The sequence below is a fragment of the Lonchura striata genome, chromosome 25 (assembly GCF_046129695.1).
Source record: "Lonchura striata isolate bLonStr1 chromosome 25, bLonStr1.mat, whole genome shotgun sequence".
Taxonomy (NCBI): domain Eukaryota; kingdom Metazoa; phylum Chordata; class Aves; order Passeriformes; family Estrildidae; genus Lonchura; species Lonchura striata.
In genome coordinates this window covers 8,227,802-8,365,929 of record NC_134627.1, presented here as the reverse complement: position 1 = coordinate 8,365,929, position 138,128 = coordinate 8,227,802, and the positions used below count along the sequence as shown (strand labels likewise).

The window sequence follows — 138,128 nt, the reverse complement described above, 5'->3', positions numbered from 1 at the left end:
CGGGTCCGGGGTTCCCCGGGATGGCCGCGCTCCCAGCGGGGCTCCAGAGGGAGCCAGACCTGCCAGCAGGGATCCCGGGATCCGCAGGAAATCCCTGGAGCCGCCTCTGCGGGGTCAGGGATTCCTCAGGATGGCTCCCAGAGGGATCCCAGAGGGATCCAGACCTGCCAGGAGGAATCCCAGGATCCGCAGAAAATCCCTGGAGCCGCCTCAGCTTCCACCTCCCGCATGTCCCTTTTTCCCTCGGGGATAGGGATTCCCCGGGATGGCTCCCAGAGGGATCCCGGAGGGATCCAGAGCCTTCCCACCCTTCCGTGCCGGGTTCCGGGATCCCGGAGCTCTCCCGGATCCGCCTCTGCTTCCTCGTCCTTCACCGGGGCAGGGATTCCCCGCCCCGCCCCGCTCCCACCCGTGTCCCGCGGCGATCCGGAGCCTTCCCACCCCTCCAGTCCGGACCCAGCGGAGCTCTCCCGGAGCTGCCTCGCCCCCAGGCTGGGTTTATTAACCGCAGTTAATTAGCAGCAGGCGCGAGCGCTCCCAGCCCGGCGGGGCGGGATCCCCGCTTCCAGCAGCGGGGAGCGATTCCCGGGAATTGCGGCTCCTCCTGGGAGCGCTCCGCGGTCCCCGCGCGGGGATCGGTCCCGCACGGTCCCTCGGGACGGGGAAGGGTCGCATCCCCTCCCGGGGCTCTGCAGCCCCTCGGGACTGGGACACGAGCGGGGCTCGGCCCCAAAAAGCGACGGGAGGAGGGGATTGGGATGGGATTGGGAACGGGATTGGGAATGGGACTGGGGCAGAGCCAGGCGGGCCACGGGGGGAGCGTCCTCATCCCAGTACGAACCAGTCGGCGCTGGGCAGCGGGAGGGACGGGGAGCGCCGGCCCCGCCGTGCCCCGGGGCCAGTCCCGCAGGTCAGGGATAATCTATCCACAGGTAAATTCCAGCCCGAGTCCTCTCCGCTCCGGCGGCCCCGCGCACCGGGCGACAATCCGCCCGGCTCACTTCTCGTCGCGCTCGCCGGCCCCGCACAGGTTGGGATGCTCGGCCAGCGTCGCCCTGACTTTCTTCTTCTCCTTGAAGCGCCCGGAGTGCGAGACCTTGACGTGCTTGCCCTTGGTGCTCTTGTCCACGATCTTCTCCAGGCGGGCGGCGAAGCCGGGGGTCCCCTCGGGGCCCGGCCCCTCCGCGCCGTCCCCGCCCGGCGCCGCCGGCCCCTCGGGGCTCTCGTAGAGCACGGCGGGCGCTGCCTGCCGCTTCCGCAGGAACGTCAGCTTCCACCAGCCGTGCCCGTCGCCCATCCTGCAACGGGATTCGGGGGTCGCGCTCCCTCCCGCAGCTCCCGCCGCCCTCCCCGGGGCTGCGCTCCCGCAGCTGCATCGGGGCCGCGGCGCTTCCTTCCCGCGGGATGCTCGCGGCGGGATCCCCCGGGAGCACCGGGACGGGACGGGCGTTCCGCGGCTCGGGAATTGCGGAGGAAAGCCGGGAAAGGCCGCCGGCAGCGCCGGGAGCTGCCCTTATCAGCCACGTGTGGCGGGGAGGGAGCGCGGCGAGCAACCAGGAACAGGAACTGGGCAGGTGGCACCGGGAGGTGCCGGCGGCGCTGCCGGGGGGTCCCCGCCTGCCCCACACCGGGCTCGGCGCTCCCCGTCCCCGCCGGGGCCGGGCGGGAGCGCGGCAGGGGCCGGGGAAGGCTCCGGGAAGGCTCCGGAGCCGAGCGTGGCCCCGGGGCAGGAACCGAGGGAAGGCGGCTCCCGAGCCCGGGGCATGGAGGGGATTCCCGGGGCCGGGGTGCAGCACAGCCCGGTGTCCCCGTCCCTGTCCCCACCCGTGTCCCCGTGGCGCTCGGCCACCAGCGATCCCTCCCCGGTGTCGCCCGGGGCATCGCTTTGGGGACAAAACCCCCGTTTCCCGCTGCGACGTGGGGACAAGGGCACGGGGACGGCGGCCGTCACCCCGCCGCTGGCCCCGGTGTCCCCGGCGCCCCTTGCCCGTGCCGCAGCCAGGTGGGACCATCCCCGGCCGTGTCCCCAGAGCGTCCCCGGGGGTCCCACAAACCATCCCCGGCACGGACACCGCACCCCGGTACCTGCTCCTGCCGCGGCGGGGTACCGGGGCTGTCCCGGGCGTGTCCCGGGGATTTCCCGGGGTGTCCCGGGGGGGCAGCGCGGGCAGGTGCCGCTCACCTGCCGCTGTCCCGGTGTTCCCGTCAAGGTGAACCCGCTCCCAAACCCCTCCCGCCGGAGCAAACAGCGGGGCCGGGCCAGGCACGGCTGAATATTCATGACAGGGAGCGGTGCCAGACCCGGGAGGGTGGCCCCGGGTGACTCTGAGTGGCCCTGGGTGGCTCTGAGTGGCTCTGGATGGCTCTGGGTGACCCTGGATGGCTCTGGGTGGCCCCAGGTGGCCCCGACTGACCCTGGGTGGCTCTGGGTGGCCTTGGGTGGCCCCAGGTGGCTCTGAGTGGCCCTGGGGATCCCCATGAGGGTTTGGGTTCTGCTTAGGAGCCTCCCGGGGATCCTGCAGGGTTTGGGATCTGCTTAGGAGGCTCCCGGGGATCCTGCAGGGTTTGGGATCTGCTCAGGAGCCTCCCGAGGATCCCGGCTCGGTACTGGGGCACTTTGGGACTGGGACTGGGATTGGTGCCAGGTTTGGAACTGGGACTGGGATTATGGCCGGGATCGGGATCCGGACTGGGATTGATGTCAGGTTTGGAACTGGGACTGAGATCAGGATCGGTATCAGGATCGGGACTGGGATTGGGATCGGGATTTACACCAGGATCAGGATCGGGACTGGGACCGAGATTGGTGCCAGGTTTGGAGCTGGGACTGGGATTAACGCTGGGTTTGGGATGGGGATAGGGACCAGTTTTGGGACTGGGACTGGGATTAATGTCAGGTTTGGAACGAGGACCGAGATCAGGATCGGGACCAGGATTGGGATCAGGATTTGCTCCGGGACCGGGATCAGGATCGTGACCAGGACCGGGACCGGGATCAGGATTTGCTCCGTGACAGGGATCAGGATCGGGATCAGGATCAGGATTTGCTCTGGAACCGGGACCGGGATCGGGATCAGGATTTGCTCCGGGACCGGGATCAGGATCGTGACCAGGACCGGGACCGGGATCAGGATTTGCTCCGTGACAGGGATCAGGATCGGGATCAGGATCAGGATTTGCTCCGGAACCGGGACCGGGATCGGGATCGGGATCAGGATTTGCTCCGGGATCGGGACCGGGACCGGGACAGGGACACCCGAACTCCCACCGCCCTCTCCGATTGGTCCGAGCCAGCCCCGCCCCTTTCCCCTCCAGCCAATCGAAACACAGGAACGTGGCGCTGCTTCCGAGATGAAGCCTTGTGATTGGCGGGAGCGGGACCTTGGGGCGGGGCGCGCTTTGATTGGCTGAGGCGCGGGCGCTGAGGCCGCCGATTGGCTGGGGCGGGAAGGGCGGAAGTGGAGGGGCGCTGACGGGAAAGATGGAGGTGCGGAGCGGAGCGGGGAAAGGAGCGGGACCGGGACCGGGAGCGGAGAAAGGACCGGGAGCGGAGCGGGGAAAGGAGCGGGGAGGGGCCGGGGAAGGGAGCGGGACCGGGAGCGGGGAAAGGGCCGGGGAAGGGATCGGGACCGGCACCGGGAATGGGACCGGGACCGGTACCGGGGAAGGGGCCGGGAGCGGGTCCAGCTCCAGGGCAGCGGGGCCAGCCGGGCTCGCCGCTGGAGCGGAGGGTCCCGACCCCCGCCCCGCTCCGGTGCCGCTCCCGGTGCCGGTTCCCGCAGCCCCGTTCCTGCCGTGTCCCCCGCAGGTCGCTCCCCAGGACTACCGGAACGTTCCCATCGACATCCAGACCAGCAAGCTGATGGGTACGGGAAGGAATCCCGGCCCCGGGAAGGAATCCCGGCGCCGGCCTCTCCCGGCTCCGCTTCCCTCCGAACCGGGCAGGGACCGGGAATTCATCCCGATTATCCCGGCACAATTCCCGCGTTTTTCCTCCTGCCCTGGGGGCAGAGCTGGGATCCACCCCAGGGGTTGGGAGAACACTCGGGAATTCCTCCCGGTGTTTGTCCCCCATGTCCCCAAACCCGGGGGTGTCCCCAAACCCGGGGGTGTCCCTGCGGTGATGGCACTGTCCCCTTAGCCCAGGGGTGTCCCCATGCCCGGTGCTGTCCCCAAACCTGGGCTGTCCCCGCGGTGTCACGGGCCTGTCTCTATCCTGGGCTGTCCCAAACCCTGCTGTCCCTGTACCTGGCTGTGCCTGTGGTGACACAGACCTGTCCCTGTGGTGGCACAGTGCTGTCCCTGTACCCGGCTGCCCCTACAGTGACACAGAGCTGTCCCCACGGTGACACGGTGCTGTCCCCACGGTGACAGACTGGCTGCAGGACCGGCGGCACTGCGGGCGCCGCTGGCCCGCGCAGGTGGCGCAGGTGCGGGAGCGGATCCGCGCGGCGCTGCAGGACATGCCCGAGCACCCCGAGATCCGAGCGCTGCTCCAGGGCTCCTGTCAGTGCCTGCGGGGCCGGGGGTTTGGGGTCTGGGTGTGGGGTTTGGGGTATTTGGGGTCTGGGGTTTGGGGTATTTGGGGTCTGGGGTATTTGGGGTTTGGGGTATTTGGGGTCTGGAGTTTGGGATTTGGGGTTTGGGGTATTTGGGGTTTTGGGGTGTAGGGTAAGGGGTTTGGGATATTTGGGGTCTGGAGTTTGGGAACAGGTTTGGAGTCGGGGTTTGGGAATTGGGATATTTGGGGTTTGGGGTTGAGGTTTGGGAATTGGGATTTGGGAATTGGGAATTTCGTGTTTGGGGTTTGGGGTCTGGATTGGGGTTTGAGGCTTGGCATTTGGCGCTTGGGGATTTGGGGTTTCGGGATGGTTTCCCCCCAGACCCCAAGAGCCAGGATTTGAGGTGGTGGTGGCAGCTCAAGAACCCCCCAAAACCTCCCGGGGATCCCCTAAAACCTCCCGGGGATCCCTCAAAACCCATTGGAGATTTCCTAAATCCTCCTGAGGGTCCCCCCAGGCATCCCCCAAGCCCCCCAGGCCCCTGACCCCGCTGCCCCCCCAGACCTGCACTACTTTCACTGCCTGCGCATCGTGGAGATCCTCAAGGGCACCGAGGCCTCCACCAAGAACCTCTTCGGCCGCTACTCGTCCCAGAGGATGAAGGTGGGGGCGCCCTCCTCTTCCTCCTCCTCCTCCTGTTCCTCCTCCTCCTCTTCCACCTCCATCCTCCTTTTCTTCCTCTTTCTCCTCATCCTCGTCTTTCTCTTCACGCTCCTCATCCTCCTGTTCCTCCTCGTCCTCCTTTCCCTCCTCATCTTCTTCTCCCTTGTCTTCCTTGTCCTCCTCTTCCTCTTCTTCCTCCTTTTCCTCCACATCCTCTTCTTCCTTGTCCTCTTCCTCTTCTTCCTCCTCTTCCAGCTCCATCCTCCTTTTCTTCCTCTTCCTCCTCCTCCTCCTCCTGCTGCTGCTGACCCTGGTGTTTGTCCCCAGGACTGGCAGGAGATCGTGTCCCTCTATGAGAAGGACAACGCCTACCTGGGTGAGGGGGGAATCACAGGAATCACGGGAATATCGGGAATAATGGAAATAATGGGAATATTGGGAATTATGGGAATATGGGAACAGTGGGAGTGGGAATTATGGGAATATGGTAATAAAGGGAAGGGGAATAATGGGAATTGGAATATTTAGGATAATGGGGATAATGGGGATAATGGGAATGGGAATTCCCTGAGGTGTCCCAAAGAACCCCCTGGGTGGGTGAAATTTAATCCCCAAACTGGGATGGGAAAAGATGGAACAGGGGAATCCGGCCCCCAAACTGGGACAGGATTTAAGGGGAATTCAGCCCAAACTGGGTCAGGATTTAAGGTGAATTCAGCCCCAAACTGGGATGGGATTTGAGGTGAATTCAGCCCCAAACTGGGACAGGATTTAAGATGAATTCAGCCCCAAACTGGGATGGGATTTGAGGTGAATTCAGCCCCAAACTTGGACAGGATTTAAGATGAATTCAGCCCCAAACTGGGACAGGATTTAAGGTGAATTCAGCCCCAAACCGGGATGGGATTTAAGGTGAATTCAGCCCCAATTGGGACAGGATTTAAGGTGAATTCAGCCCCAATTGGGATGGGATTTAAGGTGAATTCAGCCCCAGACCGGGATGGGATTTAAGCTGAATTCAGCCCCAAACTGGGACAGGATTTAAGGTGAATTCAGCCCCAAACCGGGATGGGATTTAAGGTGAATTCAGCCCCAATTGGGATGGGATTTAAGGTGAATTCAGCCCCAAACCGGGACGAGATTTAAGGTGAATTCAGCCCCAATTGGGACGGGATTTAAGGTGAATTCAGCCCCAAACCGGGATGGGATTTAAGGTGAATTCAGCCCCAGACCGGGACGAGATTTAAGGTGAATTCAGCCCCAAACTGGGACAGGATTTAAGCTGAATTCAGCCCCAAACTGGGACGGGATTTAAGGTGAATTCAGCCCCAAACCGGGAGGGATTTGAGGTGAATTCAGGCCCATACTGGGACGGGATTTAAGGTGAATTCAGCCCCAAACTGGGATGGGATTTAAGGTGAATTCAGCCCCAGACCGGGATGGGATTTAAGCTGAATTCAGCCCCAAACTGGGACAGGATTTAAGGTGAATTCAGCCCCAGACCGGGATGGGATTTAAGGTGAATTCAGCCCCAATTGGGACAGGATTTAAGGTGAATTCAGCCCCAAACCGGGATGGGATTTAAGCTGAATTCAGCCCCAAACTGGGACAGGATTTAAGGTGAATTCAGCCCCAGACCGGGATGGGATTTAAGGTGAATTCAGCCCCAATTGGGATGGGATTTAAGGTGAATTCAGCCCCAAACCGGGACGAGATTTAAGGTGAATTCAGCCCCAATTGGGACAGGATTTAAGGTGAATTCAGCCCCAAACCGGGATGGGATTTAAGGTGAATTCAGCCCCAGACCGGGTCAGGATGGGATTTACAGCTCAGGGTGTACTCGATCCCGCGGGACGAGCCCCCCGGGGTGTCGGGGACGCCCCGAGCCCCTCGGGGTGACCCCGCCGTCCCCCCAGCCGAGCTCTGCAGCCTGCTGGGGCGCAGCGTCAGCTACGAGGCGCCGGCGCTGCGGCGGCAGCGGGGCCGCTGGCAGCAGGCGCAGCAGGAGCTGGCGCGGCGCGAGGACGAGTGCCAGCTGCGGGCGGGCGAGCTCCGCGAGCGCTTCCTCGGCTCCTGCCGCCAGTACGGCATCGCCGTGAGTGCCCGCGCCGCGCCGGGGCAGCGGGACGGGCTGGGGAGAGTGGGAATGAGCCCAGAATGGGCTGGGAATGGGCCGGGAATGAGCCCAGAACGGGCCAGGAATGAGCCCAAAACGGGCTGGGAATGAGCCCAAAACGGGCTGGGAATGAGCCCAAAACGGGCTGGGAATGAGCCTAAAACGGGCTGGGAATGGGCCCAAAACGGGCTGGGAATGAGCCCAAAACAGGCTGGGAATGAGCCCAGAACGGGCCGGGAATGAGCCCAAAATGGGCTGGGAATGAGCCCAGAACAGGCCGGGAATAGCCCCAAACACAGCCCCAAAACAGGCCGGGAATAGCCCCAAACACAGCCCCAAAACAGGCTGGGAATAGCCCCAAACACAGCCCCAAACAGGCCGGGAATAGTCCCAAATGGAGCCCTAAACAGGCCAGGAATGAGCCCAAAACAGGCCGGGAATAGTCGGGAATGAGCCCAAAACAGGCCGGGAATAGCCCGGAATGGGCCCTGAAATAGCCCCAAACAGACCCTGGAACAGGTGTCCTCAAGGTGTCCCCACATTGTCCCCAGCTGTCCCCTCAGTGTCCCCAGGGTGTCCCTGCTGTGTCCCCAGCTGTCCCCAGGTATCCCCACGGTGTCCCACAGTGTCCCCTCAGTGTCCCCAAGTGTCTCTGCGGTGTCCCTCTGGTGTCCCCAAGTATCCCCACAGTGTCCCCAGGGGGTCCCTGTGATGTCCCCAAGTGTCCCTGCAGTGTCCCCAAGTGGTCTCCCATGTTCCCAGGGTGTCCCCGTGGTGTCCCCAAGTGTCCCCTCAGTGTCATTAGGGTATCCCCAACCATCCCCTCAGTGTGCCCAAGTGTCCCCAGAGTATCCCCGCAGTGTCCCCAGGGTGTTCCCAGCTGTCCCCAAGTGTCCCCGCGGTGTCCCCGCAGTATCCCCAAGTGTCCCCTCAGTGTCCCCTCGTGTCCCCTCGTGTCCCCAGGGCGAGGACGTGCGCCGGGAGCTGCTGGCGCAGGCTCAGGCGCTGCCGTCGCTGCTGTCCCGCGTTGGGGACGGTGCCAGCGCCCTCGGGGACGCCATCGAGCTGTACCAGGCCTGCGTGGCCTTCGTGTGTGACAGGTGGGACGGCCCCGGTGCCCCAAAACAGCCCTGGCGCCCCAAAACGTCCCTGACACTCCAAAATCAGTCCCAAAACAGCCCTGGCGCCCCAAAACGTCCCTGACACTCCAAAATCAGTCCCAAAACAGCCCTGGCGCCCCAAAACTGCCCCAAACCCAGCCCTGACACCTCCCTGAAACAGCCCAGGCACCCCAAAACTGCCCCAAAACCATCCTAAAAGAGCCCTGGCACCCCAAAACAGCCCTAAAACTGCCCTGACAGCCCCAAAACAGCCCTAGCACCCCAAAATCTGCCCCAAAACAGCCCTGGCACCCCAAAACGTCCCCAGAACAGCTCCCAATCCCTCCCAACCCCTGGCGCTGCGGATGCTGCAGTGTCCCCAGCCCCGGTGTCCCCATCCCCAATGTCCCCATGACCAATGTCCCCCATGCTCCCTGTCCCTGTGTCCCCAACTGTCCCCATGCCTGCTGTCCCCATTCATGTCCCCTCTCTGTCCCCTGTCCCCTCTCTGTCCCGTGTCCCCTCTGTGTCCCATGTCCCCTTTCCCCTCTCTGTCCCCATGTCTCCTCTCCTGTCCCCATTCATGTCCCCTCTCTGTCCCCTGTGTCCCCTCTCTGTCCCCCTGTCCCCTCTCTGTCCCCATACCTGCTGTCCCCATGTCTCCTCTCCTGTCCCTATTCATGTCCCCTCTCTGTCCCCATGTCCCCTCTGTCCCCATGTCCCCCTCTCTGTCCCCTCTCTGTCCCCTGTCTGTCCCCTCTCTGTCCCCTGTGTCCCCTCTCTGTCCCCCTGTCCCCATCCCCTCTCTGTCCCCATGTCCCCTCTCTGTCCCCATATCCCTGCCGCTGTCCCCGTGTCCCCTCTGCTGTCCCCATGTCCCCTCTGTGTCCCATGTCCCCTGTCCCCTCTCTGTCCCCTGTCTTCTCTCTGTCCCCCTATCCCCTCTGTCCCCTCTCTGTCCCCTGTCCCCTCTCTGTCCCGTGTCCCCTCTCTGTCCCCCTGTCCTCTCTGTCCCCTGTCCCCTCTCTGTTCCCTCTCTGTCCCCTGTCCCCTCTCTGTCCCCTGTCCCCTCTCTGTCCCCTCTGTCCCCGCAGCCCCGGGGCCGAGGCGCTGCCGCTGCTCCGGCACGTGGCGTCCCACGGGAACTCCTCGGTGTTCCGCTGGCGAACCGGGCGGGAGCCGCGGCGCCTGGAGCGGCCCGAGCCCGCACCGGAGCCGGAGCCGCCACGGGAGGACGCGGGGGACACGGGGGACACGGTGGGACACGGGGACAGGGGGGACACGGGGGACACGGGGGACATGGAGGGGACACGGGGGACACGGTGGGGAACACGGGGGACATGGGGAACATGGAGGGGACACGGTGGGGGACACGGGGGGGACACGGGGACAGGGGGGACATGGTGGGGGACACGAGGGACACAGAGGGGGACACGGGGGGGACACTGGGGGGGGACACGGGGTGGGATTCAGGGGACAGGGGGACACAGTGGGGGACACGGGGGGACCCCGGGTGGCTCTGCCGGGCCGGGCCGAGCCTCAGCGCCGGTCCGGGGCCGTTCCCGCAGATCGACTGGGGGGATTTCCCCGCCGAGCCGCCCCGGGGCGGCGACACCGGCGGCGACACCACGGAGCAGGCCGGGCCCCAGGTGGGTGACGCCCCTGTGTCCCCAAATGCTGCCTGTGTCAGCCTTTGTCACCTTTCATTCCTCAGGGGATGGTGGCATTGATGGGGGTGATTTCCCTGTGTCCCCAAACCCCCCCTGTGTCACCCTTTGTCACCTTTCATTCCCCAGGGGGACGATGGCATCGACTGGGGTGACGGAGAGAAGGGACAGGAGGGGACAATCACAGCAGAGCCCGGCCCCCAGGTGGGTGACACCCCTGTGTGTGTCTCTGTGTCCCCAAAGCCCCCCTGTGTCCCCCTTTGTCACCCAGTGTCACCCTTTGTCACTTTTCATTCTCCAGGGGGACGACGGCATCGACTGGGGCGATGGCGAGAAGGGGACAATCGCAGCAGAGCCCGGCCCCCAGGTGGGTGACACCCCCAGGGCTGGGTGTCCCTGTGACCCCAGACCCCCCCAGTGTCCCCCTGTGTCCCCCTTGTCACCCTTTGCTCCCCAGGGGGACGATGGCATCGACTGGGGTGACGGGGAGGGACAGGAGGGGACGATCACCGTGCTGGAGGCTGGAACTGAGGGTGAGCAGGGCTGGGGGGTCCCAAATCCCCCCAAATCCCCCATGCCCAGTGCCCCTGGACGCCCCAGGGGGTTTGGGGTGGGACAGGGAAAGATTTGGGTGCTGGGCAGGGATTTGGGTGCTGGGCAGGGATTTGGGTTCTGGGCAGGGATTTGGGGTGCTGGGTAGGGATTTGGGTGCTGGGCAGGGATTTTTGGGTGCTGGGCAGGGATTTGGGGTGCTGGGCAGGGATTTGGGTGCTGGGCAGGGATTTGGGTGCTGGGCAGGGATTTGGGTGCTGGGTAGGGATTTTGGGTGCTGGGCAGGGGTTTGGGGCTCCCTGGGGTGAAGCTGAGCTGAGTTTGGGGTCCCACCCCGCCGCAGCCCCCGAGGACGTTGCCCGCGGCTCGGACGCGCTGACCCTGCTGGAGAACCCCGAGACACGGAACCAGTTCATCGACGAGCTGATGGAGGTGGGCGCCGGGGACAGCGGTGTCCCTGGGGTGGCCCTGGGGTGGCCCTGGGGTGGCCCTGGAGGTGGCCCTGACAGTGACCCTAAAGGTGGCCCTGATGGTGGCCCTGATGGTGACCCTGACCATTGCCCTGATGGTGGCCCTGATGGTGGCCCTGATGGTGGCCCTGCTGTGCCCTGTTGGTGGCCCTGGCAGTGGCCTTGGTGGTGGCTCTGGAGGTGGCCCTGGCAGTGGTATTGGTGATGGCCCTGCTGGTGGCCATGGTGGTGGCCCTGCTGTGGCCCCAGTGGTGGCCCTGACAGTGGCCTTGTTGGTGGCCCTGCTGGTGGCCTGGCAGTGGCCCTGGCAGTGGTATTGGTGGTGGCCCTGCTGTGGCCCCAGTGGTGGCCCTGCTGGTGGCCCTGGCAGTGGCCTTGTTGGTGGCCCTGCTGGTGGCCTGGCAGTGGTGTTGGTGGTGGCCCCGCCGTGCCCTGACGCCGCCCGTGCCCTGTCCCCTGTCCCCTGTCCCCTGTCCGCAGCTGGAGCTGTTCCTGGCGCAGCGGCTGCAGGAGCTGGAGGCCGAGGCCGACGTGGTGGCCATGAGCCAGCTGCAGCTGGCCCCGGCCGCGCTGCAGGGCCAGAGCCGCGGGCGGCTGCGGGCGCAGCTGGCCACCGCGCAGGACCTGCTGCGCCAGCTCTGCTCCCGCAGCGTGCAGCACCTCTGCATGATCCTCGCCTCGCCCAGGTGCTGGGACTGCCCCGAAGGGACACACTGCCCCAAAACGGTTCTAAACAGCCCCAAAACGGCCCTAAACAGCCCCAAACTGCCCCAAACTGCCCTGAAACAGCCCCAAAACTGCCCCGAAACAGTCCTAAACTGCCCCAAACGGCCCCAAACTACCCCAAAACAGCCCCAAAACATCCTTAAACAGCCCCGAAATGGCCCTAAACGGCCCTAAACTGCCCCAAAACGGCCTTAAACTGCCCCAAACAGCCGCGTGCTGTCCCCGCTGTCCTGTATCCCCATTGTCCCCCTCCCCGTGGTGACCCATGCTGTCCCGTGTCCCTGCTGTTCCCTGCCCTGCAGCGACTTCTGTCCCATGTCCCCTGCCCCGCAGTGAGCCCTTTCCCGTGTCCCGTGTCCCCCGCCCCACGGTGACCCCGGTGCTGTCCCCTGTCCCATGTCCTGTGTCCCTCTCCCCGTGCTGTCCCGGGTCCCCTCCCCACAGTGACCACTGTCCCCTGTCACCTGTCCCGTGTCCCGTGTCCCTCTCCCCGTGCTGTCCCGTGTCCCATGTCTCCTCCCCATGATGTCCCCTGTCCCCTCCCCACAGTGACCGCTGTCCCCTGTCCCGTGTCCCGTGTCCCGTGTCCCCTCCCCGCGGTGACCGCTGTCCCCTGTCCCGTGTCCCCTGTCCCGTGTCCCGTGTCCCCTCCCCACAGTGACCCTCCTGCTGTCCCGTGTCGCAGGTACGTGGAGCGGGTGGCTGCGCTGCTGCGGCGGCAGCTGCTGCAGGCCGAGCTGCTGCAGGCCAAGCGAGCGGCGCTGGGCCAGCGGCGCCGCCAGGCCCTGGCCGAGCAGGCGGCCCTGGAGCCGCGGCTGCAGCGGCTGCAGGAGAGCAGCCGGGAGCTGCAGCGCCTGGTGAGGGACCCCCGAGAGCCCCCCGAGACTCCCGAAAACCCCTGAGCCCCCCTAAACTCTCCAAGCCCCCCCAAGCAACCCCTGAGCCCCCCAAGAGCCCCCGAAACCCCCTGATCCCCCTGAGCCCTTTCAGAGCCCCAAGAGCCCCCCTGAGCTCCCCCAAGCCCCCCTGAGCCTCCCGAGCCCCCCAAGAACCCCCCGAGCCCCCCTGAGCACCCCCCGGTGCCGTTGCAGATTGAGGCCGACATCTCCAAGCGCTACGGGGGGCGCCCGGTGAACCTGATGGGCGTCAACGTGTGACACTGGGACACCTGGGGACATCGGAGTGGCACCTGTGACACCGGGGGACATCGGCCTGTGACACCTGGGGACATCGGAGTGGCACCTGTGACACCGGGGGACATCGGCCTGTGACACCTGGGGACATCGGAGTGGGACACTGTGACACTTTGGGACATCAATTTAACACCTGGGGACATCAGAGTGTGACACTGGGGACATCAGCCTGGGACCCCCAGGGGACACCAGCCTGTGCCTGTGGCCCCTGATGCCACGGGGGGTCCCCAGGGTGCTGCGCCCATCCCAGCCCCCCCTGCCCACCCGGGGGTGCCGCGGGGTTTGGGGGTGTCGCCGAATAAACCCAAATTTGGTGGCACATCGAGTGGGCTTGTGGCGGGGACAGGGATGGAACAGGGACAGGGACAGGGGACGGGGATGGGGGCAGGGAAAGGGACAGGGACAGGGATGGGACAGGGGGGTGGGGGCCAGACCCGGAGCGGGGCTCGGGGCCACCGGCCCCGCTCCTTTGGGTGCCCCGGGGGGGTCCCATTTCCCAGCAGAGCGGGCGGTGCGTGGGCGCTGTCGCCGGCGCTGGCGGTCCCCGGGCGCGGTGGCACCGGGACCCCGCGATCACCCCAGACCCCCCCTAAACCCCCCCAAACTGGGCCGGACTGGGATAAACTGGGACAAACTGGGCCGGACTGGGCGGGGCTGCTGCGACCAGTGACGTCACCCTCTGACCACGCCCCCTCCGGCAGATGATTGGCTGGTGTCGCGATAGCCCCGCCACATTTCAGGCGTCCCGGCCGCTGATTGGTCCGGCTCTGCTGTGGCACCGCCCCCAGGCGGGGCTGGGAGTTCTCAATGGGGCTGGGGGGTCCCAATGGGTGTTTTGGGGCGCTGTGGGGTGTTTTGGGGCTCTGTGAGGTGGTTTGGGGTGTTTTGGGGCGTTCTGGGGTGTTTTGGGGCGCTGTGGGGTCGCTGTCTCCCCCGCCAGCCCCTTTTTCCCCGTCTTTGTCCCCGTGTCACCCGCGGGGCCTTCGCGCCCCCCCCCCCCCCCCCCCATTCTCCTCCTCCTCCTCCTCCTCCTCTTTGTTCTCGGGCCCGGGGGGACACCGAGGCGACACGGAGCCCCCCGGGCATGGGGATACCCAGGAGGGGGCTGCGCTGGGTTTTGGGGGGCGCTCCGTGCCCTGAACCCCCCCCCCCTCCCCAGCCCCGGCCGGCTCCGCTTTGGGGATCCCCAGGGGAAGGGGAACCCCCTGTGATTGAGGGGGGGCGCTACAATGGGGAGTCCCCAAAAGGGAAGGGGGTTCGTAGGGGTGGAGTTTTGGGGGGTCTCGGGCACCGGGGGTCCCGGTTTGGGGGCTCAGGGCGGGGCCCCGGAGACGGTGGTCCCGGTTTGGGGGGTCAGGGCGGGGTCCCGGATTGGGGGGTCCCGGTTTGGGGGCTCAGGGCGGGGCCCCGGAGACGGTGGTCCCGGTTTGGGGGGTCAGGGCGGGGTCCCATGCGCTGCCGCGGAGCCGCCGGCAGGTGGCGCTGCAGGACCGCGAATGCGCGAAGGGGCGTGGCATAGGGGCGGGGGCAATGTAGGAACGGGCGTGGTCAAATACCTTATTAGGTTGTTCGTACGTGTGTAATGGGCGGGGCTATGCAAATAAATCCGGTGTCGCAGGGGGCTCTGGGAAAGAGCCGCGGCGTTGGGGCCGCGGCGTTGGGGGGCGAAGCGGGGGCGGATTTTGGGGTCCCGGGGGGATTTTGGGGTGCCAAGAGCGCATTTTGGGGTGCCATGGGAGCGTGGGGGGCCCTGGACAGGCCGTGCCAGCTCGGGGGCCTCTGTAGAGTTGGGGTTACCCCCCGAGAATGGGCCAAAACCCGGGTGGGCGGGGGTCCCAAAAAGGGGTGATCCCAATGTGGGGAGGGGTCTGTGGGGTTGGGGGTCCCAAAAAGGGGTGATCCCAACGTTGGGGTGTCCTCAGGATGGTTGTCCCAAGGTTTGGGGGGTCTGTAGGGAACATCCATGGGGAGTGGGGGGTCCCAGCCCCACGGGACCCCTGTGCTGGCCCCACGGAAGTGATCACTCCCTAAGGATTGGGATTTAACAACAAAGCCCCATAAATATCCCAAAAACCCGCCCCGGTAAGGAGGGAAAGAGTCGGGTCCGCCCCGACACCGGATTGGGCAGGAAAATCTTTAATTGTAGCTGGATCCAGCTGGGAAGGACAAACTTCATTAGTGCCTAATTAATCCCTGGATATCATCAACGCTGGGGGAGGATCCCAGACCTGGGAAGGAGCTCCTGGATCCATCCCAAACAATCCCAGTGCCTGCTCCCATTCCCTGAGCTCTCCCAGCCTGGAATTTTCTGGTGGCTCACCCAAATTTTGCCTTGTTTGGGAAAATTTTTGCTTTAATTTTGGGGCTGGAGCGTTTTCCTGGGAGGAAAAAGCAGGGAAGGGGCTCGGTGCCCGCCTCAGTGGCACGAGGTGGGCACGGGGACAGGGCCAGCTGTCCCCAAACAGCGCTGGGGACACTAAAAATAACCCGGGAGGGACAGCCCGGCTCGGGTTCCCGGCTGGAAACTGCCCCGGGCAGGCACGGGAGGGTTTGGGGGGGCTCCCAGACACCCCCTGTTCCAACCCTGGGGGGAATTTAGGGTGGAAAACAGCCCCAAAATCCAACCCTGGGGGGGTTTCAGGGTGGAAAACACCCCCAGAATCCAAACCAGGGGAGTTCAGTGGGAAAGCAGCTCCAAATCTCCATCCCAGGGGGGCTTAGGATGGAAAATACCCCAAAAATCCAACCTTGGGTGGGTTCAGGGTGGAAAACACCCCCAAATCTTCAACCTGCTGGGGCAAGAGCCCCAAAATCCAACCCAGGATGGGTTTAGGGTGGGTAACACCTCCGAAATCCACCCCAGGGTGGGTTTAGGGTGGAAAACACCCCCAAAATCCAACCCTGGGGGGGTTCAGGGTGGAAAATAGCCCCAAAATCCACCCAGAGAATCTCCGGGATCTGGGCACTTCCAACCTCTCCAGCACCTTCCCTTGTCTCCCTGGATCTCTGTAGGTTTTTGGGGGGCACAAAGAGGCTGGGAAACGCCTGGGAGAAGCTGGCCAGGCTCGCCCTGCCGCGAGGTGTGGATCCCACGCCGCTTTCTCCGTGTTTGTTTTGTTTCCCCGGGATGAAGCAGCGCCCGTGGCATCCCGTGTGTCCCGGCAGGTTTGTGGGGCAGGGAAGGAATGGCAGGATCGGGGCGGTGCTGCCAGGGCCTGCCAGCTGCTGGCACGGTGTGGGCAGGGATTGCACAGGGAGCAGGGATGGGCAGGAATCCTCTGTAGATCCATGTGGGAATGGGAGAAAGGGCAGGGATTGCACAGGGAGCAGGGATGGGCAGGAATCCCACAGGGATCTGCGTGGGAAGGGGCAGGAATCCTCTGTGGATCCATGGGGGAATGGGAGGAGGGGCAGGAATCCCACATGGAGCAGGGATGGGCAGCAATCCTGTGTGGATCCATGTGGGAAGGGGAAAAGGGGCAGGAATTCCATGTGGATCTGTGTGGGAAGGGCAAGAATCCCACAGGGATCTGTGTGGGAAGGGGAGAAGGGGCAGGAATCCCACAGGGATCCCATGTAGATCCATGTGGGAATGGGTGAAGGGGCAGGAATTCCATGTGGATCCATGTGGGAATGGGTGAAGGGGCAGGAATTCCATGTGGATCCATGTGGGAAGGGCAAGAATCCCACAGGAATCTGTGTGGGAATGGGAAAAGGGGCAGGAATCTCAGACAGATCCATGTGGGAAGGGCAGGAATCCCATGTGGATCCATGTGGGCAGGAATCCCACAGGGGTTGGTGTGGGAAGGGGCAGGAATCTCACCCAGATCCATCTGGGAAGGGGAGGAATCCCACAGGAATCTGTGTGGGAATGGGAGACGGGGCAGGAATCCCACAGGGATCCGTGAGGGAAGGGGCAGAAATCCTGCATGGAGAAAGGGAGGGCAGGAATCCCATGTGGATCCATGTGGGAAGGGAAGAAGTGGCAGTAATTCTGTGTGGATCCATGCGAGAATGCCCGCGCCATAAAGAACAAAACACCGCTCCCTGTGTGCCCCGGGGGATCAGCCCCGAATCTCCCCGCGGGGACGGGGGAGGCTCCCAGCAGCACCACCCAGGGCTGTAAGGGCGCCGGGAGCTCCCGCGGGCAGCCGGGCTGAGGCGGCGGCCGGGCAGCGGCTGCGGCCCTCAGCGCGCCGGGGCCGCCATGGCGGCCTCACCCCGCCCGTTGCCACGGCAACCGCTGCGGGGGCAAAGCGATTGGTGCGCGCCGCTGCCATTCAAATTCTCTGCGTCGTCTCATTGGTTGATATCGCTGTCACTCAGTAGGGGTTATACGCGCCATTGGGTGGGCGCGCTGTCACTCAAGCACGCAGCGGGGCGAGCCGCGCTTCCCCGCTTCTGATTCTCCATTGGCTCGGCCGCGCCGAGCGCGACGGCCGCCCGCGCCTTCTCGCGCGCCCATTGGTCAGTTCGCCTGCCAATCAAAGCGCCGCCGGGGAGGCGGGAGGCACTCCCAGCCGCTCGCTTCCCATTGGTCCGCGCCGCGCTCTCACCTCCCCTCGGCGGGCGGTGATTGGCGGCGGGGCGGGGGGGGCGGTTGGGCCGGGGCGGGGAGCGGGAGCGGCGGCGGCGGCGGGGCCGGAGCGGCGGCGGCGGAGCCCGGCGGGTACCGGAATCTGTGGCGGAGGGTGCGGGGAGGCGGCGTGCGGAGGTGGCGGCGGCGGCGACGGCGCGCTTGGGGCGGGGCCGGCCGCGCTCTGAGGGGGGACGGCGAGGCCGCGGGAGCGCGCGCGCGGGTGGGGCGGGGTCACGTGGCCGCACCTGGAAAAGGGGGGGGGGGGTGCGAGGTCACGTGGGGCCTTAAAGGGCCCCGGTACCGGGAACGGGAACGGGGCGCGCACGTGGCTCCCCCCCACTGGGGACCCCCAAAAAAACCGGGGACACCCCCCCTATACACACACACCCCCTCAAAAATCCGGGAGCCGCCAGCTCGGCATCCCCCGGCTGCGGGCGCGCACGGCGGGAGCCGCCCCGGTGGGACCGGGAGCGTTCCCGGTTTTCCGTGGAAAAGCCCCGGCGCGGCTGGAAGCACGGCAAGGCGGAAAGGCGGGCGGATTCCTTGGGCCGGCGGGAAGTTGACGCAGCTGCCTAAGAATAGCTCGGGCAGCGGAGGGAGCCCGGGGCGGGCAGGGCACCGGGAATCGCGGCGCGATTCCCGGGATTCGGCGGGGGAAGGCCGGCGGGGTGGCGCCCCGCTGGTACCGAGCTTGCTCTGTGGTTGCGTTGCAGCTGCTGATGAAATCGCAGCCGGGAGCGTCGCAGGCTTTGGACCTTCCCAGGCTCGGGACCTTTGACTCATAAAAGGAGCAGAAAAGGGCGGAAAGCGCCGGGAGAGCGGAGGAGGAGGAGGAGGAGCAGGAGCTGAGGAGGAAGAGCAGAGCCCGGAGCTGCGGGGGACACCGAAAGTCGCTGCATGAGGAGCTTTGGGACAGTAAGTCAACAGGGAATCGGGGATTCCAACTCTCCGCCCGGCATAAAAACAAAAGTCAAGGCGAGGGTGGAGCTGCCGGGGCAGCTCCCTCCTTTAAACTCTGATTATCTCCGCTTCTCCGCGCTCCAATTTCCTGATTTTTGCACAGGAAAACCGAGCTTCGTTGAACTAAAAACCTTTTGAGCGTTCTTTAAACTTTTCTCCCGGTTTTTAGCTGTGCCCTGAAGGGCAGAAACTGTTTGAAAGTGGGGCAGAGCAAAGCCAAACCCACCCAACCTGTTGTGGAGGCTGCGCCTTCCCTCGTTCTCCATCCCCAACCTCACTCTTTATTTTTTATTGACTTTATTTTGTTTTCCCCTCCACCAGAGATTCTCTTTCCAAAGAAACATTTTACAGAAGGCCTGATCCAGCTCACCATCCTGTTTCCCTCACTCTCCATCCCCAACCTCAGACTTTGTTGTGTTTTTAATTAATTTTATTTTGTTTCCTCTGCCCCAGAGTTGCTCTCCCTGAAGAAATACTTCCAGCTCACCATCCTGCTCAGCCTCACTCGCCATCCCCAGACTTCGGTTTTTATTCACTTTTATTTTGTTTCCTCTCCCCCAGAGATGCTCTCCTGATCCAGCTCACCATGTTGCTCAGCCTGTTTGTCCATCCCCAACCTTTGTGATTTTTTGTTATTAATTTTATTTTGTTTTTCTGTCTCTGAAGAAACTTCAGGGAAGGCCTGATCCAGTTCGCCATCCTGTCTCCCTCACTCTCCATCCCCAACCCCAACCTTTGTTGTGTTTTTTATTCCCTTTATTTTGTTTTTCCTTCTCCAGACAGAGATGCTGTCCCTGGAGAAACATGTCAGGGAAGGCCTGATCCAGCTCACCATCCTGCTCAGTCTCATTGTCCATCCCCAGACTTTGGTTTTTATTCACTTTATTTTGTTTCCTCCCGTAGAGATGCTGTCCCTGAAGAAGTACTTCATGGAAGGCCTGATCCAGCTTACCATCCTGCTCAGTCTTGTTTCCCATCCCCAACTTTTGTTTTTTATTCACTTTATTTTGTTTCCTCCTGCAGAGATGCTGTCCCTGAAGAAGTACTTCCAGTTCACCATCCTGCTCAGTCTCGCTATCCATTCTCAATATTTGTGGGTTTTTTTATTCACTTTATTTTGTTTCCTCCCCAGAGATGCTGTCCCTGAAGAAACACTTCACAGAGGGCCTGATCCAGTTCACCATATTGCTCAATCTCACTGTCCATCCCCAGACTTTGTTTTTTATTCACTGTATTTTGTTTCCCTCCCCAGAGATGCTGTCCCTGAAGAAGTACTTCCAGTTCACCATCCTGCTCAGTCTTGTTTCCCATCCCCAACCTTTGTTTTTTATTTGCTTTATTTTGTTTCCTCCCCAGCGATGCTGTCCCTGAAGAAGTACTTCCAGTTCACCATCCTGCTCAGTGTCACTATCCATTCTCAATATTTGTGGGTTTTTTTATTCACTGTATTTTGTTTCCTCCCCAGAGATGCTGTCCCTGAAGAAGTACTTCACGGAGGGCCTGATCCAGTTCACCATCCTGCTCAGTCTCACTATCCATTCTCAATATTTGTGGGTTTTTTTATTCACTGTATTTTGTTTCCTCCCCAGAGATGCTGTCCCTGAAGAAGTACTTCCAGTTCACCATCCTGCTCAATCTCACTGTCCATCCCCACACTTTGTTTTTTATTCACTGTATTTTGTTTCCCTCCCCAGCGATGCTGAGCCTGAAGAAGTACTTCCAGTTCACCATCCTGCTCAGTCTCACTATCCATTCTCAATATTTGTGGGTTTTTTTATTCACTGTATTTTGTTTCCTCCCCAGAGATGCTGTCCCTGAAGAAGTACTTCACGGAGGGCCTGATCCAGTTCACCATCCTGCTGAGCCTGGTGGGCGTGCGCGTGGACGTGGACACGTACCTGGGCTCGCAGCTGCCGCCGCTGCGGGAGATCATCCTGGGCCAGAGCTCGGCCTACACGCAGACGCAGTTCCACCGCCTGCGCGGGCCCTGGGCCGGCCATGGGCTGCCCCCCAAGAGCGCGGGGCTGGAGGGGCTGCCGGGCGCCCGCCGCCTGCTCAGCCTGGACCGGCTGCGCGTGCCCCGCGCCCGCGTCAGCGCCTGGCTGGTGCACCGCGACGCCGAGGCCGCCGTGCCCGCCGGGCAGCCCGGCGCGGCCGGCCCGCTGCAGGACGGCTCCGGCGGCGACGGCGGCGCCCGCGACGGCGCGCCCGAGCAGGGCTTCGGGGAGGAGATGGAGGATCTGGGAGCCGTGGCGGCGCCCGGCAACGGGGATCTCACCAAGGAGGTAGGGAGCACGGGGTCTGGGGGTTTGGGGGGAGGGAGGTGGGGAACGGGGGTTTGGGGGGTTTGCAGGGAGGTTCTGGGGTGGGTTTGGGGGTTGTGTTTGATGGTGCAATGCTGGATTGTGGTCGTGGAGAGAGGTGTCGGTGCTCATCCATGGCCTTGGGTCCTTCCAGGTGTATGGAATGGGGGTGTCAGTGCTCAGCTATGGCACTAGGTCCTTCCAGGTGTATGGAATGGGGGTGTCAGTGCTCATCCATGGCCTTGGGTCCTTCCAGGTGTATGGAATGGGGGTGTCAGTGCTCATCTATGGCCTTGGGTCCTTCCAGGTGTATGGAATGGGGGTGTCAGTGCTCATCCATGGCCTTGGGTCCTTCCAGGTGTATGGAATGGGGGTGTCAGTGCTCATCCATGGCCTTGGGTCCTTCCAGGTGTATGGAATGGGGGTGTCAGTGCTCATCCATGGCACCAGGTCCTTCCAGGTGTATGGAATGGGGGTGTCAGTGCTCAGCTATGGCACTAGGTCCTTCCAGGTGTATGGAATGGGGGTGTCAGTGCTCATCCATGGCCTTGGGTCCTTCCAGGTGTATGGAATGGGGGTGTCAGTGCTCATCCATGGCCTTGGGTCCTTCCAGGTGTATGAAATGGGGGTGTCAGTGCTCATCTATGGCACTAGGTCCTTCCAGGTGTATGGAATGGGGGTGTTGGTGCTGATCTATGGCCCCAGGTCCTTCCAGGGTCATGGAGAAAGGATGTTGATGCTGATCCATGGCCTTGCGTCCTTCCAGGGTCATGGAGAAAGGGTGTCGGTGCTGATCCATGGCCTTGGGTCCTTCCAGGGGTATGGAATGGGGGTGTCGGTGCTGATCCAGGGCCTTGGGTCCTTCTAGGGGTATGGAATGGGGGTGTCAGTGCTGATCCATGGCCCCAGGTCCTTCCAGGGGTATGGAGAGAGGGTGTCAGTGCTGATACATGTATTTGGGTCCTTTCAGGGACATAGAGAAACGTTGTCGGTGCTGATCCAGGGCCTTGGGTCCTTCCAGGTGTATGGAATGGGGGTGTCAGTGCTGGATCGGGGCTGGTATCAGGAATTCTGGGGTGCTTTTCCCTTTTTCTCTGCCCTGTTCTGGCTCCAGTGCTGGATCGGGGCAGGTGTCAGTAATTCTGGGGTAGTTCCGGGGCACTTTTCCCATTTTCTCTGCCCTGTTCTGGCTCCAGGGGAGCAGTGGAAGGAGGGGGAAGGAGCTGGGGGCCCCTCGTGACTCTGGGGATTGGGAAAGAGCAATCCAGCTGGGAAATCAACAGCAGCGTTGGGAAACAGCCCTGGCCCAGGTGTGGAGCAGGTGGTTGGGCTGGAGCCCGGCCAGGAGCTGGGCCTCCCTCAGTTCTCCTCCCAAAATTCAGTTCCTCCCCCAGTTCTCCTCCCAAAATTCAGTTCCACCCCCAGTTCTCCTCCCAAAGTTCAGTTCCTCCCCCAGTTTTCCTCCCAAAGTTCAGTTCCTCTCCCATTTTTCCTCCCAAAGTTCAGGTCCTCAATTTTCCTCCCCAGAATTCAGTTCCTCCCAAAGTTCAGTTCCTCCCTCACTTTTCCACCCCAGAATTCAGTTCCTTATTCAGTTTACCTCCCCAAAATTCAGTTCCTCACTTAATTTTCCTCCCAAAATTCAGTTCCTCACTCAGTTTTCATCCCCAGAATTCAGTTCCTGTTTTCCTCCCCAGAATTCTGTTCTTCACTCAGTTTTCCTCCCAAAATTCAGTTCCTGGCTCACTTTTCCTCCCCAGAATTCAGTTCCTGGCTCACATTTTCTCCTCAGAATTTGGTTCCTGCCTCAGTTTCCCTCTCCAGAATTCAGCTCCTGCCTCAGTTTCCCTCCCCAGCGGGCTGGGCAGGGGGGGTTTGGTTTTCCTGCCTGAGCCAGAAGCTTTGGGAAGGCCGGGATGGATTCCAGCCCGGGATCCTTGGGTCCTTCCAGGTGTGTGGAATGTGGTGTCAGTGCTGATCCATGGCCTTGGGTCCTTCCAGGTGTGTGGAATGTGGTGTCAGTGCTGATCCAAGGCCCCAGGTCCTTTCAGGTGTGTGGAATGGGGGTGTCAGTGCTGATCCCAGGTCCTTCCAGGTGTGTGGAATGTGGTGTCAGTGCTGATCCCAGGTCCTTTCAGGTGTGTGGAATGGGGGTGTCAGTGCTGATCCCAGGTCCTTCCAGGTGTGTGGAATGTGGTGTCAGTGCTGATCCAAGGCCCCAGGTCCTTCCAGGTGTGTGGAATGTGGTGTCAGTGCTGATCCAAGGCCCCAGGTCCTTCCAGGTGTGTGGAATGTGGTGTCAGTGCTGATCCAGGTCCTTTCAGGTGTGTGGAATGGGGGTGTCAGTGCTAATCCAAGGCCCCAGGTCCTTCCAGGTGTGTGGAATGTGGTGTCAGTGCTGATCCAAGGCCCCAGGTCCTTCCAGGTGTGTGGAATGGGGGTGTCAGTGCTGATCCAAGGCCCCAGGTCCTTCCAGGGTGGCTCTGCCCTCCCAGCGGGACAGGGGGAGCCACTGGCTTGGGCTGCAGCAGGGATCGGGATTGGGATCGGGGTCAGGGTCAGGATTGGGATCGGGGTCAGGATTGGGATCGGGGTCAGGATCAGGGTTGGGCTGTGGCGAGCGCTGGGAGCACTGCAGGGACAGACTGGAGGGGATGGAGCCGGCCCTGGGAATGTCACCCCCGTTCCCTGCCCGTTCCTGGGAATGTCACCCCCATTCCCAGCCCATTCCCAGGGGAAAATCCCAGCGGTGCCAGGGGGACACGAGGCTGAAGGTCCCCACCTTGTGCCATCCCTGGGGATTCCCCGGGAGGGATTCCCGGCCTCGGGTTCTGCCGGATCCTGGCCTTGTGCAAGGTCACTGGGGAAGGCTCTGCCGCCCTTCCCGAATTTGGGATTCCGGGCTCTGAGGAGCTTCGGGCAGGAAAACCGGGATCACATTCTGGGGGGATCTGGGGCAGCTGCCATTTTCCAGGATTTTGGGGGCAGAGAGGCCGGGAGCTGCCGTTTTCCAGGATTTTTAGGGGATTTGGGGGCAGAGGGATCTGTGGCCGCACCTTCCCTGATCCCGGCCCTTCCCACATCCCCCTCATCCTCGGGGCTCTGCTTTCCTTCATTTCCTCCCTGATCCCGGCTTTTCCTGCATCCCTGCTTGTTCTCAGGGCTCTGTTTTCCATGATATCCCCCAAAACCGTGGCTTGACAGGATCTGTGCTCTTCCTCGGGGCTACTTTTCCATAATCTCCCCCCAATCCCAGATTTTCCTGGATCCCTGCTCTTCCTCAGGGCTGCTTTTCCATGATTTCCCCCCCAATCCTGGCTTTTCCCACATCCCTGCTCTCTCTCACCTCTGTTTCCTGGATTTTCCTGTTCTCCCCCAGCTCTGTTTTCCATTATTTCCCCCAAATCCCGGCTTTCCCTGCTCTCTCCCAGCTCAATTTTCCATTATTTCCCCGCAATCCCGGCTTTCCCTGCTCTCCCCCAGCTCCGTTCTCCCGATTTCCCCGCAATCCCGGATTTCGCTGCTCTCCCGGCTCCGTTTTCCCGATTCCCGAGGCCGCCGCGGCTCCAGGAAATCCCGAGCGCGGCTCCCACGTCACTCCCTCACCCCATCCCGCCGCTCTCCTCCCCTCCCGCATTTTCCTTTTGGGGTTATTTTTTTTTAAGGCTGCGATTTTCCACCCCGACTCCCCGGAAAGCGCGGGGAGCCGGGAATATTCCCGCCGGGAATGCCCCGGGAGCGGCGGGGCCGGCCCGGGCGGGGATGGAGCTGCAGATGGCTCCGGGGCCGGGCTGGAAATTTTTCCATGACTTTTTCCTGGCACATTGCGACTCCCGGTGGGTTGTGCGCGGTCCAGGCGCGACCTTGCCGGGGGAATACGGGCGATATAAATAATTTTGGGAAGCTGGAACTCGCTCCGGGAATGCTGTGCGGGATTTTTTTTTAATATATATATATATAATTTTTTTTTTCTTTTTTGGGCGTTGCAGCACCCGGAGAGCGGGCGGGGCTGGAGTGGGGTGTGGGGGGAGGTTCAGGGGAATTATGAAACCCACTTGATTTTTATCCCACGGATAAAAAAATGCCGGTTTTGAGCCGGGTCTAGAGACAAAGCTGGGATTAAATCCCAGCGCTTCTCTGCAGCATTGGGGGTGGGGAGGGCGGCCGAGGCTCCGTGCCCGGGGCCGTTTCCACAACACGAGGATAAAAATACGTGGGGCATGTGATGAGCTGCGGGGGCTCAGCGCCGTCCCAACCCCCCCCGCCCGGGGGATCTCCTTACACTTGGCCGCCGTTACCGGGGCGTGCCCGCGCCCAGGAGCACCGGGGGCAGCAGGGGCTCACCGGGGGTCGCGGGCCGCGGTGTGCCGGGGGACGGGGGGGAGGTGGCCGCGGGCTGTGCGGGGTCCCGGGCCGGGGTCCCGGTGCTCCCCCCCCCCCCCCTCCGCTCCCGGTGCGGCGCGGGCGGGGCCGGGGGGGGCGGGGCGGCCCCGCTGCGCCAGGGCGGGGGCGCGGCCCGGTGGGCGCCGCGCGAGGCGCTGATTGGCTGAGCCGGCGGCCCCCGCCGGCGCTGATTGGTCAGGGCGGCGGCCCCCGTGGGCGCCGATTGGTCGCGGCCACCGCCCGGGGCGGGGCGGGGCCGTCGGCGGAGGGGGCGTGGCCCGGGAGCGCCGCATCCCGGCGGGGAGGGGGCGGGGCCCGGCCGAGGGGGCGGGGCTTGGCGGCCGCCGCAGCCGGGAACGGCGGGGGGAGGGTGGGGGGGGGCGGCCCCGCCGAGCCCCTCCCGGTCCCTCCCGAGCCCCTCCCGGTCCCTCCCGGCCCCGCCGAGCCCCTCCCGGCCCCGGGGGCCGCCGCCGCAGCCACAGCAGCATCCTCCGCACCGGGGGCGGGGGCGGCTGCTGCCGCCGCAGCGGGGCCGCGCGGACACCTGTGGCCGGTGGGGCGGAGCGGAGCGCGGCTCCCCCCGCCGCTGCCGCCGCCGCCGCCGCCGCCGCCCCGGCCGGCGATGCGTGCGCGGCGCCGCGCCCCGGCCAGCCCGCCCCGCCGCCGCCGCCTCCTCCTCCTCCTCTTTCTCCCCCGGGGACCATGATCGGCGTGCGCCGCGGCCCGGGCGGCAGCTGGGGACATGAGAAAGGTACCGGGGCCGCCCCGAGGAGCGGGGGGATGCCCGGGCGGGGGGGGCTGCGGGCAGCCCGGTGGCGGCGGGCGGCGGGCAGGGGCCCGGCGGAGCGGCTGAAGTTGCATCAGGTGGGTGGGAATGCGGGGATTTTCCTGCCACCCCACCCCTTATGCAAATGGCCGGGATGGCACCACGGGCTGATGCAAGGCGGGCACGGCGCAGCCGGCGCCGCGCCGCGGGCCCGGGCGGCCCCCGGCGGCGGGCGGGCGGCCATGGGCGGCGGGCAGGGCAGCGCCGGCCATGCCGAGCCCGCGGGGCCGCTCCCGGCCCGCCCGGCGGCGGCGGCGGCCGAGCGCGGCCCGGCCCCGGGTGGGCTGCGGGCCGGGCCGGGGGGTCCCCGGGGAGGGGCCGCAGGGTGGGGACCCCTCCCCAGGCCAGGGGGGCTGAAGGCAATGTGGTCTGTCTTGCAGGACATCGATTTGATTGACATCCTGTGGAGACAGGATATCGATCTCGGCGCTGGGCGAGAGATTTTTGACTACAGCCACCGACAGAAAGAGAGCGAAGTGGACAAAGAGCTGAGCGATGGGAGGGAGCGCGGGGACAGCTGGAGGAGTGCAGGGAATGAGGTCTTGGATAGAATCCCGCTAGTTGATGGAGAGACCGGGGAGAGTTTCCCTGCGCAGGTAACGCCCCGGGCCGGCCGCGCTGGGGCTGCGCTCCCGGGGCCCTCCGGCACTGCCGGTGCCGGTGCCTGCGTGAGGCCGCTCCCGCAGCAGCAGGGTTTGCCCTCCCGGGGCCCTCCGGCGCTGCCGGTGCTGGTGCCTGTGTGGGGCCGCTCCCGCAGCAGCAGGGTTTGCCCTCCCGGGGCTCTCGGTGCTGCCGGTGCCGGTGCCTGCGTGGGGCCGCTCCCGCAGCAGCAGGGTTTGCCCTCCCGGGGCTCTTGGTGCTGCTGGTGCCGGTGCCTGCACGGGGCCGCTCCCGCAGCAGCAGGGTTTGCCCTCCCGGGGCCCTCCGGCGCTGCCGGTGCTGGTGCCTGTGTGGGGCCGCTCCCGCAGCAGCAGGGTTTGCCCTCCCGGGGCTCTCGGTGCTGCCGGTGCCTGTACGGGGCCGCTCCCGCAGCAGCAGGGTTTGCCCTCCCGGGGCTCTCGGTGCTGCCGGTGCCTGCACGGGGCCGCTCCCGCAGCAGCAGGGTTTGCCCTCCCGGGGCTCTCGGTGCTGCCGGTGCCTGCACGGGGCTGCTCCCGCAGCAGCAGCAGCAGGGTTTGCCCTCCCGGGGCTCTCGGTGCTGCCGGTGCCTGCACGGGGCCGCTCCCGCAGCAGCAGGGTTTGCCCTCCCGGGGCTCTCGGTGCTGCCGGTGCCTGCACGGGGCCGCTCCCGCAGCAGCAGGGTTTGTCCTCCCGGGGCTCTCGGTGCTGCCGGTGCCTGCACGGGGCCGCTCCCGCAGCAGCAGCAGCAGGGTTTGCCCTCCCGGGGCTCTCGGTGCTGCCGGTGCCGGTGCCTGCACGGGGCCGCTCCCGCAGCAGCAGCAGGGTCTGCCCAGGTGGGCAGCGGCTTTTGGGCAGGGCCGGCCGTGTCCCCTCGGGCAGCCGCAGAGTGGCCCTGGCCTGTGCGGCCGGAGGGGACAGCAGGGACAGCACAGCAGGGACAGCAGGCACAGCAGGCTGGCCGGCAGCGGCGGCGGCGCTGGCGCTTTCCCGTAGCCCCGAGCAGCGGGAGGATGGAGCCAGCACAGGAGCACTGGGTGGGGCTCTGGCTCTTTTTTGGATGCGCTGCGATCCAGCCCTGCTGGAAGGGAGCTGATTCCAGCCAAGGCCGCGGCTCCCAGCCCGTGTCTCTGCTGTCTCCCCAGGTGCCCGGAGCGGAGGACCAGACCGCCCTGTCCCTGGAGGAGTGCCTTAGGCTGCTGGAGGCCACCTTCCCCTTCGGGGACAACTCCGAGGTGAGCCCCCGGGGTGGATCCCCAGGCTCTCGCTGCGCTTTCGGTGCCTCCCGTGCTTCTCCCGCAGCAGCAAATTGGGTTTAGCTGCTCCAGGAGGCTCCAGGCCCCCTGCGAAACCACGCGGGGAGGGGGGGCCGCGGCTAATTAAAACCTCCTGGCTTTGCTCCTCGTTAGTTCACAGGAAAGCGGGCGGGAAGGGCGCTGGGCTGCGGGTGGCTGAATCCCTGAACATCCCTGAACATCCATGTGCATCCCCGAGCCCCCATGCCTGGGAATCCATCCCTGAGAATCCCTGAACATCCCTGTGCATTCCTGAGCCCCCAGCCCTGAGAATCGCTGTGCCTCCCTGAGAATCCATCCCTGAGAATTCCTGAAAATCCATATGCATCCCTAGGCATCCATCCCTGCTCATCCCCGAGTATCTCTGAACATTCCTGAGCATCCATCCCTGAGAATCCCTGAATGTTCCTGAGAATCCCTGAGTGTCCATCCCTGAGAATCCATCTCTGAGAATCCCTGAATGTTCCCATGAATCCCTGAGAATCCATCCCTGAGCGTCCATCCCTGAGCATCCTTGAAAATCCCTGAATGTTCCTGAGCATCCCTGAGTGTCCATCCCTGAAAATCCATCCCTGAGAATCCCTGAATGTTCCTGAGAATCCCTGAGTGTCCATCCCTGAGAATCCATCTCTGAGAATCCCTGAATGTTCCTGAGAATCCCTGAGTGTCCATCCCTGAGAATCCCTGAATGTTCCTGAGAATCCCTGAGTGTCCATCCCTGAGAATCCCTGAATGTTGCCATGAATCCCTGAGAGTCCATCCCTGAGCGTCCATCCCTGAGCATCCTTGAAAATCCGTGAATGTTCCTGAGCATCCCTGAGTGTCCATCCCTGAAAATCCATCCCTGAGGATCCCTGAATTTTCCCGTGAATCCCCGAATGTTCCCGTGGATCCCGGAGCGTCCCCGAGGTGCCAGCCCTGACTCCCTGCCGTGCTCAGTTCCCAGCTGCGGATGTCTCGGCCCTGAGCGAAGCCGTGCCCGGGCAGAGCCGGGCCCCGGGCGGCCCCCCGAGCTTGCTGTCCCCTCTGCTGGCCGAGACCGAGTCGCCCTTCGACCTGGAGCAGCAGTGGCAGGACCTGATGTCCATCATGGAGATGCAGGTGAGCTCCGGGAGGGGCGGGAAGGGCCTCGTCCCTCCGGGTGCGGCCGCGGGAGCTCGGCTCCTGGCCGGCGCGGTGAGGCCGCGGTGAGGCCGTCCCCGGTGCCGGAGCTCCCCCAGCGAGCCGTGCCCGTCTCTTGCAGGCCATGGAGGTGAACAGCACGAGCGCCGAGAGCCTCTACGGCGGCAGCGGCGGGGACCTGCTGGCGTCCAACTACAGCCTGGCCCCCGGCACGCCCATCAACCAGAACGTCAGCCTGCATCAGGCCTCGCTGGGCAGCTGCTCCCAGGACTTCTCCCTCTTCAGCTCGGACATGGAGAGCCCCTCCATGGCGGGCGGCTCGGCCCTGCTGCAGCTGGCGCCCGACAACTCCACCGGCCTCAACGGCACCTTCGGCTCCACCAACCTGAGCGGGATCTTCTTCCCGCCGCAGATGAACGGCACGGCCAACGAGACGGCCGGGCCCGAGCTGCCCGACCCCCTGGGGGGGCTGCTGGACGAGGCCATGCTGGATGAGATCAGCCTGATGGACCTGGCCATCGAGGAGGGCTTCAACCCCGTGCAGGCCTCGCAGCTGGAAGAGGAGTTCGATTCCGACTCAGGTCTTTCCCTGGATTCCGGCCACAGCCCCGCGTCCCTCAGCAGCTCCGAAGCTTCGTCCTCGTCGTCCTCTTCCTCCTCATCCTCGTCCTCCTCCTCGTTTTCCGAGGAAGGCGCCGTGGGCTACAGCTCGGACTCGGAGAACGTGGACTTCGAGGAGGCGGAAGGGGCGGTTGGCTACCAGCCAGAGTACAGCAAGTTCTGCCGCATGAGCTACCAGGACCCGGCGCAGCTGCACTACCTGCCTTACCTGGAGCACGTCGGCCACAACCACACCTACAACATGGCCCCGGGCGCGCTGGACCCCGAGGAGCCCAAAGTGCCCGGCGCCGGCAAGAAGAGCGGCAAGGAGAAACCGTCGGAGCTGCTGGACAAGCAGCTGAGCCGCGACGAGCACCGCGCCAGGGCCATGAAGATCCCCTTCACCAACGACAAGATCATCAACCTGCCCGTGGAGGAGTTCAACGAGCTCCTGTCCAAGTACCAGCTGAGCGAGGCGCAGCTCAGCCTCATCCGCGACATCCGCCGGCGCGGCAAGAACAAGATGGCGGCGCAGAACTGCCGCAAGAGGAAGCTGGACACCATCCTCAACCTGGAGCGCGACGTGGAGGAGCTGCAGCGCGACAAGTCCAAACTGCTCAGGGAGAAGGTGGAGTTCCTCAAGTCCATCCGGCAGATGAAGCAGAAGGTGCAGAGCCTGTACCAGGAGGTGTTCGGGCGGCTGCGCGACGAGCAGGGCCGGCCCTACTCGCCCAGCCGCTACGCGCTGCAGTACGGCAGCGACGGCAGCGTGCTGCTGATCCCGCGCGCGCCCGCGCCCGCCGAGCCGCAGCCGCGGCGCCAGGAGCGCAAGCAGAAGGACAGGAGGAAGTGAGGGCGGCGGCGGAAGGGAGAGCTGGGACGAGGGCCGAGCCTGGAAGTGCTTGCGGAGGGAACTTTGATGCCTTCTTATCCGATTCTGTCTTCTCCAAGCGCACGCGGCGCCGGCGGCGCGCGCCGGGGACTCTGCGGGAGCGGCCGTCCCGACACCGAGGGGACGGGGACGGAGCCCACCCCAAGCCCAGCTGCCACCGGCCACCCCGGGGTGCTGGGAGAGCAGGGACGAGCTGGCATCGCTGCTGGGGAGGTTGGCACGAGGTGGATAAAACGTTTAAAAAAACAAAAAAAAAAAAAAAAACCAAAAAAAAAAAACCAAACAAAAAAAAAACCAACCCGACAAAAAAAAAATTCCCCACAAAAAAAAAAAAAACAAAACAAACTACTGTTAGGAACGGCTTTAAGTAAGAGAAAAAAAAACAAAAAATAAGAAAAAACAAGAGATTTAAGCGAATGGACTTCAAACCAAGCTATAGGAGAGACGTTTTTCTGAACTTCCAAAGTTCTGTGATTTCAGGTAGTTGGTTGTTTCTAATTTGTTTTTTCCTTTTTTTTTTTTGTTCTTTTTGGGTTTTTTCCCCCATTTTTCCTTTTAACCCGACCCCGTTTTTTTTGCCATCGGTGTGTGTGAGATATTCCGGATTTCTCCTTCCTCGATGGAGATCAGACCAGGGCACACGTGGAGAGACACAAAAGTGGCGTGACTTCCATTAACCCTTTCCAGCCCGAGGAGAGCAGAGCCAGGGGTGACTCCCATTAACCCTTTCCAGCCCGAGGAAAGGCCGAAACCCGTCCTGGGAGGAAGGACAAGGAGGGGGATCCGCGCAGAGCTTTGGGATGGGGAAGGGAGGGAGGAGCAGCAGGATCCTTCCCGAGCACTCGGCCCCTGCCTGCCTCTCCTGGGAAGGGATTTGGGGTCAGGAACAGCACAAGGGGAGCGCTGGGACCCCGATGCCAACCTCAGCCCCGGCCTTGGGCTGTCACCGCGAGCGTTCAACAGCTGCAGGTCCCTTAACCACGCTTGTTTTGGGGTTTTCGGGGGTTCCAGCCTTGATTTGTTTATTTTTCCCTCCCCCCTTTTAGGGTCTAGAAGTGCTTGTGTTGAGTAAGAAACAAAGAAACAAACAAAAAACCTAAAAAAAAAATTACAAAAAGAAAAAAAGAAAAAAAGCCAAAAAAAAAATTTAAAAAAAAGGGAGAAGCCCAAACGTTGAAAGCTGCTCAATGTTCTCTTTGCCATAAAGATTCCGTGTAACCGTGTGATCACATTATAGGATTCTCTTCTGTCCCTAGAGGTGTTGGTCTGACTTCCTTTGTTTTTCAGGAGGGGGGTGGGGGTAGTGCCTTGATCACTGTCAGGTCTCCACACCTCGGAGACCGTCCTAGAGCTGTATTTCCATATAGCACAGCTGGGAGTGTTCTGACTTTACCAGCAACCAGAAAAAAAAAATAAAACAAAACACAAAAAAAACCAATAAAAACCAAAATAGAAATGAAAAAAAAAATAGAAATAATAAATTTAAAAAAAGAAAAAGCTTAAAAAAATGAATAAAATGAAATAACGGCTTTTCCAAGCCAGTCCTGTGCACGGGATCCGAGCAGGATTCCAGGGTGGTTCTTCCACCTGGAGAAGCAGCAGGGAAGGCCCGCTGGCACGATGCGTGTGGGTTTGTGGGAATGTTTTCCAGGTTTTTTCGGGAATGCTTGGAGCTGGGATTGGCCGGGTGGGAGCCTCGAGCCCCCTCCGGCTCCCCGGGAATGAAGCACAAGTTGGGATGTGGGGAGGTTGGAAGGGAGAGAGAGCCCTGTGCGTGTGGTTTAAATTATTTCTTTTTTGTTTCCTCTTAGAAACTTTTTTTGATTTGAATGATCTGTGACCTGTCAGGGAGAGAAGAGAGATTGTTGTGAGCACAGGACAAAAAAAAAAAAAAATAAAAAACGGCTTATTCACTGTACCAGCCTCGGCTCCGAGGGGTTTTATTTGGGATTTGAGGATGGAATTTTGGGAATTCATGGATTTTCTGCCATCACAGCTGCTCCAGATCCAGCTTGGATGGGAAGGAGTTGTTCCAACCCTGCGTGGGATGGAGAAGGAAAAGGAAAAGAAGAAGGAAAAAGAAGGAAAAAAAAAAAGGAGAAGGAAAAAGAAGGAAAGAAAGAAGAAAAAGGAGAAAGGACAAGGAAGAAAAACGAATTTGAAAAGGAGAAAAGAAGGAGAAGGAAAATGAAAGAAAAAAAAGAAAAAGGAGAAGGAAAAAGAAGGAAAGAAAGAAGGAAAAAGAAGGAGAAGGGGAAAGGACAAGGGAGAAAATCTAGAAGGAAAAGGAAGAAGGAAAAAGAAGAAAAAGGTGAAGAGAAGGAAAAGGAAAAAGAAGAAGAAAAAAGAAAGAAAATAAAGGAAAAGAAAAACTGGAATGAAAAGGAGAAGGAAAAGGTAAAGAGAAGGAAAAGGAAAGAGAAGGAGAAGGAAAATAAGGAAAGAAGAAAAACTGGAATGAAAAAGAGAAGGAAAAAGGAGAAGAAAGAAGGAGAGGGAGAAAGGAGAAGAAAAAAGGAGGAGAACGGAAAGAAGGAAAAGGAAGGAGAAGGAAGAAAAACTGGAATAAAAAGGAGAAGAAATAAGGGAAAAGGAGAAGGAGGAAAAGGAGAAGCAGAAACTCCTCTGAGGGTCCAAGCAGCTCTGGCCCTTTTCTCCTGGGTGCATTCCCGGCTCCGCGAGGCGCTGCAGGCCCTGATCCCTCTCCTTGGAATTCTGACTCCCCAGGCCTGGGTTTGCTGCCGGGAATGGCCTGGGAGCCTCCTGCCGGAGCTGCTTCTGTCCCGAGGGTGGAACAGCCCAAATCCTGCCCCAAATCCTGCCCCGGATCCTTCACTGGGAGCGTTTCCCGTGGATTTCCCCGGAAAAGCGGCGCCAAGCCCCTCTTTGGGGGTCGCTGGATGAATGCAGAACTGCCGGAATTGCAGGATGGAATTCTGTGGTGCAGTCCCTGCTCTTCCCAAGGTTTGGTCCTTCCCCAGCCCCTCGGCCCAGCCCAAGCGGAAAATCCAACCCCAATCCCCCTGCAGCCCCAGCCCGGCTTCCCAAAATCCCAAAGGGTCCCAAATCCCTTCTGCTCGGGGTGGGAAGGGGCCGGGTCCCGCTCCCGGAGTCGGAGCCGGATCTGAGCTCAGCCGAGGGGAGGTGGGGCGGTAAATCCACACCGGATCCACTTTAGATCCACATTAAATCCATGCCGGATCCACTCCAGATCCACATCAGATTCCAAATAAATCCATACCGGATCACATCAGATCCACACTGGATCCAAGGATCTCCCCGCTCTCCTCCTGGCTGATGATTCCAGATACTCCTCAGGGGCTGGGTCCCAGCTGGCAGAAAATCCCACAGGGATTCCCTGCAGGGAGCTCACGGGGAAGGGATCCACCGAAGGGATCCACTGCTCCTCCCAGGATCTCTGCTCAGGGGAGGGATCCACTGAAGGGATCCACTGCTCCTCCCGGGATCTCTGCTCAGGGGAGGGATCCACCGAAGGGACCCACTGCTCCTCCCGGGATATCTGCTCAGGGGAGGGATCCACCGAAGGGATCCACTGCTCCTCCCGGGATCTCTGCTCAGGGGAGGGATCCACTGAAGGGATCCACTGCTCCTCCCGGGATCTCTGCTCAGGGGAGGGATCCACCGAAGGGACCCACTGCTCCTCCCAGGATCTCTCTCCGCTCCTGTGCTCTCACAGCTCCTTCCCCGTGCCCAAATCCATCGGGAAGCTCCAGCTGAGCCCAGGGCCTTTGGAGCCTGAGGAAGCTCCGGCTTCCATCCTCTTCCTCCAGGAATCATCTTCTTTCTCCAGGAACTATCATCCTCCTTCCCAGAAACCACCATCCTCCAGGAGCCACCATCCTTCTCCAAGACCATTTGTCTTCCTCCAGGAACCACCATGCTCCTCAAAGAACCACCATCCTCCTCCTCTTCCAAGAACCACCATCTTCCTCCTCGTTCTCCTCCAGGAACCACCGTCTTCCTCCAAGAACCTTCCTCCTCCTCCTCTTCCATGAGCCACCATCTTCCTCGTCTTCCAGGAACTACCAAACATCCTCTTCCTCCTCCTGCAGAAGCCCTCCTCCAGGGAACCAGCATCCTCCTCCTCTTCCAGGAAATACCACCATCCTCCTCCCAGAGCCTTCCTCCTCCTCCAAGAACCTTCCTCCTCCTCCAAGAACCTCCATCCTTCTCCAGGAGACACCAACCATCCTCCTCCTCCTCCAGGAGCCACCATCCTCCTCCAAGAACCTTCCTCCTCCTCCCAGAGCCTTCCTCGTCCTGCAGGAGCCCTCCTCCTCCTCCAAGAACCTTCCTCCTCCTCCCAGAGCCTTCCTCCTCCTCCCAGAGCCTTCCTCATCCTGCAGGAGCCCTCCTCCTCCTCCCAGAGCCTTCCTCCTCCTGCAGGAGCCTTCCTCCTCCTCCCAGAGCCTTCCTCCTCCTGCAGGATCCCTCCTCCTCCTCCCAGAGCCTTCCTCCTCCTCCCAGAGCCTTCCTCCTCCTGCAGGAGCCACCATCCTTCTCCAAGAACCTTCCTCCTCCTCCCAGAGCCTTCCTCCTCTTCCAGGAGCCACCATCCTCCTCCAAGAACCTTCCTCCTCCTCCTCCCAGAGCCTTCCTCGTCCTGCAGAAGCCTTCCTCCTCCTCCCAGAGCCTTCCTCCTCCTGCAGAAGCCCTCCTCCTCCTCCAAGAACCTTCCTCCTCCTCCTCCCAGAGCCTTCCTCGTCCTGCAGAAGCCTTCCTCCTCCTCCCAGAGCCTTCCTCATCCTGCAGAAGCCCTCCTCCTCCTCCCAGAGCCTTCCTCATCCTGCAGGAGCCTTCCTCCTCCTCCCAGAGCCTTCCTCCTCCTCCCAGAGCCTTCCTCCTCCTCCGAGAACCTTCCTCCTCCTCCCAGAGCCTTCCTGGTCCTGCAGGATCCCTCCTCCTCCTCCCAGAGCCTTCCTCATCCTGCAGGAGCCTTCCTCCTCCTCCCAGAGCCTTCCTCCTCCTCCGAGAACCTTCCTCCTCCTCCCAGAGCCTTCCTGGTCCTGCAGGAGCCCTCCTCCTCCTCCCAGATCCTTCCTCCTCCTGCAGGGGCCCTCCTCCTCCTCGTGCTGCAGGCCCGAGCCCCGCGCTCCCCTCCGGGCTGCCAGGAGCCGCCCGCGGCGCGGAGCTCAGCCGGGCTCGCCGCGGCGCCGGGCGGAACCGACGGTCACTTACCCAGCCACGCTCCCCGCGCCGGGCCCGGCTCCGCTCGGCCTCTCCTCTGCAGCTGGAGGCCAAAACCAACCCAGAACCTGCTCCAGAACCTTCTGCAAGGCTCTACCCTGGCTCAGGGCTCACCTTCCCTCCGCCTCCTGCTCTACCCGGACACTCATCGCTGGAGGAAAGGGAGCAAGGGAAAGAAAGGATTAAAAAAATAATTTAAAAAAAAATTTTTAAAAAATTTTAAAATCAGGATTATAAATCTAAAATTTTATTGAGACCAAAAAAAAAAAAAAAATCTAAACAAAACAAAAAATTCCAAACTAAAAACTGGACAGAGCTCGGTATGAAGTTAAAATCCAAACACGAACTTTTACATTTGCACACGGATTTTTGCACAGGAACCCAAACACATGCTCATAAAAAAGGTTTGTACAATGCACGTCGAGATCCCACCCCTGGAGTCACTTAAATAGTTCCGGATTGGGAAATAAATCTGATTTCAAAAATCAAACCCCCCCACCACTACCACGAGGTCCTGGGAAAGCAGCTCCCAACCTCGCCTCGGGAGAAATTGGGATTGATTGGATTTTTCCTTGTGCTGCTCTTGGCTCCTCTCCCTCCCATGTTCCCTCCCTTGCTGGCTGGGCAGGAAAATCCAGAGTGGGAAAAAGAACAAGTGGTCAGAAATTCAGGAATTTTTTTTTTCTGGGGGGGGATTTCCCCCCCCCCCCCAATTTGGAGAAATAGCACCTTAGAACGGAAAAACAAAAGGGTTAAAAAGGCAATAAAAGGGTTAAAATCCATCCCCCCCACCCCCCCATACAATGCACGTGTCAGGAGTGGCAGTTCTGCTGCAGGACGATACAGAATCACAAAGCTGCATTTTCACAAAGTCTCCCCTTCGTCCCCTCCCACCCCAAAAATTCCCTCCCCCTTTCCCCCAAAATTTCCCCCTAAAAATCGCTCGAGGATTAGCTCCGGAGATTTTGGACATTCACAGTTTCAGTGTCTCTGTCCCCCAGTTCTGGCAGCAATTCTGGGATCTTCTCCCTTCCTCCCTTAATTGTTTTTTAATCAATTGATTTTCTTTGCTGAATTCATGGGTTTTTTTGGAAAAAAGACTGAATTCAGATTCTTTAAAACAAAAAACAAAAAAAAAGGAAACTATCTGGGAATGTCATCACCAGACCTCCTTAATTAAAAGTGATTGAATTCGCCCCAAAATCCCTCCCTTCCTTCCCAAAGGAGAACACCAGGAAATAGCCAAAAAAAAAAAAAATCCAAAAAAAAAGAAGAAAACAAAGGAAAAAAGAAAAATCAGAATTAAAAGACCTACACACATGCTACGCCTTAAAAATGCAGAGTTAACACTATTGGGAACAAGGCTGGGGCTGTGGGATGGGCTGTGGGGGGAAGCAGATCCGTCTGCATTCCCAATCCCAATCCCAATCCCAACCCCAGCCTGGCCATCCCGGCGAGTCCTTCATGGAAGGGGCTTGGCTCCTGCTCCCACTGCTTTGAGACCCTCCCCAGCCCGAAATTCCCACCCGATCCCAAGCTTTCCATATCCCCCTGGGCTCTCCCTCCCCCCCACCCGTGGAATCTGGAATTCCACGGGATTCTGCTGGGAATCTGGACACGGCAGGGAGCAGAGGAGTGGCTGCAGGGCACAGACACCGGGCTGGGGGGGCTCTTCCAAGGGCACCTCCAAACCCCTCCTTTGCTCACACCCCACGAAAGTTCAGATCGTCTTCCCAAAAAAAAACCCCGAGAGCTGCCCGAAGAGGGGACAACCAGGGCTTAGTTCTTGTCCTCCTTCTTGTCATCGTCCTCTGAGGGGTAGGAGTGCCATGTCAACCGCTCCTCGTAGAACGAGATCACCACCTGCGGGCACTTGATGTTGGCTTCCTTGGCGGGCACCAGGTCGGCCTCGTCCGAGTTCTTCCTGCAGGGGAGAGGACAGCGAGTCAGGGAGGGGAACAGGAGGAGAATGGAATTCCTGAGGGGTTCTGGATGTCCCAAATGTCCCTGACCCCAACCCTAAACCCTGACCCTAAGCCTAAACCCTGACTCCAAACCCTGACCCTTGGTGGGCACCAGGTCGGCCTCGTCCGAATTCTTCCTGCGCGAGTGAAAGGAGGGATGGGAGAGCAGCAGAACAGAATTCCTGAGGGACTCTGGATGTCCCAAAGGCCCCTAACCCTGATCCTAACTCCTAACCCTAAACCCTAACCTGAAGCCCTAACCCTAAACACTAACCCCTAACTCTAAAGCCTAACCCTGAACCCTAAACTTAAACCCTGACCCTAACCCCTGAGCCAACCCCAAATCCCTGAGCCTGACCGTTCTCTGGGGTCAGAGCCTATGTCCCCTCCTGACCCTCCTGATCCAGAAGGTCCCTCCTGATCTCCTTTTCTCCAGGACCAACATTCCCATTCCCTCAGCAGCTCCAAACCCTTCCCTGACCCTTGTGCAGACACCGAAGTTCCCTCCTGATCCCTCTTTTCTCCAGGATGAACATTACCATTCCCTCAGCTGCTCCTGGAGCTCCAAACCCTCCCCTGTCCCTTGTGGAGACCCAGAAGTTCCCTCCTGATCCCTCTTTTCTCCAGGATGAACATTCCCATTCCCTCAGCACTCCAAACCCCTCCCTGTCCCTCATTGTGACCCAGAAGTTCCCTCCTGATCCCTCTTTTCTCCAGGACCAACATTCCCCCTGCCTCGGCACAGAGGGACCGTCCCTGGTCCCACAGAGCTCCTGACCCCTGGATGCAGTGGGAAGATCCCCTGGGAATCAGGAGCAGGGGCCAGCCCCCTGCAGCCCTCACCACTTCATCAGGAACATCAGCTCCCCGCTGGAATCCGTGGCGCCGATGATTCGCTCCGGCTCGAAGCCCCGGGCGAAGCCTCGCGGTTTCTCCGACTGGGAAAAAGGGGGGAAAAGGGAGAAAATTCCATTTGTGAATTCCCAGAGTGACATTCCCGGCTCTGGGACAGGCAGGGAGGATCAGGCTGGAGTTCCAGGGTTGTGGGGATGTTGCCAGGGCTCCAGGAGAGCTGGGAATGTTCAGGTGGAGAAGGGAAGGATGCAGGGAGAGCTGGAGAGGGACTGGGAAAAGGGATGGAGGGACAGGACACAGGGAACTGGTTAAACTGGGATAGGGCAAGACTGGGAAAGCAGACTGGGATCAGAATGGGAAAGCAGACTGGGATCAGACTGGGAAAGCAGACTGGGATCAGACTGGGAAAGCAGACTGGGATCAGACTGGGAATCTTGGCAAGCCAAGCTCAGCCATCACCTCCTTCCTCCTTCCCAAACCTCCAGCCTCCCATTCCTTGAAAAAACCCCTTGGAATGGCTTTTCCAGGGACCAAAAAATGGCTTTTCCAGGGATTTTCCTCGGAATCCTTTTCCCGGGATCCCATTCCAGCCTCACCTCTTCCTTCTTTTTCTTTGGTTTGCTCTCCTCCCCTTTGTCCTCCGTGTCGGACTCGGCCTTGCGCTTGCTGCCCTCGGATTTCTCGCTCTCGTGGGCGGTTTTCTGGGATTGCAGGAATTCCGCGATCAGGTCCGGGCAGTCCAGGTTCTCCTCAGGCTCCCAGGTGTTGTCCTCGCTGCCAGCAAACACAAATCCCTCATTTTTCCCGGTTTTCCCAGCCCAGAAAATCCCGGATGGGGCATCACCGGGATGCTGGGGAGGCGGAATTTGGGATGGTTGGACTGATCCAGGTGGGAATGCTGGATCCAGTTCCCAGATCCTGACATTCCCCTTGCTGGATCATGGATCCTGTGGGATATTTATCCAGCTCCTCATCCCAGAGTTTTTCTCAGCTTCCACGGCTGTTCAGGGAATCAAAAATTCCTGAAAATCCATCCAGTGCTGGCTGGGAAAACTCTGGATTCAGAGCTGGGGAAATCCTGCAGGAAAAGGAGGAAATTCCTTGGATCCCACACTGGGATTGAAGGGGGAAATCCCTCCAGGATCTGTTTCCAGGTCAGAATGGGATCTCCCACCCTGGAACTCTGGGATTTTCCAGGATTTTCTCTCCCTGCCCTGCTGGAGTTCCTTGGGAACACTGGGATTTTCCCTGGGATGGGAAATCCTTAGGAACAGTGGGATTTTCCAGGATTTGTTCTCCCTGGGATGGGAAATCCTTTGAACAGCATGATTTTTGTTGGAATACTAGGATTTCCCTAGGAACACCGGGATTTCCTTGGAAACACTGGGACTTTCCTTGGGAACACTGGGATTTTCCCATCCAGGATTTTCCCTCCCTGCCCTGCTGGAGTTCCTTGGGAACAGTGGAATTTTCCTTAGGAATACTGGGATTTTCCTTGGGAACACCAGGATTTCCCTGGAACGCTGAGATTTCCCTGGGAATGGCGGGATCTCCCCAGGAACTCCGGGATTTTCCCCAGGAACAACGGGATTTCCCGGGAACACCAGGATTTCCCTGGAACGCCGGGATTTCCCTGGGAATGCCAGGATCTCCCTGGGAACACTGGGATTTCCCTGGTACACCAGGATTTCCCTGGAACACCGGGATTTCCCCGTCCTGCCCCTCTCCCTGGCAGGACAGACCCCCAGGACCCCCCCAGCTCCCGTTTTTCCCGGGAAAGCGTCGGATCCGGGCGGGAACGACTCACTCGGAGAAGCCCTTCCACTTGAGCAGGTATTCCACCTTTCCCTTCACCACGCGCCGATCCAGGACCTTTTCCACCACGTATTCCTCCTCCTCCTCCTCCAGCACCTCTTCCACCTTCTTCTTGTTCTGCTTTTTTCCCATTGTGCTGGCCAGCTTCTCCGCTTTCCCGGGCTGCTGCAGGCGGGAAAATCCCGGATTTGGGGATTTGGGGAATGTCGGGATGCACAATTTGGGATGTTTGGCCTGATCCAGGTGGGGCTGTGTTCCCTTCCCAGGGAGATTTCCTTGGATCCCACACTGGGATTGAGGGGTGGAATCCCTCCAGGATCTGTTTCTAGATTGGAATGGGATTTCCCACCTTGGCACAGTCAGATTTTCTGGGATTTTGTCTCCCTGCCCTGCTGGAGCTCCTTGGGAACACTGGGATTTTCCTTGGGAACACTGGGATTTTCCCACCCTGGAACACCAGGATTTTCCTTGGGAACACTGGGATTTTCCAGAATTTTCTCTCCCTGCCTTGCTGGAGCTCCTTGGCAACACTGGGATATTCCCACCAAAAACGGGAAAAAAGGCTGGGATCAGGGCAGGAATCCAGGTGAGAATTTCTGGAGCAATCCCAGGATTTTGACACAAAGATTTGGATTTTTGCCTTTCCCACTCTTTAATTCCAGCAATTCTATACAATTTTTTTTTTCCTAAAAGCTACTCCGGGTTTTCTTTCCCAAATTTTCCTGGCTCATTCCTGACCTCCCAGAGCTGCCCTTCAGCCCTTGGAAAAAGTGGGATTTTCCCATCCAGGATTTTCTCTCCCTGCCTTGCCTGGGATGGGAAATCCTGAGGGGAAAAATTGGCATTTCCATCAACTCAAATTCCATCAGCTGTTAATCCCAATTAATCCCAGGTCACATTCCCAGATCCCGACCTCTCTGTGGCCATTCCCTTGCTGGATCATGGTTACTCTGGGATATTTATCCAGCTCCTCATCCCACGGCTGTTTAGGGAGTCAAAAATTCCTGAAATTCCATCCAGTGCTGGCTGGGAAAACTCTTGATTCAGAGCTGGGAATATTCTGGATTCAGAGCCAGGAAAGCCCTGGATTCCGAGCTGGAAAAACTCTGGATTCAGAGCTGGGAAAAGCCTGGATTCTGAACATTCTGGGGCATTTTTGGGATCCATTTTTCCCAGATTCCCACAAGGAATTCCCAAGGGCTGCAGGGCCTGCATTCCAAGCCCATTCCCAGTTTTTTTGGGGGAATTTCCCAGAGGCTGGAGCAGCCCCAGCTGAATTCCGTGGATTCCAGGAGCCCGACCCTCCCTTCTCAGTTTCCGGAGGAATTCTGGGATTTATCCCTATTCTTTTCCCTATTCTTTCCAGCTTTTTTCACAGCAAATTCCAGAGTTATCCCTCCAGAATCCCTATTTTTATCCCGGGATCCCTCAGTTTTATGGGAACACATCCCTGGCATCCCCCCCATCCGCATTCCTCAGAGAATTCCCTTTTTCTCGCCTCCAAAATCCCCTTTTCTCCCCCCAAAAACTTCCCCACAGGACCACAGGGAAGATTCCCGGGATAACCCCGGCTCCAAAGCCAGTTTTTCCTGGGAAAAGCTTTCCCAGCTCTTTCTCCAGACCCCCAAATCCCTCTGGGACTCACAAAACGTTTTTCCAGCACCCAAAATTCCCAGAGCTTTGTCTCGCCCAGCTCCCAAAATCCCAGCAAAGTTCCCCCAAAACAGCTCCTCCTCCATTCCTGACCCCAGCCCCGCCCCAAATTCCCGAATTTCCCTCCCAAGCCCGGATTCCCGGGATTTTTCCTGCTTCCCGCCAAAAGTTGTCGCTTGTCCCTCCCCATCCCGCGCCCTGCCCGATTCCCGCTTTTCCTTCCCCTCATCCCAAGGGGGTTTGAAAGCCCCGTCCCCAAAATCCCTTTTTCCCCTCACAATTCCCCTTTTTCCTCTCACAAATCCAACTCTTCCCTTCACAAATCCCACTTTTTCCTCTTACAAATCTAACTTTTCCCCTCACAAATCCCACTTTTTCCTTTCACAAATCTAATTTTCCCTCATAAATCCCACTTTTCCTCCTCATAAATCCCACTTTTCCCTCACAATTCCCAGGTTTTCCCCTCACAATTCCCACTTTTGACCCTCACAAATCCTACTTTCCCCCTCACAATTCCCTTTTTTTCCCGCTCACAAATCCCACTTTTTCTCCTCATAAATCCCACTTTTCCCTCACAATTCCTGGGTTTTCCCCTCACAAATACCACTTCCTTCCCTCACAATTCCCTTTTCCTCCACAAATCCGTTTTCCCCTCATAAATTGCAGGTTTTTTCCCTCACAAATCCCAGTTTTTCTCTCACAAACCCCTTTTCCTCCACAAATCCCAATTTTTTGCCCTCAAAATCCCATTTTTTTCTCCTCACAAATCCCCCTCTTCTCTGTCCCCTCAAATCCCACTTTTCCCCCCACTAAAATCCCTCTTTCTTCCCTCCCCCCAAGTCCCATTTTTCCCCTCACAAAATCCCTTTTTCTTGCCCCCAAAATCCCGTTTTCCCCCCTCACAAATTACCCTTTTTTCCCAAAAAAACCCCCAACCAACCAAAAAAAAAAAAAAAAAAAAAAAAAAACCAAAAAAAAAACCACAACATTTTCACCCCACAACTTCCCATTTTCCCAACGTCTCTCTCTCCATGGGATCTGCCTCACCCCAAAACTCTTGAACCCCAAAACTCCTGAACCCCAAAACTCCCCTTTCCCCCGTGCAGCTCTTTTTGGGGTCACAGCCCCACCGGCATCCCAACATTTCACACATCCCATCCCACTGATCCCCCTTTCCCACCACCCCAAATCCACCCCTGCACTGACCCCATCCCAAAACCCATCACTGACCCCGCCCTGCACCCCAAAATCCATCCCTACACTGACCCCAGCCCCAAATCCTCTCTCCATCCTCCCAAATCCATCCCTACTCTGACCCCAGCCCCAAATCCCCTCCTTATCATCCCAAATCCCCTCCTCAAATCCACCTCTACACTGAACCTATCCCAAATCCTCTCCTTATCACCCCAAAATCCGTCCCTACACTGACCCCATCACCCCAAAATCCATCCCTTTACTGACCCCATCACTCCAGAATCCCTCTCTACACTGACCCCAGCCCCAAATCCATTCCTACAGTGACCCCATCCCAAATCCTCTCATTACCCTAAATCCCCTCCCTCAAACCCATCCCTACACTGACCCCATCCCAAATCCCCTTCTAAGCACCCCCAAATCCATCCCTACACTGACCCCAGCCCCAAATCCCCTCTCCATCCTCCCAAATCCATCCCTACACTGACCCCATCCCAAATCCCCTTCTAAGCACCCCAAAATCCATCCCTACACTGACCCCAGCCCCAAATCCCCTCTCCATCCTCCCAAATCCATCCCTACACTGACCCCAGCCCCAAATCCCCTCTCCATCCTCCCAAACCCATCCCTACACTGACCCCATCCCAAATCCCCTTCTAAGCACTCCAAAATCCATCCCTACACTGACCCCAGCCCCAAATCCCCTCTCCATCCTCCCAAATCCATCCCTACACTGACCCCATCCCAAATCCCCTTCTAAGCACTCCAAAATCCATCCCTACACTGACCCCAGCCCCAAATCCCCTCTCCATCCTGCGAAATCCATCCCTACACTGACCCCAGCCCCAAATCCTGTCTCCAACATCCCAAATCCATCCCTACATTGACCCCAGCCCCAAATCCTCTCTCCATCCTCCCAAATCCATCCCTACACTGACCCCAGCCCCAAATCCCCTCTCTATCCTCCCAAATCCCCTCCTCAAATCCCTCTCTACACTGACCCTATCCCAAATCCCCTCATCACCCCAAAATCCGTCCCTACACTGACCCCAGCCCCAAATCCTCCCCTCAGCACCCACAAATCGATCCCTACACTGACCCCAGCCCCAAATCCTCCCCTCAGCACCCCCAAATCGATCCCTACACTGACACCATGCCCAAATCCCCTCACGGACCCCATCCCCATCCTCATCAGCCCCCAATCCGTCCCTACACTGACCCCAGCCCCAAACCCCCCCTCATCACCCCAAACCCCCTCACTGACCCCATCCCCGCCCCCCAGCCCCCCCACACCCCCTCCCCTCCCCCCACGGCCGCCCCGCCCCCCCTCACCCCCCTGCCCCCCCTCACCCCCACCCCCCCGCCGCCCCCCGCCGGCGCTCGGAGCCGGCTCCGCGCTGACCTCGCACAGCCCCGCCGCCGGTGTCCGAGGGAAGGGGCGCGGGGGGCGCGCTCGGGGGTCGGGGGGGGGCCCGGGCCTGGCCGCGCTCCGTCCGCCGCCCTGAACAAAAGAGCCCGGCCAGCGCCGCTGCCCGCCGCGCGCACCGCGCCTGCGCCGCGCCCGCGCGGGGCGCGCCGGGACGTGTAGTCCGCGCCGCCGCCGAGCCGCAGTGCGTTCCGCCGGGCGGCGCGGGGCCTGATGGGAGGTGTAGTCCGCGCCGCCGCCGAGCCGCAGTGCGTTCCGCCGGGCGGCGCGGGGCGTGATGGGAGGTGTAGTCCGCGGAGCGCGGCGGCGCTGCGTGCGCGCGAGGCGGGGTGGGAGGTGTAGTCCGGGATGGTCAGGCCTCTCCGTTCTGCGCGTTGTTAATTAAACAGAGTAATTAACGGTGGGAAAGCCTTCAAGCTCCAGCCGTGACCCAAAAGCGCCTTGTCCCACAGATCAGGGCCCCGAGCGCCACGTCCAGTCGGCTGTGCCCAGCCTGTGCCAGCGCCCAGGGAAGGGTCCCGTTTATGGGTTCCATAAATAATCTTATTTAGGGAATCTTGGAATCGCTCAGGCTGGAAAAGCCCTCTAAGATCTCCAAGTCCAACCCTAGGATCTAAGATCGCCAAATCCAACCCTTCCCCCAGCACTGCCATGACACCCCTGACCCGTGTCTCTTAAGTGCCACCTCCTCGTGTTTTTGGGGATGGGGACTCCAGCACCGCCCCGGGCAGCTGTGCCAGCGTTGTGTTCCCATTTCCGGGGAAAAATTCCTGCTGATGCCCAACCTCAGGCCGCACCCTTTCCTCAGGAAGCAGAGCCTGACCCCCACGGCTGCCCCGCCTATCAGGGAGTCGTGAAGAGCCAGAAGGTCCCTCCTGCTCCCTCTTTTCTCCAGGATAAACATTCCCAGCCCCTCCATGTCCCCTCCTCATCCAAGGGCCGGGGCGGGGGGCGGCACCTGGGACAACACCGGCGTTCGGACTACACCTCCCAGCATGCCCCGCACCGGAACTTCCGCCACCTCCGCGCTATAAAAGCGCGCGCCGCCGGCGGCGCCGCTCAAACGGTCCGCGGGCGGTGCGAGGTGAGGGGCGCCTGAGGGGAGGGCGCAGGTCCGGAGATCTCGGGGATCCCCGGTCCCCTCGGTGCATCCCGGCGGGTCCCGGCGGATCCCGGCTCCCCTCGGGGTCTCCCGGCGTCCCCAAACCCCCGGGAGGATTTGCGGGGCCGGGCCGGGCCTCAGCCCCGCTCCGCGGCCTCTCCCGGCGCGGGGCTCGGGCCCAGCTCCGATCCCTGTGCCGAGAATTCCCAAAAAACAGCCCCGGGAATTCCCCCCGCGGCGTGGGGAAGGAAGGAATGGGGTTCATTCCCGGTTTTCCCTGGATTTTTGGGACTCTCCCGAGCCTCTCCCGGCCCTGGGCTGGGGCCGCGGTTCCCGGGAATTTTCTCCTTCCCTGGAAAGGCGAAACAGCCTCGGGAATTCTCCCAGCCGGCGTGGGAAGGGAATAATTGGGATTCGTTCCCGTTTTTCCGGCTTTTCCCGAGGTTTTGGGACCCGTCGTGGTGCGGGACATCCCCGGGAGGGAGAATGAGGAATCCTTTCCTTCCCTGGGAGGAAAAAGATCCTGAAAAATAATTATTGGGAAAAAAAAAAAAATAATAACCACTTCCAATGTTTTACCGTGTCCAAGGAAAATAGGGATTGAATGGTGTTTATGAACAGCCTCAGGAATTCACCCTCCACAGGGAAAATCGGGAATAACTGGGATTCATTCCTGTTTTTCTGGCTCTGGAGGGTTTTCCGTGGGTGGGAGTGAGGATTCCTGCTGTTCCAGAGTGTTAGGAAAGGTTTTCGGAGGTGGACCAGGATAAAAGGAGCCTGAGATAACAATTAATGCTTTCCCTGGCAGCAATTTCCCTGGAAATGAGGAATTTCTCTGGAATTCTCTCCTTGATCCCCAATCCCAGGCAGGTGAGAGGCAGCAGAGCCTTGGAAAACCCCGAATTTGAGGGAAATAACCCCAGACTGGGAATCCTAGAGCACCTTAAAGTGAAGCTTTTCCCAAATTCCAGAGATTTCCAGTCTTCCCAAAAACTACAGTGTCCCAGAATTGTGGGGGATGCAGAATCCGTGGAAAACCCACTGAAAGGATTTCTCTGAATCTCTTTTTTGTCTTTATTCCCAGATGTTTCCCGCTGGGCTCTGGCTCTAGGATGTTGGAGAACCGAGAGGAAGTGAGGAGCATTCCTGGTTTATTCCCAAATCCTGGAATTGGGGCGAGTGGAATCCTTGGGAATTCCATCTCCGTGGATAATTCCTGGGAGTCTGTGGGGCTGGGCCCAGGACCAGATGGGAGTGGCAATGAATGGGAATGGCTGGAAAAGTGGGACTGGAAATGGCTGGAAATGCAGGGATGGGAAATGGGAATGCCTGGAAATGCGGGAATGGGGAATGGGAAATGGGAATGTCTGGAAAAGTGGGAATGGGAATGTCTGGAGCCCCTCAGACCCATTCCCAGGAAGCTGGAGAGGCAGGAATGGGGTGGATCCCTGAGCTCCTGATCCCATTCCAGGACAGCGGGAATGGGGTGGATCCCTGATCCCATTCCAGGGAAGCAGGGCTGGTGGATCCCTGATCCCGTTCCAGGGAAGCAGGGCTGGTGGATCCCTGATCCCATTCCTGGGAAGCAGGGCTGGTGGATCCCTGATCCCATTCCTGGGAAGCAGGGCTGGTGGATCCCTGATCCCGTTCCAGGGAAGCAGGGCTGGTGGATCCCTGATCCCGTTCCAGGGAAGCAGGGCTGGTGGATCCCTGATCCCGTTCCAGGGAAGCAGGGCTGGTGGATCCCTGATCCCGTTCCAGGGAAGCAGGGCTGGTGGATCCCTGATCCCATTCCTGGGAAGCAGGGCTGGTGGATCCCTGATCCCATCCCGGTTTCCGCAGGAGCTGACCACGGTGCGGGTGCAGGATCCGCGTGTGCAGAACGAGGGCTCCTGGAATTCCTACGTGGATTACAAGATCTTCCTGCACGTGAGCTGGGAGCGGGATCAGCCCTGGGAATGTCCCGAGCCACGGAGGGGAATCCTCGGGATCCTGTCCTGGGCTGGCTCCCGGATCCGGCAGGGATGGAGATCCAGCCCCTCGATCCCAGGGATAATTCCCATGGAGAATTCCCATGCTGGATTCTCTGTCCAGGCCAGATCCAGCCCCCTGATCCCAGGGATAATTCCCATGGAGAATTTCCAGCCTGGATCCTCTGTCCAGGCCAGATCCAGCCCCTCAATCCCAGAGATAATTCCCATGGAGAATTCCCAGCCTGGATCCTCTGTCCAGGCAGATCCAACCCCTTGATCCCAGGGATGATTCCAACCCTGGATCCCTCAGCCCTCAATTCCCAGTGATTCCCTCCAGGGAATCCCTCCCAGGGTCATTCCCAGGGATCCCTCCCAGGTTTCCCTCCCAGGATCATTCCCAGGAATAATTCCCAGGGATCTCTCCCAGGGATTTCTCCCAGTGATCCCTCCCCAGATCCCTCCCAGTGTCATTCCTAGGGATCTCTTCCAGAATTTCTCCCAGTGATCCTTTCCAGGGTCATTCCCAGGGATTTCTCCCAGTAACCCCTCCCCTGATCCCTCCTTGGATCAATCCCAGTTATCCCTCCCAGGGTTATTCCCAGGAATCATACCCAGGGATCTCTCCCAGTGTCATGCCCAGGGATTTCTCCCAGTGATCCGTGCCCGGGTTCCTTCCCCATGATCCCTCCCATGGTCATTCCCAGCGATCCCTCCCGGATCCCGCCGGGATCCCTCCGGGGCCGCTGCCATTCCGGTGTTTTTCCCAGACCAACAGCAAGGCCTTCACCGCCAAGACGTCGTGCGTGCGGCGCCGCTACCGCGAGTTCGTGTGGCTGCGGCGGCAGCTCCAGCGCAACGCCGGCTCCGTGTAAGGGCTGCGGGATTCCGCCCCAAATCCGGGATCTGGGATCGCCCGGGGCCAAAATCCCACAGATTTCCCAGGCTCCGTGTAAGGGCTGCGGGATTCCGCCCCAAATCCCGGGATCTGGGATCGCCCGGGGCCAAAATCCCACAGATTTCCCAGGCTCCGTGTAAGGGCTGCGGGATTCCGCCCCAAATCCGGGATCTGGGATCGCCCGGGGCCAAAATCCCACAGATTTCCCAGGCTCCGTGTAAGGGCTGCGGGATTCCGCCCCAAATCCGTGATCTGGGATCGCCCGGGGCCAAAATCCCACAGATTTCCCAGGCTCCGTGTAAGGGCTGCGGGATTCCGCCCCAAATCCCGGGATCTGGGATCGCCCGGGGCCAAAATCCCACAGATTTCCCAGGCTCCGTGTAAGGGCTGCGGGATTCCGCCCCAAATCCGGGATCTGGGATCGCCCGGAGCCAAAATCCCACAGATTTCCCAGGCTCCATGTAAGGGCTGCTGGATTCCACCCCAAATCCGGGATCTGGGATCGCCCGGGGCCAAAATCCCACAGATTTCCCAGGCTCCGTGTAAGGGCTGCGGGATTCTGCCAGAAATCCCGGGGTTTGGCATCGCCCAGAACCCAAAATCCCAAAGGTTTCCCCATTTTCCCAGGCTCCGTGTAAGGGCTGTGGAATTCCATCCCAAATCCGAGATTTGGGATCGCCCAGAACCCAAAATCCCAAAGTTTCCCCCCGTTTTCCCAGGCTCTGTGTAAGAGATCCTGGGATTCCATCCCAAACTGCCGGGATTTGGGATCACCCAGGGCCCATCCCAAAGTTTCCCCCGTTTTCCCAGGCCGGTGCCGGAGCTGCCGGGAAAATCCGCGTTTTTCGTGGGAAGCACCGATGAGTTCATCGAGAGGCGGCGGCAGGGGCTGCAGCACTTCCTGGAGAGGTGGGAGCGGGGATGGGCTTTGCGATGGTTTGCGATGGTTTGGGATATTTGGGATTTGGGATTTGGGATGTTTGGGATTTGGGAAGGGCTGAGGGGAGGGTGCAGTGCCCAGGGGTGGCCGGGAGGTGGCAGCAGTGAGGGCTGGGTCACCCTGGTGGCCGTCCCTGCTGTCCCCCTGTCCCCAATGTCCCCCTGTCCCCCTGTCCCTCCTGTCCCCCTCCTGTCCCTGCTGTCTCACTCCTGTCCCTGCTGTCCCCCTGTCCCCCTGTCCCTCCTGTCCCCATCCTGTCCCCATCCTGTCCCCATCCTGTCCCCATCCTGTCCCCATCCTGTCCCCGCTGTCCCCCCTGTCCCCCTCCTGTCCCCCTCCTGTCCCCCTCCTGTCCCCCTCCTGTCCCCCTCCTGTCCCTGCTGTCTCACTCCTATCCTTGCTGTCCCCCTGCTGTCCCCCTGCTGTCCCCCAATCCCTCCTGTCCCTGCTGTCCCCCTGTCCCTCCTGTCCCCCTCCTGTCCCTGCTGTCCCCCTGTCCCTCCTGTCCCCCTCCTGTCCCTGCTGTCCCCCTGTCCCTCCTGTCCCCCTCCTGTCCCTGCTGTCCCCCTGTCCCTCCTGTCCCCCTCCTGTCCCTGCTGTCCCCCTGTCCCTCCTGTCCCCCTCCTGTCCCTGCTGTCTCACTCCTGTCCTTGCTGTCCCCCTGCTGTCCCCCCCATCTCTGCTGTCCCTGCTGCCCCACTCCTGTCCCACTCCTGTCCCTGCTGTCCCATTCCTATCCCCCGGGTGTCCTTGCTGTCCTTTCTGTCCCCCTGTTGTCCCCACTCCTGTCCCCGCTGTCCTTGCTGTCATTTCTCTCCTTCCTCCCTGTGTGCCCAAGGGAGGTGCCAGCAGAGGGGACCTGTCCCTGTCCCCAGGGTGGGAGCTGACAGCAGAGGTGACCTGTCCCTGTCCCCAGGGTGGGAGGTGCCAGCAGAGGTGACCTGTCCATGTCCCCAGGGTGGGAGGTGCCAGCAGAGGTGACCTGTCCATGTCCCCAGGGTGGGAGCTGACAGCAGAGGTGACCTGTCCATGTCCCCAGGGTGGGAGGTGACAGCAGAGGTGACCTGTCCATGTCCCCAGGGTGGGAGCTGACAGCAGAGGGGACCTGTCCCTGTCCCCAGGGTGGGAGCTGACAGCAGAGGGGACCTGTCCATGTCCCCAGGGTGGGAAGTGCCAGCAGAGGTGACCTGTCCCTGTCCCCAGGGCGGGAGGTGCCAAGGTGCCCGCACGGGTGGGCCTGTCCCTGCAGGGTGGGTGGCAGCAGGGTGAGCGGTGTCCCCGTGTCCCCAGGGTGGTGCAGAGCGCCGTGCTGCTGTCCGACAGCCGCCTGCACCTGTTCCTGCAGAGCCAGCTGCCCGTGCCTGCCATCGAGGCCTGCGTGCAGGGCCGGGGCCCGCGCTCCGTCACCGACGCCATCCTGCACTACGCCATGGCCGGGCCCGCCTGGGGACAGCGCGGGGACGGCGCGGGGCTGGGCGCTGCCAGGTGAGGGGACAGCGAGGGGCTGGGGCTGCCAGGTGAGGGGACAGTGAGGGGCTGGGGCTGCCAGGTGAGGGGACAGCGAGGGGACAGCGAGGGGCTGGGGCTGCCAGGTGAGGGGACAGCGAGGGGCTGGGCAGTGAGGGGATCCACGCTGCCAGGTGAGGGGACAGCACAGGGACAGTGAGGGGCTGGGGCTGCCAGGTGAGGGGACAGCGAGGGGCTGGGGCTGCCAGGTGAGGGGACAGTGAGGGGACAGCGAGGGGCTGGGGCTGCCAGGTGAGGGGACAGTGAGGGGCTGGGGCTGCCAGGTGAGGGGACAGCGAGGGGCTGGGGCTGCCAGGTGAGGGGACAGCGAGGGGCTGGGGCTGCCAGGTGAGGGGACAGTGAGGGGCTGGGCGCTGCCAGGTGAGGGGACAGCGAGGGGCTGGGGCTGCCAGGTGAGGGGACAGCACAGGGACAGTGAGGGGCTGGGCGCTGCCAGGTGAGGGGACAGCACAGGGACAGTGAGGGGCTGGGCGCTGCCAGGTGAGGGGACAGCGAGGGGCTGGGGCTGCCAGGTGAGGGGACAGCACAGGGACAGTGAGGGGATGGCCTGGGGACAGATCTGATCTGGGCTGGGCAATCTGTGCTGGGATTTGGGGGACAGGGGGAGCAGCCCAGGACCTCCCTGTGGATCCCAGGGCACTCCCAGTGGATCCCAGGGCACTCCTGTGCATCCCAGGACAATTCCCAGCTCCTCCCAGTGGATCCCAGGACAATTCCCAGCTCCTCCCAGTGGATCCCAGGGCACTCCCAGCTCCTCCCTGTGCATCCCAGGACAATTCCCAGCTCCTCCCAGTGGATCCCAGGGCATTCCCAGCTCCTCCCAGTGGATCCCAGGGCATTCCCAGCTCCTCCCAGGGCATTCCCAGCTCCTCCCAGTGGATCCCAGGACATTCCCAGCTCTTCCCAGTGGATCCCAGGGCATTCCCAGCTCCTCCCAGGACAATTCCCGGCTCCTCCCAGTGGATCCCATGGCAGAGGAGCCCAGTTCCAGGGGGCTGGGATGTCCCTGGCATGGGAACATTCCCCTTTTCCAGCTGGGATGGAGCTGCCCGGGCGGGGCTGTGCCCAGGAAATCCTGACACTCCCTGGAGAATTCCATTTTTCCTGCTCTTTTCCAGCTGTGCCAGGGGCTGCCTGGAGAGCTTCCCCTGCTGGAGTGACTTTGGCATGGACGAGGCACGGCCGGACAGCCCGGCCGGACAGCGAGTGACCCCTCTGGAGAGTCCGGCCAGACAGCGAGTGACCCCTCCGGACAGCCCAGGGGAGCCCCAGGATGTCCGGCCGGACAGCGAGTGACCCCTCCGGACAGCCCAGGGGAGCCCCAGGATGTCCGGCCGGACAGCGAGTGACCCCTCCGGACAGCCCAGGGGAGCCCCAGGATGTCCGGCCGGACATGGAGTGACCCCTCTGGACAGCCCGGCCGGACATGGAGTGACCCCTCTGGACAGCCCAGGGGAGCCCCAGGATGTCCGGCCGGACATGGAGTGACCCCTCTGGACAGCCCGGCCGGACATGGAGTGACCCCTCTGGACAGCCCAGGGGAGCCCCAGGATGTCCGGCCGGACATGGAGTGACCCCTCTGGACAGCCCGGCCGGACATGGAGTGACCCCTCTGGACAGCCCAGGGGAGCCCCAGGATGTCCGGCCGGACAGCGAGTGACCCCTCTGGACAGCCCAGGGGAGCCCCAGGATGTCCAGCCGGACATGGAGTGACCCCTCCGGACAGCCCAGAGTGTCCGGCCGGACACCGAGTGACCCCTGTGGACACTGAGTGACCCCTCCAGAGTGTCCGGCTGGGCACTGAGTGACCGCTCCGGACAGCCCAGAGTGTCCGGCCGGACACTGAGTGACCCCTTTGGAGAGCCTGGTGTTCCCAAAATTCCCAGCTGGACACTGAGTGACCCCTCTGGAGAGCCTGGTGTTCCCAAAATTCCCAGCTGGACACTGAGTGACCCCTCTGGAGAGCCTGGGATTCCCGGAATTCCCAGCTGGACACTGAGTGACCCCTCTGGAGATCCTGGTGTTCCCAAAATTCCCAGCTGGACACTGAGTGACCCCTCTGGACACACCCAGGCCCTGCAGCCCTCGCTGGGAGAGGGGTCAGCGCGGATCCCTGGGATGGGAGCACTGGGAGCACTGGGAATGCGGCCCCAGCCGTGGCCCAGCTCCTTCCCTGCACATTCCTGATATTCCCTGATATTCCCAACAGTGTTTTCCTCACTCTGCTCCTGCTCAGATCCCACTGGAATTCCCAAACTGGGCTCAGATCCCTCTGGAATTCCCAAATTGGGACAATCTGAGCCGAGCTTCCCGCTGGGAAAAGGGAGGGATGGGGCTGGAGTTTGTGTCCCCTTCCTGCTGGAATTCCAGGGATTTTGGGGAAAGCAGGAGCAGCTCGGGTGGTTTCGGTGTCTTCCCCTCCCTCAGCACTTGGTGTGGGCAGGAAATGAAAATAGAAATAAATTAAAATAAAATAAATAAAACTCAGACGGAAGTGGAGGAGATTTCCGGGTTCTGCTGGGGGTGGGAGAAGCGCCGGGAATTTTGGGATTTAGGGAATTTGGGAATTCCTCACCCCCAGCCAGGGCTCGGGGCGGGTTTTGGGGAGGTTTTGGCTCCGGGAATTTGGGAATCTCCTGGAGGCGCAGTGGGAATGGCAGGAGGAGTTCAGAGCCGGAAGCGCGGCTGTGATTGGCTGGACCTCTCATGAATATTCATGATCATTAATATTCATGAGCACATCGCTGCTGCCATGGCCCAGCTGTGCCTGGGATCCGATCCAAATTCAGGATCCGCCCAGATCCCGTGGATCCGCTCCGAATCCAGGGATCTGATCGGAATTCCAGGATCCGCTCTGAATCCAGGGATCCACCCAGAATTTATGGATCCGCTCAGAATCCAGGGATCTGCTCCAAATCCAAGGATCCACTCTGAACCAACGGATCCACTCCGTGCCCAGGGACCCACTCCAGAGGGATTGGAGCCAAATTCCAGAGGGATCTGGGCCCAGTTTGGGAATTCCAGCGGGACTGGGGCCCAGTTTGGGAATTCCAGCGGGACTGGGGCCCAGTTTGGGAATTCCAGAGGGATCTGGGCCCAGTTTAGGAATTCCAGAGGGATCTGAGCCCAGTGTGGGAATTCCAGCAGGACTGGGGCCCCCATCCAGTGGCTCCACAGCCGAGTGTGGGAGGGGAGGGGGACCTGGAGCAGTGGGAAAAGTGAGAGTGGGATCATTCCCAACCATTCCTGATCATTTCCCATCATTCCTGATCATTCCCGACCATTCCTGACCATTTCCCACCGTTCCTGACCATTCGTGATTGTTCCTGACAATTCCAGATCATTCCCAGCCATTCCTGATTATTTCTGGTCATTCCCGGAGCAGCCAAACTTGGAGAGGAAAAAGGAATTTATTGAGGGACAACACCTGGATTTGGGATAGAAAACACCTGGATTTGGTAGAGGGAGACACCTGGATTTGGGATTTGGGATAGGGGAACACCTGGATTTGGGACAGGGAACACCTGGGTTTGGGATCTCCAGGGGATTTGGGATTGGCCCAGGAAAAACAGGATAACGAGAGTGGGAGATCTCCAGGGGATTCGGGATTTTGGGGAAAAGCAGGATGCGTGCCTCAGTTTCCCCATGGAATGGCTCCAGGAGGGATTTTTGGGATAAATCCACTCGGTGCCGGCGCCGGGTCCTCCGCACGTGGCTCTCGTGGCTCTGCTGTGTGAATCCCATGGGATCTGTGGGATTTGGGGGATCTGTGGGATTTGGGGGATCTGTGGGATCTGTGGGATTTGGGGGATCCGTGGGATTTGGGGGATCTGGGGGATCTGTGGGATTCGGGATCCAGGGAATGCCACAGGCCGGCGTTGTCCCCGCGCTGCCGTTCCCGGTCCCGCCTGCTCCAGGGAAAACGGGGATGGAGACGAGGACCCCAAATCCCAAATCCCAAACCCCAAACCCCAAATCCCGATCTCCAAACCCAAAACCTGACCCCAAACCACAAACCCTGCGCCCCAAACTCCAAACCTCACATCCCAAACCTGACCCAAACCCCCAACCCCACACCCCAAATCCCAAACTCCAAACCCCCAACCTCAAACCACACACCCTGCACCCCAAACCTGATCCCAAATCGCAGACTCCAAACCCCACGCCCCAAACTTGACACCAAACCCCACACCTCAAAGCCCACACCCCAAATCCCAAACCCAAAACGTGACCCCAAATTCCAAACCCTGCACCCCAAACCCAAAATCTCAAATCCCAAATCCAAAACCTGACCCCAAACCCCCAATTCCAGACCCCAAACCCCACACCCCAAACCCGAAACCTCAAACCCCAAACCCAAACCTGACCCCGCACCCCAAACATGACCCTGCACCCCAAACCTGACCCCAAACCCCAGATCTGACCCCAAACCGAAACCCCACAGCTGAGCCCGCAGCTCTCACCTGTCCCGGTCACGGCTCCAGCTCGAAGGCGGGCGCCAGGAATTCCCTCGGGACGATCCCGATTTCCCGGCCGAGCTCCCCGACCCACCAACCGTACCCGGGGTACTCCTGTGGGACCGGGATTGGGGTCAGAAACACCCCAAACCCCACGGAAAAACCCAAATCCCACAGAAAATACTCAAAATCCTGCAAAAAACATCCAAAACCCCACAGAAATACCCCAAATCCCTCAGGAAATACTCAAAACCCCACAGACATACCCAAATCCCACAGAAAATACTCAAAATCCTGCAAAAAACATCCCAAACCCCACGGAAAAACCCAAATCCCACAGAAAATACTCAAAATCCTGCCAAAAACATCCCGAACCCCACGGAAATACCCCAAATCCTACAGAAAATACTCAAAATCCTGCCAAAAACATCCCAAACCCCACGGAAAAACGCAAATCCTACAGAAAATACTCAAAATCCTGCCAAAAACATCCCAAACCCCACGGAAATACCCCAAATCCTACAGAAAATACTCAAAATCCTGCAAAAAACATCCAAAACCCCACAGAAATACCCCAAATCCCTCAGGAAATACTCAAAACCCCATAGACATACCCAAATCCTACAGAAAATACTCAAAATCCTGCCAAAAACACCCCAAACCCCACGGAAATACCCCAAATCCTACAGAAAATACTCAAAATCCTGCCAAAAACATCCCAAACCCCACGGAAATACCCCAAATCCTACAGAAAATACTCAAAATCCTGCAAAAAACATCCAAAACCCCACAGAAATACCCCAAATCCTACAGAAAATACTCAAAATCCTGCAAAAAACATCCAAAACCCCACAGAAATACCCCAAATCCCTCAGGAAATACTCAAAACCCCACAGAAATACCCAAATCCCACAGAAAATACTCAAAATCCTGCCAAAAACATCCCAAACCCCACGGAAAAACCCAAATCCCACAGAAAATACTCAAAATCCTGCCAAAAACATCCCAAACCCCACGGAAATACCCCAAATCCCACGGAAATACACCAAATCCTACAGAAAATACTCAAAACCCCACAGAAATACCCAAATCCCACAGAAATAACCTAAATCTCACAAAAAAATACTTCAAATCCTACAAAAAAACCCCAAAATCCTACCAAAAAATACTCAAAATCCCACAGAAATACCCCAAATCCTCTGGGTCAAGGTTTGGGGCCAAGAAGGAGAATTTTTTTTATGATTATTCTTACCCCAAAGTATATTTTAAATTATTACCCCAAATTTATCCCTTAAATCCAAATTTATTCCTAAAACCCCGCAGGCTGGGCCATTCCACAGTCCCAATCCCGATTTTAAACTAATCCCGATTTTAAAATAATCCCAATTTTAAACCAATCCCTTCTCTGCTAAATCCTGGGATAAACCTTGGGGTGAATCCCGGGATTTTCCAGCATCCAAAAGCATGGAAAAAACCCCAAATTTATGCCTAAAATCTAAATTTATCCCTAAAATCTGAATTTATCTCAAAACAGGCCGGGCCATTCCACAATCCCAATCCCAATTTTAAACCAATCCAAATTTTGAACCAATCCCAATTTTAAACCAATCCCTTCTCTGCTAAATCCTGGGATAAATCCCGGGATTTTCCAGCATCCAAAAGCATGGAAAACCCCTCCAAATTTATGCCTAAAATCCGAATTTATCCCTAAAACTCCGCGTGCCGGGCCCATCCGGATTTTAAACCAATCCCAACTCCTTCTGTGCCGAATCCAGGGATGAGCCTGGGCCTAAATCCCGGGATTTTCCTAAATCCCGGGATTTTCCCAAATCCCAGGGCCGGAGCAGGCCCCGAACTCGCGCCAGCCCAGCTGGAATTTTCCCCCCGCGCGGCGCCGGAAGAATTAAAAGCTCATTAAAAACTCGCGGCAATCGCGCCAGCGCTGCCAAATTGCCCCGCGCCGCCGCCTGCAGATGTTCGTTAATTATGCTAATTTTTATTAAATCATTAACGCCGAGCCCTGGCACGGCGGAGCTGCCCGAACTCTGCTCCGCTCCTTCCCGGCCCGCTGGAATTCCGGGGTTTTGGGGAGCGGGAGGAGGAGGAGGAGGAAGGGGAGGACGGGGTTTTCTTGGGGTTTGGTTAATTAGGGCTTAACGAGGGCTCTGCTGCGCTGGGCGGGGATGTTGGGAATTTTATGGAATTTTATGGGAAGGACTGGAAGGGAGAGGATGGGAAAGGGAGCCTGGGAGGGGTGAGGGGGGCACTGGGAGCACTGGGAACAACTGGGAATCTCTGGGAAGCGCAGCAGCGTCCCCCCCATTCCTGAGAATCGTTGGGAATCAGGAAATTGGGAATCCGGCACCCTATGAAAACTGGGAATGGATTTGGGGTCACTGGGAATTGCATTTGGGGTCACTGGGAATTGCATTTGGGGTCACCACGACTCCATATCCCCATTCCCAGGAATCCACAGGAATCGGGAATTTGGGAATCTGGAACCCCTTCAAAGCTGGGAATTGGATTTGGGGTCATTCAGAATTGGACTTGGGTCGCCCTGATTTCATCTCCCTATTCCCAGGAATCCACAGGAATCGGGAAATTGGGAATGTGGAACCCCTTCAAAGCTGGGAATTGGATTTGGGGTCACTGGGAATTGGACTTGGGGTCATTCAGAATTGGACTTGGGTCGCCCTGATTTCATCTCCCTATTCCCAGGAATCCACAGGAATCGGGAAATTGGGAATGTGGAACCCTTTCAAGGTTGGGAATTGGATTTGGGGTCATCACGACTCCATCTCCCCATTCCCAGGAATCAGCAGGAAGCAGGGAATTGGGAACCAGGTTCCCTTTTGAAGACGGGAACTGGATTTGGGGTCACCCCAACTCTGTCCTCCCCATCCCGGGAATCCTCAAACTGGGAATCCCATCCCACCAGGATCTGTCCCATCCCTTTGGTGTCTCCACATCCCATCTCATCGGGGTCTCCATGTCCCATCCCAATGGAGTCTCCATCCCATCCCACCAGGATCCACGTGTCCCATCCCACCAGGATCCACGTGTCCCATCCCACCAGGATCTGTCCCATCCCAATGGAGTCTCCATCCCCATCCCACCAGGATCCACGTGTCCCATCCCACCAGGATCTGTCCCATCCCAATGGTGTCTCCATCCCCATCCCACCAGGATCTGTCCCATCCCACCAGGATCTGTCCCATCCCACCGGGATCTGTCCCATCCCACCAGGATCTGTCCCATCCCACCAGGATCTGTCCCATCCCACCAGGATCCACGTGTCCCATCCCACCAGGATCTGTCCCATCCCTTTGGTGTCTCCATGCCATCCCACCAGGATCCACGTGTCCCATCCCACCAGGATCCACATGTCCCATCCCACCAGGATCTGTCCCATCCCACCAGGATCCACGTGTCCCATCCCACCAGGATCTGTCCCATCCCACCAGGATCTGTCCCATCCCTTTGGTGTCTCCATGCCCATCCCACCAGGATCCACGTGTCCCATCCCACCAGGATCTGTCCCATCCCCTTGGGGTCTCCATGTCCCACCCCAACCCATCAGAATCCACGCATCCCAAAGATCCAATTTACAATTCCCCACAAAATCATCCAACCACAGCCCTGCCACCGCCCCACCCTGCCCGAGGGACCCCGGGGTGACACCAGGCTGACATGGGTGTGACAGGGGTGACACGGGGTGACACGGGTGTGACAGGGGTGACCCCGGGCTGACACCGGGGTGACATGGGGGTGACACAGGTGTGACAGGGGTGACAGGGCTGACACCGGGGTGACACGGGGGTGACACGGGTGTGACAGGGCTGACACGGGTGTGACAGGGGTGACACGGGGTGACACGGGGGTGACAGGGGTGACACGGGTGTGACAGGGGTGACACGATGTGACAGGGGTGACACGGGTGACAGGGGTGACCCCGGGCTGCCCCCGGGCTGCCCCCGGGCTCCAGACTCCCTCCCTGGCTCCCCTCCCAGCCTGGCCAGCGCCGGCTCGGTCGTTACCGCTGGCGGAGCGCGGCCGAGCCCGCGGCGGCGGCGCGGCGGGGCCGGTAAGCCGGTCCCGTTCCACCCGCCGGTCCCGTTCCACCCGCCGGTCCCGTTCCACCGGCCGGTCCCGTTCCGTCCGCCGGTCCCGTTCCACCCGCCGGTCCCGTTCCACCCGCCGGTCCCGTTCCACCCGCCGGTCCTGTTCCACCCGCCGGTCCCGTTCCACCGGCCGGTCCCGTTCCACCGGCCGGGCCCGTTCCACCCGCCGGTCCCGTTCCACCGGCCGGTCCCGTTCCACCCGCCGGTCCCGTTCCACCCGCCGGGCCCGTTCCACCCGCCGGTCCCGTTCCACCCGCCGGTCCCGTTCCACCCGCCGGGCCCGTTCCACCCGCCGGTCCCGTTCCACCGGCCGGTCCCGTTCCACCCGCCGGTCCCGTTCCACCGGCCGGGCCCGTTCCACCCGCCGGTCCCGTTCCACCCGCCGGTCCCGTTCCGTCCACCGGTCCCGTTCCACCCGCCGGGCCCGTTCCACCGGCCGGTCCCGTTCCACCCGCCGGGCCCGTTCCACCCGCCGGGCCCGTTCCACCGGCCGGTCCCGTTCCACCGGCCGGTCCCGTTCCACCCGCCGGGCCCGTTCCACCCGCCGGGCCCGTTCCACCCGCCGGTCCCGTTCCACCCGCCGGGCCCGTTCCACCCGCCGGGCCCGTTCCACCGGCCGGGCCCGTTCCACCCGCCGGTCCCGTTCCACCGGCCGGTCCCGTTCCACCGGCCGGTCCCGTTCCACCCGCCGGTCCCGTTCCACCGGCCGGGCCCGTTCATCTGCGCCGGCCGCCGCCGCCCCGGGAGGCGCCGCCGCAGCTCCGCTTCGCCGCCGCCGTTCTCCTCAATCACCGCCCGGCGCTTCAGGGGCCGTCGCCGCCGCCGCGCCGGTTCACCGCGAGGGCACGGCGGAACGGGGGCACCGCGAGGGCACGGCGAGGGCTTTGGGTGGAATTCCCGGGGATTTGGGCTTGCGGGGGAGGGGGGGGACACAGGAGGCGCGCAAAAAAACCCCAAAAAATCGGAATAAAAATCCGCAAGAAGTTGCTGGAAGGGTTTCGGGGTGCGGGAATGTCGGGTTTGGAGGGCGCAAAAAAAACCACAAAAAAATCGGAATAAAAATCCGCAGGAAGTTGCTGGGAGGGTTTGGGGGTGCGGGGATGTCGGGTTTGGAGGTTTGAGGTGCAGGGATTGGGGTACGCTCGGAATTCAGGAATTTTTGGGGTGCACGGAGGGTTTGGGGGTGCGGGAATGTCGGGTTTGGAGGGCGCAAAAAAACCCCAAAAAAATCGGAATAAAAATCCGCAGGAACTTGCTGGGAGGGTTTGGGGGTGCGGGAATGTCGGGTTTGGAGGTTCAGGGGTGCAGGCATTGGGGGTGTTCGGGATTCAGGAATTTTTGGGGTGCACGGAGGGTTTGGGGGTGCGGGAATGTCGGGTTTGGAGGTTTGAGGTGCAGGCATTGGGGGATGTTCGGGATTCAGGAATTTTTGGGGTCCAGGAGGATCCGGGGGTACACGGAGGGTTTGGGGGTGCAGGGGTGCAGGGATTGGGGTACGCTCGGAATTCAGGAATTTTTGGGGTGCACGGAGGGTTTGGGGGTGCAGGGATTGGGGGATGTGCAGCATCCATGGGATTTGGAGTTTTAGGGATGCAGGAATTGGGAGGGGGAACGTGCCGGAATTGGGGTGAAAGATGCCAGAATTGGGGCTTTCACATCTCCAGCAGCACGGGCGATGAACTCGGGGATTTGGAGTTTCAGGGGATGCAGAAATTGGGGGGAAATGTGCAGGAATTGGGGGGAAATGTGCAGGAATTGGGGGGAAATGTGCTGGAATTGGGATTTCACATCTCCAGGACTCCTCGAGGGATGAATTCAGGGATTTGGAGTCTCAGGGACACAGAAATTGGGGGAAAACGTGCCGGAATCGGGGTGCAACACCCTGAAATCGGGGTAAAACACCCCAGAATCGGGGGTCTCGTATCTTCAGGAATACCCGAGGGATGAACTCGGGGATTTGGGATTTCAGGGATGCAGGAATCGGGATGAAACACCCCAGAACCGGAGCGAATCACCCCAAACCTGGATGAAACACCCCAAACCGGTATTAAACACCCCAAACTGGAGCGAATCCCCCAGAACAGGGGCGAATCACCCCAGAACCGGTATTAAACACCCCAAACCGCCTCAAATCCCCCCAAACCGGAGCGAATCACCCCAACCCGGGGCGAATTTCCCCAGAACCGGTATTAAACACCCCAAACCGGGTCGAATCCCCCAGAACCGGAGCGAATCCCCCCAGAACCGGTATTAAACACCCCAAACCGGGTCGAATCCCCCCAAACCGGGGCGAATCCCCCCAGAACCGGTATCAAACACCCCAAACTGGAGCGAACCCCCCAGAACCGGTATCAATCCCCCCAGCCCGGGTGGAACCCCCCAGAACCGGGTCGAACCCCCCAGAACCGGGTCGAATCCCCCCAAACCGGGGCGAATCCCCCCAGAACCGGTATCAAACACCCCAAACTGGAGCGAATCCCACAGAACCGGTATCAAACACCCCAGCCCGGGTCGAACCCCCCAGAACCGGAGCGAATCCCCCCAGAACCGGTATCAAACACCCCAAACCGGGCCGAACCCCCCAGAACCGGGTGGAATCCCCCAGAACCGGTATCAAACACCCCAAACTGGAGCGAATCCCCCAGAACCGGGGCGAATCCCCCAGAACCGGGGCGAATCCCCCAGAACCGGTATCAAACACCCCAAACCGGAGCGAATCCCCCCAGAACCGGTATCAAACACCCCAACCCGGGTGGAATCCCCCAGAACCGGTATCAATCCCCCCAGCCCGGGTGGAATCCCCCAGAACCGGGGCGAATCCCCCAGAACCGGTATTAAACACCCCAAACTGGAGCGAATCCCCCAGAACCGGTATCAAACACCCCAAACTGGAGCGAATCCCCCAGAACCGGTATCAAACCCCCCAGCCCGGGTGGAACCCCCCAGAACCGGGTGGAATCCCCCAGAACCGGAGCGAATCCCCCAGAACCGGTACCAAACACCCCAAACTGGAGCGAATCCCCCAGAACCGGAGCGAATCCCCCCAGAACCGGTATCAAACACCCCAAACTGGAGCGAACCCCCCAGAACCGGGGCGAATCCCCCAGAACCGGTATCAATCCCCCCAGAACCGGTATCAAACACCCCAACCCGGGTGGAATCCCCCAGAACCGGTATCAATCCCCCCAGCCCGGGTGGAACCCCCCAGAACCGGTATCAATCCCCCCAGCCCGGGTCGAACCCCCCAGAACCGGGGCGAATCCCCCCAAACCGGAGCGAATCCCCCAGAACCGGTATCAATCCCCCCAGCCCGGGTCGAACCCCCCAGAACCGGGGCGAATCCCCCCAAACCGGAGCGAATCCCCCAGAACCGGTATCAAACACCCCAAACCGGAGCGAATCCCCCAGAACCGGTATCAATCCCCCCAGCCCGGGTGGAACCCCCCAGAACCGGTATCAAACCCCCCAACCCGGGGCGAATCCCCCAGAACCGGTATCAATCCCCCCAGCCCGGGTCGAACCCCCCGCCCGGGGCTCTCCGGTCCCGGCGCATCCCCCCGTTGCCGCGGTAACCGGGCCGGCCCCGCCGCCTCCCCGGGGCCGGCTCCACCTGCGGCCCGGCGGGGTCAGCGCGGGGCCGGCGGAATTAATGAAGGGGCCGCTAATGAGGCGGCGGCGGCTCTCCGTGTGTCGGGGGCACTCGCATTTCCAGAGCTCATTACGGGCTGCAATTAGGCTGCGGCACCGCCACATATTTAGCTCGGTTTTTTTTGTTGTTGTTGCTGCGTGGGGTTTTTTTTTTTATTTCTTTTTTTTCTTTTTTTCTTTCCACTCTTAAATTAGCATTTTAATAACGCCGCTGCCGAGCGGGGAGAACAACACCAAAATTGGCCGTTTTTCACGGGGAAAAAAACTTCCCGGCTCGAGTTTAATGGCGCAGTTGTGAGGGAGAGAGGGGGGGAAAAAAATGAACCTTTCCCGCTTATCCCAGCGGGGAAAAAAAGGGAAAAATGGAATGAAATGAAATAAAAAAGCGGGAGGGATTTTTATTTGGTTCATCGCGCGCTCCGGTTGCCGAATCTGCTCTCAGGGCGATTATTTGGGTTTAAAGCCGCGCCCGATGGAGAGGAGCGGCCGGGGCAGGTCGGAGCTGCGGGGACGGTTCGGGGTCATCCCAAATCCCAAATCCCAAATCCCAAACCCCAAATCCCAAATCCCAAATCCCCCGAGAAGGGAGCGGATCTGGGAGCAGCAGGTGCCGCTTCCGGGATAAAATCGGATCCAAAATAGAATCAAAACTCAGATCCAAATAGGATCAAAAAATCAGATCCAAAATCCGATTTAAAAATCCCATTAAAAAAAAAAAAAAAAATCCCGTCAAATTTCTGTTTAAAAATCCCATTCAAAATCCAAAATCCCATCCAAAATCCCATTCAAAATCCAAAATCCCATTCAAAATCCAAAATCCCATCCAAAATCCCATCAAAATTCTCTTTCCAGACAAAAACCCGGGGCCGCTTCCCCGCTCCGAAATTCCCCGCGATTATTCCCTGAGATTCCCGGGATTTGGGGAGGGAAAGGGGACTGGGGACACGGACACGTCCCACTTTTGCAGGGAATTGCCAGAACCGCCTCTTTTCTTCCCAGATTTTCACCCCAATCCCAATCCCGACCGCGCCCTTTCCCAGCAGGATTCCTGATCCCGATTTTTGGGATTTTCACCCCAATCCCAATCCCGACCGCGCCCTTTCCCAGCAGGATTCCTGATCCCGATTTTTTGGTGATCCCAAATCCCCCGGGATTGGGAATTTGGGAATTTTCCCTTGGGATTGGGAATTGTGGGGTTTTCTCTCAGGATTGGGAATTTGGGGAATCTTCCCTCGGGATTGGGAATTCAAGAATTTTCCCTCGGGATTGGGAATTTTGGGGATGTGGGAAAGGGGGAGGGACCCTGGGAAGCCATGGGGGGAACTGGGAGAGGGGCCTGGACTGGGACAGGGGAACTGGGAGAACTGGGAGAACTGGGAGAACTGGGATTGGGGAACTGGGAGAACTGGGATTGGGGAACTGGGAGAACTGGGAGAACTGGGAGAACTGGGATTGGGGAACTGGGATGGGAGAACTGGGATTGGGGAACTGGGATTGGGGAACTGGGATGGGAGAACTGGGAGAACTGGGAGAACTGGGATTGGGGAACTGGGATGGGAGAACTGGGAGAACTGGGAGAACTGGGATTGGGGAACTGGGATGGGAGAACTGGGAGAACTGGGAGAACTGGGATTGGGGAACTGGGAGAACTGGGATTGGGGGACTGGGAGAACTGGGAGAACTGGGAGAACTGGGATTGGGGAACTGGGAGAACTGGGAGAACTGGGATCACTGGGAATGTGTTCCCCACTCCGATCCCAAACTGGGATTACTGGGAATGTGTTCCCGACCCCGATCCCAAACTGGGATTACTGGGAATGTGTTCCCCACTCCGATCCCAAACTGGGATTACTGGGAATGTGTTCCCGACCCCGATCCCAAACTGGGATTACTGGGAATGTGTTCCCGACCCCGATCCCAAACTGGGATTACTGGGAATGTGTTCCTGACCCCGATCCCAAACTGGGATTACTGGGAATGTGTTCCTGACCCCGATCCCAAACTGGGGTCACTGGGAATGTGTTCCCGACCCCGATCCCAAACTGGGATTACTGGGAATGTGTTCCTGACCCCGATCCCAAACTGGGGTCACTGGGATCGGGGCTGAATTCCCGCGGTTTTCATTCAATCCCACTTTTATTGGGGACAATTCCCGAAATTCCAACGTTTTTTAGGGATCCCGAATTCCCTTTTGTGTGAAACCGGGATCTTCCTTCCCCGTTTATTGGGGACAATTCCCGAAATTTCTGGGAATTCCGGGATGTTTTGGGAATTCCGGGATGTTTTGGGATTTCTGGGGTTTCCAGGGTTTTGGGGATTTCTGAGATTTTTGAAATTTTTGGGATGTTTTGGGATTGTTTTTTTCCCTGCAGTTTCTGTTTTTCCTGCTGTTTTCCATGGAAAAATTCCCAAATCTGCTGGCAGGGGTGGGTGCAGATGGATGGGATGGAGGTAGAATATAAAATATAGAAAAAAGATAAAATATAAAATTTTAAAAATAAAATAAAAATAAAATAAAAAATAAAAATAAAATAAAAATAAAAATAAAAATAAAAAATAAAAATAAAAATAAAAATAAAAATTAAAAATAAAAATAAAAATAAAAATAAAAATAAAAATATAAAAAATAAAATAGAAAGTGTAAAGATTACAATACAAGATATAAAATATAAAAATTAAATTGTTGAAATATACAATAGAAAACGTAAAATGTAAAATATAAAAAATCAAATATATAAAATATAAAGTGTAAGACATAAAGGATAAAGATGTAAGGTATAAAATGTAAGATATAAAAATTTAATTAATAAAGTATAAGCTGTGAAAGGTAAAATGCAAACTATAAAAAAATCAAATATAATAATTAAAACGTGAAATGTAAAATATAAAAAGTAAAAAAATAGAAAAAATTCTATAAAATGCAAATGCAACATTTCAAGTATAAAATGTAGAACATCAAAGTTAAAATATAAAATATAAAATTTAAACTATAAAATATACATTTAAAAATTACAATAAAAATAACAAAAAAATATAAAAAATAAGAATTAAAAAATTTAAAATAGAAAATAGAAAAATTAAAAAAATTAAAAATTAAAATATAAAAATTAAATTTTAACATTTTAAAATCTAAAGTAGGAATTATGAAGCACAAAATAGGAAGTATAAAATATAAAAATTAAAATATAAAATATAAAATATAAGATATAAAATATAAAATGTAAAATGTAAAATGTAAAATATAAAATTAAAACCAGAAAATTTCTGCCCCCGGAGCCGCCTCCGCTCCCGAACCCCAAATTCTGCTCAGCCCCAAAACAAATCCCAGAGAAAAAATCCCCGTTTTAATGCGGGATTAATCAATTCAATTAATTTAATTAATACATTTCTTTTATTTGCTTCTTTGTTTAACAATTTTGCCACTTATTATGTTAAATTGTTACTTATTATTCTTTTAATTGTGATTTTATGAATTTTAATTTTATTTATTCGGTACTATTTATTATATATTATTTATTTGCCACTTACGATTTATTATTTATTATTTACTATGAATTGTTATTTATTTTAATTTATTTTATACTATTTATGATGTATTATTTATTATTTACCATTTACTATTTGTTATTATTATTTACTATTTACCATTTGTTATTATTTATTATTTACTATTTATTATTTCCTATTAGCTATTTATTATTAACTATTTCTTATTATTTACCATTATTTATTATTTATGATTTATTATTTATTATTTATTATTTAGTATTTAGTATTTAGTATTTAGTATTTAGTATTTCGTATTAGTATTAGTATTATTAATTTTTATTCATTTTTAATAATTTATTATTAATTATTGGATTAACATCGATTTGACTCTTTACCTGTTTATTTAGGAATTTATAATTATTTAGTTAACATTTATTTACCTATTTGTTTGCTTGTTTATTTACTAATTTATAATAAATTACTGATTAATTAAGGACTTCCTGTACCTGTTAATTTAGTAATTGATAATTAATGAATTCACATTTCTTTACCTCTTTGTTTGCATATTTATCTATTAATTTACAATGAATTAATGATTAATTGATGAGTTAATTTACCTGTTTATTTAGGAATTTATAATGAATTAATTCACATTTATTTATCGGTTTGTTTACCTGTTCATTTATTAATTTATAATGAATTTAAATATCTGCTTATTAATTAGTTGACGTTAATTTACCTGTTTGTTTACCTGTTCATTTCTTAATTAATAATAAATTAATTTCCCTCTTTTTTTGTTTAACATTATTATTAATTAATGTTACTTTACCTGACTATTTATTAATTTATTAACATTCATTTACCTTCTTATTTATTAATTTATAATTAATTTATATCCTCGATTTATTATAACTAATTAACTATTATTTCTTAATTATTAATAAAATAATTATGTTATCATTAATAAATTATTTAATATTTTAGAATTAATTTAGACTATATCAATGCCCCTATTTAGTAACTAATTATTTTATTCCATTAATTAATTAATTAATTAATTCAATTTATTTCATGAGTTCATTTTCCCAGCCGAGGCTGATCCCAGGAAGTTCCCAGTGCAGAATTCCCAAGGAAATGTGGGAAATTCCCGGAATTCCGGGAATTGCAGCGACCGGGGTGAGCCCGGAATTCCGGGAGTCGGGCCGGGATTTGGGATGGAGAATCCGGGATTTGGGATGGAGCTCCAAAATTTGGGATGGAGCATCGAAATTTGGGATGGAGCATCCAGGATTTGGGATGGAGCATCCAGGATTTGGGATGGAGCTCCAAAATTTGGGATGCAGCACCAGGAATGTGCAGGTGGGGATGGATGAGGGGAAATTTGGGATTCGGGATCAGGAATGTGCAGGTGAGGCCCTGGGGATGAGGAAAATTTGGGATTCGGGATGAGGAGCGCCCAGGATCCATCCCGGGCTGAGGAAAATTTGGGATTCGAGATGAGGAAAATTTGGGATTCGGATCTGGGGATCCGCGGGGGAATCCCCGAGGATTCGGCACCGACTGGGAACAGCCTCGGCCCGTCCCTGACCGGAGTGACCGGAGTGACCGGAGTGACCGGAGTGACCGGAGTGACCGGGAATGACCGGAGTGACCGGAGTGACCGGGAATGACCGGAGTGACCGGAGTGACCGGAGTGACCGGGAATGACCGGGAATGACCGGGAATGACCGGGAGTGACCGGGAATGACCGGGAGTGACCGGAGTGACCGGGAATGACCGGGAGTGACCGGAGTGACCGGAGTGACTGGGAGTGACCGGGAATGACCGGAGTGACCGGGAGTGACCGGAGTGACCGGGAGTGACCGGGAGTGACCGGAGTGACCGGGAATGACCGGAGTGACCGGAGTGACCGGAGTGACTGGGAGTGACCGGAGTGACCGGAGTGACCGGGAGTGACCGGAGTGACCGGGAGTGACCGGGAGTGACCGGAGTGACCGGGAATGACCGGAGTGACCGGGAGTGACCGGAGTGACCGGAGTGACCGGAGTGACCGGAGTGACCGGGAATGACCAGGGAGTGACCGGAGTGACCGGAGTGACCGGGAATGACCGGGAATGACCGGGAATGACCGGGAGTGACCGGGAATGACCGGGAGTGACCGGAGTGACCGGAGTGACCGGAGTGACCGGGAATGACCGGGAGTGACCGGAGTGACCGGGAATGACCGGAGTGACCGGAGTGACCGGGAGTGACCGGGAGTGACCGGGAGTGACCGGGAGTGACCGGAGTGACCGGAGTGACCGGGAATGACCGGAGTGACCGGGAGTGACCGGAGTGACCGGAGTGACCGGAGTGACCGGGAATGACCGGGAATGACCGGAGTGACCGGAGTGACCGGAGTGACCGGGAATGACCGGAGTGACCGGGAATGACCGGAGTGACCGGGAATGACCGGGAATGACCGGAGTGACCGGAGTGACCGGAGTGACCGGGAGTGACCGGGAGTGACCGGGAGTGACCGGAGTGACCGGAGTGACCGGAGTGACCGGGAATGACCGGGAGTGACCGGAGTGACCGGGAATGACCGGGAATGACCAGGGAGTGACCGGAGTGACCGGAGTGACCGGAGTGACCGGGAATGACCGGAGTGACCGGAGTGACCGGAGTGACCGGAGTGACCAGGGATGACCGGCGGTGACCGGGAGTGACCGGCGGGTGACCGGGGCTGACCGGAGGATGACCGGGGCTGACCGGCGGGTGACCGGGGCTGACCGGCGGGTGACCGGGGGGTGACCGGCGGGTGACCGGGGCTGACCGGGGCTGACCGGCGGGTGACCGGGGCTGACCGGGGCTGACCGGCGGGTGACCGGGGCTGACCGGCGGGTGACCGGGGGGTGACCGAGAGTGACCGGGGCTGACCGGGGGGTGACCGGGGCTGACCGGGGCTGACCGGAGGGTGACCGGCGGGTGACCGGCGGGTGACCGGGGGGTGACCGAGAGTGACCGGGGCTGACCGGGGCTGACCGGGGCTGACCGGGGCTGACCGGGGCTGACCGGGGCTGGCCGCTGCCTCGCAGCTGCCGCCGCTCCCGGCGGGACCATCCCGGGATCCGGGCGCAGCTGAGCCCGGGCCGAGCTCATCCCGCGCCGCCTCCGGGCACGGAGCGGGGGCAGGGCTGGTCCCGTCCCAAATCCATGGAAAACGGCCCCGTCCCAAATCCATGGGAAACGCCGCTAGATGTCACCCCGCGCCTTCTGGAATTCTCTCCCGCCACTTCCCTCTCCCGGTTTTCCCGGGCAGGGATGGAGGGAATGAACCGATCCCGGTTTTCCCATCCAGGGATGGAGGGAATGAACCGATCCCGGTTTTCCCGGGCAGGGAATGAACCGATCCCGGTTTTCCTGGGCAGGGATGGAGGAAGGAATGAACGGATCCCGGTTTTCCTGAGCAGGGAATGAACCGATTCCGGTTTTCCTGGGCAGGGTTACAGGGAATGAGCCGATCCCGGTTTTCCCGGGCAGGGAATGAACCGATTCCGGTTTTCCTGGGCAGGGATACATGGAAGGAGCGATCCCGGTTTTCCCGGGCAGGGAATGAACCGATCCCGGTTTTCCCGGGCAGGGAATGAACCGATCCCGGTTTTAGGACACCCGCCACATCCAGCTAAAGCCACGGAACGCGGGAAGCGGCGCCGCATTCCCGCAGTTATCCCGGAGGAGGAATCGCTGGGATGGGAAAGAGGGAGCAGGGCCGGGAATGGGATGTGGGAACGGGGTTTTGTTGGAATTATGGAATTCTGGGATGGGCTGGGTGGGAAGGAGCTCAAACCCCATCCCAATCCCAGTCCCGCCATGGGCAGGGACCCATCCCCATATCCCAGTCCAGCCTGGCCCTGGACGCTGCCAGAGGTGGGAATTTGGGATGGGAATTCGGGATGGGAATTCGGGATGGGAATTTGGGATGGGAATTCAGAATGGGAATTCGGGATGGGAATTCGGGATGGGAATTCGGGATGGGAATTTGGGACGGGAATGACTCTTCCCTTTTCCCAGTGGAATTCCCAGTGTTTTCTCCCTGGGAATGAGCCGTTGGCACCTCTGGGGTTGTCACCCTGCACCTCCCAGATCCCGGGGAACCAGGATCCCTTGGGATCGGCATTCCCGGGATTCCTGGGATCAAACGGGCCCCGTTTCCCTGGAAGTGCCCAAGGAGCACCGGGACAGTTTCGGTTTCCACAGCGGGGATCACGCCCAGATCCAGCCCCGACAATTCCATGATTCCCTGACCCCATTCCGCTCCCGGTGCCCAGTTTTCCCGGGAATGCCGGGCCGGGAAGGCGCCAGATGGGATTTTATGGGAGCCGCCATTCCGTGGTCGGAGCCAGCGGGCGCCGCGAGATTAATTCCGCGAAATTAATTGGGACAAGATTGAAAAGGAAATTAAGGCGCAGCTGAGTGAACATTCCCAACCTTTTCCCTCCTCCTCCTCCTCCTCCTCCTCCCACCGCTGCCTCTCCCTCCCTCCGCTTCCCGCATCCCGAATTTACAGGGAAAATCCCCCAGGATCCGTCGGTTCTGGGCCAGGGATCCCAGCACAGCAATTCCCCAAATTCCCAAATTGGGAATCCCCCAAAAATGGGGAATTCGCAGATTCCGGAGCGGGGTGCAGGATCAGGAGGGGGAGCTGCTCCTCCGACCCCAAATCGGTCCCAATCCCAGTAAAAACCAGTAAAAAACAATAAAACCCAGTAAAGACCAGTGAAACCAAATAAAACTCAATAAAAACCAGTAAAAACCAGTGAAAACCCAGTAAAGACCAGTGAAAACCCAATAAAATCCAGTTAAAACCAGTAAAAACCAATAAAACCAGTAAAAACCAGTATAAAACAATGAAAACCCAGAAAAGACCAGTAAAACCTAATAAAACTCAATAAAAACCAGTAAAAAACAGTGAAAAACAATAAAAACCCAGTAAAGACCAGTGAAAAACCAGTAAAACCAGTAAAACCCAGTGAAAACCATTAAAACTCAGTAAAGACCAGTAAAAACCAGTAAAACCAGTAAAACAAGTAAAACCAAGTAAAAACTCAGTAAAAATCAGTAAAAACCAATAAAAACTCAGTAAAGACCAGTAAAAACCAGTGAAAACCAATAAAACCCCCTCCTGACATCATTAATTTAATTTTAAATCTTAATTTTGAGAGATTTTAGCACCTTTTGGCCTTGAAAATGAACTCAAATCCCAAAACTTTCCTGCTCCTTCCTCCCAGAGGAATTGGATGAAGTCAGCCCATTGGAAATGGGAAATAAAATGGGAAATGAGCCAAAATTCCCAAAAAATTTTTACAAATTCCCCCAAAAAATTCTGCATTCCACGTCACTGAGGATGTGGATAAGGCCGTGACAGTGGGAATGGGAAATAAAATGGGAAACGAGCCGAATTTCCCAAATAAATCCCCCCCGAAAAATCTGGATTCTACCTCAGGATAGGATGAGGATGCAGATGAGGTCCCGTGGGTGGGAATGGGAAACAAAATGGGAAGTGAGGAAAATTTACCAAAAAATCCCAAAAAAATCCCCAAAAATTCCCCCAAAATTCCCCAAAATTGCCCAGAACTTCCAGCTCCTACCTTGCTGAGGATGCGGATGAGGTCGCCCCGTTGGAAGGAGAGCTCGTCGGGATTGTCCCCGCGGCAATCCCACAATCCCTGGTAATAACTGGAGTAATCCCAGTCGGAATTTTCTGGGAAAAAGGGAAAAAAAGGCTCAGGGTGGTGAGGGATTTATAGGTGCGGGATCACGGAGGTGATTCCGGAGCTGAAAGTTCTCCTGGAGTTTCTCCGGGATGGGAAAGGCTCCAAATCCATTGGGAATGTTGAAAATTGGGAATGGGAATGCCGGGAATTCCATGGGACACCGCGATGGCCAAGGGAATGACAGAAAATCATGGAAAAAGGGAATGATAGGAAATCAGGGAAATGGGAAAATCTTCCTGGAGGCGATTCCAGAGCCGAAAGTTCTCCTGGAGTTTCTCCAGGATGGGAAATGCTCCAAATCCATCGGGAATGTCGAATGCTGAGGTTGGGAATGCCGGGAATTCCATGGAATTCCATCACGGACTCGCCGGCCGAGGGATTGGTGCTCCCCCAAGAGTTTGGTCCCGGTTTTCCAGGAATTCCTTTCCCAGGAATTCTCATCCCGGCTCCTTTCCTGCTTCCCAGAAGGACAGGAGGGAGTGGGAGGCATCCCGGGAATGTCCAGTGGGATCCTGGGGGTTGGATCCCAAAATTCCTGCGGGTTCCCTCCCCGGCCTTTTAGGGATAAAAATCCATTTAAAAATTCCCAAACAGCTCCTTTATCCCAGGAATTCTGGGAGATGTCTCCTTATCCCATCGGGAAGAGTCTTCCCAAGTGGAATTCCACCACTGGGAAGAGTCAAATCCCAGGAATTCTCTCCACATTTTCCACAGCCCAGGCTGCTCCAAAGTGGCCAAAATCCCAAAATATTCCCCCATTCGTATCCTGGGAATCCTTTGGATTGGGATCTTACCCGCCTCGCTCCCGAAATCCTCCTCATCCTCCGGGAATGGCGGCTCCAGCTCCTCATCTGGGGAGGCAAAAAACAGTGGGAAAAATCTGGGAAAAACCGCGGAAAAATCAGGGGAAATCTGGGAATGTCGCAGCTCCCGCAGGCCCAGAGCTCCGAGAGAATCCTGGGAATAAAAAATTCCCGGATTGATTGTGGGGGGAGGAAGTATTGGAGGGGATTTTCATGGAAAACCGGAATTGTTGTGGGCACCGGGAAAAACAAATCCATGAATTCTGGGTGCCCCCTTAGGAGATTCCAGAGGGGAAATTCCAGGCTGGGAATGTGAGGAAGGAAGGAGGAATTAAGGAGAAAACTCGGGAAGAGGAGGAGGAAGGGATGGAAGGAATGATCCCAGGGAAAAGGCGGATTCCAGAGGGGCTGGGAAGGCTTGGAAAAGCAGGAAGGGAATGGAGCTGCGAGGAGCATCCCAAATTTCCGTCCTCATCCATGGAAAAGCCATTTCCCATCCAGGGAAAATCCCTTCCCATCCCACGGACACCCCTGCCCGCTCCCTGTCCCATTCCCAGGCACTTTCCCAGAGGATTTGGAGCTGGGAAATCCGGGAATGGGATCCATGGGGACAGGAGCAGCCCCTCCCCACCATCCGGGGGTTTTCCTGGAATCCAACCCGATGGATCCAGGGGTTTTCCTGGAATCCAACCCGATGGATCCAGGGGTTTTCCTGGAATCCAACCCGATGGATCCAGGGGTTTTCCTGGAATTGAAACTCGGCCTGGAAGTGAAACTCGGCCTTCCCAGTCCCAGCCAATATTTGGATTTTCCAGTGTTGAATCCGAGGAAAATACTGGAAAATCCAGGAATGGGATCCATGGGGACAGGACGAGCCCCTCTCCAATATCCAGAGGTTTTCCTGGAATTAAGTCTGATAGATCCAAGGGTTTTCCTGGGATCCGGCCTGGAAGCGAAGCTCTGCCTTCCCAATCCCACCCAACACTTGGATTCTCCAGCACTGAATCAAAGGAAAAAAAGCTGGAAAACTTTGGAAAATTCCACTTCTCCCTCCCACCCCACTTTTGGGATCCTCATCCCGGGGGTCCGGAGCCGCCGGCACATCCCGGGAAGCTTCGGAATCTCTGCGGAGCCGAGTTTTTAATGGAGCAATTTGATTCAATTTTCCAGTCGATAAAATTCCCCGGCAGCGCTCGGCGCTTCCGAGCGGACACCTTCACTCCTGATTTAACATTCCCATCGAATCCTTCCCGGGAAATTGGAAAAATTTATCACCTGTGAAATTTTATTTGGCCTCGGCCGCGTCTGTTTTTGTAAAACTTCATTAACGCCGAGGAAATTATCTCTCCGTGGATTTTCCCGTTTTTTGGTTTTTTTTTATTCCCGTCTCCCGGGTTTTTTTCCGTGGTTTTTGGTCGGGAGGTAAAGGAGGGAGAAGGGAGGATGGGATTGGGGCTTTTCCTGGGGAATTTGGGGGTTTGGGATGGAGGAAAATCCGTGAGTTGGGTTATCCCAGAGAGCTGGGAAGCCTAATCCATGGAAATCCATGGAAATGCATGGAAAACCATGGAAATCCATGGAAATGCATGGAAGTCCATGGAAGTCCATGGGAAACCATGAAAATCCATGGAAATGTATGGAAGTCCATGAAAATCCATGGAAATGCAGGGAAGTCTATGGAAATCCATGGATTTTTCCTTGCCAGGCTATTTCAGGAAAGCTGGAACCTCTAATCCATGGAAATCCATGGAAATCCATGAAAATCTATAGAAAACCTGTGGAAATCTGTGAAAACCCATAGAAATTCATGGAAACCCATCAAACTCTATGAAAATCCATGCAAATCTGTGAAAACCATGAAAACCCATGAAACCCCATGAAAATCCTTTGGAATTCTTGAAAAATCCACAAAAATCCATGAAAACTCTGAGGGCTACTCCAGCAGGATCCCCAGATCCAAAATTCCCAGAAAAACAAGGGTTGGGTTTGGGTTTGGGAGGTCCATCAAAAGCTCGGAATAAAGAAACGGGATAAAACCTTGGAATTTTGGGTGGGTTGAAAGCAGAGATGTGGGAATGGCCGCGGTTTCCTCGCGTTTTTCCAAGGAAAAATTGGGAATTTGGGAGCTCACCTGGCAGCACCTCGTAGATGTCGTCGCCTTCCAGCGCCGGATCCTCCGGATTCAGGGTGGAAATTTGGGAATTGTTCATGGAATCGGAGCTGTCCTGGTCCTTGGAGAGCTCTTCCTCCTCCTCCTCCTCCTCCTCCTCATCGCAGGGAATGGTCAGGGAGCTCAGGTCTGCCAGGAAAGAGGGAAAAAGGGATGGAAAAGTGGGAATTCTCCCCATTCCAGAGGGTGGGATGGAGATCCAAATCCTGCGGCCGAGAATGAGCAAGAACCCAAGGAAAAACCCAAGGAAAGATGGAAAAAACCCAAGGAAAGATGGAAAATCCCAGGAAATGACCCCAAATTCCACGTGGGCCTGGAGGGATGGAGGCTGGGAAGCTGCCTGGGGATTCCAGAGAATTTCTGGAATTTTCTCTGCCTCCAGCTGGAGCAAGTCCCCACAAATCCGGGTGCGGATGGATGGAAAGTCCCGATCCAGGTGGGAAAACGCTTCCCAAAGATCCCAAAAAACGGGAGCTGCTCCGGACTCACCCTTGAGGAGGAACTGGATCTGCTCCACCCAATCCTGGGCCTCGGCCGGGCTCGGAGCTGTGAACTGCCGGGAGAATCCGTTATCCCAGGATTTGGGATTTGGGATTTGGGATTTGGGATTTGGGATGAGGGGACAGGGATCCTCCATTCCCAACCCCAGGGCACCGGGAAAAGCCATTCCCGGGATTTCTCTCCCAGCTGCAATGGGAGAGGAGCACAGCCAGAATATCCCGGGAAAGCTGGAAAAACGAATCCATGGAAACCCATGGAATTCCATGAAAACCCATGGAAACCCATGGAGGCCCAGGGAAATCCATGGAAGCCCATGATAATCCATTGAAGTCCGTAGAATTCCATGAAAATCCACGAAAATCAATGGAAACCCTAGCAAGGCTGTCAGATCTAATCCATGGAAACCCATGGAAATCCACTCCCATTTCTCCCCCAAATTCCCCTTTCCCCCCCAAAATTCCCATTTTGTGCCTTGAAATTCCCATTTCCCCCCCCCAGAATTCCCCTTTTCCTGTCGTTTTCCACCTCGTAGGAGCGTTTTCCGGGACAGAGCAGCTGGAAGCAGCAATTTTTCCGGGAATCTTTCCGGAGCTGGGAATCCAGGTGGGCCTGGTAGCGCTCGATGGGAAAGGAGCCTTTGGGCTGCTTGCCTGGGAAAAGGGAATTGGGCAAAATTTGGGATTTTCCAGCTTTTTTCCCACCTCTGGATGCAGCTCAGGGGGGTTTATCCATGGAGGGAAACTGAGGCACATGGCTGGAAAATTCCAGGAAAGGGGAACGTCCGGAAAATTCCGGGAGAACGAAACGGATGGAAAATCTGGGAAAGGGGAAATGGCTGCAAAATTCCAGGGAAGGGAAATTCTGGGAAAGAGGGATGGCCAGAAAATTCCCTTTGCTCCAATGGAAAAATAAACCCAAACCCAGCTGGGATTTTCCCTTCCAGGAGCTGGGAATTGTGGTTTTCCATGGTCACATCCCTGTTTTCCACCCAAAAGTTGGGAATTCTTTTCCCACTCACTTTTCTCGTTGGCGTAGTAGAGGAAATTCCGTTGGGTGAGGACGCACCAGCGCTTGTGCCACTCGGAGCCGAAAAAGCTGGGCTCTGGAAAACAGGGAAAAATGGGAAAAAATGGGGAAAAAAACAGGGAAAAGCCAGGAAAATCGGGAAAAGCAGGGAAAATCCTCCATTTTATTCCCTGGGGATGCCTTTCCATGGATTCCGTGGGGCCGGGGAAGGCGTTTGGGGTTAAATCTCTGGGAAATGTCGTTAAAGCGGAGATGAGCGGAGTTAAGCCAGGCCTAACTCCGAGCTGAGCTCAGGGAAAAACCAGGAGCTCTCCTGCCTCTTCCCATCAATAATTCCCGAGAAAATCCCATTAGGGAAGGGAATAATTTGTGGCTTTCACGGGAAAAGGGAGATAAGGCCCAGGCTGATTCCGAGCCCGGCTCTTATCTCCGCATTAAACGTGGGATGATCCCGAATCCCTGGAGCTTTTCCCGGCTTTTTCTCCTCATTAGTTTTGCCCTCCAGGCCTGGGCTGGGCTTAATTTAATTCCAGGATTTAATTTGGATGCTCTGGAAAAGGGAATGAGCCCGACAAGGCGTTGGAAAAACCTGGAAACCCCTGCCTGTGGAAATCCATGGATTTCCTGCCTTTTCCTGGTTTTTATTTTAGGCTGGAAATTTGGGATTTTCCCAGATTTGCAGGTGGCAGCCTCTGATCTTCTCCTGGAATTCCAGGTTTTACCTCGGGATCTCTTCTCCAGGTATCCTTGCTTCAAAATATTCCCGGGATCCTGGATGGGCCATGGGATCTCCTCCAGGCCTGCGGGGAGCAAAGCAAAGGAAAACCTTGGAATTCGCCATTCCCAATCCCACATTCCAAGGTTTCCAGCTCCTTTCTTTGGGGAAGTTCGGTTTATCCTGATCCCGCTGATATTCCCAGGACTGGGAGCAGGAAACAGGGTCTTGGAATTCCAGGATTCAGCGGGATGAGGCTGGAGCTGCCCCTTTTCCCTGGAATCTGGTTGGGTTTTGGACATGGAAAACGCAATTCCCATGGAAAATCCAATTCCCACTGTGGATCTGCCCGTGGAATCTCATCCCAAAGCCTGGAATGGCTCTGCCGTTCCCAGCTGATCCCAAAAACCTGGGAATCCTGGGATCGTGGGAGGTGACCCTGGATGAGCTTTAGGATCCCTTCCCGCCCAAATGATCCCCTAATAAATCCACATAAAAATTAAAAACACAGAAATTAAAATAGAAAAACAGAAAAATATATGAAAATATTATTAGAATAGAAAAATAATATAAAAATACGGACCCATGACTTGAAAATCCCTGGAATTCCTTCCCTGTTCCCCAATTCTTCCCCCATCCCAACATTCCGACCCCGGCCGAGCCCTGCCTGATCCACAATGAGCCGGAAAATCCTAAATCATTCCCTAATGGAGCGTCCATCCCATCCATCAGCGGGTGGGAATTCATCCCCATTAATTCCCTAATCCGTGATAAACTTCCCGTCCTTTCCTGTCCGCGCGGGGACTCCGTAAATCCCGACTTGTGCTCCGGCTCCACCGGAGCGTTCAGGTGTGCTCCGACCATTCCTCGTTAGCCCGACGGCCTCATTTTCCCGGGAATGGCCTTGGAGGCCTCGTTTTCTGGGAATGGCCTTGGAAGCCTCGTTTTCCCAGGAATGGTGAGGCCTTGGAAGCCTCGTTTTCCCGGGAATGGCCTTGGAAGCTCTATTTTCTGGGAATAGCCTTGGACGTCTCATTCCTAAGGCAGTAAACTTGGGAATTCCACAGGCAGCAAACTTGGGACAAAGTTTGGAATTACAGGAAAACTCGGGAACTCCGGAGGCAACAAATTTGGGAATTCCAGAGGCAAGAAACGGGATAACTCCCCACAGCGGGGCAAATCCAGGGGGTATCCAGCACTTTTTGGGATTGTAGCCGAGCCGACGCTTGGGAACAGCTTCCATAAATCCCGGCTCATCCCGGGAAGCCGCGGAACGCCGGGATCAGCCCCCGCATCCGGCTGGGAAGCGCGGCCGCAGCTCGAGCGCGGCGTTTCGGCGTTCCCGATAAGGAACTCATCCATCAGGGCCGGGGCGAGGCAGAAGGGCGGGATCGGGGCTGGATTTATCGGGAATGTGTCATTCCCTCCCCACGGCCCGCGGGATAAATGGATCCTCCATCATTCCCGGCCGCTCCGCACCTGCGGCCGCGCGCGCTCCGGGATGAGCGGAGCCGAGGGTTTGATGGATTTTCCCGACGTTAATGAACGTAAACAAACAAAGGAGAGAGGGAAACATCAAATAATTCCCGTGACAGCTCCCAAAAGGAGCCGGGAGAGCGGGAAGCGCTTCCCAAAGGGAGCCGCGTTTGATGTGGGATCGGGATTTGTAAACAGCGGCAGCTCCGGATCGCGCCTTATCCAAATATTTCCCTTTCCCAGCGCCGGCTGAAAGTTGGGATTGACGGCGTTGGACTCTTCAACTTTCAGCTTTCACCCCGCGGCTCCGGAGGGAGGGAGACCCCCGCCCCCATTCCCGCTGGAATTCGTTCCCTAATTTCCCCTTGGAAAAGCTGATATGGGGCAGCTGGAGATCAAAGGCCCGGTGCTGCTTTTCCCCGGCATTCCCGGTTTTCCAGAGGGTCCCAAGCCCCTCCAAGGAACTCTCGGCCCCAAAGGAGGAGGGAGGGGGGAGTGACCTCAATTCCTGCCGGGATTTGTTCCCTAATTCCCCCTTGGAAAAGCTGATGTGGGACACCTGGAGATCAAACTGGTCCCACTCTTCCCGCTCATTCCCGGTTTTCCAGAGGGTCCTGAGCCCTTCCAAGGACCCCACGGTCCCAAAAGGAGCCACCGAAGGAGGGAGAGAGGGAATGGGAGGGATGAGCCCCATTCCTGCCGGGATTTATTCCTAATCTCCCCATGGAAAAGATGATCCGGGGCACCTGGAGATCAAACTGGAGCCGCTCATTCCCGGTTTTCCAGAGTTTTCCCATTTTCCTCTGGTCACAGCCCTCATCCATCCCATCCCTCTTTTCTCTCCAGGTCAGGAGCTGCCCATGGATCAATCCCAGAGGGATGAAGCTCCCCTGGCCATGGATAAACAGGATTTGGGATGCTGAGCCATGGGAACAAATCCCAAATTCCAAATATCAAATCCCAAATCTCAAATCCCAAATCCCAGCCCAACCACCCCTTTTCCTTATTCCCAACGGGGGCAGTGACCTCAGGGAAAATCCCAAATTTTGGGGAGCTGAGGGTGTCACAGAGCGGGAATTCCACGTTTAATCCCGAGCAGCAGCAGCGCTGAAATTCAGGAATAAAAGGAAGGGAATGAAAGGACCTTCCTGCCATAAATATCCCGGGAATTGCCACCGGGACTCCGGGGTTACATCCCGGCTCTTCAAAAACGTATCCCAAGAAAATCAAGCACCTCCATCACCTCCCGGGAATATTTACGGCCTCCGGCAAGGCTGGCCAGCAGAATTCCCACTTGGAATTCTCCAGGAGCCGGCAAAGGTCAGTGCAGGGAGGAGGCGGCTGAAGGATTTCCCTCCCGGGATTCCAAGGCCGCGAGATCCCAACCCTGGAGCTGCTCCCAAGGGATTCTCCCGGGGTTTGGGGTCGCGTCCCGGGGCAGGAATTCAGGGAAAGGCCGTGTCATTCCAAGATTTTGCCACAAGGAAGCAGCAGAAGCTCAGGATTGGAGCTGGGAGCAGGAGCGGGAGAGGCAGAGGGGGGCTGGGATCCCAAATCCCAAATTTCCCACCCCAAAAAGGGGCTGGGAATGCCAGCTGGGATCTCAAATCCCAAATTTCCCATCCCAAAAAGGGGCTGTGCAGATCCCAGACCCCCGCTTTTCCCCAGTTTTAGGGTGTCAACTCCGTGTCCCCATTCCCGCTGGGAATTCCAAGGGAAGAAGACAAGAGGTTGGCAGGTCCCTGTCCCCATCCCAGTCCCTTTTCCTGTCCCTGTCCCTTTTCCCATCCCATCCCATCCCATCCCATCCCATCCCAGTCCCTTTTCCTGTCCCTGTCCCTTTCCCTATCCCATCCCAGTCCCCCCAAACCCCTTTTCCCGTTTCAGGGTGGCAGCTCCGAGCCCCATTCCCGCTGGGAATTCCAAGGGAAGCAGATGGGGGTTGCCAGGTCCTTATCCTTGTCCTTGTCCCTTTTCCCATCCCATCCCATTGATCCCATCCCATCTCATCCCACCCCAGTGCCCCCAAACCCCTTTTCCCAGTTTTGGGGTGCCAGCTCCGAGCCCCATTCCCACTGGGAATTCCGTGGGAAGCTCCAGCCCCGCTCCCTCCCTTTCCCTCTCCTGACCTCATCACTTTTCCCCCCCCTCTCCAAAAGTGCTGAGCGCGGCTTTCCCGGGAATTATTTATCCGCGGGAGAAATGATTAAAAAAATTATTGGGAAAAAAAGGGAGATAAAAGAAAACATCGATCGCTCCGGCCGCATCCGCCTCTGGGAGCGCTGGGAAGTGACAGCGGATAAAGGATGGCGGGGCCAGGAAAACAGGGAACTGCTTTTTATGGCAGCTCGGATTCCCACAAAGCCATAAATCCGGGATGAGACGGGTCGGGAGCTCCAGCTGGGGTTTGGGGATCTTTGGGAAGGAATCCTGGTGGGATCGGAGCTCCAGGACCCCAAATCCTGCTGGGATCAGGATTCCAGACCCCAAATCCTGCTGGGATCAGGATTCCAGACCCCAAATCCTGCTGGGATCAGGATTCCAGACCCCAAATCCAGCTGGGATCAGGATTCCAGGACCCCAAATCCTGCTGGGATCAGGATTCCAGACCCCAAATCCTGCTGGGATCAGGATTCCAGACCCCAAATCCTGCTGGGATCAGGATTCCAGGACCCCAAATCCTGCTGGGATCAGGATTCCAGACCCCAGATCCTGCTGGGATCAAAGCTCCAGGACCCCAAATCCTGCTGTGATCAAGGCTCCCAGACCCCAAAATCACAGCTGGATCAGGGTTTTGGGATCCAGGGGGATCATTCAGCCCCCATCCCAAAATCCCGGTTGGATCAGGGTTCCAGGATTCCAAAATCCAGGTGGGATCAGGGGTTTAGGATCCAGGGGAGAACATTCAGCCCCATCCCAAAATCCAGGTGGGATCAGGATTCCAGGACCCCAAATCCAGGTGGGATCAGGATTCCAGGACCCCAAATCCTGCTGGGATCAGGATTCCAGACCCCAAATCCTGCTGGGATTGGAGCTCCAGGACCCCAAATCCTGCTGGGATCAGGATTCCAGGACCCCAAATCCTGCTGGGATCAGGATTCCAGACCCCAAATCCTGCTGGGATCAGGATTCCAGGACCCCAAATCCTGCTGGGATCAGGGCTCCAGTGTCCAGGGCAGACATTGGGCCCTTTCCCTAAAATCCAGGGATTCGGGATTGAACAGAACCCCAGGAACGGGATCCCATGGGAACTCAGCCCCTTCCCAGCCCGGATCCGATCCCAAACTTTCCCCTCGTTCCGCGGGCAGGGAGGGACGGGAACATCGCCGGGAATTTGTGACCCCGCGCGCGGAGCCGACATTGATGGGAAATTGGGGAAGGGAGGATTTTATTGCTCTCTCCGTCAAAACCCGCGGCTCCATCCGAGGCCCGGGAAGCGTGGGATCGATATCCCGGCCTTTAATATCATCCCAGAAAACCAAAAAAAATCATTATCCCGTTATTTTTATTATGGAGTTACGGCTGAAAAATGGGACCTGCGGGTGGTTTCCATTTCCTCGGCCGTTTTTGACGGGATTTTTTCTCGGTTTTTTTCCATCCTCTGCTGCCTCTGGATCAAATCCTGCCGGGATGGGAAGAGGGATTTGGTAGGGATTTTGGGAAGGGCCTGGCTCTGCTCTGGGATGGGGCTTTGTGAGCCCCAGATCTCCAGGATGGGATTTTGGGAACCCCAGAATTCCAGGATGGGGTTTTGTGAGCCCCACATCTCCAGGATGAGATTTTGGGAACCCCAGAACTCCAGGATGGGATTTTGGGAGCCTCAGAGCTCTGGGATGGGATTTTGTGAGCCCCAAATCTCCAGGATGAGATTTTGGGAACCCCAGAATTCCAGGATGGGGTTTTGGGAGCCTCAGAGCTCTGGGATGGGGCTTTGTGAGCCCCAAATCTCCAGGATGGGATTTTGTGAGCCCCAAATCTCCAGGATGAGATTTTGGGAACCCCAGAATTCCAGGATGGGGTTTTGGGAGCCTCAGAGCTCTGGGATGGGATTTTGTGAGCCTCAAATATCCAGGATGGGATTTTGGGAACCCCAGAATTCCAGGATGAGATTTTGGGAGCCCCACATCCCTCCTGACCCTTGGAAAGCCAAACATCCCCACAAAATCCCAGACTAGGAGCGGATTCCCACCGGGACAGAATTCCCGATGTCCTGCTGGGGCCTTGGTGGTGTCACCGCTGCCTGTCCCCATCTCCCCGCCAGGCATGGCCGGATTCCCGGGATTTATGGAATGGGGGAACACCAGGAGAGCCAAATCCTCAACCTCACTTTGGAACCAGGGATGAGACGGATCCAGGATGGTTCCTGGGATCCATCCCATGATCCCACCTCCCATTCCAGCTCTCGGAGATTGATCCGGTGGCCTCCTTCCCAATCCCAGGGACATCCTGGCACAGGTGGATTCCCGGGATTTATGGAATGGGGGAACACAGAGCCAACACCTCGACCTCACTTTGGAACCAGGGATGAGATGGATCCGGAATGGTTCCTGGGATCCATCCCATGATCCCACCTCCCATTCCAGCTGCTGGGTGACCGGGATTGGGACAGGAGATCCCAGCCTGGAGTTCATTTGGGACACGTGGATTCTGGGATTTATGGAATGGAGGAACACGGAGCCATCACCTCCACCTCACTCCGGAACCAGAGGGATCCGGGATGGTTTCCGGGATCCATCCCATGATCCCAACGTTTCCCAGCCCCCACGGGGGTCTGTGCAGCACCTGGAACGCCGGGATCAGGGCGGTAAATCCCAGCCTGGAGCAGCATCCCGGCAATCCCCGGGAATCCTCTCCGTGCCCTCTTCATTATCCCGATCCCAGCGGGAAGTTCTGAGCTCCTTCCCGGCTCCCGCTATAAAGAAGTGATGGATGGCCGGGAAAGCTCTGGGAGTTCATCCATTCTCCCATTAAATTTTCCTTTAATTGGTCTCGGAGTCAATCAGGAACTCGCCGGGCAGTGAATTAAGGAAAATAAAAAGAGGGAAAAATCCGCGGAGTGGGGGAGTCTTTGTGCCGTTCCTGGGTTAAAAAATGCTGGATTTGCTTCCAGAGGGGCTGGAATTCCACACCGGGAGGGTCCTTCATGGATTGAGGGATCTCCAGGAGTGAGGAATCAGCCAAGTGCTGCCAAATCACCAAAAAATCTTTGGAAAAAATGAGGAAATCCATGTGGGAGCACCGGGATTGGCTCCACTCCCCTTTCCAGGAGCCCCGGGATCGGCTCCATCCCTCAGAAACACCGGGATCGGCTCCATCCCTCGGAAACACCGGGATCATCTCCATTCCCCTTCCAGGAGCCCCGGGAACAGCTCCATCCCTCAGAAACACCGGGATCGGCTCCATCCCTCAGAAACACCGGGATCGGCTCCATTCCCCTTCCAGGAGCCCCGGGAACAGCTCCATCCCTCAGAAACACCGGGATCAGCTCCATTGCCCCTTCCAGGAGCGCCGGGAACGGCTCCATCCCTCAGAAACACCGGGATCGGCTCCATTCCCTTTCCAGGAGCCCCGGGATCGGCTCCATCCCTCAGAAACACCGGGATCGGCTCCATTCCCTTTCCAGGAGCCCCGGGATCGGCTCCATCCCTCAGAAACACCGGGATCGGCTCCATTCCCTTTCCAGGAGCCCCGGGAACAGCTCCATCCCTCGGAAACACCGGGATCGGCTCCATTGCCCCTTCCAGGAGCCCCGGGATCGGTTCCATCCCTCAGAAACACCGGGATCAGCTCCATTCCCTTTCCAGGAGCGCCGGGATCGGCTCCATTCCCTTTCCAGGAGCGCCGGGAACGGCTCCATTCCCCTTCCAGGGGCCCTAAATCTCCCGGCAGGAGATTTACGATTCCCATTCCCGTTCTTTACTGCAAATCCAATCGGGCAGTAATGGTGGAACACGGGAACGCCGTCACCCAGGGCTGATGGCTCCCATAAAACCGATGTCATTCCAAACGGATGAGTTTATAAACGGGAACAAACCCTCGGCGCTGACAGGAACATGAAACCCATTCACCATTTAAGCGCTTCCCATTTTTTATTCCCAGGATTCGCGGCTGCCGGGGAACGCGGAGCGCTGCCGCGGGGAGGGGATGGGCTCGGAATCGGAGAACTGGGCTCCAAATCGCCCTGGATCTGCTCGGTACCCGGCGGGATTTGTCCTCTCCCGCTTCCGGAAAGGTCCTGGTGGCCCCAAGGTGTCATAGACCCCAAAACCAGCCCCAAATCAGGCCAAAAACCAGCCCAAATCAGGCCAAAAACCAGGCCAAAAACCAGCCCCAAAACCAGCCCAAATCAGGCCAAAAACCAGCCCAAATCAGGCCAAAAACCAGCCCCAAATCCAGGCCAAAAACCAGCCCAAATCAGGCCAAAAACCAGCCCCAAAACCGGGCCAAAAACCAGCCCAAATCAGGCCAAAAACCAGCCCAAAACCAGCCCCAAAACCAGCCCAAAACCAGCCCCAAAACCAGCCCAAAACCAGGCCAAAAACCAGCCCCAAAACCAGCCCAAAACCAGCCCCAAATCAGGCCAAAAACCAGCCCCAAAACCAGGCCAAAAACCAGCCCAAATCAGGCCAAAAACCAGCCCCAAAATCAGGCCAAAAACCAGCCCAAAACCAGCCCCAAAACCAGCCCCAAAACCAGGACAAAAAACAGCCCCAAATCAGGCCAAAAACCAGCCCCGAAATCAGGCCAAAAACCAGCCCCAAATCAGGCCAAAAACCAGCCCCAAATCAGGCCAAAAACCAGCCCCAAATCAGGCCAAAAACCAGCCCCAAAACCATGTTGGATCTCAGCATCCAGCAGGATTTGTCCCTTTTCCACTTGGGAAATGCTCCTGGTAATCCCAAAATCCTAAAACCAGCCCTAAAACCATGTTGGATCTCAGCATCCAGCAGGATTTATCCTTTTCCACTTCAGAAAGGCTCCCATTAATCCCAAAATCCTAAAACCAGCCTGGATCTCAGCATCCAGCAGGATTTATCCCTTTTCCACTTGGGAAAAGCTCACAGGGAGTGTAAGGTTCCCAAAAGCGTAAATCCAGCCCTAAATCATCCCTAAATCCAGCCCCAAATCCAGCCCTGAACCTGCCCAGTATCCAGCAGGATTTATCCTTTTCCATTTTGTAATCCCAAAATCCTAGAACCAGCCCTAAAACCAGCCTGGATCTCAGCATCCAGCAGGATTTATCCCTTTTCCACTTGGGAAAGGCTCCCGGTAATCCCAAAATCCTAAAACCAGCCCCAAAGCCAGCCCCAAAACTAGCCCTGGATCTGCCCAGTATCCAGCAGGATTTATCCTTTCCTACTTGGGGAAGGCTCCTGGTAATCCCGAAATCCTAGAACCAGCCTTTAAAACCATGTTGGATCTCAGCATCCAGCAGGATTTATCCCTTTCCCACTTTGGAAAAGCTCACAGGGAGCGTAAAGTTCCCAAAAGCCTAAATCCAGCCCTAAAATCATCCCTAAATCCAGCCCCAAATCCAGCCCCAACACCAGCCCAAAATCCAGCAGGATTTGTCCCTTTCCCACTTGGGAAAGGCTCCCGGTAATCCCAAAATCCCAAACCCGGCCTGGATCTCAGCATCCAGCAGGATTTGTCCCTTTCCCACTTGGGAAAGGCTCCCGGTAATCCCAAAATCCCAAACCCGGCCTGGATCTCAGCATCCAGCAGGATTTGTCCCTTCCCACTTGGGCAAGGTGCCAGCGATCCGCAGGATCCCGATTGTCGCCGTGGCGACGGGCGCGGATCCATCCCCGCTCCAGGTGCGTTTGGATTGCTCCTCCCGGAGATTTTCCGCCCGCTCCGGGGCTCTTTCGGCACCTCCTCATTTCCCGGAGCAAATATTTATGGAATATTGTCCTGGAGCTGAGCGGGGGAAAGGGGGAGAGCTGCACCTGCTCCCACAAATCCCCGGTGGTTTTCTCCGGGATTTTTTGCTGGAAAACCAGGGAAAATCCCAAATCCTGGAATGGTTTGGGATGAAAGGGCCTTAAATCCCATCCTGTTCTCATCCCGTTCCCATCCCATTCCCATCTCATTCCAATCCCATTCCCATCCCTTTCCCATCCTGTTCCCATCCCAATCCAGGGGCACGGACAAATCCCATTATCCATCCCAATACGGCCTGGGAGAATTCCAGAGATCCAGGGAATCCCAAAATCCCACCTGAACTCCTCCTTTTCCACCTGGAACACATTCCCTGTGTCCTATTAATGGCAATTCCCAATGAGAATATCTGGGATATCACCCTAAAGGATGGGGAATGTCCCTGCCTGGTGCCGGATCCCAGGAAAAATTGGAAAATACAATTTTTCCCTCTCCAGTGATGGATTTTCTCCTTCTGGAAAACCGGGATAACACCGGAGAGCTTCTCCTGGGAAGGGCCTGATGACCCTCAGTGCCGGCAGGAAAACGGCTGGAATTTTCCTGTTATTCCAGGAATTAGGATGGGAATGAAAACAGCTGGAATTTTTCCCTGGTATTCCAGGAATTAGGATGGGAATGATCCTCGATCTGCCATATCCAACTGTTTTCCTTGGGAAAAAGGAGTGGGAACATCTTTGGCTCCATGGGAGGATTCCTTTGGAGAGATCCATGATCCCTGAGGATCCACGGAATCACGGAATGGGATCGGGATGGGAGCAACCTCCAAGCCCAGAATTCCAGGAATTGTGAATCCTTGGGATCTCCCCTCCCACCAGACCAGGCTCAGATCGTTGATCCATGGATAAAACCATGGAAAACCGGGAAAAAGAGAGGGAAAAAAATTCCCATACAAATATCCCGGAGCCGATTTTTCCAGACCTCGCCGTCCCGGATCCGGGGGCGTTCCCGGTGCCCACGGATCCCACCGGGATCTCCTCCCTCCCTCCCTCCCTTCCTTCCTGCCCCGGGAGCTGCCTGGAATCCCATCCCGAAGGGAAGGAAGCGCCCCCGGAGCCTCCGGCCATAAATCCGGGCCCATCCCATGGAAATTCCGGAGCCGGGAACGTTTCCGCCTTCCCTGAGCCAATTCCGAGCCTTTGGTTCCATCCTTGTTTTTCTTGGGAATGGGAGCAGCCCCCTCCCTAAAAACCCCATTCCCACCCAAAAACACCCCAGGAAAAGCTGGAGCAGCCCCCGGATCCCATCCCGGGAAAACCTCTGGAATATTTGCAGCGAGGATCCCAAAATCCTGGGATTCATTAAGGCCTCAATTAATAACAATTAATTAATGACAGGCTGGCATTAATTAGGACAAGTGACCTCGGCTTCCAACAGTTTTCCAAAGGTTTCTCCCATCCTGCCCAGGCAATGGATGTCCTGGAATGGTTTTGGCTGGGATTTAGAAGGATCCGGGATAAAAACAGGGAATTTGGAGGAGGGATTGAGCTGAAATCCGGGATTTGGGATGCTCCAGCTCCTTCCCACATTGCAGGAACACAGGAGCTTGGGAATCATCCCTAAATCCCATTTTTTGGGGCTCAAAGCCCATTTATCCCTCCACAAATCAGGAAAATCATGAAAAACTCGGGAATGATCCCTAAACCCCTTTTGGGAATGATCCCTAAATCCCTTTTGGGGATCATCACTAAATCCCCTTTTTTAGGGGACTGAGGTACAATTTTCCCACCACAATCCAGAAACACCACAAAAACTTGGGAAGCATCCCTAAACTTTTTTTTTTTAGGGATTGAAGTGCAGTTTTCCCACCAGAAGCTGAGAAGACCCCAAAAAATCTTGGGAATCATCCCTAAATCCCCTTTTTTTTTTTTTTTTTTAGGGGACTCAGACCCAGGTTTCCCACCCCAAACCAAGAACACGCCAAAAAACCGGAATTTTTCCAGCCTCATCCCTTGAATATTTAACCAAGGCATTTTTTAAGGAAGAGCTCCAATCCCGAGGGATGGATTTTTATCCTTTTCCATGTGGGAGCCGATGCTTTCCAGGATGAACGGCCCCTGTTTTCCCAAGCTTTCAAATCCCACTAAATTTCCGTTTCCCTGGAAGAACTCCGCAGAATCCCATAAAATTTGATTTATCCGCCTGCGTGAGCCACACGGAACCGCAATTTCCAGGATAAATGCCGGGTGTAAATTGTTGTTTATGTCGGATTCCGACTGCCTTTACGAGTTTTCCCGAGAAAACGGGACCTTCCCGCCTTTATTTCTGCCGTCGGAGCCTCTCCTGCCCGCGGAGGAATTCTCGGGATTGGGGGCTCACCTTTTTCCCACTTTTTTTCTGGGGACAACTGTGGGAGTTCGGGATTTGGGATTGGCTTAAATCAGAATTTTAAGGGAATTCCTGGTGCCGTTCCTGGGGTTTTCACTCAAGGATCAGTCGGGATTGTCTGGAAAATCCTGGTTGGGAAAAACGCTCATTCCCATCAAAGTGTGGACACAGCAAAGGGAGAATTCCTCGGGAATGTGGGTGGGAAAAGCCACTCCTTCCTACCCTCATTCCCACCCAAAATCCGGGCACAGCCAGTGGAAAATCCCTCAGGAATGTGGCTGGGGAAAACCCCAAATTCGGACCCAAATTCCTGTCACAGCCAGCAGAGAATCCCTCAGGAATTCCCCTGGGAAAAACCTCGAATTCCCACCCAAAATCCAACCCCAAAGAGCAGAGAATCCCTTGGGAATCGTCCTGGAATGCCGGGCTGGGAAATGAAGCCTTGAGAAATCCCGGGAAAAGCAAATCCCAAAATCTTGATGCCATGGGAATGCCAGGATGGGAAATGAAACAGGACAAGCACTGAAAAATCCTGGGAAAAGTAAATCCCAAAATCTTGATGCCATGGGAATGCCAGGATGGGAAATGAAACAGGACAAGCACTGAAAAATCCTGGGAAAAGTAAATCCCAAAATCTTGATGCCATGGGAATGCCAGGATGGGAAATGAAATGGGACAAGTCCCGAGAAATCCTGGGAAAAGCAAATCCCAAAATCTTCCGTGCAATGGGAATGCCAGGATGGGAAATTAAACAGGACAAGCACTGAAAAATCCTGGGAAAAGTAAATCCCAAAATCTTGATGCCATGGGAATGCCAGGATGGGAAATGAAACGGGACAAGCCCCAAGAAATCCCAGGAAAAGCAAATCCCAAAATCTTCTATGCCATGGGAATGCCAGGATGGGAAATGAAACAGGACAAGCACTGAAAAATCCCAGGAAAAGCAAATCCCAAAATCTTCCGCGCCATGGGAATCACCTGAAACCCTTTCCGTGGGGACACCAATCCATCCTTTCCCTGCTTCCAGAGGGAAAGGACCCAACCCATTCCCTGGATTCTCCCAAAAAATCCTCCCCGCCAGCACAACCCCCAAATCCAAGGCAACTTTTCCTCCAGCGGAAAGCCGGGAAAAGGTCAGGGAGCGGGAAAAATAATAAGATTTTCTAACGGCTTCCTTCGGAGCAAAATATTATCCGTTCTCCCGCTTTTTTTCCGGCTTTTATGGAAGGAGATTCTGCCAATTCCAAAGAAAAAGGAGGATTAAAATGAGCTTCTGCACCTTCGGGGGCCCATTTGGAAGTTTTACTGTACGGAGCTGACAGGAAAAATCGGGAATTAATATCCCGGAGCCGCTTCCGAGCTGCAATAGCAATTATTGGACTCCGTGTCCCTGGATAAATAATGGGGCCATTCCGCTAATTAGCTCCGACGATCCCGGCTCCGTGGAAATCCTCCCCCGCCCGGAAAAACAACGCCGGGTTTGGGGGAATGGCGGCTTTTTCCACCTGGAAAAATGGTGGGAAAAATGGGAGAAAATAGGGGGAAATGGTGGGAAAATGGGGAGGGAAATGGAGGAAAAATGTGGGGGGAAATAGTGGGAAAATGGGAGGGAAATGGTGGGAAAAATGCTGGGAAATGGTTGGGAAAATGGGGGGGAAATGGAGGAAAAATGGTGGGAAAATGGGGGGGAAATGCTGGGAAAATTCTGGGAAAATGGAGGCGAAATGGTGGAAAAACCCAGGGGTTGTTCTCATGTTTGGGTTTGGAATGGGAGGTGTCACTGGAAAAATCAGGAATGCTGATGGGGAATTGAAAATGTTCCGGATTTCAGATTCCCACGCCATGGAAATCCTTCCCCGCCCAGAAAACCAACGCCGGATTTTCAGGAATTTCCCAGGTGGCTTTTTCCGCCTGGGAAAAATGTGGGGAAATGGTGGGAAAATCCAGGAGTTGTTCCCGTGTTTGGGTGTAGAACTGGAGGTGTTGGTGCAAAAATCGGGAATGTTGATGTGGAATTAAAAATGTTACGGGTTTCTGGTTATTCCTAATAAAATTATCCCGGTGATTCCCACTCCCGTGCGACTCCATTAATTCCAGAGGTGTTAAGTGGGAGCAGAGCTCAGAATTAATTAATCGATCAATCAATCAATCAATCAGTGCTCCGGGATGGTTTTCCCACTTCAAATCCTGTTTTTTTTCATTATTCCCTAATTATTTTCCAGCCTTGGGATTGCAACAGGAGCTGCTGTTTTCTGGCATATCCCGATTTATTCCAAGGAAAAATGGGATCTCCATCTCCAGCCCAAATTCCCGGGATCCGTCGCTCCCGGGGACTGCAGACTCATCCCAAAAGTTCCAAAATTAAAATACTGAAACCTCGGATTTTCCCAGATGTTAAATCCCTTTTTCCCAGTCTTTTCCCGTACCATTTCTCCTGGATTTTCCATGGATCAGATCCCACTCCAAACGCTCCTTGGCATTATTGGGATCCTATTCCAAGCTCCCTGAATTCCCAAAACCCGCCTGATCCCTGGGATTATCCCAAATCCACCTTTTCCACAGGGTTTGGAGGAGGGAAGCAAAACTTTATCCCAGAAATTCCTGTTTTTTTAAAGCCTTGATGATCCAAGAAATTCCAGGTGCCGAAGCACTCCCAGCTCATTCCATGCTTGGAATTTGGGCACTTCCTTATTCCCTTTGCAGCCCACCCGGATCCGACAAAAATCCCAAATCCCACATCCCTTATCCCAAATTCCTCATCCCAAATCCCATATCCCAATCCCGTGTCCCAATCCCACATCCCAAATCCCAACTCCCATATCCCAGTCCCATATCCTGTATCCCAGTCCCGTATCCCATATCCCAATCCCACATCCTATATCCCAATCCCGTATCCCAAATCCCGTATCCCAAATCCCATATCCCAAATCCCAAATCCCAAATCCCATATCCCAATCCCGTATCCCAGTTTTGTATCCCGGTCCCTCCCGGCTCCGCAGGCAGGGGGCAGTGGCGCCATTTCCTGGAGAACATTCCCAGCTGGAAATTTCCAAAACGGGAAGAGGAGAAGGGCCGGGAATGAACCCCCCAAAAAAAAACGGGAATTCTCCCCCTCCATGGATCCACTGATCCCAAAAAATCCCATTCCAGAGGCAGGGAAAACAGGGAAAAGCCATTCCCAAGGATTCAGCCCAGCCCAAGGATTGGTAATTCCCAATACCGATCCAAAGGGATGAGTCAGGAGGAGAATCCGGAGCTCGGGAATTCTGGGAAAACCCCTGAGTGGGATCCAACAGCATCAGAATTTCTGGGATAGACCTTGGAAAAACAGGGATAGCACCGGGATTGAGGGATGCAGGAATTGGGAAGAGGGAAAATGAGCAGGGAATTCTGATCCTGAAGCAGGAATGTGACAAATACACGGAATTTTTAGGGAGAGAATCCCAAATCCTGAGGGTTCAAGAATTCCCAATAATCTTGAAAATCCCAGATCCTGAAGGTTCAAGAATTCCTGAGGATCTTGGGAACTTCAGAATCCCAAAGGTTGAAGAATTCCCAAAGACCCCGGCAACTTTAGAATCCCAAATCCTGATGATAAAAGTATTCCAGGAAAATCCCACTCCAGCCCTTCCCGGAAAACAAAATCCCAGATTTTTCCCACCCCAAATCCGCCTCCTCTCCCAAATCCGGGATGGGATTTCTCCGTGTGTTCACTTTTCCCATAAAAACCCTTTCCCTTCACAGTTCCTCTGGAAAAGGAGAGGAAACATTGGATTTTCCTTTTTTTTTTTTTTTCCTGGATTTATTATTTGATTATTTTTAGGGGGAATGAATCAATCCTGTGGGATCAGAGCTGGAGAATCCCATGGGATCAGGGCTGGAGAATCCCATGGGATCATGGCTGGGAAATCCCATGGGATCAGAGCTGGAGAATCCCATGGGATCATGGCTGGAGAATCCCATGGGATCAGGGCTGGGAAATCCCATGGGATCAGAGCTGGAGAATCCCATGGGATCGGGGCTGGAGAATCCCGTGGGATCGGGGCTGGAGAATCCCGTGGGATCAGGGCTGGAGAATCCCATGGGATCGGGGCTGGAGAATCCCATGGGATCGGGGCTGGGAAATTCCATGGGATCGGGGCTGGAGAATCCCATGGGATCAGGGCTGGAGAATCCCATGGGATCAGAGCTGGAGAATCCCATGGGATCGGGGCTGGGAAATCCCATGGGATCAGAGCTGGAGAATCCCATGGGATCGGGGCTGGAGAATCCCTCTCCCGGCCCCAAACTGAACCCTTTTTGTGGTTTCCTTCCCATTTCCCATCAGAATTCCACCTTTTGGACGGATTTTCCCTTAAAAGCCTCCCCGGATTCCAGCCCCATGCAGTTGCCAAGGAAAATCCCGCAGCGTTCCCAATCCTTGCCCGAATTCCCGAGAAAAGCCGAGGCCGTGAACTCCAGGCGGGAACGGCCTGGATTTGACCGCGGGATGACCCCGCCACCAGCCGTCCTTTTTTACAGCATTCCCATTTTTTTTCCCTTGGAAAACGGATCCCTAAAGCATCCCTGCCCCTGCGCTGGGAATTCATCCTGGGAAAAAAGGGCCGGCTCCTCTTTCCCACAGCCCCGGCTTCCGGGGAGAATTCGGGGAGAATCCTGGAAAAAAAAGGGGGAAAAGGATGCGGAGCTCAGGGGAAAAAGGGAAAAGGGGAATCTCGGATTTCCTTCTGCTTCCCGCTGCTGGGGTTTGGGTTCTTCCCAAATAAATGTTAAAAATCTCAGTTTAAATGTTCCTAAATATTCCCCAAAATCCCTGTATCAATGTCTTTGAATATCCCAAAATATCTGTATTTAAGTATCCCCATATATTCCTGAATATCCCTAAATATTCCCAAATATCCCTATTTGAATATCTCTAAATATCCTGATTTAAATATTCCTAAATACTCCCAAATATCCCTATTTAAACATCCCTAAATATCGACTTTTTCCCAAATTCCCATTTTTCCCTAATTCCCAATCCAAATTCTTCTCTTCCAGCCTAAAATCTCTTTTTGCCCATCCCAAAATTTCCCTTGGACCTCATTCCCAGGATTTCCTCCAAGGGAAGGGAATTTTTCCAAATTCCCAAATTCTGTTTTCTCCCATCCCAAAATTTCCCTTGAACCCCATTCCTGGAATTTGCCGGGAAGGGATTTTTCCCGAATTCCCATTTCCCCCTAATTCCCAATCCAAATCCCTCTTTTTCCCCATCCCAAAATGTCCCGGCTTTGCCGGGAATCTGCTCCCGGGACGGGATCTGAGCTCTGGAATTCTCTGGAAGAAGCCCCAGAATTCCTGAGGAAAAGGAGAAAAATGTGGGAATGGCCCGGGAATGCCAAAGGTGGGGGGAAATGGGCAATAAAATCCCGGGATTTGCCGGGAACAGCAATTCCAGAGTTAATCAATGTGCCAAAAAAGGGACTTTTCCCATTGATCCGGATATTCCGGATGAAGGAATTCCCAGCTCCTGCCCCGTGACCCGGCGGGAAATGAAACATCCGCCCCTTTCCCCCTCCCGACACTAATCCATGCCGGAAAAATCCCTTTTCCTTTTTTTTTTTTAAGGGGAAAAATCAAGAGAAGCGAATTTTCTGCCCAAAAGGTGGGAAAACTTGAGTTTTTTTAATAGTCAGGAATTTTTATTTTAATTAGAAACCCTGGGATTTGGAATAAAATTCAGCCATAAATCAAAATTCCTACAACGAGCCCGGATCAAAGGTTAAAACCTGGGATCATCCCAGCAATTCCTCAGGAAAAGCTTTCTTTGGATCAATTTGGAAAGGAAAAACCTGGATATTTTTTGCTGGAAAAATGATTTTTATGGAAAAAACCCAATCCATGGAGCTTTTCCCGGGAGATGGAGCATCCCTGAATCCCAAATGTTTGGAATTCTGGGGTGGGATTGGATGTCCATGGATGGATCCCAATCCAAAGCGTTCCCAGGGCTGGGACACCTGAGCTCCTGCGGGATCCCCCGCCCATCCGAGGGATTTATTCCTTCCCGTTGCTCTTGGAATTGCGCGGAAATCCAAGGAAATTCAACCCACGGAATTCAGCCAAAACCAAACCCGCTGCAAATCCGGACAAAAGCCAAAATGATGGAATTTCTCTGAAAAAGTCAAAGTGACGACGGCACCAAAAGCCCCCGAGAATCCGGATAAAAGCCCAAATCCCGGAATTCCGGGCGGGAATCCAAGCCAACCTTGGCCCCCCTGGGATCCCCCGCGGGGATAAACGAATTCCAGCGGCGCAAGGAGCGCGGAAAATCGGGATGGAGGCCACGGAACGGCGCTCGCGGTTCCGGCCGGGCGGGCGCACCTGGAGAAATCCATCAAAATTCCGGATCTGGGGAATGCGGGGGTCATCTGTGACCAGACCCCCTGGAAGGCCTGGAAAATTCCCAGGAGCCGCTCCCGGAGGCGCCCCGGGAAGAAGGAGCCGGAATTGCGCGGCTCCGGCCGGGATGGGCCGCTCCGAGGTCAACGGGAGTGAGGAGGGAAACGGGAAAATGGGAAACGGGAATGGGAAATGGGAAATGGGAAACGGGAATGGGGAATGGGAATGGGGAATGGGAATGGGGAATGGGAATGGGAATGGGAAATGGGAAATGGGAATGGGGAATGGGAATGGGGAATGGGAATGGGGAATGGGAATGGGAATGGGAAATGGGAAATGGGAATGGGAAATGGGAAATGGGAATGGGAATGGGCAAATGGGAATGGGAATGGGAATGGAAATGGGAATGGAAATGGGAAATGGGAAATGGGGAATGGGGAATGGGAAATGGGAATGGGGAATTGGGAATGGGGAATGGGGAATGGGAATGGGAAATGGGAATGGGGAATGGGAAATGGGAAATGGGGAATGGGGAATGGGAAATGGGAAATGGGGAATGGGAAATGGGGAATGGGGAATGGGAAATGGGAATGGGAAATGGAAATGGGGAATGGGAAATGGGGAATGGGAATGGGGAATGGGGAATGGGAATGGGAATGGGAAATGGGGAATGGGAATGGGAATGGGAATGGGAATGGGGAATGGGCAAATGGGGAATGGGAATGGGAAATGGGAAATGGGAATGGGAATGGGGAATGGGAAATGGGGAATGGGGAATGGGAAATGGGAAATGGGGAATGGGAAATGGGAATGGGAAATGGGAATGGGAATGGGAAATGGGGAATGGGGAATGGGAAATGGGGATGGGGAATGGGAATGGGAAATGGGAAAAGGAAGGGATGGGATTGAGGGAGAGCAGCTTGGGAGGGAATTCCTGGAAATTCCGACATTCCTGGAAATGTCGGATTTGTTGGGAAAAGGGAGGGAAACGGGAAAAACAAAATCCCCGGATTTTGCCTGGGATAGGGCAGAGGCCTCGGCCTCAGCAGAAATTCCATCACCCGGAATCCCTGGAATAAAATTAAAATAAAATAAAATAAAATAAAATAAAATAAAATAAAATAAAATAAAATAAAATAAAATTTAAATAAAATAAAATAAAATAAAATAAAATAAAATTTAAATAAAATAAAATAAAATAATAAAATAAAAGCTGCTTCCCACCCCAGGAATTTTCCAGCCCTTCCAAGCCCCGGTTGGCTCCGGCTCCCTGAATTTCCCTGGATTTTCACATTCCCATTTTCCCCTTTCCACCTTTTTCACCTCCCACCTTTTTATCCAAGCCAGAAAAAGAAAAAAGGGAAAAATCTGCGCAGCTCCGGGGACTTTTGGGAACTCCTGGCACTGAAAAAGTGTAAAAGCAACCAGCAGCCGTGAAGCCCTTTGGATTCCCTTTTTATTCCCTTTTATTCCCAGTTTGATTCTCTTTTTTCCTTTTTTGATTCCCTTTTCTCCCCTTTTTTATTCCCTTTTTGATTCCCTTTGATTCCCTTTTTAATTCTCTTTTTTATTCCCTTTGATTCCCTTTTTATTCCATTTTTAATCCCTTTTTTCCCCTTTTATTCCCTTTGATTCTCTTTTTGATTCCCTTTGATTCCCTTTTTATTCCCTTTTTTATTCTCTTTTATTCCTTTTTATTCCCTTTGATTGCCTTTTATTCCCTTTTCTTTCCTTTGATTCCCTTTGATTCCTTTTTTATTCCCTTTTTTATTCCTTTTGATTCTCTTTTTGATTCCCTTTTATTTCCTTTGATTCCCTTTTTTATTCCCTGTTCCGAAATTTCTCCTCGGAAACGTTTCCCAGCCCAGATTTTTTTTTTTTTTTTTTTTAATCATTCATAAAATCTTTTTGATTTTTATTTCCCAGCCCAGATTTCTTTTTGGCTTTTATAATTCTAAAACTCCATTTCCATTTTTATTTCCCAGCCTGAATTTCTTTGGAGTTTTTTTACCATTCTAAAAATAATTTTAATTTTGATTTCCCAGCCTGGATTTCTTTCTTGATTTTTCTACCATTAAAAATTAATTTTGATTTTTATCTCCCAGCCTGGACTTCTTTTGAGTTTTTTCACCGTTAAAAAAAAAATAATAATAATAATTTTGATTTAAAAAAAAATTAAAAACCATAAAAAAACAACAAAATGGAGCGGAAAAGCGAGGAAAAAATCCGATTTTTCCTTTTTCCCATCAGGGCGGGCTCGCAGCGGGCCCATGTGGCAGCGCCCTTGGACGTTTGCGCCGAGATTGGTGTTCCCGTTCCTTCCCAAATCCCATAAATTTGGGGTTTTTTTTTTGGTTTTTCCCTCCCTCTCTCCTCTCCCGGCGTGGAAATATCCGATATCCTTCATTAGCTCGATTACGTGGGAGAAGGCGTTTATTCCTTTAAATTATTTAACCTTGGGAGAACCCGCCGGGACCCCATAAATTCCGGCCCCGCTAATGAAAATCATCCGTTAGGGCCGTTCCCAGAGACAACGGGAAAAGGGATTAAAATATCTCGGAAAATCAACTCCCTTTTTTTTCTTAATCCTTGGAACCCTTGGATAATTCCCCAAAAACCTCCTTTATTTTCCTTGGATAATTCACAAAAATCATCCTTTATTTTCCTTGGATAATTCACAAAAATCCTCCTTTATTTTCCTTGGATAACTCACCAAAAACCTCCTTTTATTTCCTTTGGATAATTCACCAAAAACCTCCTTTATTTTCCTTGGATAATTCACCAAAAACCTCCTTTGTTTTCCTTGGATAATTCACAAAAATCCTCCTTTTTTTCCCCTTGGATAATTCACCAAAAACCTCCTTTATTTTCCTTGGATAATTCACCAAAATCCTCTTTTTTTTTCTCCTTGGATAATTCACCAAAAACCTCCTTTATTTCTCTTGGATAATTCACAAAAATCCTCCTTTATTTCCCTTGGATAATTCACCAAAAACCTCCTTTTTTTCCCCCACCTCGGCACTGATCCCAAAACTTTTTTTTGGTAGGATATCCAAATTTTCCCGGATTTTTGGAAAAGCCCCTTTGGAAGGAGAAAGGGCACTAAACTCCCCTTTTTAAAGCTGAATTTGGCAGAATTTAGCTCCTAATTCCAGAAATAAACATCCAACGCTTTTTGTGGCTTTTCCTGAATTTCCTGGAATTTTGATCCATGGAAATGGGAAGGGATGGAGCTCAACCCCAAAAATTGGACTGAAAACCCAACCCAGGGCACAGAAAAAAGGGGGGAAAAGCAAAATTCAGGAGTTTTGCACCAAGTTTAGATAGATTTTATTCATTAATAAATCAAATAAATTTAATTTAAGCTGTGCCCCCCTCATGGGGACATTTTTAGGATCCAGGTGCCTCTGATGGGAGATGTTGTCCCATAAATTCAATTATTCGGCATTGTTTTGTCCTTTTCTTGGTAAAATGGGGGATTTTTACACATTTTTGGGGAGAGGGGTTGGTGGAGCTCCACACAGGACGAGCACTAAGAAATTTTGGGAAGATTTGAGGAAAAACAACAGGATTTGGGATGAATTTTCAAGGAAAAAGGCCAAAAATGCATCATGTGCCCTCTTTTCCTCATTGGGGTTTTTCTGGTTGGGTTTGGGGGTTTGGGGATTTTGGGGCGGTTTTTAAAAAAGAGCCAAACAACCCCAAAATTCACCCAGCTGACCCCAAAGGTGGCTCCGGGAATTCGGGCACGGAATGAATTCGGGATGATCTGGAACTCTCCAGGTTTCCCTCAGGCCATTCCGAAGGGGATGGGGTTCACGGGATCAGCCAAAGACCTTGGCAGAACCAAGACGTGAGCAAGGAGAAGCACCACGCCCTCCCCTTCCCAAGCCAAGCAGCTCCAGAAAGGCCCAAAAACTCCAATAATTGAAGGTTTGGAGACGGAACAATCCCGTTTCTGTGGCGCCTTGGAAGCGGAGCCGGGAGCTGCCGGATTTCTGGAGCTCCGTGGAGGCACCAGGGAGGACCAGGCCACTCCTGGGCCACTGGTGGCCACCAGGCCTGGCCGTGCTGGCCAAAGCAGGTCCCCAGGGTCTCCAAAAGTGTCGATAAATTGGTTTTAAAGGGATCGGAGCTGGAGCCGGGATTTGCCCAAAGCTGGAGCAACCTCACGAGATAAAACCGGAGCCGAGGGAGGAGTGCAGGATCAATGCCAGGAGGAGCTCAAAGGCTCTGGATCCTCATTTTTCCCTGGATCCTCATTTTTCCCTGGATCCCATTTCAGGAACACGACCTCCCTGACCCTGAGAAAATCCCGGGTTTAAAACCTGGGTTTAAGGACGGCTCCTGAACTTCCCATCTCCAGCAGATCCCAGTTCCAACTCTGAGAAAATCCCGGGTTTAAAACCTGGGTTTAAGGGCGGCTCCTGAACTTCCCATCTCCAGCAGATCCCGGTTCCAGCCCTGAGAAAATCCCAGGTTTAAAACCTGGGTTTAAGGGCGGCTCCTGAACTTCCCAGCTCCAGCAGATCCCGGTTCCAACCCTCCTGCTCCAACCCGGAGCGACTTCACCGGGATGAAACCGGAGCCGAGGGAAGAGTTCGGGATCGATTCCAGGCAGGAATCAAAGGCTCTGGATCCTCATTTTCCCTGGGTCCCTTTCCCAGTGTGAACACGACCACCATGATCCCGCTAAAAACCCAAACTGAAGCGGCGGTTTAAGGTCGGCTCTGTTCCCAGCTCCGACAGATCCCAGCTCCAATCTGGGATCAAAGCAAAGGAAGATCTGGGGAGGAACCGGAGGCTCTGCACCTTCACCTTCCCCCGGATCCCATCCCCAGAGCGCGTAGGAACACCCTGACCCCTGGAAAACCCCACATTTAAAGGATGATTTAAGGACGGCTCCTCCATTTCCCAGATTCCCAACGCTCCTGGAAACCAAACCCAATTTCCCTGCTTTAATCACGGCGCCTCGCTTTGTCTCCGAGCCCTTTCTTTGCCTTTCTCTCCCTTTCTTCTCCATTTATTTCTTCCCTTTTTTTCTCCTCTGGGTTTTTTTTGTGTGCTGAACCTGTAAAAGGCGCCGGGCTCGGAGTTCATTTGGCCGCGGAGCTGATAAGCCATGAAAAACACGGAGCCGGCGATGGAAGCGCTGACAGCGCCGGGCCCAGCTGCAATTTGCCTTCCAGGGCTGTCTCCGAAAACAAAAACGCTCCACACGCGGCATGCAAAGAAGTTCCGAGTGCGTTGGGGGGCTCGGGGAAAGAGGAGAAGGGGGTGGAAAAAGCCACATGGAAGACGAGAAGGGCGGGCGGCGCTGGGAGCGGGGAGAGAGCTGCAGATCAATCATTTATAATTAACAAAAATCCGATTGGGGCTTTAAATAGAGATCAATGTGCGGCGGGGCTGAGTGGATTGCGAGGATGTATTCACCTTCTCGTAACTCTCCTCGCGAGCTGTCACACCTCCCGAACCCCCATTTGTTTTGTTAACAAAGCTTCAGGGGGCGCCGGGCTCTCATTGAAATTTCATTAATCTAATGGAGTAAAGTCCTGGAGAGGGGGGAGAAAAAAAAAAAAAGAAAGGAAAAAAAATCAAATTCTCGTTGGGCGAGATGGTACCTGGGAAAGATAACCTCTGGTTGAACTCCCCGCCTCGGCGGGCTCTGCCATCAGTCTGGGAGCAGACAGCAGCGGGATGATTGCAGCCACCGGCCGCAGATCCTTCTTCTTCTGCCGCCGCTTCTGCTGCCGCGTCCCCCCCGCGCCCCCCGGGCCCGGCAGCGGCGCCGCCGGCCACGCGCGGGGACCACGGCGGGGTCACGGCGGGGACCGGGCCGGGGTCAGGGCTGAAACCAGCCTGGGGTCACCTTTGGGACCATGGTGGGGTCATTGAGGGGACCATGGTGGGGTCAGGGCTGAAACCAGCCCGGGGTCACCTTTGGGACCATGGTGGGGTCAGGGCTGAAACCAGCCTGGGTTCATGTCTGGGACCACGGCGGGGTCAGGGCTGAAAGCAGCCTGGGTTCATGTTTGGGACCACGGCGGGGTCACGGCGGGGACCGGGCCGGGGTCAGGGCTGAAACCAGCCTGGGGTCACCTTTGGGACCACGGCGGGGTCACGGCGGGGACCGGGCCGGGGCCAGGGCTGAAACCAGCCTGGGGTCACCTTTGGGACCATGGTGGGGTCATTGAGGGGACCATGGTGGGGTCAGGGCTGAAACCAGCCTGGGTTCACCTTTGGGACCATGGTGGGGTCATTGAGGGGACCATGGTGGGGTCAGGGCTGAAACCAGCCCGGGGTCACCTTTGGGACCATGGCGGGGTCAGGGCTGAAACCAGCCTGGGTTCATGTCTGGGACCACGGCGGGGTCAGGGCTGAAAGCAGCCTGGGTTCATGTTTGGGACCACGGCGGGGTCATTGAGGCAACCAGGACAGGGTCAGGGCTGAAACCAGCCTGGGGTCACGGCGGGGACCGGGCCGGGGTCAGGGCTGAAACCAGCCTGGGGTCACCTTTGGGACCATGGCGGGGTCACGGCGGGGACCGGGCCGGGGTCAGGGCTGAAACCAGCCTGGGGTCACCTTTGGGACCACGGCGGGGTCATTGAGGCAACTGGGACAGGGTCAGGGCTGAAACCAGCCTGGGGTCAGGTTTGGATCTGCCCTGGGGTCACGGCAGGGACTGTACAGGGGTTGGGTCTACAATGACCTTGAGCTTGGTTCTGGAACTGCACCAGGTCATGGCCTGGACAGGGCCAGGGGTTCAGGTCTAAAACCACCACGGGCTTGGTTCTGGAACCACCACGGGCTCAGTTCTGGAACCACCACGGGCTTGGTTCTGGAACCACCACGGGCTCAGTTCTGGAACCACCACGGGCTCGGTTCTGGAACCACCACGGGCTCAGCTCTAGAACCACCACAGGGTTGGTTCTGGACCCACCACGGGCTCAGTTCTGGAACCACCACGGGCTTGGTTCCGGAACCACCACGGGCTTGGTTCCGGACCCACCATGGGCTCAGTTCTGGAATCGGTCCTGGAACTGGACACGTCCCCCCAAGATGTCCCCTCAGGGACTCCCGGAGTTGTTGAGGTTGGAAAAGGCCTCCAAGATCAAGCCCAAACTTCAACCCAGCGCTGCCACGGAATCATGGAAGGGTTTGGGTGGGAAGGGACCTTAAAGCCCATCCAGAGGCACCTCCCACTGTCCCAGGGGGCTCCCAGCCCCGTCCAGCCTGGCCTGGGACACTTCCAGGGACCCAGGGGCAGCCACAGCCGCTCTGGGACCTGTGCCACCGCTCCCACGTCCCCAAGTGCCACATCCGCGCGCCCTTTAAATCCCTGCGGCGGCTCCACCTCTGCCCTGGGCGGGAAACGGGAGCGTCTTTTTTGGGATATGCCCATTCCTCCCTCCAGCTAAAAATCCCAAACTTCCTTCTTCTCCCCACCCACTGCAGTCCTCAGCTTCTCCTTGGAACCCTCACAGGTTTGAGGGGGTTTCCAAGGGAGAATTGGCTTCCAAGGGAGAGCTGGGGATGCGTGACCTCCCCCGGCAGCTCCCGCTGGCTTTTCGGGGATGTTGTATTCCGAATATTCCAGGAATCCCAACAACTGGAGGAGCACAGCCACAGGAGACTCTCAACTTTCAGTTCACGCTCCCGGCAAATTCCTCGTCCTCCTGGCTGTGGGAAAGAGCAGGAAACTTGAATCCGAGCGAGGAAGGGCCGTTAAAAAAGCGGAAATCTCACGGGTTCCTCAGAGCCTGGCACAGCGGGCGGGGCAGGAATTTTTGGAAAACTCCGGGAATTCGAGAGGATGGTTATAAAGCTGAGCACAGACATCTGCACAGCCCCACTCCGCTCCAGCAGCGGCAGTTATTCCACAGGTTCTTCCTAAATTTATTGGGAAAATGAAATCGTCCGTTCCCCCGCTCCAAAATCCAGGTGGCAGATAAAATCCAGCTGCAATTTTTATTTGGGATAATCCCAGGCAGCGCCAGCTGTGGCGAGCGGTGCCGAGGCCTTGGCTGCAACCCCAAATCCTGCCTTGATTCCCGATTAAAGGAGCCCCACAGAAACCCAGGAAATCAAACCTGGAAAATCACCATTAAATCCATTTAATGGCCCTGGCGGGGCCATGGTGACGGGTCCCGCCTTGTCCCCACACCAGCCCCACTCTGGTGGCACCGAGGAGACCCTGAAGATCCAGATCCCCCTCAGGACATCCCCCGGTCATTTTTTGGTTTTTCCCTCCCCTCCTTCCTGTTCTCCAAGGTCTTTCCTCCCCCAGTCCTGAGTTTTCCAAGGTTTCCTGTGGTGGGTGGAGAAGGACAGATCCTCCCTGTCCTGGGAAAAACGGGATTGGTGATTCCATGGAAAATCCCAGCTCCTTCTCTCGCTCCACAGGATCTGTGTCCTTGGACGAGCTGCTCCTCATGGTGGGACTTCCCTCAGGGATGGAATTCCAGGGAATCTGTGGCTGCTCCATCCTTGGAATTGTCCCAGGCCAGGCTGGAGCAGCCTGGGATAACGGGAATTGTCCCTGGATGGGACTGGAGGGGGTTTCATGTCCTTTCCAGCCCAAACCGTTCCAGGATTCTGGAATGCTCTCCTGACCCACCCCAAGCCCCTCCTTCCAGCTCCAGGTTTCATGATCCGGCCGGACTTCGGGGGATCAGAGGCAAAAAAAGCAGGAAAAAGATGGAACTGAGGGAAGGAGGAGTGGGAGGGCAGCAGGACAGAGTGACCAGGACAGGACAGAGTGACCAGGACAGAGTGACCAGGACAGGACAGGGTGACCAGGACAGGACAGGGTGACCAGGACAGGGTGACCAGGACAGAGTGACCAGGACAGGACAGAGTGACCAGGACAGAGTGACCAGGACAGGACAGGGTGACCAGGACAGGACAGAGTGACCAGGACAGAGTGACCAGGACAGAGTGACCCTGCCAGGTAAATGGACAGAGCCAGGACAGAGTGACCCCTGCCAGGTGACCCTGCTGGACAAACGGACACGGCCAGGCTGAGAAGGGCTGAGCCAGCAGATCCCAGCCTGGAATTTTCCAGGAGTGAAACCAGGGAATTTTGGCACATTTAGCACTGATTCCTCCATGGCCATGGCCCAAAAAAATCCCATTTATTTTGTGCAGAGACAACAGAATTCCAAGAACATCCAGGGAGGATGGAGTGAGCCAGGGATTCAAGGAGAGGGCAACACTGAGCCAGGAAAATTCCCAGAGGGAATTCTGGGGCTGAGATCCCACAGATATCCCACATTCCCAACCCTCTGCTTTCCCTGGAAATCCTCTCTTGGCCCCACACTGACCACGGGTGTCCCAAACTCCCACACTGACCGCAGGTATCCCAAATTTCCAGCCCCTCAGTTTTCCCTGGATCTCTCCGTTTTGGCCCCACACTGACCGTGGGTACCCCAAATTCTCACCCTGACCGTGGGTACCCCACATTCCCAACCCCTCTGGTTGATCCCACACGGATCCACCTGCGGAATCCGCCCCCGTCCCTTCCCGTTTCTCCCATTCCAGCCCCGCTCCGGAATCGTCTTTCCCTCCCCGATCCAACTGGGCTAAAGGACGAGCAAGGAGAGAAGAAGAAAAATCCCTCTCACAGAACATTCCAGATGGAATTAAAAAATCCCCAAATTCATTTGTTTGCTTGTTTGTTTGTTCACAGCGCGGCGCCTTTTTGGGAATCCATGCGGGAGCAGGGAAGCGAGGAAATCTGGGAATGAGCGAGGAGCACGTACGGCCCCGATTCCGAACACACACACGGACGAGCCTTGGGGGAATTGGGTGAACTTTTGAACCAGAGCTGCGCAGAGACAGAGCCGAGAGCCTGTTCCCACTTTAATAAACAATTCCCTCTTTTTTTTTTTTCCCTTCCCTTTTTTTTTTTTTTTACCCTCAATTAATTAAGGTTTGGGAAGGAAAAAAAATGGCAGGAGAGGAGTAATGGAGCAGGCGGCGCGTTCCTTACAGATGGATCCTACCTTTGGCTGCTTATTAAATCTCTGCATGATTGCGCTGCAGAAAATTAATCGCATTGTTTTCCCTTTTTCCGAGGGCTCTGCAAACAGCTCGGGAAGCGCGGCCGGGCTCCCGCTCCCTACCCCCATTCCCGCCTGGAAAACCAGGCCGGAGCCGGCTCCGCGCCGCTTCGCTCCGCGGGTTTCTGGCGCTGGGGTGAAGTTGGGGGCTTGGGGCAAAATTTGGGATTTTCACGTTCGGGTGAGGCAGGATCGGGTGGGAAAGAGGGAAAGGGTTGGAAGAAATGTGCGGGGAGAGGGGAGGGACCTGGATCCCTGCAGGGTCCTGGAAGGGTGGGATGGTGGAGATGGAGCCCAGCTCCAGCCTCCTCCTCATCCTCCTCATCCTGGTCCTCATCCTGATCCTCAGCTGCCTCCTCCTCTTCCTCCACCTCCTCATCCTCATCCTGATCCTCACCCTGATCCTGATCCTCAGCTGCCTCCTCTTCCTCCTCCTCCTCATCCTGGTCCTTACCAAATTCTGATCCTCATCCTCACCCTCATCTTGATTTCATCCTCATCCTCATCCTCATCCTCATCCTCAGCTGCCTCCTCTTCCACCTCATCCTGGTCCTCACCCTGATTCTGATTCTGATTCTGATCTTCACCCTGATCCTGATCTTCATCCTCATCCTGACCTTCAGCCTCCTCCTCTTCCTCCTCCTCCTCATCCTGGTCCTTACCAAATTCTGATCCTCATCCTCACCCTAATCTTGATTTCATCCTCATCCTCATCCTCATCCTCAGCTGCCTCCTCTTCCACCTCATCCTGGTCCTCACCCTGATTCTGATTCTGATTCTGATCTTCACCCTGATCCTGATCTTCATCCTCATCCTGACCTTCAGCCTCCTCCTCTTCCTCCTCCTCCTCCTCCCATCTCCAAAGGCACCACCACCAGTTTGAGCTCCCAGTCTGAGCCCCAAACTGGGATGAAGGACAGCCCATGTCCCAGTTTGAACCCCAAACTGGGATGGGATGAGGAACTGCCCATATCCCAGTTTGAACCCCAAACTGGGATGAAGGACAGCCCATGTCCCAGTTTGAACCCCAAACTGGGATGGGATGAGGAACTGCCCATATCCCAGTTTGAACCCCAAACTGGGATGAAGGACAGCCCATGTCCCAGTTTGAACCCCAAACTGGGATGAGGAACGGCCCATGTCCCAGTTTGAACCCCAAACTGGGATGGGATGAGGAACTGCCCATATCCCAGTTTGAACCCCAAACTGGGATGAAGGACAGCCCATGTCCCAGTTTGAACCCCAAACTGGGATGGGATGAAGGACAGCCCATGTCCCAGTTTGAACCCCAAACTGGGATGAGGAACGGCCCATGTCCCAGTTTGAACCCCAAACTGGGATGGGATGAAGGACAGCCCATGTCCCAGTTTGAACCCCAAACTGGGATGGGATGAAGGACAGCCCATGTCCCAGTTTGAACCCCAAACTGGGATGGGATGAAGGACAGCCCATGTCCCAGTTTGAACCCCAAACTGGGATGGGATGAAGGACAGCCCATGTCCCAGTTTGAACCCCAAACTGGGATGGGATGAAGGACAGCCCATGTCCCAGTCTGAGCCCCAAACTGGGATGAAGGACAGCCCATGTCCCAGTCTGAGCCCCAAACTGGGATGGGATGAAGGACAGCCCATGTCCCAGTTTGAACCCCAAACTGGGATGAGGAACGGCCCGTCCCGAGGCCTTTGGCGAGTCCGGATTTGCATTCCCATTGTTTGGAGCGAGCGGAGCACTTCCACAGCTGCTCCCAGGCCTCTGGAATTCCCATCCAGGACCTTTGGACACCGAAACCCGGGAGAACAATGGAGCAGGTGTGGGAGCGAGGGAAATCCCTCCGGGTTCCCGTGGAGAGGGACGGGGCACGGCCCCGTTCCCAAAATAACCCCGGCAGCGCTCCCGGGAATTGCCCAGGGTCAAAAATGGGATCGAGGCCATTCCTGGGATACGGGGGGAGCGGGGTCAGCGGGAAGGGAAAAGGGGAAGGGGAAAGGGGAAAGGGAAAAGGGAAAAGGGGAAAGGGAGAAGGGAGAAGGGGAAAGGGAAAGGGAAAAGGGAAAGGAGAAAACAGGAAAGTGAAAAAGGGAAAGGGAAAAGGGAAAAGGCAAAAGGGAAAAGGGGAAATGGAAAGGGAAAAGGGAAAAGGGAAAGGGAAAAGGGAAAGGGAAAGGGAAAAGGGGAAAGGGAAAAGGGGAAAGGGAAAAAGGGAAAAGGGGAAAGGAAAATGGGAAATGGAAAGGGGAAAGGGAAAAGGAAATGGGAAATTGGAAATGGGAAAATGGGAAAAGGGAGAGGAAAAAGGGAAAAGGAGGAGATGGAATTGACCTTTCCCAGACCTCTCCTGCGCTCTGAGGCTGAGATCCCTCACCCAAATTCATCCCAAACCTCCAGCTTCCCATGTGGAATCTCGGGATGGGAAGGAATCCCTTCCTGGGCGCAAAAACCGGCAGCTGGATGCCAGGCTCCGAAATCCCCCGGGATCCGGAATTCCCAACCCCCAGATCTCCCACTTCAGAGCCCTCCAGCCCATCAGGGTCTGCCCAGAGCGGGATTCCAGCTCAAATTTTCAGGAATTTTGCATTCCCTAAGGCCAGGAAGAGGAGGAGCAGCCCCCAGCACTTTGTACCCAAAATCCCAACCAGGAAACCAGGAATGTTCCCAATTAAACCCCAAGGAATCTGCTCCAAAGGAGGAGGGATAATGGGGAAACTGAGGCACAATGCAGAGCAAGGATATGAATCCAGAACTGGGAGTGCTTTGCCTTCCCCATCCCACTTTTCCTTCCCCATTCCTCTTATTCCATCCCTCTTTTTTGAATCCTTTATTTCCAATCCCTCTTTTCCCACCCCTCTTTTCCCTCCCAACCTCCCCAAAACACCAAAACCCTCCCTGGGAACCACCAACAACACCCCAAAAACCCTTCCCAACCGGAGAAACCCCAACTCCATCCGGAGAAACCCCAAATCCATCTGGAGAAACCCCAACCCCATCTGGAGAAACCCCAACTCCATCTGGAGAAACCCCAAATCCATCCGGAGAAACCCCAACCCCAGCCAGAGAAACCCCAACCCCATCTGGAGAAACCCGAACCCCATCTGGAGAAACCCCAACTCCATCCGGAGAAACCCCAACCCCAGCCAGAGAAACCCCAACTCCATCCGGAGAAACCCCAACCCCATCTGGAGAAACCCCAAATCCATCTGGAGAATCCCCAACCCCATCCGGAGAAACCCCAACTCCAACCGGAGAAACCCCAAATCCATCTGGAGAAACCCCAACTCCATCTGTAGAAACCCCAACTCCATCCGGAGAAACCCCAACCCCATCTGGAGAAACCCCAACTCCATCTGTAGAAACCCCAACTCCATCCGGAGAAACCCCAACTCCATCTGGAGAAACCCCAACCCCATCTGGAGAAACCCCAACTCCATCCGGAGAAACCCCAACCCCATCTGGAGAAACCCCAACCCCATCTGGAGAAACCCCAAATCCATCCGGAGAAACCCCAACCCCATCCGGAGAAACCCCAACCCCAGCCAGAGAAACCCCAACTCCATCCGGAGAAACCCCAACCCCATCTGGAGAAACCCCAAATCCATCTGGAGAAACCCCAACTCCATCTGTAGAAACCCCAACCCCATCCGGAGAAACCCCAACTCCATCCGGAGAAACCCCAACCCCATCTGGAGAAACCCCAACCCCATCTGGAGAAACCCCAAATCCATCTGGAGAAACCCCAACTCCATCTGTAGAAACCCCAACCCCATCTGGAGAAACCCCAAATCCATCTGGAGAAACCCCAACTCCATCTGTAGAAACCCCAACCCCATCTGGAGAAACCCCAACCCCAGCCAGAGAAACCCCAACTCCATCCGGAGAAACCCCAACTCCATCTGTAGAAACCCCAACCCCATCCGGAGAAACCCCAACCCCAGCCAGAGAAACCCCAACTCCATCCGGAGAAACCCCAACTCCATCTGGAGAAACCCCAACCCCATCCGGAGAAACCCCAACCCCAGCCAGAGAAACCCCAACTCCATCCGGAGAAACCCCAACCCCATCCGGAGAAACCCCAAATCCATCCGGAGAAACCCCAACTCCATCCGGAGAAACCCCAACCCCAGCCAGAGAAACCCCAACCCCATCTGGAGAAACCCCAAATCCATCTGGAGAAACCCCAACTCCATCCGGAGAAACCCCAAATCCATCTGGAGAAACCCCAACCCCATCCAGAGAAACCCCAACTCCATCCGCACCGAACCCCGCGGGCGGCGGAAAAGCGGGAAGTGCCATCCAGGCCATCCAAGGATGGTCCGTGGTTGCCACGGCTGCAGGTGACCCCTCGGAAAATCGGGAAGCGCCGTCCGGCCCATCCTTGGATGGTCCGTGGTTGCCATGGCTGCAGGTGACCCCTCGGAAAATCGGGAAGCGCCGTCCGGCCATCCTTGGATGGTCCGTGGTTGCCATGGCTGCAGGTGACCCCTCGGAAAATCGGGAAGCGCCGTCCGGCCATCCTTGGATGGTCCGTGGTTGCCATGGCTGCAGGTGACCCCTCGGAAAATCGGGAAGTGCCGTCCGGCCCATCCTTGGATGGTCCGTGGTTGCCATGGCTGCAGGTGACCCCTCGGAAAATCGGGAAGTGCCGTCCGGCCCATCCTTGGATGGTCCGTGGTTGCCATGGCTGCCGGTGACCCCTCGGAGCCGCGGCCGCACCAGCCGGGGGCAGCGCGACCCCCGGGGTGAAAAGTTCAGGCATCCCAGGAAAAACCAACACGGCCTCTTCCCGATTTATTTCCATTCCCGGCAAGCCATGCATAGAAAATCCAGATCAATCCCGCTGGAAAATCCCAGCCCGATGCCATTCAGCCCCGCCGGGACGCGGCACCCGATGGATGCAGCAGATGTCCGTGGGGGCTGGGCTGCCCTTCCAATTTATTCCCGATTTATCTCAATCCCGCCCCAAAATCCCTTTGTCGGTTAAAACAAAAATCCCCCTTGCCCTCCCTCTGGAATTCTGTTTAATTTCTTTTTTTTCCCCCCCCAGTTGGTTTTCCCAACGCGGCGTGGAATCCGGGAGGATGATGAGTATTCCGAACGTGTCGCTAGCGATTTATATCCCGAATATCCCGATTTTTCCCGGGGTTCTGCCGATGGATCCCGGATTTTCCACCTCCCCAACCCCTCCTGGAGGTCCCACCTCGGCAGGAGCTGCCACGAGGCGGCCACGAGGTGGCTCCTGCAGCCCTTCAAGAAATCCGGAATATTCCGCAGGGATAACGGGAATTTCACGGGAATCGGGGCGCGGGGGTGGGATGAGGCGACTCAGCGAGTCTGGGCTTTGCAGGCAAAAAATTCTCTTTTTTTTGGTGGGATGGTGGGAAGGGAAAAGCAGGAAATCTGGGATTTTATTAAAAAAAAATTTAAAAATGTGCCCAAAATTCCCTGGGAAAGGGGATTTTTCTTGCTGCTTTTTAAGGGATGGTGAGAGGAGAAAAGTAGAAAATCTGGGATATTATATTAATTTTTTTTAAGTGATTAAAATTTCTTTGTGAATGGGATTTTTGTGGCTGCTTTTTAAGGGATGGTAGGAGGGGAAAAGCAGGAAATCTGGGATTTTATATTTTAAAAAATAATTTAAATAAAAGGTGCCCAAAATTCCCTGGAAAATGGGATTTTGTGGCTGTTCTTTAAGGGATGGTGGGAAGGGAAAAAGCAGGAAATTTGGGATATTATATATTTTTTTTAAATTTTAAAAAGGTGCCCAAAATTCCCTGGAAAATGGGATTTTTGTGGCTGCTTTTTAAGGGATGATGGAAAGGAAAAGCAGGAAATTTGGGATATTATATTTTAAAAATATTTTAAAAAGGTGCCCAAAATTCCCAGGAAAATAGGATTTTTGTGGCTGTTCTTTAAGAGATGGTGGGAAGGGAAAAGCAGGAAATACAGGATACTATTTTTTATTTTTTTTTTTTTTAATGGTGCCTAAAATTCCCTGGAAAATGGGATTTTGTGGCTGCTTTTTAAGCAATGGTGGAAAGGAAAAGCAGAAACTCTCGGATATTATTTAAGAAAAAACAGGAGCAAAAATTCCCTGGAAAAGGGGATGGTGGAGGGGAGAAGCAGAAAATCTGTGATTTTATATTAAAAATATATATTTTTAAAAGATGCTCAAAATTCCCTGGAAAATGAGATTTTTCTTTCTGTTTTTTAAGGGATGGTGGGAGGGGAAAAGCAGGAAATCTGGGATATTGTGTTTTAAAATGGTGCCTAAAATTCCCTGGAAAATGAAGTGGTTTTTTGCTGTTTCTAAGAGATGTTGGAAGGGGAAAAGCAGAAAATTTGGGATATTATTTAATAAATATTAAAGAAAAAAACTATGCCCAAAATTCCCTGGAAAATGGGATTTTTGTGGCTGCTTTTTAAAGGACGTGGAAAGGAAAAGCAGGAAATTTGAGATAGTATTTAATACATATTTAAGAAAAAAACAGGAGCCAAAAGTCCTTGGAAATAGGGGCGAGGGAATGGAAAAGCAGAAAATTTGGGATATTATTTTTTTTAAATGGTACCTAAAATTCCCTGGAAAATGGGATTTTTGTGGCTGCTTTTTAAGGGATGATGGAGGGGGAAAAGCAGGAAATTCAGGATATGATTTAGAGGATTTTTTTAAAAAACTCTGCCTAAAATTCCCTGGAAAATGGGATTTTTGTGGCTGCTTTTTAAGGGATGATGGAGGGGGAAAAGCAGGAAATTCAGGATATGATTTAGAGGATTTTTTTTAAAAACTCTGCCTAAAATTCCCTGGAAAATGGGATTTTTGTGGCTGTTTTTAAGGGATGGGAAGGGAGAAGCAGGAAAAGGGTCGGGAAGGGAAATCCCGATCCGAAACCTGACCCAGCGCTGCTCCTGCCCAGGATCGGGGTCAGGGATTGGGATTGGGATCGGGGATTGTGGCTGGGATTGGGATCAAGGATTGGGATCGGGGTCAGGGATTGGGATCAAGGATTGGGATCGGGGTCAGGGATTGGGATCAAGGATTGGGATTGGGATCAAAGATTGGGATCGGGGTCAGGGATTGGGATTGGGATCAAGGATTGGGATCAAGGATTGGGATCGGGATCAAGGATTGGGATCAAGGATTGGGATCGGGATAAAGGATTGTGATCGAGGACTGGGATCGGGATTAGGGTCAGGGATTGGGGCTGGGATCGGGGCTGGGATTGGGATCAGGGATTGGGATCCAGGATTGGGATCGGGGCTGGGATTGGGATCAGGGATTGGGATCCAGGATTGGGATCGGGGCTGGGATTGGGATCAGGGATTGGGATCCAGGATTGGGATCGGCGCTGGGATTGGGATCAGGGATTGGGATCCAGGATTGGGATCAGGGATTGGGATCGGGGCTGGGATTGGGATCAGGGATTGGGATCAGGGATTGGGATCGGGGCTGGGATTGGGATCGGGGCTGGGATTGGGATCGGGGCTGGGATTGGGATCCAGGATTAGGATTGGGATCGGGGCTGGGATTGGGATCAGGGATTGGGATCCAGGATTGGGATCAGGGCTGGGATTGGGATCGGGGCTGGGATTGGGATCCAGGATTGGGATTGGGGTCAGGAATTGGGATCGGGTAAGGAATTGGGGCTGGGATTGGAGTCAGGGATTGGGATTGGGATCAGGGCAGGGGTCAGGGCCAGGGTCGGGGTCACGGCCGGGATCTGTCCCCGATTGGGCAGATTTTTGGGATTTAGGGTCTGGGTGGGTTTTGGGATTTGGGCAGATTTGGGGATTTGGAATCTGATTGGATTTGGGGATTTGGGCAGATTTTTGGAATTTGGGATCTGGGTGGATTTTGGGGTTTGGGTGAATTTTGGGATTTGGGGGTGGCTGGAATGGGGACAAGGTTGGATTTTCCTCCCTTGCCCTTGGCGTTCTGGTTGAATTCCAAAAGAAATCAAATTTCAGTGACTTTGATCCATTTACCCCAACTCAAATCCCAAAAGAAATGAAATTTAATTATTTTGATCCATTTATCCCAACTCTAACCCAAAATCCTAATAAAAGTCTTCCATTTTCCATGGGTTTTCCCCAGATTTTCCCAGGTTGGGTGGGACAAGGAACAGAGAATTTTCCCCCTCAAACCAAACTGAATTTTTTAGGGATTGCCATCAAGAAATCCCCAAATTTAACCAAATCCTCGATTTCCCTGGAGCAGAAACTCAGGGAGGGGCAAAAAAAAGAAAAAATCAAAAATAATAAAACGGAGCTTAAAAAAAAAAATCCCAAAGGAACGAAAAGCGAAGAAAATCCCGGGATTTTCCGGGGAGGGATGGAAATTCCCGAGAATTCCCCAAGGCCCCAGACAAAGGGCGGGTGATGAATGCGGGGTTGGGGTTAGGCCGGGTTTAGGCCCGGTTTTATCTGAGCCGGGAAAAAAACTCATTAATCCCCAGACTAAATGAGGTGGGAATGCAAATAGGGGAGGGGACGAGGGCAGGAGGGGGGAAAAAGGGGGAAAAGGGAAAAAAATGGGATTTTTTTAATAGGAGAGAGGAAAAAATTGGATTTGTTTTATATGGGAAGGGGGAAAACTGGGATTTGTTTTATAGGAGAGAGGAAAAAATGGGATTTATTTTATAAGGGAAAGGGGGAAAATGGGATTTGTTTTATAGGGGAGAGGGAAAAAAAAAAAGGATTTGTTTTATCCAGGATGGAAAGTAAAAATGGGATTTGTTTTATAAGGGATGGAAAATAAAAATGGGATTTGTTTTACATGGGGAAGGGGGAAAATCAGATTTGTTTTATAGGGGGTGGAAAATAAAAGTGGGATTTGTTTTGTATGGGAAGGAAAAAAATGGGGTTTGTTTTATATGGGATGGGGGAAATGGGATTTGTTTTATAGGGGAGAGGAAAAAATGGGATTTGTTTTATTCATGATGGAAAATAAAAATGGGATTTATTTTATAAGAGGAAAGGAGGGAAAAAAAGTAGGATTTGTTTTATCTGGGATAGGGAAAAATGAGATTTGTTTTATCTGGGAAGGGGGGAAAAATCAGATTTGTTTTATCCAGGATGGAAAATAAAAATGGGATTTGTTTTATCTGTGATGGGGGAAAATGGGATTTATTTTATATGGGATGGGGAGGAAAAAATTGATTTATTTTATCAGGGAGGGGGAAAATTAAGTCAGGGAGGAAAAAAGGGGAGAAATTTGGGATCTGGAATTTTGGGATTTCCAAACGAACGGGCTGCCCAACAAATGAGCCGCCCCAAAAGTTCCATTCCCTACAGGGAATTGGGGCTTTGAAAAAAATGTGGGGTTTGGGGTTTGGAAATATTTTAAAGGGTCCTGAAGAATTTTTAAAGATTTTAAAGGGTTTTAAAGGGTTTCAAATGATTTTGAAGGATTTTAGAGCGTTTTGAAGTATTTTAAAGGATTTTAAAGGGTTTTGAAGACATTTAAAGGATTTTAGAAGGTTTTGAAGGATTTTTAAAGATTTTCAAGGGTTTTAAAGGGTTTTGAAGGATATGAAAGGATTTTAGAGAGTTTTGGGTTATTTTAAAGGATTTTGAAGGGGTTAAAAGGGTTTTAAAGGATTTTAAGAGATTTAAAAGGTTTTCAACCATTTTAAAGGGTTTTGAAAGGTTTTGGAAGATTTAAAGAGTTTTGAAGGATTTTGAAGGGTTTTAGAGAGTTTTGAACTATTTTAAAGGATTTTAAAGGCTTTTGAAGGATTTTTTAATATTTTAAAGGGTTTTGAAAGGTTTTGAAAGATTTAAAGGGTTTTGAAGGATTTTAGAGAGTTTTGAACCATTGTAAAGGATTTTAAAGGTGTTTCAACGGTTTTGAGGAGGTTTTGAAGGATTTTAAAGGATTTTAAAGGGTTTTTTAATAGTTTAAAGGGTTTGGGAAAGTTTTGAAGGATTTTAGAGAGTTTTGAACTATTTTTAAGGATTTTGAAGGGATGTAGAGGGCTTTGAAGGATTTTGGAGAGTTTTGAACTATTTTAAAGGATTTTAAAGGGTTTTGAAGGAGTTTAAATAGTTTTAGAAGGTTTTGAAGGATTTTAAAATATTTTAAAGGGTTTTAAAAGATTTCAAAGGTTTTTGAAGGGTTTTGGAAGGTTTGAAGGATTTTAGAGCATTTTGAACTATTATAAAAGATTTTAAAGGGTTTTGAAGGAGTTTAAATGGTGTTGAAGGATTTTGGAGAGTTCTGAAGCGTTTCCAAGGATTTTTTGGGGGGTTTTGAAGGAGTTTAAATGGTTTTGAAGGGTTTTGGAGAGTTCTGAAGCGTTTCCAAGGATTTTTTTGGGGATTTTGAAGGTTTCGAAGGCTGGCACCGCCCCGTCCCAGCCTTCCCGCACACCCCGTGCATCGGGTGTTTATCGGGAATTCCTTCCCCGGTTTTGGAAGGAGCTCAGAGAGCACCGGGAGCTCCCCTGCCCCCAGATTTGCTCCTCCCTGGCTTCCGGTGCCTCCCGACCCTAAAATCAGGGCTGGAAAAATCCCAAAAGCCATCAGTTCCCAGTTAAATAAACTTCCCGTTTCTCCCCCAAATTCCGGGGGATTTTTTTTTTGCTGTTTTCGTTTTGTGGCTTTGATCCTCTCCCTTCAGCTGATTAATGGATGAATTAATTAATGATGAATTAATCAGGAGGCCTCTGGGGGATTTGGGATGGTTGTCTCCGGTGGGAGATATCCCAGTGCACGGCACGGGGTTGGAATTGGGGGATTTTTAGGGTTTTTCCCACCCCAAACCATTCTGGGGTCACTGAGTCAAACCACCCGGACCCCACAGCTGCATCCAAGGGATAAATGGGATCCAAAGGATAAAATTCCCTAAATCCAGCTCAGCCCTTCCCTCCTGCACCTCTTGGCTCTGCCAAAGGGTCTTTGGGATCATCCAGGCCAGGAAAATGAGGGAAAATCCCAAAAAATCTGCCCAAACCCAGCGGGTTCCTGGCTGGGAAGTGCCACAATGAGGGGAAAACCCTGACCCCAAACCAATCCCGAGCCCAAACCAATCCCAACCCCAAATCAATCCCGAGCCCAAATCACCAATCCCGAGCTCAAATCACCAATCCCGAGCCCAAATCATCAATCCTGGCCCCAAATTATCAATCCCAAACCCAAATTATCAATCCCGACCCCAGATCAGAGCTGATGGATGGGACGTGTCTGTGGGGTGGGATTGGTTTATTTGGGATGGGTTTGTGGATGGGATTTGCTTGGGATGAGGTTGGGGGAGGATTTGGGGTCTGGGTTTGGGTTCTTTGATGGCGTTTCGGGATAAAAGGAGAGGAAGAAGTGGTGCCTGCATGTGATCCTGCCTGGGCACATTCCCAAAGCCCATCCCCAAAGCCCAGTTTTATCCCCAAAGCCCATTCCCATTCCTAAAGCCTCTTCCCAAGGCCCGTTCCTCTTCCCAAAGCCTGTTCCCAAGGCCCCTTCCCATTCTCAAGGCCCATTCCCGTTCCCAAAGCTCCTTCCCAAAGCACGTTCCCGTTCCCAAAGCACGTTCCTGTTCCCGTTCCTGTTCCCGTTCCTGTTCCCGTTCCCATTCCTATTCCTGTTCCCGTTCCTGTTCCTGTTCCCGTTCCCATTTCCATTCCCGTTCCCATTCCCATTCCCATTCTCAATCCCATTCCCGTTCCCATTCCTGTTCCCATTCCCATTCTCAATCCTATTCCCGTTCCCGTTCCCGTTCCCATTCCCGTTTCCATTCCCATTCCCATTCTCAATCCTGTTTCCGTTCCCGTTCCCGTTCCCATTCCCATTCTCAATCCCATTCCCGTTCCCATTCCCATTCTCAATCCTGTTTCCATTCCCGTTCCCGTTCCCATTCCCATTCCCATTCCCACATTCCCATTCCCATTCCCATTCCCATTCCCATTCCCACATTCCCATTCCCATTCCCACATTCCCATTCCCATTCCCGTTCCCATTCCCGTTCCCATTCCCATTCCCATATTCCCATTCCCGTTCCCGTTCCCATTCCCATTCCCACATTCCCGTTCCCGTTCCCGTTCCCCGGGCGCGTTCCCGGCCGCCCCCACACGGGGGCGCTGCAGAATTCCGGAGCCGCCGCCGCTCCCGGGGGAACCGAAACTAAATAAACCCTAAAACCACCAAAATGACCCCAAATCAACCCTAAATACACCAAAATGACACCAAAATGACACCAAATCAACCCTAAAACCACCAAAATTACCCCAAATAAACCCTAAAACCACCAAAATGACCCCAAATCAACCCTAAAACCACCAAAATGACCCCAAATCAACCCTAAAACCACCAAAATTACCCCAAATAAACCCTAAATACACCAAAATGGCACCAATAGACCATAAAAACACCAAAAATAGCTCAAAACAGACCCTAAAAACACCAAAACTGCCCCAAATAAATCAGAATCACCCCAAATTCACTGAACAGACCCCGATAGCCACGGGCAGATACCTCTGAATAACCCCAAATCTTGCAAATAACTCCAAATTGTGCAAATAACCCAAAATCTTGCAAATAATCCCAAAGAGCCCCCAACAGACACGGAGAGACCCCCCCAGACACCCCAAATATTCCCTGACAATCCCAAAAATCCTTTGGCACTCCCAAATATCCCCCGAGACACACGGACACACCTCGAGATCCAGCGACACCTCTGGACACCCCAAATATCCACAGACAGCCCCAAAAATGCCCCAATAAACACGGACACGCCCCAGTATTCGCTGAGCAATGGGAATAAAGGAATATCCAAAGGGATCAATCAATATCCAAAGGGATCAGTCAATAACCAATGGGACAAATCAATATCCAAAGGGATTGATCAATAACCAAAGGGATAAATCAATATCCAAAGAGATCAATCAATATCCCAAGGGATAAAACCATATCTAAAGAGATAAATCAATAAGCAAAGGGATTAATCAATGTCCAAAGGGATCAATCAATAACCAAAGGGATCAGTCAGTAACCAATGGGATAAATCAATATCCAAAGGGATCAATCGATATCCAAATAGATCAATCAATATCCAAAGGGATTGATCAATAGCCAAAGGGATCAATCAATATCCAAAGAAATCAATCAACATCCAAAGGAAACAGAGGATTGTTCAAAGGAATCAGTCAATATCCAAAGCGATCAATCAATAACCAATAGGATGAATCAATATCCAAAGGGATTGATCAATAGCCAAAGGGATCAATCAATATCCAAAGGAAACAGAGGATTATTCAAAGGAATCCATCTATATCCAAAAGGAACAATCAATAACCAATAGGATGAATCAATATCCAAAGGGACTGATCAATAACCAAAGGGATCAATCGATTGGGAATGGAGGAAGCGTTGAATTCTGGGATGGATGATGGGAAACCCCAAGGGATTCCGGCTTTATCCTTGATCTTCTCCCGAAGACAAAATTCCAACAATTCCAAGGAACACCAAAACCATCCCAGAATTCCGAGACATTTTCCAAAACATTCCCAAAAAATCAACGACTCACCCTCATCCCGGAATTCTGTCGGGAACGGGGCCAGGGAAATTCGGGAAGGGCCGAAATTCCAGCCGGGAATTTCCTCGGAGCCGTCGCGTCCGTCGCGCTCGTCCCTGCCTGGGTGGGAGCGAATTTTGGGGAAATTTGAGGAATTTTGAGGAATTTTTGAGGAAAAATTGAGGAAAATTTCAGAAATTTGGGAGGAATTGTTTAGGAAATTTGAGGAATTTTTGTGGAAAATTTGAGGGAAAATTGAGGAAAATGAGAGGAATTTTTGAGGAAATCTGAGGAATTTTGAGAAAAATGTGAGGAATTTGGAAACCCCCAAATTTTACCATTTCCTCCCAAAATCCAACCTGATTTTTGTGGGATTTTCAGGGGTTTTAGGATAAAGGATAAAACAAAGGATTTTTGATATAAATTTGCAGGGAAAAGGATAAAACCATGGATTTTTGATATAAGTTTACTGGAAAAGGGAATAAACCGTGGAATTTCCAACTAAATTTACAGGGACTGGGATAAAACCATGGATTTTTGATATAATTTTTTTTTTTTAAAGGATAAAAACATGGATTTTCCGTATAAACGTTTGGGAAAAAGGATAAAAACATTAATTTCCTACGAACAAATGGCCCCATCCGAGGTGTGGAAAGGATCTTTCCACTCCTGAAATGAATTTATTTGGAATTTTCCGGGGAATTTCCGTGGCTTTTCTGGAGAGGCCGCCCAGCACCAGGTGCAGAAATTGACTTTTAACGAAAGCGACGATGAAAGATTTTTAATTGGGCGTGGAAAGATTTTTAATTGGATATGAAAAGGTTTTAAATTGGATATGAAAAGGTTTTTAATTGGACGTGGAAAGGTTTTTAATTCAATATTTGCTCGGGCCGGGGCAGCTGCTCCTCACTCGGCGTCCTCCAAACAGCCCCATCACGGAATTTCCAGCAGCGATTCCCAAATAAAGCTGGGCCAGAAAATGATCCAAGGGCAAGAATTCCCATTTTTAGGGGAAAAATGGGAATAATAAAAGAAAAAAAGTGGGGTCATCAAATGATCTAATATCAAGATTTCCCATTTTTTGGGAAAAAAATGGGATTTATTAAAAAAAAAAGTGGGGTCATGAAATGATTCAATTCCCATTTTTAGGGGAAAAAAAAATGGGATTTGTGGGAAAAAAAAGTGGGGTCATAAAATGATCCAAGGGCAAGAATTCCCTTTTTTAGAGAAAAAATTGGAATAATAAAGGAAAAAAAGTGGGGATTTTTGTTTGGGATATGTTTGGGATTTTTGGGGGCTTTTTTGGTACTTTTTGGGGATTTTTTGGGATTATTTGGGGGTGTTTTGGGGATGTTTTGGGGGTTTTTTTGGAATATGTTTGGGAAAAAATTTTTTTGCGATTTTTTAGGCTTTTTTTAAGGATTTTTGGGGCATTTGGGGGGGATTTTTGGGGGATTTTTTGGGGTTTTTTGTGACTTTTTTGGGATGGAGCTGCTGGAGCTTGCAGTGATTGCCGGCGCCCAGCAGGTCGGGCTGCGGGGCAGCGGCAGCCGGGAATGCGCCGCTGGAATTTGCCTCCCCTCCCCCAGGCAGGGAAAAACATGGAATTTCTTGGGAATATCCAAAACCAATCCCAGGAAAGGGTGGGGAGGAAAAAATAATGGAATTTCTCGGGAATTCCCAAAGGCAGCAAGAATGGGGAGGGTAAAACATGGAATTTCTTGGGAATATCCAAAGCCAATCCCAGGAAAGGATGGGGAGGAAAAAAATCATGGAATTTCTCGGGAATTCCCAAATCCAGCAAGGAATAATCCCAGGACAAATATATCTAGTAATATATATAACTCTAAAAATGATATAATATATATCATATAGAAATACATAATTATATAAAACCTCTAAAAATGATATAATATATATTATATATAAATATATAATTATATGAAAACTCTAAAAATTATATAATATATAATATATAATTATATAAAAACTCTAAAAGTGATATAATATATATAATATAGAAATATATACTTATATAAAAACGCTAAAAGTGATATAATATATATACTATATAAATATCTAAATATATAAATATATAAAAATTCTCTGCTTTTGTTTCCGTCTCCGCCGTGTTTTGACATCTCCGGGGCCGGGATTTGAGCCGCGCGTTCTCGTTCCTGTCAATCCTGACGTTTTTTTCTGCTTTTTCCCAAACACTCCATAAATCCCAGCCGGGCTCGCGAGCCCGAGCCCCGCTCAGCAAAGGCTTTTTCTAAATAAAACTTCCTAAAATCAGCCGGCACTCCATCCATTCCCGACCACTCTGGCCCGGCTTCAAAGGGAACCTTTGCAGCAAAAAAAGGGAATTTTGGGGTTTTTTTAATTGTTGTTTTAATGATTTGCTACTTGGCCTTGTCATAACTACACGGAATAAAAAGGAGAGAGTTGGGGAAACGCCAGGTTCCGGCTGCTGGCAGCTGCAGCTCCCCAGATTTGGGCTTTTAGAGGGATAAAAAGGTTGAAAAAAATTTGGGGTTTGTTGGTTTTGGGTTTTTTTGGGATTTTCTTCCTGGGGGGAGAGGACAGGGATGGACATGGCGGCACACCTCCAGCGGGATGGAGTTTTGTTCCGAGGCAGAGTGAAAAGAAAGGGATCTGAAATGGATAAAAGGGAGATAAAATGATCCCAAAAGAGTTACACAAAAAAATGAGGCAAAAAAATTGATAAAAATATCAGCTAAACTGGGCCTGCTATGAGGTGAGGCCTATTGAGGCCTACTGAGGCCTACAGTGGGATGGAGTCCTTTTCTGAGGCAGAGTGAAAAAAAAGGGATTGAAAAGTGAATAAAAGGGAGATAAAACAATCCCATAAAATGATCCCAAAAGAGTTATAGCAAAAAATGAGGCAAAAAATTGATAAAAAGATCAACTAAACCAGGCCTGCTATGAGATGAAGCCTGCTGAGGCCTGCTGAGGCCTACAGCAGATTGGAGTTTTGTTCCGAAGCAGAGTGAAAAAAATGAATCAAAAAATGGATAAAAGGGAGAGAAAATGATCCCAAAAGAGTTACAAAAATAAATGAGGCAAAAAATTGGTAAAAATATCAGCTAAACTGGGCCTGCTACGAGGTGAGGCCTACTGAGGCCTGATGAGGCCTACAGCAGGATAGAGTTTTGTTCTGAGGCAGAGTGAAAGAAAAGGATCAAAAAGTGGATAAAAGGGAGACAAAATGATCCCATAAAATGATCCCAAAAAAATTACACCAAAAAATCAGGCAAAAAATTGAAAAAAATATCAACTAAACTGGGCCTGCTATGAGATGAGGCCTATTGAGGCCTACTGAGGCCTACAGCAGGATGGAGTTTTGTTCTGAGGCAGAGTGAAAAAGTGATCAAAAAGTCAAAAAAAGGGAGACAAAACATTCCCACAAAATAATACTAAAACAGTTACACCAAAAAACGAGGCAAAAAAATGATAAAAATTCCAACTAAACTGGGCCTGCTACAAGGTGAGGCCCACTGAGGCCTGCTGTGGCCTACTGAGACCTACTCCGACTTTTCTCTTTGCTAATGAATCCCTTTAATTAACAAAGCTCCCAATTTTTAAACCCTTCCCGGCTGGACTCACCTCGGGATGGGAATTCCAGGTGGTACCTGAAAAACCAAAGGGAAAAAAAGCCGTAAAATCCCAGATTTTCCCCAAGGATTCTCCCAGCCTGGGAGAATTTGGGAAGCAGGGAATGGGAAACACGAGGAATTCCAAGAGGAATTGGGATGGGCCAGCCCTGGAGAGCAGGGAAGGGATGGGATTTAAAGCCCTTCCCAGCCCAAATTCCATGGATTTCCATCCATTGGAGTAGATCCTTCTCCAAACACAAAAATTCCTGAGACCATTTTTTTCCCCTCAAATTCTTTAAAAGTCATTTCCAGGCCCAAAATATTCCAGGATTTTCACTGAGCTCATTCCCAGCAAGTGGAGGGTGATCCACATTCCACCCACTCCCAAAAAATAAATAAGGATTTAATATTTTTTAAATCAGGATTTTTTTCCTTTCACCCATTTCAGGAAAATCTTGGGAAATCATTTTAATCCAGGAGCAGCACCAGGAAATTTGGGAATCCCACCAAGGGTTGGGAATAAAGCACAATGTGCTGGTTCCAAGATGAGCTCCGGTGGAAGGAATTGGGAAAATCCAATTAATTAATTCAGATCCTCATTAAAAACTTTCCTGGAGAAAACGAACCCTCAGGAACATCCCAGCCCCTGGCATGGATTCCTTGGGAAACAACCCCGGAATTCCCATGAAGGGCCTGGTATTTATTGGAGTTTTTTTCCTTTGGATTAAAAAAAAAGGCCAGGAAAAATTCAAAATATGCACAGATTACCTGGGATACTGGGTTGGGAAGAGCCTTTTGGAGGAAAAATTGGGAATTTTTGGGGATGTTTTTGGGGCTGGTTCCCAGGGTCCACAAGGAGTTTTTTCTCCATCCTGTAGCTGCTCCATTTTATCCCAAAATTCCCAAAAATCCAGCCCCACATGAGGACAGCTGGAAAAGCAGCTCCAGATTTTATTCCCCTAATTTTTTATCCATAAATCCCAGCATTTCCATGGAAAATTCCGATTATCCAACATTTAAGCCAAAAAAGAATCAGCTCTAAGAGATCCATGCATTCCCCCAATCCCAAAAAATCCAGATTCCCAAAATTCAGGATATTTTTGCTTCCTGGACAAAGAAGAACAGCAAAAATCCCTTTTTTTTTCCAGGAATTTTTGCCTCTGGAGCTTTTCCCAGCCACGTTTTAGCGCCAACATTTCCTGAATGATTTTCTGTCACTCGCAATTCCCGCTCCATGAAAGCGCCGGGGCTTTGTTCCCGACCTCTGTCATTTTTAATCCCAGGAAATGGCCTAAAAAAAATGGGAAAATTGAGTTCCGTTCCTTCCCGGAGCAGCTCCGGGGATTCAGATGGAAAACGCTAAAAAAAACCTTGGATTTTCCTGCTTTTTCTCATTTTTTAGGATATAAAAACAGCAAAAAAAATCCAATTTCAGGTCTAGGATTTGGTTTTAATTCCATGGTTGGATCGTTTTTACACCGGGAAGGAAAATTTGGGAGAAAATTGAATTAGGGATGGGGGAGCAGAGGATTTTAGGGAATGTGGAGTAATCATGAGCTCATTTCTGCAAACAGAAGTTTTGGATAAATCCCATAAATGCCAGATTTTGGGAGCCTTTGGATTTCCAGGAAGTTCCCCCAAGGAATTTTGCTCTTTCCCCAGTATTTTCCCTAAATTTGGTGTTTCCTCCACCCTTTCCTGCGTAAAAATTAATCCCAAATCCTATTTTTTCCAATATATTCTTGGATTTTTGGGTCTGCAACACCCAAAAAATGCAAAAAATTGGGTAAATTTGTGTTTAATGGGATTTGAGCAGCTGGAAAAATCCCAAAATCCAAACCCTCTGGGCCAGATCCATAAAATCCAGGCAGCTTCCAATTAAATTCCTGATTTTTCCACATTAATTAATAAAATATTCCCAAGGGACAGGGTGAAATGGAATCTTTGAAGCCAGGATTTGAATGTCTGGGAAAATAAATAATTTTTTTTTTAATCGATGCTGGATGAGATTTCCAACAGGGAAAAAAAAAAAAAAAACTGGGAGCTGGGAAAATGGGATTGGGAATTCCCCACTAGGGGAGAAATGGATTTAAATTCCTTTTCCAGCTCAGTTGGGGCTCTCAGGTTTCAGGGTAATGATGGATCCAGGAGGAAATGGATGGGAAAATTGGGATAATTCCATCAGCCGGGCTGGGAAAGGCTGGAAAATTCCGGAAAGGAGCAACCCGGGAGGCTCCAAAGGGAATTGGTGGTGGGAGCGAGCTCGGGGATAAAAGGAGGTGAAAATGGGATGGATTCGATTTGGATTAATGGGAGAAATTCCTTCCTTAAAAGAAAAAGAGGGGAGAACATCCCTATTCGGAATAAATCAGGAATACCCCAAAATTCCTTCCTTAAAAAGGGGGGGAAACCCATCCTGAAAATAGGGAATAAATTGGGAATATCCCAGAATTCCTTCCTTAAAAATAGGGAAAAACCCATCTTGAAATTAGGGAATATATTTGGAATATTCCAGAATTCTTTCCTTAAAAAAATAAAGAGGTAAAAATCCTGAAATTGTAGAATAAATCAGGAATATCTCAGAATTCCTTCCTTTAAAAATAGGGGAAAACCCATCCTGAAATTAGGGAATAAATAGGGAATATCACAAAATTCCATCCTAAATTCCACCTAAAAAAGAGGGGAAAATCCCCATCCTAAACCAGAGAAAATCCAACCAAACCCAACGACAACTCCCCAGGATTCTCCGTTATCCCGAGCCTGGAATATCCATCAAATTCCAAACATGGGGGAGCTGCAGCAGAAGGAGGAATCCCAGACCCTGCTGGAATTCCAGGATCTGGAGCGGGAATTCCGGGGGATCCCACCTGGCTCGGAGGCGCTGGAAGGAGCCCAGGACGGCGTCGCGCTGCTCCCGCGCCCGCGCGCTCAGCGCCTCCTCCCGCAGAGCCCGGCCCAGGAAAGCCTCAGCCTCTGGAAAAGCGGGAATGGGAATGGCAACAGCGGGATAGGCGGCCTTGGAGGGGGAAATGGGGGTGGGAAGGGGAAGGAAATCCGGGAATGGGAATGGGAACAGCGGGATAGGCGGCCTTGGACGGGGAAATGGGATTGGGAAGGGGAAGGAAATCCGGGAATGGGAAAAATGGGATAGGCGGCCTTGGAGAGGGGAAATGGGATTGGGAAGGGGAAGGAAATCCGGGAATGGGAATGGGAACAGCGGGATAGGCGGCCTTGGAGGGGGAAATGGGGGTGGGAAGGGGAAGGAAATGTGGGAATGGGGATGGGAACAGCGGGATAGGCGGCCTTGGAGAGGGGAAATGGGGGTGGGAAGGGGAAGGAAATCCGGGAATGGGAATGGGAACAGCGGGATACGCGGCCTTGGAGAGGGGAAATGGGGGTGGGAAGGGGAAGGAAATCCGGGAATGGGAATGGGAACAGTGGGATACGCGGCCTTGGAGGGGGAAATGGGGGTGGGAAGGGGAAGGAAATCCGGGAATGGGAATGGGAAAAGTGGGATAGGCGGCCTTGGAGGGGGAAATGGGATTGGGAAGGGGAAGGAAATCCGGGAATGGGAAAAATGGGATAGGCGGCCTTGGAGGGGGAAATGGGGGTGGGAAGGGGAAGGAAATGTGGGAATGGGAAAAATGGGATAGGCGGCCTTGGAGGGGGAAATGGGGGTGGGAAGGGGAAGGAAATCCGGGAATGGGAATGGGGAAATTGGGGATACGCGGCCTTGGAGAGGGAAAATGGATGTGGAAGGGGAAGGAAATGTGGGAACGGCTGGGAAAATCGTGGAGAGGGAAAGTGGGTTTGGGAAGGGGAACAAAACTGGGAAAGGGATTTAGAAAATTTGGGAAGGGCAGGAAATCCAGGAATGGCAGGAAAATCAGGGATACATGGCCTTGGAGACAGAAAGTGGGTTTGGGAAAGGATTTAGGAAAACTGGGAATGCGATTTAGGAAACCGGGAAGGGGTTTAGGAAACTTGGGAACAGTCAGGAAACCTGGATCTGGGAAAGGGTTTAGGAAATCTGGGAAGGGAGAAGAAAGCTGGGAAAGGGTTTAGGAAATCTGGACCTGGGAAAGAAAGCTGGGCCTGGGAAGGGGCAGGAAATCTGGGAATGGGAAAGGGTTCAGGAAATCTGGGAATGTCTGAGGTCAGGGAGGCCCCACAATCCCAAAATTCTCCTCAAGGTCACCCCCAAATTCTCCTGGGGGTCAGGGCCAGGGAGGCCCCACAGCCCCCAAATTTTTGGGGTCACAGAGGCCCTACAACCCCCAAATTTTTGGGATCAGGGAGGCCCCACAACCCCCAAATTTTGGGGTCACAGAGGCCCTACAACCCCCAAATTTTTGGTGTCACAGAGCCCCCACAACCCCCAAATTTTTGGGTCAGGGAGGCCCCACAATCCCCAAATTTTTGGGGTCACAGAGGCCCCACAACCCCCAAATTTTTGGGGTCACAGAGGCCCCACAGCCCCCAAATTTTTGGGTCAGGGAGGCCCCACAACCCCCAAGCTTTTGGGGTCACAGAGGCCCCACAGCCCCCAAATTTTTGGGGTCACAGAGGCCCCACAGCCCCCAAATTTTTGGGTCAGGGAGGCCCCACAACCCCCAAATTTTTGGGATCAGGGAGGCCCCACAATCCCCAAATTTTTGGGGTCACAGAGGCCCTACAACCCCCAAATTTTTGGGTCAGGGAGGCCCCACAGCCCCCAAATTTTTGGGTCAGGGAGGCCCCACAACCCCCAAATTTTTGGGATCAGGGAGGCCCCACAATCCCCAAATTTTTGGGGTCACAGAGGCCCTACAACCCCCAAATTTTTGGGTCAGGGAGGCCCCACAACCCCCAAATTTTGGGGTCACAGAGGCCCTACAACCCCCAAATTTTTGGGGTTACAGAGCCCCCACAACCCCCAAATTTTTGGGATCAGGGAGGCCCCACAATCCCCAAATTTTTGGGTCAGGGAGGCCCCACAACCCCCAAGCTTTTGGGGTCACAGAGGCCCTACAACCCCCAAATTTTGGGGTCACAGAGGCCCCACAACCCCCAAATTTTGGGGTCACAGAGGCCCTACAATCCCCAAATTTTTGGGTCAGGGAGGCCCCACAACCCCCAAATTTTTGGGTCAGGGAGGCCCCACAACCCCCAAATTTTTGGGATCAGGGAGGCCCCACAACCCCCAAATTTTTGGGTCAGGGAGGCCCCACAACCCCCAAATTTTTGGGGTCACAGAGGCCCTACAACCCCCAAATTTTGGGGTCACAGAGGCCCTACAATCCCCAAATTTTTGGGTCAGGGAGGCCCCACAACCTCCAAATTTTGGGGTCAGGGAGGCCCCACAACCCCCAAATTTTTGGGTCAGGGAGGCCCTACAACCCCCAAATTTTGGGGTCACAGAGGCCCTACAACCCCCAAATTTTTGGGTCAGGGAGGCCCCACAACCCCCAAATTTTTGGGGTCACAGAGGCCCTACAACCCCCAAATTTTTGGGTCAGGGAGGCCCCACAACCCCCAAATTTTTGGGTCAGGGAGGCTCCACAACCCCCAAATTTTTGGGGTCACAGAGGCCCTACAACCCCTAAATTTTTGGGTCAGGGAGGCCCCACAACCCCCAAATTTTTGGGGTCACAGAGGCCCTACAACCCCCAAATTTTGGGATCAGGGAGGCCCCACAATCCCCAAACTTTTGGGTCAGGGAGGCCCCACAACCCCCAAATTTTGGGGTCACAGAGGCCCCACAACCCCCATATTTTGGGGTCACAGAGGCCCTACAACCCCCAAATTTTTGGGGTCACAGAGGCCCCACAATCCCCAAATTTTTGGGATCAGGGAGGCCCTACAACCCCCAAATTTTTGGGTCAGGGAGGCCCCACAACCCCCAAATTTTTGGGATCAGGGAGGCCCCACAACCCCCAAATTTTTGGGATCAGGGAGGCCCCACAGCCCCCAAATTTTGGGGTCAGGGCCGGGGAGGTCCCAGGACCCCTGAAGAGCCCAAAGGTGCCCAGAAAAGCCACCCCAACCCCGGCCAGCCCCAGCGCGCTGCCCACGGGGCGAGGAGGGATCCGTCACCTTCCAGGAGCCGCCGGATCTCCTCTGGGATCGGGGCGTCCATGGCATCCATGGGATCCTCCACGGGATCCACGGGATCCTCGGGATCCTCGGGATCGCGTCCCACCGGGGCCGCGCCGGCTCTGGGGTGACGGGGAGGAAGCCGCGAGGGCGGGGACACCCCAAAAACGAGGAGGAACCTTTGGGGTTTGGCTTCCTCCTCCTCGCCTTCAACCCCAGCGGATCCCCGGGATCCTTCCCAGCTGTCCTGGGCCATCCCAAAAATTCCGGTGGGGAAAGCTGAACTCCAGCCAAGGAGCTCCGCCTGGAATTCCCGGCTGGAATTTCCTCCCGGAGCTTCCTCGCGCTGTTCCTGCCCGAAAAATTGGGATTTTTCCAGGTTTGCCACCCCAAAAATTCCAGAGAGGAAAAGCTGAATTGGAATTCCCGGCTGGAATTTCCTCCCAGAGCTCATCTGGAGTTTCCCTGGGGCTGTTCCTGCCCCCAAAACTGGGATTTTTTCCAGGTTTGCCACCCCAAAAATTCCAATGGTGGAAAAAAGGGGATGATCTGGGATGAGATTTCCCCTTTTCCCATTTTCTGCGTGGAAAAGAGGTTGGGTTGGGAAAAAAAATCACCTGGGATAGGGAAAAGATGGAAAAACTCCTGGAAATGTGGGAGATTTCTGAAAGGAAATACTCCTGAAAACATTGAGATTTCCTCCATAAGGAAATGTGGGAAATATCCCTGGAAATTTGGAGATTTCTATGTGGAAATATGGAAAATATCCACGGAAATATGGAGATGCTCCTCCATAGGGAAATGTGGGAAATATCCCTGGAAATTCAGAAATTTCCATGTGGAAATACGGGAAAGATACTTCTAAATTTGGAAATTTCCACATGGAAATACTCCTGGAAATCCAGAGCTGCTCCTCCAGGTGCTCCCGGGTGTTTTGGGCCCTGCTTTTCCAAGAAATAAAGGAAAAAATTCAATTTCTTTTTCATTTCTCAGCACAAAGCAGACAAGGAGCAGGTGCCGGGGGGATCCCGAGTTTTTGGGGTCGGGATTTGGGGTCGTGGAGCCGAAGGAGAAACCCCAAAGCAGCTCCAGAGTCCTTTTGGGGATATTTTGGGGCCATTTTGGGTTGGGATTTGCACCTCAGCAATCCCGTTTTTCAAGGAGGGTGATTTTACGGAGAAGGGCCCACAAAAGGCAAATTTCCATGAAAATTCCCTGCTGGATTTTTTTGGATTTTGGGATTTTGGGGTTTTTTTTTCCTTTGGGGACAGAGGGAGCACCGGGGGATTCTCCAGATCTGGGACCCAAAACCTCGGAGCTGTCGCTGCCACGTCATTCCCAAACTTTCCCACCCGGCATTTCCCAACGGATTTTTTTAACCCTTTCTGTGCCGGGTGGGAAAATCAGGGTTTGCCCCTCCCCCCTGCAGCCCGGCCCAGCTTTAGCACCGAAACGGCCCCAAAAATGGAGATTTGGCAGCGGATGCTGAGGCCTCGAACACAGGAAACGCAGCCCGGGGGCCCCGAGCAGAGGTGGAAAATCCGAATATCACAGGAGCCGCTCCGCTGGCCTTTGGGGGGCCTCGAGCCTTTTTTGGGGCAAAATTTGGGTTTTTCCTTGTCAAAAGCTGCTCCTCAAATGTCCTGGCTGGGTATGGTTGGGATTTAGGAAATTCTGAGCCTTTTTTGGGGCAAAATTTGGGTTTTTCCTTGTCAAAAGCTGCTCCTCAAATGTCCTGGCTGGGTATGGTTGGGATTTAGGAAATTCTGAGCCTTTTTTGGGGCAAAATTTGGGTTTTTCCTTGTCAAAAGCTGCTCCTCAAATGTCCTGGCTGGGTATGGTTGGGATTTAGGAAATTCTGAGCCTTTTTTGGGGCAAAATTTGGGTTTTTCCTTGTCAAAAGCTGCTCCTCAAATGTCCTGGCTGGGTATGGTTGGGATTTAGGAAATTCTGAGCCTTTTTTGGGGCAAAATTTGGGTTTTTCCTTGTCAAAAGCTGCTCCTCAAATGTCCTGTCCAGGTGGGGCTCAAATTTAGGGAATTCTGAGCCTTTTCTCTGGAAAAATTTTGGATTTTTTCCCTGTCAAAAGCTGCTCCTCAAATCTCCCTGACAGGTATGGTTGGGATTTAGGGATTTAGGAGCCTTTTTTGGGAGATAATTTTGGATTTTTTCCCTGTCAAAAGCTGCTCCTCAAATCTCCCTGACAGGTATGGTTGGGATTTAAGGATTTCCAAACCTTTTTTGGGAGATAATTTTGGATTTTTTTCCCTGTCAAAAGCTGCTCCTCAAATCTCCTGGCCAGGTAGGGTCTCCTGAGGTGGGATTTAGGGAATTAAAGGCAGGAAATAAAAATAACAGAAAATAAAAATATCTCAGGTAGGGTCTCAGGGAAAGGATTTTCCCAATTTCCAAGGAAATGACCTTTTTTTTTTTTTTTCCTTCCCTCTTTTTCCTCACCACTTCAATTTTTGGATTTTGGAACGGTCACAGATTTGGCTTTGGGGTCAGCTGGGAAGGAGAGGGGGGAGCCTGGCACCGTCCTGTGCCCGCAGCATCCCAAATTTGGGGATTCCGGATTCAAAACCTCCTCCCCACGGGAGAAAATTCCCACCTGGATCCTCGCAGGGCCCGGCTGAGCCCGGCTGGCATCCTTGGGAAATGCGATTTCCCGAAAAACGGAGGCGGGATTGGGAGTAACCATGGAAACGGAGCTGGGAAAACGGAGAGGCAGAGCCCCGGTCCTGTCAGGAATGTCGGGAATATCGGGAATATTTGGGGGGAAACGGGAGAGGCAGAGCCCTGGTCCTGTTGGGAATGTCAGGAATATCGGGAATATTTGGGAAAATTGGGGGGAAAACGGGAGAGGCAGAGCCCTGGTCCTGTTGGGAATGTCAGGAATATCGGGAATATTTGGGAAAATTGGGGGGAAAATGGGAGAGGAAGAGCCCTGTTCCCACTGGGAATATTGGGAATATCGGGGGGAAAACAAGAGAAGCAGAGCCCTTTTCCTATCAGGAATATTGGGGAAAATTGGGGGGGAAATGGGAGAGGCAGAGCCCTGTTCCCACTGGGAATATTGGAGGGAAAATGGGAGAAGCAGAGCCCTGTTTCCACTGGGAATATTGGGAATATCAGGAGGAAAATGGGAGAGGCAGAGCCTTGGTCCCACTGGGAATATTGGGAATATTGGGGGGGAAATGAGAGAAGGACAGCCCTGCTCAGAATTTGGGATTGAATCCAGTGGGGAATTCCTAAAGGACAGCCCTGCTCAGGGTTTGGGATGGAATCAAACCCTGATGCCTTTTAGGATTGTTTTTCCCAACAATTGCTCCCTGCAATGGGCTGGGCTGGAATTTCCAGGGAATCTGTCCCAGAATTGTCCCAGGAATTGCCTCGGGCCAGGCTGGAATTGTCCCTGGATGGGGCTGGGTGGAATTCCAGCTCCTTCCCACCCAAACCATTCCATGGCGCTGGAATTCCGCAGCTCCTGGCCCCGGGATTGGGAAAGGCCAGGCCAGCATTCCATGGAAATTCCAGGCTGGAAAAGGGCTGGGAAAGGCCAGGCCAACGTTCTATGGAAATTCCAGACTGGAAAAGGGCTGGGAAAGGCCAGGCCAGTGTTCCATGGAAAAGTTAGAAAAGCTAGAAAAGCTGGGAAAGCTAGAAAAGCTGGGAAATATGGAAAAGCTGGGAAATATGAAAAATATGGAAAAGCTGGGACAGCTGGGAAAGCTGGGAAATATGGGGAATACAGGGAATATGGAAAATATGGATAATAAAGCTGGGAAAACTGAGAAATATGGGGAATATGGAAAATATGGATAATAAAGCTGGAAAAGCTGGGAAATACAAGGAATACGGGGAATATGGAAAATATGGATAATAAAGCTGGAAAAGCTGGGAAATACAAGGAATACGGGGAATATGGAAAATATGAATAATAAAGCTGGGAAAGCTGGGAAATACGGGGAATATGGAAAATGTGGATAATAAAGCTGGAAAAGCTGGAAAAGCTGAGGAATACAGGGAATATTGATAATAAAGCTGGGAAAGCTGGGAAAACTGGGGAATATGGAAAACATGGATAATAAAGCTGGGAAAGTGGGGAAGGCAGGGAAAGCTGAGAAATATGGGGAATATAGAAATTGTGGATAATAAAGCTGGGAAAGCTGGGAAATACAGGGAATATGGAAAATATGGATAATAAAGCTGGGAATTCCCCAGGGAATCTCTCCTCCCCTTCCCTGTGGGAGCAGGGAGAGCAGGCCCAGGCTGAGGGAATTCGGGGCAGATTTGGGGTTCTGACTCCAAATTCCCAAATTTTGGCCTCATCCCGCCGGAAAAATCCCAATCCTGAGCCCAGGAGGGCGTTCCCAAATCTCCAAAAAAAAATAAACCTGGCTCAAAGAAAACCCCGATTTTGTGGGAGGTGAAATCTTTATTCCCACGGAATTTCTGCTCCGTGCCTCCTGACAGGAAAAAATTCCTGCCGGGAGGAGCTTCCCATGGGAATTTTTGGGGTTTGGGTGATCGCTGGGGTCGGAGTTTCCGGCGGGGAATATTCCGTGATGCCGGGAGGGTTTTGTTAAAAGCAAAGCCTGGTTCCACTTTCCGGGCCCGACTCCTCAAAACGCATGGAAAGGGCGTCAAAAATCGGAATTTTGGAGGGATAAGAGCGGGAAGCAGAAATCTGGGATTTGGGATGTTCAGGATTCCCTCAGAACCAGGCCTGGCCGGTGGAAAAGTGGGGAGAATTCCCTCTGAATTCCATAAAAATCCGAAATTCCTGGATTTTGAGCTGCATTCCCGGCCAGGGAAGATGAAAAGCCGTCCCTGGAGCCCAGCAGAATTCCATCGGAGCCGCAGCAGCTGCTCGGAATTAAAAAAGTAATTTAAAAATATTAAATAAATTTTTAAAAATATAAAAGGAATAAGAAATTCCTCATGAATAAATAGAAGGAAAATGAGGAGGGGGGAAAATTTAAAAACCACAAAAATGTTCATGAGAACAAAAGAAGAGGAAGTTTGGGGGAGAGGCGCCGCGAGCTTTGATCTCAGAGAGGAGGGAAAAAAATGTAAAAAATGTTTAAAAATGTAATTAATGCAACATCTCCCGCAGCAGGGCTGGGCTGCGCCCGGGATCCGAGATAAGGGAATTTTTTGGGAATAAGGAAGGGCGGGTTTGGGGGAAGAGAGGGGTTTGAGGGGAAAGAGCTCGGTTCTGAGAGAAAAGCTATTTTTCAGGGAAAAGTGCCCTTTTGGAGGGGAAAAAAAGGCTATTTTGGAGGGGAAAAGTGACTTTTTTGAGGGGGAAAAAAGGCTATTTTGGAGGGGGAAAATGCCTAGTTTTGAGGGGGAACAGATATTTTTGAGGGGAAAGTGTCATTTTTGAGGAGAAAGAGGCCATTTTTGAGGGGGAAAGCCTATTTTCAAGGAGAAATGCCATTTTTGAGGGGAAAGTGCCCACTTTTGAGGGGAAAATGCCATTTTTGAGGGAAAAGAGGCCATTTTTGAGGGAAAAGTCTAATTTTTGAGGATAAAGATGCCATTTTTGAGGGGGAAATGCAATTTCTGAGGGGAAAGGGCCAATTTTTGAGGGGAAAGAGATATTTTTGAGGAGAATGTGCTCACTTTTGAAGAAAAGTCTCATTTTTGAGGGAGAAGGGCCCATTTTTGAGGGGAATATGCCAGTTTTGAGGGGAAAAGAGACATTTTTGAGGGGAATGTGCCATTTTTGAGGGGAAAAAATACATTTTTGAGGGGAATATGACAGTTTGGAGGGGAAAATATACATTTTTGAGGGGAATGTGCCATTTTTGAGGGGAAAAAGAGGCATTTTTGAGGGGAAAGTACCGTTTTTGAGGGAGAAGGGCCCATTTTTGAGGGAAAATACACATTTTTGAGGGCAAATGAGACATTTTTGAGGGGAAAGAGCTGGGTTTTGAGGAATGCAGTTTTTGCTTCTGGCCCAACCGGATCTGATTAGCGATTCTGTGTTTAAAGAAACCTCCGCAATTGCCCAGTGGAATTCCCCGCCTGGTGCATCTGGGCTCCATCCCTTATCTCTTAGATAGGAGAAATTCCCGGAGTTACGAATTCCGGGCTGGGGAGACAGAAACGGATCAAAGGCTGGGAATGGCTTTGGGAATGCCGAGAGACCCGAAGGAAAATCGGGAATATCTGGGGCAGAAGAGGCTCCCGAGGAGCGAATCCTTGATCCAACCGGGGGAGTTTTTGGGGTCGGCAATCCCCCGCAGGACGGGCCGGTTCTGCTCGCCGGGGTTTGGGGTTTTGGGGGTTTTTGGGGTTTTTTGGGGGGTTTTGGGGGGTTTTTGGGGGGTTTTTGGGTGATCGCTAGGGAGCACCTGCGGGCCGGGATGCCTGCGGGGTTTTGGGAGGGTTTTGGGAGGGTTTTGGGAGGGTCCCCCGGGGCCGCTTTGTTTTTTCAGGCTGAGAGGCTGAGATGGATGAGAGCCCCGAGGATGTTTTCAGCACTTCATAAATCAGCCGCCAGCTGGGCGGCTTCACCGCGCAAACCTGCTCCAGTTCCTTCCCTGCCCTCCTTTCTATCCTTCCCTCCTTTATTTTAGCCTTCTCTCCTTTATTTTATCCTGCCCTCCTTTATTTCAGCCTGCCCTCCTTTATTTTAGCCTTCCCTCCTTTATTTTAGCCTTCCCTCCTTTATTTTAGCCTGCCCTCCTTTATTTTAGCCTTCCCTCCTTTTCAGCCTTCCCTCCTTTATTTTATCCTGCCCTCCTTTTCAGCCTTCCCTCCTTTATTTTATCCTGCCCTCCTTTTTAGCCTTCCCTCCTTTATTTTAGCCTTCCCTCCTTTTCAGCTTTCCCTCCTTTATTTTATCCTGCCCTCCTTTTTATCCTTCCCTCCTTTATTTTATCCTGCCCTCCTTTTTATCCTTCCCTCCTTTATTTTAGCCTTCCCTCCTTTATTTTATCCTTCCCTCCTTTTTATCCTTCCCTCCTTTATTTTATCCTGCCCTCCTTTTTAGCCTTCCCTCCTTTATTTTAGCCTTCCCTCCTTTCTATCCTTCCCTCCTTTATTTTAGCCTGCCCTCCTTTATTTTATCCTTCCCTCCTTTCTATCCTTCCCTCCTTTATTTTAGCCTGCCCTCCTTTATTTTATCCTTCCCTCCTTTATTTTAGCCTTCCCTCCTTTTCAGCTTTCCCTCCTTTATTTTATCCTGCCCTCCTTTTCAGCCTTCCCTCCTTTTTAGCCTTCCCTCCTTTATTTTATCCTTCCCTCCTTTTCAGCCTTCCCTCCTGTTTTTATTCTTTCCTCCTTCTTTATCCTTCCCCCTGTTTTATCCTTTCCTCCTTTTTTATCATTTCCTCCCTTTTTTATTCTTTCCTCCTTTTTTTATCCTTTCCTCCTTTTTTATCCTTTCCTCCTTTTTTCACTCCTCCTTTTTTCCCTTTCCTCCTTTTTTCATTCCTCTTTTTTTTCCCTTTCCTCCTTTTTTTCTTTCCTCCTTTTTCCATTCCTCCTTTTTTTCATTCCTCATTTTTTGTTTCCTCCTTTTTTATTCCTCCTTTCTTCCTTCCTCCTTTTTTCCATTCCTCCTTTCTTCCTTCCTCCTTTTTCTCTTTCCTCCTTTTTTTCCTCCTTTTTTCTTTTATTCTTTTTTCATTCCTTCTTTTCTCTCTCCTCCTTTTTTCTCATTTTTTTACTCCTGTTTTACATTCCTCCTTTTTTATTCCTCCTTTTTTCATTCCTTTTTTTCCTCCTTTTTTCTTCTTTTTTATCATTCCTCCTTTTTTTACTTTCCTCCTTTTTTCATTCCTCTTTTTTTTCCTCCTTTTTTTCCCCTTCATTTCTTCACTTTCCATTTTTTTCTCTTTCCTCCTTTTTGTATTCCTTTTTTTTTTCCTTTCCCCCTTTTTTTCTTTCCTCATTTTTTTTTCTCTCCTCCTTGTGCTGTAACTCCAGTTCCTGATGACAAAAAACACGCTCTGGGTTTGTTCCTGGGTGGATAAACCTGCTGCAAATTTGGGGCAAAATGTGCATTTTTTGGGGCATCTGAATTTCCCCACGGATGGAGCAGCTCCGGAGTGACAAGAGAGAGAGAGGGAAGGAAAGGGGGTAAAAATGAGATTTTAAAAAGGTGCAGATTTTAGACAGAGGGCTGGAAAATTTGGGAGCCAATTTTGGGTGTGGGTCCCAACATTCCCAAAAATCTGCCCCAAAACAGGCCCAAACCATGGAGTGGAAAATGTCATTTCTGCATGGAAAAAAAAGTGTAATTTCTGCATGGGGAAATGTCGTTCCTGCAGGGAAAATGTAATTTCTGCAAGAAAAATGTCATTCCTGCAAGGAAAATGTTGTTCCTGCAAGGAAAAATGTCATTTCTGCAGAGGAAAATGCCATTTTTGCATGGAAAATGCCATTTCTGCACAGAAAAATGTAATTTCTGCAAAGAAAATGCCATTTCTGCATAGAGAAATGTCATTTTTGCATGGAAAAATGTCATTCCTGCATGGGGAAATGTTGTTCCTACAAGGAAAAACGTCATTTCTGCACTGAAATTCTCAGTGTTCGTGTGTCCGTAGGGTCAGGTGCCAAACCCCAAATCCTCAATTTTTATCTGCCCCTTGTCTGTACGGTCAAAATTGTGGGAAAAAAAAAATTCCCACAGAAATCTCAAAATTCCAGACGTTCACATGTGGGACAGTGACAACAATTTTCCCACAGAAATCCCAAAATTCCAGACATTCACACCCCATGACAGTGAAATGATTTTCCTGCAAAAATCCCAAAATCCCTGACACTTCAAAGCCACAAAATCCATCTTTTTGAACGAGGTCAGGCTGGATTTTTGGGGTAAAAATCTCCCTTTTTGTCACCCCCCCTGCTTATTTCCCAATGTAAACAAACAGCGCGGCCTGCTCTGCGGATTTGCCTTTTTCTCCCCAAAAAAATGCCCAAAAGTGACAAAATAAATGC

General features: G+C 54.1%; 6 protein-coding genes across 9 annotated transcripts; 3 read left to right on the top strand and 3 right to left on the bottom strand.

The window, feature by feature from the left end:
* Positions 1 to 903: 903 nt before the first annotated feature.
* Positions 904 to 1,297, bottom strand: PRR15L (proline rich 15 like). Its single transcript, XM_021530490.2, has one exon. It carries the CDS (start codon positions 1,295 to 1,297, stop codon positions 998 to 1,000), a length of 300 nt encoding a protein of 99 aa, XP_021386165.1. The 3' UTR covers positions 904 to 997.
* A 2,151-nt stretch (positions 1,298 to 3,448) lies between these two features.
* Positions 3,449 to 13,308, top strand: CDK5RAP3 (CDK5 regulatory subunit associated protein 3). Its single transcript, XM_077788340.1, has 16 exons — positions 3,449 to 3,487; positions 3,809 to 3,866; positions 4,375 to 4,506; positions 5,065 to 5,165; positions 5,493 to 5,541; positions 7,082 to 7,260; positions 8,245 to 8,381; positions 9,476 to 9,638; positions 9,950 to 10,030; positions 10,178 to 10,252; positions 10,350 to 10,415; positions 10,506 to 10,581; positions 10,944 to 11,032; positions 11,551 to 11,756; positions 12,482 to 12,653; positions 12,888 to 13,308. Exons 1-16 carry the CDS (start codon positions 3,482 to 3,484, stop codon positions 12,951 to 12,953), a joined length of 1,656 nt encoding a protein of 551 aa, XP_077644466.1. The 5' UTR covers positions 3,449 to 3,481; the 3' UTR covers positions 12,954 to 13,308.
* Positions 13,309 to 17,588: 4,280 nt separating this feature from the next.
* NFE2L1 (NFE2 like bZIP transcription factor 1) lies at positions 17,589 to 32,485 on the top strand. 3 transcript variants are annotated; one of them, XM_077788336.1, is made up of 7 exons: positions 17,589 to 17,658; positions 18,282 to 18,483; positions 20,332 to 20,813; positions 26,421 to 26,636; positions 27,804 to 27,893; positions 28,893 to 29,054; positions 29,197 to 32,485. In XM_077788336.1, the coding sequence occupies exons 3-7, from the start codon at positions 20,334 to 20,336 to the stop codon at positions 30,526 to 30,528; spliced, it is 2,280 nt and encodes a 759-aa protein (XP_077644462.1). In that variant the 5' UTR covers positions 17,589 to 17,658; positions 18,282 to 18,483; positions 20,332 to 20,333; the 3' UTR covers positions 30,529 to 32,485. The 3 variants fall into 3 exon arrangements, with proteins under 3 accessions (XP_077644462.1, XP_077644463.1, XP_077644464.1); XM_077788337.1 differs by having other exon boundaries at positions 17,593 to 17,703; XM_077788338.1 differs by having other exon boundaries at positions 17,599 to 17,680.
* A 4,936-nt stretch (positions 32,486 to 37,421) lies between these two features.
* Positions 37,422 to 44,759, bottom strand: CBX1 (chromobox 1). 2 transcript variants are annotated; one of them, XM_077788335.1, is made up of 5 exons: positions 44,659 to 44,759; positions 40,402 to 40,574; positions 39,191 to 39,368; positions 38,583 to 38,677; positions 37,422 to 37,699 (listed from the first exon to the last, which is right to left on the bottom strand). In XM_077788335.1, exons 2-5 carry the CDS (start codon positions 40,539 to 40,541, stop codon positions 37,555 to 37,557), a joined length of 558 nt encoding a protein of 185 aa, XP_077644461.1. In that variant the 5' UTR covers positions 40,542 to 40,574; positions 44,659 to 44,759; the 3' UTR covers positions 37,422 to 37,554. The 2 variants fall into 2 exon arrangements, with proteins under 2 accessions (XP_077644461.1, XP_077644460.1); XM_077788334.1 differs by having other exon boundaries at positions 40,402 to 40,571; positions 44,659 to 44,748.
* A 984-nt stretch (positions 44,760 to 45,743) lies between these two features.
* SNX11 (sorting nexin 11) lies at positions 45,744 to 52,779 on the top strand. Its single transcript, XM_077788333.1, is given in 11 exon segments — positions 45,744 to 45,766; positions 46,869 to 46,917; positions 47,627 to 47,713; positions 48,525 to 48,625; positions 49,463 to 49,561; positions 50,883 to 51,077; positions 51,459 to 51,479; positions 52,247 to 52,308; positions 52,492 to 52,586; positions 52,589 to 52,672; positions 52,675 to 52,779. Coding segments are annotated over 10 exon segments (870 nt in total). The 5' UTR covers positions 45,744 to 45,766; positions 46,869 to 46,896.
* Positions 52,780 to 55,591: 2,812 nt separating this feature from the next.
* On the bottom strand, positions 55,592 to 129,213 carry SKAP1 (src kinase associated phosphoprotein 1). Its single transcript, XM_077788395.1, has 12 exons — positions 129,171 to 129,213; positions 125,963 to 126,068; positions 123,102 to 123,131; positions 119,491 to 119,594; positions 77,813 to 77,890; positions 77,083 to 77,166; positions 76,590 to 76,714; positions 76,053 to 76,116; positions 75,525 to 75,692; positions 73,385 to 73,441; positions 72,465 to 72,577; positions 55,592 to 55,690 (listed from the first exon to the last, which is right to left on the bottom strand). The coding sequence occupies exons 1-12, from the start codon at positions 129,211 to 129,213 to the stop codon at positions 55,592 to 55,594; spliced, it is 1,071 nt and encodes a 356-aa protein (XP_077644521.1).
* Between the last annotated feature and the right edge of the window lie 8,915 nt (positions 129,214 to 138,128).

Coding starts and splice junctions, on each gene's coding strand:
- SKAP1 (XM_077788395.1), bottom strand. CDS start 129,213: ATGGACGCCCCGATCCCAGAGGAGATCCGGCGGCTCCTGGAAG. Junction 75,693..76,052: donor GATCCAGTTCCTCCTCAAGG/GTGAGTCCGGAG, acceptor CTTTCCTGGCAG/ACCTGAGCTCCCTGACCATT. Junction 72,578..73,384: donor GGATTTCGGGAGCGAGGCGG/GTAAGATCCCAA, acceptor CCTTTTTCCCAG/AAAATTCCGACTGGGATTAC.
- PRR15L (XM_021530490.2), bottom strand. CDS start 1,297: ATGGGCGACGGGCACGGCTGGTGGAAGCTGACGTTCCTGCGGAAGCGG.
- NFE2L1 (XM_077788336.1), top strand. CDS start 20,334: ATGCTGTCCCTGAAGAAGTACTTCACGGAGGGCCTGATCCAGTTCACC. Junction 20,814..26,420: donor ACGGGGATCTCACCAAGGAG/GTAGGGAGCACG, acceptor TCTGTCTTGCAG/GACATCGATTTGATTGACAT. Junction 27,894..28,892: donor CCTTCGGGGACAACTCCGAG/GTGAGCCCCCGG, acceptor TGCCGTGCTCAG/TTCCCAGCTGCGGATGTCTC.
- CBX1 (XM_077788335.1), bottom strand. CDS start 40,541: ATGGGAAAAAAGCAGAACAAGAAGAAGGTGGAAGAGGTGCTGGAGGAG. Junction 39,369..40,401: donor AAGTGGAAGGGCTTCTCCGA/GTGAGTCGTTCC, acceptor GTTTGCTGGCAG/CGAGGACAACACCTGGGAGC. Junction 38,678..39,190: donor CAAAGAAAAAGAAGGAAGAG/GTGAGGCTGGAA, acceptor CCTTTTTCCCAG/TCGGAGAAACCGCGAGGCTT.
- CDK5RAP3 (XM_077788340.1), top strand. Junction 5,542..7,081: donor GAAGGACAACGCCTACCTGG/GTGAGGGGGGAA, acceptor CCGTCCCCCCAG/CCGAGCTCTGCAGCCTGCTG. Junction 11,757..12,481: donor ATGATCCTCGCCTCGCCCAG/GTGCTGGGACTG, acceptor CCCGTGTCGCAG/GTACGTGGAGCGGGTGGCTG.